This window comes from Rhineura floridana, chromosome 4 (assembly GCF_030035675.1).
Source record: "Rhineura floridana isolate rRhiFlo1 chromosome 4, rRhiFlo1.hap2, whole genome shotgun sequence".
NCBI lineage: Eukaryota > Metazoa > Chordata > Lepidosauria > Squamata > Rhineuridae > Rhineura > Rhineura floridana.
In genome coordinates, this window is record NC_084483.1 from 64322284 (window position 1) to 64455253 (window position 132970).

Here is a 132970-nt window from a genome sequence, read left to right on the forward strand (position 1 = left end):
TATATTTTTTAAATAATGTTTTAACCCTTTTTAAAGTTGTGTTTTTTAAAAAATGTTTTTAATGCTGTTTTGTTTTAATGTATTTTAAGATCTGTTTTTATGATGTTTTAAAGTGTTTTCATGATTTGTTTGCCACCCTGGGCTCCTGCTGAGAGGAAGGGCAGGATACAAGTAAAATAAATAAATAAATGAGATTAATGCTTCATGTATACTTGAAAATCACAGGCATTTTCTGATGGAAAATACTGTAATATTTAAATTTCCTATTTTACCTTTCCCATTATATCCCATAGTCACACAAATGATTAGGCCACAACAGCTCACTCCCTTGGAAACCAACACAGATGAAAACATTTCATGCAGGAGCTTAATGTCAGGATTCTCTGTTCTCCCTTCAGTTGCATCATGCATTTAATGTAACATTATTATTCCTGAATGCCTGATGCAAGACTAAAGTACAATTAAGACAATGTTTGAAAGGTTCATAAATTTTAATTAACTCTTCTTATTAATGAGTAACATCAAGATAGATGTGTACCTAAAAGCAAACACACAGTGATTTTATGACATTAGGAGCCACAGAAAACCATAGAGGACCAAACCTAGAGAAGTCATTAATCTGGCCAATGGCGCAACATTCCCTAGAGGGTACTTACAGATTATATTTCTTTGCATTTCTAAGAACTGAAAAAGATTAGTTAGACAAATTTACCCTTGCAGAAGCCATACTGGTTCCGCTTCAGCAAGACTTTTTCTTCAATATGCTTGGTAATGCTATGTTTAATAGAGCTTTCCATCAGTTTTCCCAGTTTATCTGCCTGTAATTTTCAGGATCCACCCTGGATCTCTGTTTTAATAATTAGTGTTACACTGCCCACTTTCCATTCTCTCTAGAAATAAAGCATATATCAACACTATTACAGTTCTGACACAGGCTGCAGACCTAAGCATGTGTTGGTTTGTAGTGCCTGCCATGATGGTTTTAAGTCTATCTGACTACTTTGCCTCTTCTCACTACTATTTGCCCCAGTCCTTCAGAACTAACTATTTGCCCCAATTAGTTCAGGTATAGGGATCTGCCCTACATTAATTCATTCAGTTTCTCTGCAATGTCCTTTAATACACCTTTGTCCCTCGTCAGCCACCTCACTAGCTGTCTCCTGCATCTAATGTCATGTATTTAAAGTTTTTTATTGTTAGTCTTATGTTTTAGCAATGTGTTCCTCAAATTTTTCTTCTTTTTTGCATCTCTTGTTATCTGCTTGCAGTTCTTTTGCCAAAGTTTGTGTCCCTTTTTGTTTGTCTCATTTGGACAAGACTTCCTTTTTCTGAAGGAATAGCTCTAATAGCTTCCTAGACACTGTTAACCATACTGGCATCCTCTTGGCCTTGGAGTTGCTTTTCCTGATCTGTGGTATACATTATAGGTGAGCTTCTATTACTGTGATTTTGAATAACCCCCAAGCATTCTGGAGAGATCTGACCTTCTTCACTTGGTCTTTCCTCTTCCTTTTTACCAATTCCATCATTTTTGAGAGGTTTCTTCTTTTGAAGTCAAATGAGACTGTGTTGGACTTTCTTGGTAATTGTCCACTATCAAATGTTGAATTTGATAGTGCTGTGCTCACTGTTCCCAGTTGGTTCAACAGCACTTACATCTTGCACCAGATCCTGGACACTATTTAAGATTAGGTCCAGGGTCACCTCCACTCTGGTTAGTTTTACGACCAACTGGCCTAGGACACAGTCATTTAAAACTGACCTTTTTGTCCTGACAGGGACATGCATTTACCCAGCCTATGTGAAGGTAATTGAACTCACTCATTATTACAACATTTCCTCCTTTGGATGCCTCATTGATTTCATTCTGCATTTCAAGATCACCCTGAGCATTTAGTTCCGGGTGGTGGTGGTGATAGGACATTCCCAGTACTAAATCACACTTGGGGCCTGGTGATTCTGATTGGGTCCTCACAGTGGCCACTTGATTTGCTTTCTTCCTTGACTGCTGTTAGCTCTGCTTCAGGGATACTCAGCAGTTCATTTTAAACTTGCTTGCATTTAATTAATTGCAATAAGCAAATGACCAATGGCTGTGGGCTTTCTTCTCTCTGAGGGAGGGTTGGACACTATGAACAGTCTTCTAATTTCTAAATGAAAAGCAAGAAAGCTAGCCATGGCTCCTCTAGTGCACCAGAATGCACAATTCTGCCTGGAGAGTCTTCTTGGCCAAACTCCATATTCCTCTATTTCTTGCCTAGGCCTCCCTGGATCTACCTGTAAAATGGCTAAAGAGCTTTGCCTCTCCTCTCTAATGTTGCTGCAGTACAAACAATAAATCATCAATCACCCGCCAACCTTTACAAAAAATGAAAATAAATCACATACAAATGTATGCAATTTACAGCACAAGCCTAGGCATGTCTACTCAGACAGTTCTGTGTGGTTCACTCCCAGATAGAGATGGAATAATCTGTCAATTTCAGTTCTTTCAGTTTCTCTTTCTTCCAATCTAAATTCAATCCTTCACATTTCTGCAGTGATCTTTTTTTAAAAAATCCTCATGAAAATTCTTCAACATTTTAGTGTGAATTTCTCCTGATAAACACATTTTGTATGCAGTTTTGACTAAAGAACACTTTTTTGTACGGTATTTTCACTAATGTATTCATTTTTATGCACACCTTCCCCTAACATATATTTTTGTAAACATTGTTTGGTTGGAGAATGGCACTGCAAAATTCAGATAAGTGCAAATTTCAAAGGATGGCTGTGTTTCAGCTCTCATATTGTTTCAGGAAGTGTGGATTTGACAGATTTGGAATTAAATGTGAACGGAATCACATTTCCCCCCCATCCCTACTCCCAGAGAAGGGGCTATAGGACTGCAGCCTTAATGTCCAGTAGACAACAGCACAAATCTCAAAAATATGTATGGAAGGTGTTGTAGTACATAGTTTAAAAGAGTGTTGGACTCAGATCCCCACTTAGCCATGCAATTTATAGGCTGACCTTGAGCCAGTTTCTCTCCCCCCCTTCAGTCTAGCACATTTATCGCGAAGATAGAAGAAAAGGGAGGAGACACAAGGGGGGGGGGTTGCTCTGCTTGATCTAAAGCCAGGCAATCCATTACAGCATAACTAACTTTCAGAATCCATTTGTTTTCATAGAGCTTTTCTGCCTGAGGAGAAATCATCCTGACAGTTGTCACTTCCTTTTTTATTATTTTTTTATTGAAGTATCATGTAACAAAGCAAAAATGTTTCTTTTTTTGCCATAACACATCAATCGGAAATCATTTGCAAAACTAATGTTATAATGGGCCTAACATTGATCCAGTGCTCTCCGGGTATGCATCACTTTTGTAATTGTTTTTTCCATACTAGGAAACCGTTAAGATGAATGTGAAAAAGCTGCATCCAATTACCACTGCAGAGCTCAACAAATATTAGGAGGATGGGTCACTCTTTTTTCTTAGGCTCTACCTGATTATAAAATCATAGAGCTGGAAGGGACTTCAAAAGTCATCTAATTCACTTTTGCTGATTCAGGAAACTGACCGCTATTATCTCATTTCTGACAGGCGGCCATTCAGCCTCTGTGAAACCCTCAAATGAAGAAGAGTCCACAATGGAGGCTAGTCCGTTAGGGGTTAACAGGGCACTGCCCCACCAACCACAGTCTGCCCTCAGCCAGCTACTACCTGCCTGTCTTCCTGTTCAAAGCCAGTGGGACTCCTTGTCAGCTGCCTCCTCCTTAATCTCAGTGTTGCCCTTGTAGAATGCAGCAGAAAAGAGGATGGGGACAAAACTTGAATTAGTTGGCTCTGCCTGTCATTGGCTCTGGCTCCACCTTCCATTGGCCTCCTTGGTTTCTGCCCTACCAGCAGAGCATGGAAAAGTTACTTTTTTAAACTACAATTCCCATCAGCCCCAGCCAGCATGGCCACTGGATTGGGCTGATGGGATATGTAGTTCAAAAAAGTAACTTTTCCAAGCTCTGCTACCAGTACCACTGGGCACCAGCCACCGCTGAGAGTTCACAGTCTTCTGAGGCAGTCTGTTCTACTTGTCAAACCGTTCATACTATCAAGCAGTTCTATTTTGTACCCTTCGGTTTGGGTCCAACATTTCTTGATATATTTCACTTTTACTCTCTCTCCCAGCTGGGTCTCTCTTATCCCTTCTAGTCACAGTAAGTCAGTTCATAGCACTTTGCTTGAGCTTGACCAAGAGCTGTCACTTTGGTTGCTACTGAGACCCTCCTTTCCTCTCCCAACTTCAGTCTGAGGGACTTCATAACTTTGGATCTCTTAGAAATATTTTCCCCTGTATATGTCCTCTCTGATAGATTACATGCACAGTCTGTTGTTTGAGAGCTGCCCATGTTGGTGGAATATTCTAGCCAAGGCAAGCCCTGTGGAAGGTGAGAGAAACCCAGCAAAACCTACATCTTGCTGCTGTGGCCTCCTGCAAAACTCCATCTGCAGGCTTCCTCAGGTGTCATATGCTTCTCCCCGCAAGGCCTTGGGTGCCGGCTGCAGCCAGTTGGGGCTAACACGGGAGAAGACAACTGCCAGAGAGTGGGGAAGAGAGCTGCCCTTCATAAGAGCCACCTCTAGCCAAGGCTTCCCTCCCCCTAGTGTCAGGCTTCTTTTAACATGTGCCGGGGTAGGAGTAGTCGGGGGCCTGCCATTGAGGTAATACTGGGCAGGGGATGTAATAGCGGTGGGAGGCAGACTGGCCATTACAGGGGAAGGGATATAAGACATCTTCGTGCTTGTATCCCTTCTGGTCCCCCTTCCAACCCTTGGGACACTGGTAGCTATGCTGGGAACTCCCTGGATCTTACTGTCCTGCTGATGAATGCAAGGTCAGTGACTAATAAAACCACTTTAATTCAGGACTTAATCCTGGATGAATGCACTGACCTTGCTTGTATTACCGAAACCTGGCTAAGTGCTCAAGGCAGAGTAGGTCTCTCCCAGCTCTGCCCACCAGGTTTTGTGGCACTCCAGCAGCCTAGATCCAGGGGATAGGGAAGTGGGGTCACAATTATCTGCAGGGAATCTATCTCCCCTGTCAGATACCCTGTCCCTAACACCTCCAGCTTTGAGTGTGTGTGCCTGGTGTTGGGTCAGGGAGACAGAGTGGGGATTCTGCTGGTGTACCGTCCACCCTGCTGCCCAACAGTCTCTCTCCCTGAGTTGGTGGAGCTGGTCTTGGCGTTGGTGTTGCAGTTCCCCAGGCTGATGGTCCTGGGTGACTTCAACATACATGCCGAGGTTAGACTCACAGGCCCAGCTCAGGACTTCATGGCTGCCATGACAACCATGGGGCTGTCTCTAATATCATCTGGACCAACGCATGTGGCAGGACAAACACTTGATCTTGTGTTCTGTTCAGGACAGGAAGAAGGTGATCTGAGGGTGGAGGGGTTCTTAGTGACTGTTGTTATGGACAGATCACCACCTGACAAAGTTTAGAGTTTGTGCCCCCGGTAACCTTCGCAGGGGTGAAAGGCTGATTAAGATGGTCCGCCCCTGGAGACTCATGGATCCAGATGGTTTCCTGAATGCTCTGGGGGATATTCCCAGCATGGCTGGCGATACTGCCAAAGCTCTGGTCAATCTCTGGAACACAGAGGTGACCAGGGCGGTGCACACTATTGTTCCAAAGCACCCTCTCGCACTAGGGAAGGCCCATAATACCCCTTGGTTTACTCAAACCTTGGGCCTGATGAAACGGCAGGGATGATGGCTAGAGTGATGATGGAGAAAAACTCAGTCCGCTTCCAATCGAACACAGGCTAGAGCTCATTTTTGAGCCTATCATGTGGCGGTGATGGCAGTGAAGAAAGGGCATTTCTCTGCCACCATTGCGTCTGCTCAGTGTTGTCCGGTGATGCTTTTCCAGGTGGTCTGGGGTCTTTTGGGCTCTGGCCCTACATTAGACTCTGAGCCCTCAGTCGCTCACTGTGACATGTTTGCAAGGCACTTCGCAGATAAAATTGCTCGCATTCAGACTGACTTGCACTCATTAACTACAGTTGTGCCAGATGTCCCCGAAGCTTCCTCTGGTCATTTTTCTATGGATACTTTTCAGCTTGTAAAGCCTGAGGATGTGGACAGGGTTCTGGGAGAATCGAGGGCCACTACTTGTTCCCTTGACCCTTGCCCATCCTGGTTAATTAAATCTGCCAGAGGGGGAGTGGCTGACTGGTTGGCAAATTTGATTAACACCTCCCTAAGGGAAGGTTCTATGCCAACATTGTTGAAGGAGGCTGTGATAAGACCTTTGTTAAAAAAAGCCTTTGTTAGACTCTGCGGATCTTAACTTCTGCCCAGTCTCTAATCTCTCCTCCTGGGCAAGGTGATTGAGAGGGTAGTGGCTGCTCAGCTCCAAGTTTTCCTGGATGAATCAGACTATCTAGACCCTTTTCAATCAGGCTTCAGGCCTGGTCATGGGACAGATACTGCCTTGGTCGCTCGGCTTGATGACCTACACTGGGCATCAGACAGGGGGAGTGCATCTCTGTTGGTGCTGATGGACCTCTCGGTGGCCTTTCATACGATTGACCATGGTATCCTTCTGGGCTGTCTAATTGGGATGGGATTGGGAGGCACTGTTTTACGGTGGCTCTGGTCCTACCTGACAGACAGGACCCAGAAAGTGGTGCTGGGAGACTACTGCTCGACCCCCTGGCTGTTGGCCTGTGGGGTACCGCAAGGTTCCATTCTGTCTCCCATGCTCTTTAACATTTATATGAAACCTCTGGGAGAGGTCATCCGGAGATTTGGAGCACAATGTCATCAATATGCTGATGACACTCAGCTCTGTCTCTCCCTACCACCTGATTGCAGGGAGGCAGTGCTCATCCTAAACCTGTGCGTGGAGGCTGTGAAGGACTGGGTGTCGGCTAACAAACTGAAACTTAATCCAGACAAGACAAAAGTACTGTTGGTCAAGGGAAAAACTGCACCAGGGACAGGGTTGCAACCTGGTCTGGATGGGGTTGCACTCCTCTTGAAGGAGCAGGTCCGCAGTTTGGGAGTCCTCCTGGATCCTGCCCTGCTGCTTGAACATTAGGTGGCTGCGGTAGCCAGGAGTGCTTTTGGCCAGCTCGAACTGGTCTACCAGCTGCGTCCATTCCTGGAGGCAGTTGACTTGGCCACAGTGACACATGCATTGGTGACATCGAGGCTTGATTACTGTAATGCACTCTATGTGGGGCTGCCTTTGAAAATGGTTCGGAAATTGCAGTTGGTTCAAAATGCAGCAGCCAGAATGTTAACTGGAGTACAGCACAGGGAGCATATCACCCCTGTGCTTTATTGACTCCACTGGCTCCCAATTTGTTTCCGGGCCCAATTCAAAATGCTGCTTCTGACCTTTAAAGCCCTAAACGGCCTTGGACCAATATACCTGAGGGACCGCTTATGCCCTTATGTACCTGCCTGGGATTTAAGATCATCTGCCTCTGGTCTCCTCTGGAATAAAAGAAGTTAGACTGACAGGCATGCGGGAGAGAGCTTTTTCAGCTGTGGCTGCTAAGCTTTGGAATACCCTACCCCAAGAAGTCCACTCTGCTCCCTCCCTGCTGGTTTTCCGGAAACTTTGGAAAACGATCTTGTTCTGGAGAGCCTTTGGGAGGGAATGAAGGTAGAGCCTGACACTGATTTTATGCCTTCTACATTAAATTTTTACCTTTGAAGTCCCTTTAGTACCACTCCATATATATATGTACATGTGTGTGTGTGTATGAGTGCCCTATTATAGGGTAGAAGGGTGGGATAGAAATATTTTAAATAAATAAATAAATGAAAAATATTCTCTAGGTAACATGACCTTGAAGACAGATGCTTTTCTACCTCACTGACTCTGCACAACCCACTGCAGGGCCGATTCTAAAGGGCGGCCAGGTTGGGCACTGGCCTGATGGCCCCTGGAGCTACACGGGGCCCCTCAGCCACCCCTCTGCTCCCCTTCCATGATCTGTGGCCCCCACATCCCCCATGTCTCCCCACTTACCTGTCTGCTGTCTTTTACCATTGCCCTTAACAAAGATGGCGGCTGCAGTTTCCCTAAGGTACTGAAGCCCCTGCTGCCATCATAGTTGATGGCAGAGATGCACGCGTGTAGCATGCATGCGTGCCATCAACAAAGATGGTGGCAGAGGCTTCATCCCCTTAGGGAAACCGCGGCCGCCATCTTGGTTAATGGCACTAGTAAAGGACAGGAGACAGGTAGGTGGGAGTGTGGGCTGCGTGCACGAAGGCGCACACATACCAAGGGCCCCAGCATTCCTGGAGCCAGCCCTGACCCACTGGCTCTATCATACTGATGTACTACAAACCTTTCAAGCAGCACCATGGAATTGTCAACGTGTTAGGGTTCCAGCCAGTCAGAAATGTATCTGTGATGTCTGGAAGTATTCCATGCCTTTCCCAACAAAAAAGGAGGTCACATCACACCCAGTGAATGCATGAAATGTAATAAATGCCTCTGCTTTCCCTGGATTCAAAGTGGTTGCAATTTAATGTACTGCAAAGTACCTGTGATAGTTGCTCACATCAAAGGATACCCACACCCCAGCCACTGGAATGTGTTATAAGCTGAGGACAATAATGATAACCAGATCTGTGCCAGTTATCCTAACCATAATCTTTTGGTGCATGCTCTGTGCTGCGTCTGATAGATGCGACATCAGCCTTGGGTCAGCTTGTGTCAAGTGAGGTGAGCATAGTACTTGAACCCCAAAGGGTGCTGTATATTTTTTTGCCTTTTAAAGTTGAGACATGTTCTATCAGCAGATAAAACATCAGTTTTATTTTCATTGATGCACTGAAAGCTGTACCAGTTACTTGGCATCCTTAATGCATGACAAACCCTCTGCCTCAAACTTTTGTCCCTTTTTCTCTTTTGTTGCCCCAAGGCAATCTTTGATGGAAGTATCCCACACTATGTCCAGCCTGTCCACGTGTTCTAGGTGTTGCAAAATATATGGAAGGAAACTGTTGGTGTTCTCTAGGAACGTTTGCGAGGTTCCCAATGAAAGCATTTGAACTATTTCATTTGAACTATTTCTCCAGATGATGAGTCGGTGAAATAAACCAACTTTGGGGTAAGGCTGGGGGCAGAACACAAAGTAACTGCCACGTCCCTCATCCCCTCACTTTTGGAGTTGCATTTGGAGGTTGTGCTAGTGTTTGAGCACCACAAGAAATTCTGCATTGTTAACAGATTTCATTAAACTTGGACAATGATGGGGACCATGGCTAATTCTCATGCTTGAAAAAGTCTTTGAGATTGCCATCTCAGGAACACCATACTACATGCAATTTGGAGAATTTAAGTAAATTCACATGCCAAAATGACTTAGGGCCCAAATATCTGAAAGACCACCTCCTTTCCTACTGACCTTCTTGGATGTTAACATCAGTGGGGGGGAGGGACTCTTGGTATTTCTACCACCTTCAGAAGCTCAGTGTGGTGGTGGTCCAGGAGAGGGCATTCTCTGCAGCAACCCATAAGTTGTGGAACTCCCTCCCACTGAAGTGTATTAGGCTCCTTCACTAAATAGTTTACCTTGGCCTCTGACACTTGTCAATGTCATATGATGGTGAAGACAGCCTTTTGTGTTTCAAACAGGAGGTTATGCTCTATTTCTATTTTGGGTGCATTAACAGCTGCATCTGAAACTGCAGTTTGATGTAAAATCAGACTGATTACAATATGTTGCTACTTAAGCAATTACTCTAGCTGTTGGAAAAAACAAACTTGGCCTGCCCAAGATTCATGTATTCTGCCTGCTGTGCTTTAACTACTCCACTTAAGGAAAGGTGGGCATGGTCCATTAAAAATATAGAGCACACCTAGAATTTTGCTACAATATATTTCTCCTCCCACTGTTTTATCTTGTGCAAACTGAGACACTCGTCATGTCCACTGGAGACTATTCTGCAGTAAAGTCAGTGCCATTATTCCACAATTGTTTCTGGAGGTTTTTTGAGAGTAAATTTTGCAAAGTGTTGCTATACTTCACATATTCACAGAAACATAAGCAAAAGAAATTGATTTCCTATAGGAAACGTCACTAAAATTGCAAAGTAAATCAAACATATTTAAAATGAGTATCTGAACTATATCAACCGTCTTAATAATGTTGCTTCCTCCCTGCTAAAACAAGATCAGCACAGCACATGACTTCTTTCTGTTATTTGGGCTGATTGCAGGTGTCGCCACCGCTCAGAGGCACATGTTGCCAAATTCTTCCAAGCTACACAGCAAGTGGATTGGACTATGAAAGACCAACCCAAATTGTGTTTGCATTTTGACAAATGTGTAGGGCAGTACAATATCTCAGAGAGGAGTTCAGGTCTCCTGCTCCCCTGGTCTATTCACTATAGCTGCCCAATTTCCCTGCTTTTTAAAGTCTGATAGAAATATCTGTTGGCTATAGGTACATTCTTAAACCGCAAGGTTTTTTGCCTATTAATGAATTGCATTTAAGAAATCATCACTGATGTTTTCTTTTTCTATTTACATTTCATTTACCTTTATCCTCACTCCCTTTCATCCATAGAAGCAACAACAGTGGTTCCATGCACTCCACTCAACCTTCTTAAACACACTGATGATACACCTTGTTTGTTTCTTGTCCAATAGTGATAAAAGAGAATTCACATACTGGGCAGCATGGCTACAATTGTTGTTGTTCCCAAGTTGCTGCCCATGAAGGTAAACCAAATAATGTGTGCTTTCTCTGTGTCAATTATATTCACTGGAATTGGGTTGGCTGATGAAGTGAGTTTATAGCAGCCCACAGCAAAGACAGAAAAGGATAGAGAATCTTCTTACTCATTTCTCAGACCTGTTTCTGAAGTGAAGTGTCAAATCTGTAAAGAAATTTGGATGTTAAAAGGTAGGGGCAGGGCATTCCAGGCAGGGGGTTGCCAACCCTACTTGGATATGGATAGCTTTGCAGAGGATCCCTAGTCAAGCTTTACCAACAACACAATCCAAACCGTATCTACTAAGAAGTAAGTCCTATTGAGTTCTATGGGGCTTAGTCCCTTAGTAAGTGTGTTTAGAATTGCAGCTCTTCAGGGGTATCCGTCTTTACTCCTGGGTGCTCCCATCTAACATCTCCACAACACTAGGCTCCTTTCTTCCTACAATGGCCTTCTGGTGACTGGTCTGGGCTAAGGGCACTTAAACCCTTTTTGCCAGAAGTGAGTTGGCTAGACTAAATGTTCCCTATGTAGACTCCATCTTTTAGCTAAGATTTCTATCTTAATTTCCAATCAGATAAATGTTTTTGTGTGAATTGCATGCACCAAGGAACTGTGATTGAAGCTTAATGTATCATGCTTAATGACGTCACTCCGACCCACCTGTATTGTCACTCAGACCCACCCCGTGACATCACCCGGGCATGCCCCATGACATCACTCGGGTACGCCCCCAAAATCTCAGGGTTTGGGATGCTTCTGATCTGGCAACCCTAATGATACAGGGAGATCCCCATGCAAACTACTCTGCAGTCATAGCCATGGGGTGGAGTAGCAATTGCCATGTTTCACTTGGCATCATGTACTGGTGAATGTACAGATTGACCGTGATATATTACCATATGACTCTGCAAGTTTGTTGCTCAACTCCTGCTGGTACCATCAGAATTAGAGGTCTTTTGTTTTTGGAACCAGGGTGTTATTTAACCACAGCAGGATTCTGCTCTCTGCTTCTTAAAGAGCATTATCATAGGCCCTAAATTAGCAGACAAGGTGTGTGTATGTTTCACTGAACAGACTTGTTTATTCTAGAGAGACAATGTGTCATGTTTTAAATTGCAGGGGTTGCCAATGAAATTCCTATTATGGATTAAAAATGTGCTCTGTTTCTATTAAGGCATCTGATATATGGATTATGCCCCCTGGAGATTTAGTTAGAATTTTCTGATTTGCCTTGCGTATCAGTGTGAGCCTTTGAATGTCCTGATCAGTGTTCAAGGTGGATATTCAGAAATACTGTTATATCGTTTTTAAAAAATCTTTCAACTCTGAAATAAAATGCTAAATATTGATTTCCCCCCCAAAAGACAGAAAGATGAATGGTATATCCTTGTGGAGACCTTGTCTTTGCAAATATTCCCAGCATGCTTTGCCCCCTTTGTAACATTTAATAGAGAAATAAAAAGCTTGGAATAATATCAGCAGGGATGTGCTGATAAGTAAGCATAAAAGGGCTATAAAATATCTGTGCCAAGTTTGGACTTACTGAGATGCTAAGCTGCTATCCAATCTCTCTATAAAAGGCAAGGCATTTAATATGTGCACAGAGGACCACCATTAAATAGATATTGTGGTTTTATGACACAGGAAATTATATGCTTTTAAGTAAGTGTTCTGAACAGGCAAACAAGTCAATGCATACTTTTAATGGGGTGCAAAGTTTTGTTTTGTTTGTGTGTGTGTGTGTTCATGTGTGTTTATGTGTGTATGCAAAATGTAGGCACCAATGAGCTTTTTCAAGGAGCCAGATTGGACATGGTGAGAGATGTAAGTGAGATCAGTGGTTCCCAAATTTCCCCCCATAGACCAATTTCAAAATTGCTGTGGGTATTTATGGACCCCTTAATGATTTTTCTGCCTGTTATAGCAATTGTAATACACTGTGCTAGATGCTGCATGATTTTTAATTGCATTTCTGTTGGTTCTTTTATTTCTTATATTGTATTTTATGGTATCCCAGCTTGAATTCTAGATTTTCTATGGAATTCAAATTGTAATGCAATATCAGAAATAAAAGAGCCAATAAAAACACAATGAAAAATCAATATGAATATTTCATATGGACACACTGTGGATGACCTGAATGAAGTTTGTGGACCAATTGTGGTCCACGGACCACAGTTTGGGGACCTGTGGGCTAGAGCTTGTGTGTGGAAGTGTAGTGGACTACAACTTGCATAATCCCCATTCAGTTTAGCCAATGATCATGGATGATGGGAGATGTAGTCCAGCAACATCTGGAGACTCAAGCTTGAAGAATACTGAACAAGATCATAGCAACACACAGTCCCAAAGAAATCTAACTACATGTGACAGTGATAGACCCAGTCCCAAAGAAATCAAACTACAAAACACATAAAGAAGCAGACAGTTTCCCACACTGCCATTTTGCTCTGAAAATCTGAATCCATTGCTTTATATGTGATTGGGCCAGACCTGGGCTTAAACTAGCCTTTCCCAACTAGTGGGCCACCAGATGTTGTTGGACCACAATTCCCATTTTTCCTGACCATTGGCAATGCTGGCTGAGGCTGATGGGAGTTGTGGTACAACCACATCTGGTGGCCCACTAGTTGGGAAAGGCTGGTTTAAACAAATGGACCTGCCATATTCATAGTTAGTTTTAGCCTAAATAACTTGTGTAAAGAGGGAAAGGATGTACAATGGATTCAGACTTTCAGAACAAAACGGCAGTGTGGGAAACTGCCTCTTTTATGTGTTCCTGCAGTCTCTTTCCTGTCATCTTTCTCTCAGATGGGCTGTGATGCTGGAAGTGATCCTGGATTGGGACAAGAGCCTGAGAAGAGAAGCTAACTCTCCTCCCCAATAATCCCCCTCTGCTTTAAAAACTGAACCCAATCTTCACACAAGTTGTGATGACAAACATGTGATTGGGACAGACCTGGGCTTAAACAAATGGACCTGCCATATTCATAGTTAGTTTTAGCCTAAATAATTTGTATAAAGAGGGAAAGGATGTACAATAAAAGTAACTTAATATATTTAGCAGGAAATTGTAGAGTTTAAATAATTTGCTTCATTATTTTTTAAAATAGCGAGAACAGCTAAGTAAGCTACTAGCAACATGCCTCATAAACTAATATGTCCAAGAGGCAAATGTCAATGCCTTTGCATTCCCATATGGTGAATTTTATACCACTGATGTAATAAATTATCTTACAAAAACAAACATTTCACTTTAAGCAGATCTAGGGTGGATTTTTCAATGTGTAATTATGGCTGGTTATATCCAATGGAATTAAGAAGAGTGCAAGTGGTGTACGGAAATTCCATTTGATGATCTGAGGACGATAGAAAAGACGTTATGTGATGTGGGAGCATGAAGTGATAAGCCACAACCTGGTCAGCTCCAAGCACTGTTGGTTGAAGTTAGGATGGAATGACTGCTGGCTTACAAGGCCTTGTAAGGTTCTGGAACATGTGATGTAATTCTTCACCTTAAGGGAAGGCTGTCTTATACCAAGTCAGATTATTTGTCCATTTAATCAGGTACTGCCTGTCTGACTGGCAATAGCTAGGATCTCACGCAGAGGCACCTCCCATAACTTGCTATCCAATCCATTTAAATGGAGATGCCAAGGATTGAACCTGGGGCCTTCTGCATGTAAAACATGTGTTCACCACTGAGCTACAGCCTCTCCCTCAGCATCATCAAAGTGCCAGAGGTTGCAACTTAAATTTGTTTACATGTTGTTGTTGTATATGATTGTATTAGTTACAATCGGTAGGCGAGGCCTTGGTGGTGCTGCCACCTAGTGCTGTCCGACTGGTGCTGATCCATGACAGGGCCCCTTCAGTGGTAGCTCCCTGTTGTGGAATGCCTCCCCAGTGAGGTGCATCTGTCTCTGTCATTATTGACTTTCAGGAGGAATTTGAAAACATTCTTGTTTACCCAGACATTTGATTGCTGAAGAGGACTGTTCCTGGCAATTTGGATGAAAGAATGTTTTTAACTGTATTTTAGAATATTTCAACTGTGTTTTAGAATGTTTTTAATTGTAAATTGTGTTTTGGAATGTTTGTCTTGTTTTTGGTATGCTTTTCTTTTTCTTGTTAAATTGTTTTGTTTATGTTTGCCATTTTGGGCTCCTTCCAGAGGAAGGGCGGAATATAAATTCTATTATTATTATTAGCTGCCAAAAAGCTGCCACTGAGGTAAAAGGGTGGGATATAACTTCACAAACAATCAAACAATATAAATGAAATGGAATATATGAGAAATGGGCTATGAAGGGCATATGGGATAGAACATTTCTTTAAATCTACGTTTAATTTGAACATAAAAACATAAGATGAGGCTGCTGGATCAGCCCCAAAGCTCATCTAGTCCAGCATCCTGCTCTCACAGTAGCCAACCCAATGCCTATGGGAAGCCCACAGGCAGGACCTGAGCACAACAACACTCTCCCCACCTGCAATTTCCAGCAACTGGTATTCAGAGGCATACTGCTTCTGACAGTGGACATAGAACAGAGCCATCATGGCTGGTAGAGATCCTCCATGAATTTGTCTAATCCTCTTTTAAAGCCACCCAAGTTGGTGGCCATCCCTACCTCTTGTGGGAGTGAATGTCATAGTTTAACTATGCAGTGTGTGAAGAAATACTTCATTTTGTCTGTCCTGAATCTTCCAACATTCAGCTTCACTGGATGTCTCCAAATTCCAGTAATGAGAGAGAAAAACTTTTCTCTCTCCACTCTCTCCACACTATGCATCATTTAATACACTTCTATCATGTCACCCCTTACTCATCTTCTCTCTGAACTAAAAAGTCCCCTGTGTTGTAGCCTTTCCTCATAGGCGAGTTGTCCATTCCCTGAATCATTTTGGTTGCCCCTTTCTGAACCTTTTCCAGATCTACAATATCCTTTTTGAGCTGCTTTCAGACACTTTCATATTTAATGCTGGTGCTAAGTTTAAAATATATACTATCTTCCTGTCATTTTTGTCTTTGTAGGCAAATTTCAGTACCATACCTTCCTTAACTACTGATATGGATGTTGTTAATTCAGTCACTATTTCCCCCTAGTGGATGTTCAGGAAATGCACACTTAAATGGAACACTCAAAAAAGACATCAATGTGACATGAAAAGGCTCAGGGCTCCTCCAGACTCCTTTCTGTTGTGCATTCATGATTATTTGTACTCACAATGCTATTGAGGAGTCACAAGCAATCCCATTTTCAATAGTGTTTGCACCTGCAACGTTTTAGGAGCAGTCACACTACTTCATTTTATGACAGTGCATATACTATCCTGCTGATAGCCTATAACATTTTACACTGCAATGTTATGGTTTATTTTTGTCCCACTTTTGTTGTGCTATAGCTACTCCAGTCAGTAATAATGTGGTAGCCTTGGGAAGGCGTCACAGAACAAACTAAAGCAGAATAAAGCCACCACTAATGCACTGCTGTTGTGTAAAAAATATGTTCAGAATACACCCATAATAAAACACCAGTCTGGAGGTACCATGGAGTGCGTAGAATATCTATCTATCTATCTATCTATCTATCTATCTATCTATCTATCTATCTATCTATCTATCTATCTATCTATCTATCTATCTATCTATCTATCTATCTATCATCACTATGCAAAAGAACTGTTACAGCCTAAATTGAAATAATTTTGGATAATCATTTCTATAGTTCCTTAACATACATATTCATGCACATCCATTTCCTAGCATGATCAATACTTAGTCCAGCCTTTCCCAACCAGTGTGCCGCCAGATGTTGTTGGACCACAATTCCCATCTTTCCTGACCATTGGCAATGCTGGCTGAGGCTGATGGGAGTTGTGGTCCAACAACGTCTGGAGGCACACTGGTTGGGAAAGGCTGACTTAGACTGATGCTTAATTATAAACTGGTGTAACTGTAAGGCAGCCCAGAGAACTTTTTGTTATGAGGTGGCATAGAAATGGAGTAGTAAATCAATCAATAAATAATGGTTGAAATGTGTACTTCTATTTCATTTACAAATAATTGGAGGGTGTAGTGAAACAACGGTCAGATTTTCCTTTTTACACAACCACCCCTCTGTGATGCCTTATTACAATTTTCTTATATTAAAAAGCAAACTCCAGTTTTGTCTGGAGGACAAACCTGGTAGACAGTCAGCCTTGTGAGCAGAGGACCGGGCCTCTTGGTTGGCAGAGGAGGCACCCACAACAAGCCACAGTATGCAACTTAAAAAAGTAAAACTTGATTTATTTAAAGAAATTGGAATGTGCACAGCATTTAAAAATGAAAGGCAGTGACAGCAGCACAAGGTCTCAAGTCAAACCATGCAGCTGGGAGCTGCCATTTTAATTTGCCACAATGCACCCTGACACAGTTCATTGTGGGGAACTGAAATATTGTTCTCCACTGGGTATATCCCTTTAAACTAGAGCCACTCCTGCCCCTGTTGCAGCATAGTGGCAGCATAGATAATTCCTCCTGAGCTGTCCTCTTGTTCCCCTCTGTTGGAGGACAGAGGTGTGTATGTGTGTCACACAGCCTGCCCTACAACCTCTAAGCTGTCCTCAGGTATGATGAAGAATGCTGTCCCATCACCACTGTTGAAGATTCAACTGCCAGTCCAGTCAGCTTCTGTACGCATAATGGGGGGCAGGTATCTTGTCCTTTGCCTCAGACAACACCATCTTCAGCCTCCCTTATAGGTAATGGTATCAAACACAGCTGAGAGGTCCAGAAGAACTAATAAGATAGCTCTCCCTGTCCTTCTCCACGCATTGGCCATCGGTTACAGCAATTAGAGCTATTTCAGTGCCAAATGGCAGTAAGTCACAGAAATGCATTAAAAATAGAGGGAAAATATATTGTCTTTGACTGTATGGGCCTCCCAAGGACATCTGGATGTCCACTAATAGGGGCAAGACTGGCACGAGACATTTTGCTGCTGGAGGTGAAGCACAAGGTGGTATCCTTCTCCAATTCCATGTAGAAAAGCCGACCAGACTGGCATTTGAAACTTACTTCAGTACTGCCAGTGGGACAGCATCCTACACAGACCTGAAGGCAGCAGACTAGCTTACAGGGGTGCAGGGCAGGCCTTGTGACATACACAGCTGTGTCTTCCAATACCTTGACAATGCTCCCTCGTCCTCAATATCTGTGCCTGAGGCAGCTCAATCATTTTGCCTAATGGTTAAACTGGCTCTGGAATGCCAGATTAGCAATCGTCCATACTTTTCAAGAAAGAAAACAAACTGGATAAGATGGACCATCCCATATTATTTATTCCCAGGATCTGGTTCTCATAGCTATTATATATAAGCAGGTGTGGCTGGCCATTCTACCCTCTGTAGGGCACCCGCACACTGCTGCTTTAGTGCAGGGATGGGGAACCTGTGACCCTCCATTTGTTGTTGGACTACAGCTCCCATCCGCCCCAGTCAGCATGGAGTTGTGGTCCAGCAGCATCTGGAGGGCCACAGGCACACCATCCCTGCTTTACTGTGATAGGATGACATTGCAGACTGTATTGGTATGGGGATCAAACCCCCTTCCCCCCCACTCCACTGGTGGCACCTAGGTCTGGGAATGTCATCACAAAAACTCTGTCCCCGATTGCAGCCTCTTGACTTTTTCCTGCTGATAAAATAAGTAACTAAGTAAGTAAGTAAGTAAGTAAATAAATGCTTGCAAGGAGCAGCTGATAGCCCTTTAAACCACAGGAACACTCACAGATCAGCTCTGTGGTGGGGAAGGGAAAACAAGAGGAAGTGACCTTAGACATACTAGTTTAATTTAACAGGCTGTTAATGTGCAGGATCAGGAAGGCTCTCTTGTGTAAATTCCTCATCCCAGGCCTGCCAAGGCCCCTTTGAGGAGAGGAAAAAGAAGCTCCTCTTGTGACTACAGAGAGCTGCTTACCGAGGGTTGCCATATTCCAGTCCCACAAATCCGGGCAGGTTAATTTGCATATTATGTAAACTATTTGCATATTATGCAAATATCTGCATATTATGCAAATATCTGCATATTAATATTTGGATTGTCCAGTTGTTTTGTTTTTGTGCCTAGGAATTACCACCAAAAGCTGGGGAAAGATGTGAGAAATCTTTTTTTTAAAAGCAACATTTTCAGCCTTAAATGCCTAGACTCTAGTTTCCAACACTATGGAGTATTTATTGATTGAGAATTTATATCCTGCCCTTTTGCTGTTAAAAACAGAGCTCAGCACAGCTTACAAATATAATAAAAACAATAAAAATACACAATCAATATAAAACCATAATAAAAACACAAAATAGCAACAAACAAAGTAAGTCAGGGCAGCAGTACAGTTAACCATATATGATATATTTCAAAGATGTGGTGGGTGGAGAAAAACAAGAAGCCAAAATGTTAGGAAAAGGAGTCTTTCACACCACATGCTCAGTTCTAAATACTGTTGCAGCAAGTTTTACAAGTTCCTCCAGTATTCCACTGGTGCAGGCACTCAGACATTCAAAGTATCTGTATGTTTCTTAGGTTTTATAAAAGCAGAGCTTTGCTTAACTCAAACTTTCTTCTCCCTTTGATCAACCACATCTACACAGGTTCCACCTCCATACTCAAAATGAAACTGGGCCTGGAAGTGTGCAACAACCCCACACATACCTTGCTAATTAGATTATCAATGCCAGGATGTCTGTCTTATCGACTACTCTCCTGCTCCCCCCCCCCTACCGGGCATCATGAAAGACCCAGTCCTGGGCTCAGAAACAAAATAAATATCTGGTCCTCTTCAAAGTATTGATAAGCCTCTTGTTTTAATTGAAATAATAATTATAAATTCTTGTTCTTATCACTAATGGGAGTTAATTATCTTGCATATGCTGCTGTTGCTTCTATGGCTGTAATGGAGTGAGGTTAAAGATAAGTGAAATGCAAATAGGAAAAAAAAACACAGAAGGCAGTAACACTTTCCTAAATGTAATACCATACCAACCACAAGAAGATTCCTATGAGTAAGGCAAAAAACTAAGCATCTCACAACCAGTCAGGATTCCTAACCAAAAACCAAAAATATGATAAATGAAGAAATATTTATATAAGCATGACTATCAAATATATTTATTATTTACACAAACTGTAAAGATATTTATAGTGCAATCCTAGGTTTATTTATTCAGAAGCAAGTCCCAGTGTATTCAGTGGGGCTTACTCAAACAGGAACAGAAATGCAACCTCAAGTGATAAGCAACTTCATTCACACAACCCAAAATTCCGAATCATGCCACTTTACGCTGTTTTGCAACAAGTTTATACTTGTTTTTATGGTTATTGGATTTTAAATGGCTTTATTTCTTCTTGTGAGCTGCCTTGGTTTCCAACCCTACCTCACAGGGGTGTTGGAAAGACTCCATACACACACACGCACACACTGCAGATGTATAAATACATACAGCCCATATAATAGTTTATTGTCAAACAAGTTGGTCATTGCAGAAAAATCAGTATTGGTTTAAAAAAAATCAGTATTACTTTCCTACAGAATAAAAACTGTAATACCTAAGTAAGCCCTGCCTACTTGCTTTAAAATAGGACTGGAGAAGGGGGCAGAAAGAGTTAGAACACAAACACAATTCTTTTTTACATTCACTCCAAAGTCCCATTGATTTTGAGCACATTCATAACCATGTCTACTCAAAAGTAAGTCCTATTGAATTCAATGGGATTTACTCTGGGCATATGGGATTAGCATTGCTTTTACAAAAAGCAAGCATTGGGAAAGTTTTCAAAACACTGCCCAAGATCTGACTCCTGCACACAAGAGGAAAAAAAACTGAAATGTATATACTTACCCAATTTATGAGATTTTCAGATAAACGGGGTGAAACCACCATTTTGTTTTCTAGACACTGCCTCAGGTCAATGAAACTGAAACACAATCCCTGATTGGCTGCAATCCTGAACGGGCGGGGTTAAAACTAGGAAGTGCTGTAGTACTGTATACAGTACTATTTAAAGATTTAACAGTTGAGGGGGGCGGCTGACGTTTTTATGCATATCTTGAGAACCGGACCACCTAGAAACTTAATTTTTTTAAAAAATTAAAGCTGAGGATCCGGGCCACGTAAGGGACTAGCCGGGCGCCGGGTGGCATGCAGAGAATCCGGGTAAAACCCGGCTAACCGGGCAATATGGCAACCCTATGCTTACCTGGCTCTATGTTTCCTGGCATCCCCATGGAAAGCCCCCTCAGTGTTATCAGAAGGGGGACAAGCAGCTTCTGGCTACTTTAGCAGGTAGTGAAGTAGCCCCACCACACAGTTCTCCAACCTTCCTCCTGAAAAAGATTGTCTCACCCCTTATACTGTCTCACCTGAATACTGTGCTTGACAGAAGAAGGCCTTCTGCAGATATAATCTCATCAGGAGGTCCATTCCATGTGATTTAGGAATCAGGTTTTTAGTGTGGCAGCACCTGTCCTTTTGTACTCCCATTACATATTAGACAGGTGCTGTCTCTATTGTCTTTTTTGGTGCCTACTGAAGGCTGAAGTCCTTCCTTTTTCAACAAGCCCTTTAAGTGGAGATTTTTGGTATCCGTCTTCATTGGTATTAGATATGAAATTGTTTTAATTGTTCTTGTATATGAAATTGTAATTGTTTTAATGTATGACATTGTTGAGAGAGAGAGAGAGAGAGAGAGAGAATGGACGTTCGTGTTGTTGACTTGCTTTGAGATGTTTCGTAGGAAGTGATTAATAAAGCAAATAAACAAGTAATCTCTTTTCTTGATCACTTTTCTTCCCATTAAGTCCAACAGTTTCTGTGTTGACCTTATTGGGCTGCACCTTCTCTCTCCATGGGAGGCAGCACATGATGGCCCAGTTTCCTTTATAATATGCAAATGGCAGTGCCAGATTAGGATTTATTATTCAGATGAAATTGTTCAATCAGGAGAGAGCAGGATTGCTCAGTTCTGTAATAGCTGAATGATCACAAGTCAGGCTTCATAAGGCTTTTCCCTTTCATTTCCCTTATCTTTCGCTGAGCACTCTGAAGTATCTTCCCCTAAATCTCCTTCCGGCTGCAATAATATTCAAGTACCAGGTTAGAGGCTAATGAGTGGGATGAAGATTGAAGCCTGTTTGTATTTTTCTTTGTGTCCCAGTTTGCAAATGTGTCTCCTGTCTTTCCCACCCAGACAATTTTGAAATGCCCCTTTCTACATAAAAAGTGTAGGCTATATAATTTTATATCCCACACATATTCAATATTCTGTATGGACTGACCAGCAAAAAAAACCAAACGAGGGTACTCATGGTTCATGGCCTACTCTTGATGCGCTCTTTGCTATCTGATTAATCTTATCTCTAGCAGGGGGCCCAGCCATCTCTTACTCACTTCACTCGCTTTGCATGATAGGAAAGTTCTGTCTCTGCTGTTAGATCTAAGATGACTTCACATTCATATCATCACCAAGTGATAAATATGCAGGTATAGACCAGGCCTTAGTCAGTAGCAGGTGACAAGGTGGGGCAATGGCACTCACCTGACCTCCCAGTACCTGAGTTGCTGCTGATTACTGGGAAAGAGAGGGTGAAGGGTGAGGTGGTAGGGAAGTTGGCACAGTGCAAATGCATGGGCAGGAGTGCTGGACTGGCTCCACTGGTGCATTTGCAGCAGCAACTCATTGGGGAGGAGGACAGGTGAGTGCTGCTGTTTCACCGTGTGGGCTGCTACTGATCTTAGTTAACCTCTAACCATCCCATCAGACTCACAAAATGGTTTAAATATGGAATGTCTTCCCACTCCATTTTCTTTCTTATGGCTGAAAAGGGGATTCTAATCCATGTTGATCATTATGAATATGGAATAGTGTCAGCCCTGCAGTTAGCCTTCTTTGTTAGGTGGGGCAGCCACATTTCTAGATGGGGCATTTGGTGGTGAGGAAACGCATAGCACCCGTCAATCCCCTCCTCACTGGTGGAGAGTATGTGGGGCCAGGCCAAGGGAAGGGAAAGGACCTTTCCTCTCATTCATACTCCATGCAGAGACCATGTTAACTTACATAATGGGCAGTGTAAAGTTCAAGTTAACAGAACATTTAGTATGAACACCAGGATTTTCTTTCATAAGAAAAAAGGATGTTAAGGATACAGTGAACAAGGGACTACCAAAACTCCTCCTTGAGGGTCCCTCCTTCTAGTCTTGTTCATGACCTTTAATTTGTCCTTCCTATTGGACAATCAAGGGCAAAGTTTTAAAGTTTTAAAGTTCTAAAGACTGAAGGTAGAGCCTGACACTGATTTTATGTCTTCTAAGTTAAATTTTACCTTTGTAGTCCCTTTAGTACCAATCCCCATACATATGTATATATATGTGCATATATATATATATATATATATATATATATATATATATATATATATATATATATATTGTATTTTATGTATTTTAATTTATTTTAATGTTTTTATGATTTTACTGCTTACAATTTTATTATGTACATGTCTGATTTTATTTTTGTAAGCTGCCCTGAGTGCCCTATTACAGGGTAGAAGGGCGGGATAGAAATATTTTAAATAAATAAACAAACTGGTTGTTATATAAAGCACTAACTAAGCATTTGGAAACTAATTGTGGAAAGCAATTGGATTTTTTCTACTAGTTGCTGCTTTGATTTTTCTGCCCAGAAACTCTGAAAATGCCTCATGCTGAGCTGCACACATTGAGAAAATCAGAAATTAGATCTGAGTTACATCCTAGGTAGCCAGCCAGCAAGCCAACTAGTGTGCACAGTAGTGTTCTATTTCTCTAGGACTGCTTTCATTCTTTGTCATTAAGTACTCAAGAATAAGAATAACAGATATTTATTATGACAGTAGTATAGTAAGTGCTTTAAAAGAGTAAAGGATAACTTAGGGTAGATATTTTTTCAGAGCACTCTAAGTTATCTCTATTTCATCCAGTAGCAAGAAGCATGTGGTGTAGTGGTTAAGGTGTTGGACTATGACCGAGAGACCAGGGTTTGAATCTCCACACAGCCATGACGCTCACTGGGTGACCTTGGGCCAGTCACTGCCTCTTAGCCTCAGAGGGAGGCATTGGTAAACCACCTCTGAATACCGCTTACCATGAAAACCCTATTCATAAGGTTGCCATAAGTCAGAATCGACTTGAAGGCAGGCCATTTACATTTTTTACTCATCATAATAGCTACAGAATAAACAAACTCTTACTTCTTACTGAAGGCCAATAAACATGCTTCTTTACTGCTGGCTGGGTAGAAAACATAACTGAAACTGAAACTGAAAAGCAGAGCAGAGGAAAGTCCAAGGAGTAGAGTCTAACTCTAGCCCACTATACAAAGTTCTAATATTTAACTCTTCAAAGGTCATGTTACTATACAGCAGGGGCAGCCACTCTGTGGCTCTCCAGATGCTGCTGGACTACAGCTCCCATCATCCCTGACCATGAGCTGTGTTGGCTGAGACTGATAGGAGCTGTAGTTCAGCAGCATCTGGAGAGCCACAGAGTGGCCACCCCTGCTATACAGGCTGTTTTTTCCAGGATCGCTGAAGTAATTATAGGGTGATTGTGATAATGAAAAAGGCACTCTCAGTCAGGGAAAGTCTTGAGTGAGCAGCTTTTGGTGGCTCTTCCAGATGAGTTTTTTGTTGTGCACTCACCCTGCCTTATTAGTTGAATTTTTCAGAGGGTCCTATTCTTAAATCGCTCCTGTTCTTTAAACAATCTGGCATTCTTTAAATGGAGGCTGTCATTGTTTGTCATGCTACAATTCATTCCCCCCCCCAAAAAAAATATTCTATGAGGTGAGTGAAGCACAGCGGTGCACCCATTTTTGCCACTCTTATTGTAAGTTCTTATTGGTATAATCTTATCCTCTGTTCTCTCTCTTTTTCAGTGTTCCCCCCTTGTCTTCTCTTTGACACCTACCTACTTACCTAGTCCTTCCCCCATACACACAGGTGCTCGGTGCATTTTCACATTTTCTTTTGTAGACTGATGTTTTAGCAAAGCCAACAACTAACTCAGCCTTCACCAACTGGTGCCTTCCAGTTGGGAGTTATGTGAGTTGTAGTCCAAAAACTGGAGGGCACCCAATTGGTGAAGGCTGATCAAACCAAATGGTTTCATACAGTCTGGGGTTTGATATGGTTAATCTTCATGTGAATGAACTCATTATCATTAGATACGCTTTTTGACGGATGTTTTGGGCAACTGTTTGAGCATTTATACAGGAGCGAACAGTTCAAGGAACATTTTTAAATATCACTGTCATGTTATTTAAAGCCACGATTTGATTGTGGATGAGGGGGCTGATCTGGTGTATATTAGAGACCTATGTGGGTGATCTGGGGGTCCTGACCTTACCTAGCTTTCCTACCTGGATCTTCAGTGCAGCATCAGTCAAGTTTAGAGAGACAGGGAGGCGGCATGGCAGTGATCCATAAAAGAGCCATCATTCTCACCAGTAGGCCAGTCCATCTGGGAGCTGGATGTGAGGGTTTGTACTTGGTGTCGAGAGGCAGAGACAGAACAGTGATCTTGTTGGCGTACTACCCACCCACAGCCCAACTACTTCCCTGACTGTGCTGGCAGACGCAGTGTTATGTGATATGCCCAGGTCTAAATGTGTCACCACCCTGCAGTTAAACCTCCATACTCTGTGAGAGGGAATTAGATCTTGGGCTGGAGTCTAATGTGTGCTTGCCTTAAAATGAGTGCCTTCTTCCACCCTTCTAATCTCAATAAAGAATTCACATCAGAAATTGCACCAAAAGGATTGTTTTACTACCTGGAAAATAGAACAGAGAGCATAGAATTATATCCTACAGAGTCACAACTCTCTATGTGATATGCAGGCAGCAATTGATACATTGACATTCACACACACTTCTAGTCCTATAGAGAATAAAGAGTCCTTATTTACCCAGACTATCTATACAGATTCATGCTAAAGAAGGGATAGAGCGAGAAAAAGAGGGGGAAAGGGGTGGCTGGTACCTTTCTTGCAGCCTGGAGGAATCACCAAGTCAGGGTAGAGAGTTTTGCCTTACTAGGGAATGGGACTCACACACGTCCTTGTGATCCTAGGCCCAGAGGAGCCTGAGAGCGAAGGTTGAAGAGGTTCCACTGGAGCAAAGCTTGCCACTGAACCTGTTGTTCACAGCCTTGCCATAAACAGAGCTTGGAAAAGTTATTTTTTTGAACTACAACTCCCATCAGCCCAATCCAGTGGCCATGCTGGCTGGGGCTGATGGGAGTTGTAGTTCAAAAAAGTAACTTTTCCAATCTCTGGCCATAAATGGGTTTGAGATCCCATTGGATCCAATGTGAACCAGGAGGGGGGGAGTGGAGGTGTGGGCATAACTTGAAAATATTTCTTTGAAATGGGATTTTTTTGGGATCTGCTGTTTTTGATGGTAGATTATCCTTTTCCATTTCCTTGTGAGGCATGAAAATACCTTTCCTTCTTCTGGAAAAACAGGCAATCTTTTTCTATTTCAATGGATGTCACACATTTTAATTAAAGTAATACCTCTGTTTGAAGGAGATACATCCTCAAATGAGCAGGGAGCCTATCCCTTGTCTGTCATTGATCTATTATTGTCACTGCTGTGGAGCCAGAGAGTCTGATTATTTTGGGGATTCCCAAAATGATGGGGATCAGAAGATCTGCTTCCTTGGATGCATCATGGTGAGCAAGACTAACTGTGCTCTACTGAGAAGAACCAGGAAAAGTCAGGTCAAGCCATTTGCATTATTACAGCAGTCTCTGATGTGGTGCTGGAGATTCCCAGTACATTAGTTCATGTAGATGCTACCTTGCCTGGGCCAGCTCAGGACTTCATGGGTGCCATGACAACCATGGGGCTGTCACAGTACATTGTGCATCCAACACATGTTGCACATCATACCCTAGATCTGGTTTTCACTAGATGGCATTGGGAAGGGTCCAGTGGCCAGGTGAGTGAATATTGCCCCATTGGCATGGACAGATCACACCCCATTGAGGTTTGGATTGGCTGTGACTGACCTCTCCTTCAGGGGAGGAGGGCCAGTTAGATCAGTCAGCTCCTAGAGACTGATGAAATGACCGGTGCTCCTGTCAAGGCCTAGTTTCATTGTGGAACAGTGTGATGGAAAGGGCCATTAACACAATTGCTCTCAAGTGCCCTTTCCAGATACAGAGAGTCCAGGAGGCTTCTTGGTTTATTGAGGAGTTCCAGGTGATGAAGCACACTGTACATTGGCTAGAACGCAGGTGGTGATAGTCCCCGCACAAATCTGACCAAATAGAGGTACACGTACATAGCCATTCCTACTACATGGCAGTGGCGGCAGCAAAGAGAGCATATCTCTCTGTCTCTATTGCAACCTCAATGAATTGCCCAAATAAAGGTTTAGGGTGGTAAACCAGCTTGTCCAGACCAGTGGGGCATCAACAACAATGGACCACTCAATAGCCTGTTGTGAGAGATTTGCGAGTAACTTTGAGGGGAAAATTATTCACATCTGTGCTGAATTTGGTGCCATAATTGGTTCAGGCTTGTTAGATGTTGCTGGAGCACTGTCGATTTACAGCTTGTGGGATCAGTTCCAGTCGTTACAGCCTAAAGATGTAGACAGGATACTTGCAGCAATGAGGCCAACTATGCGCCCTCTCAATCCCTGCCCGTTATGGTTGGTAAAAGTAGGAAGGGATTGACTGGATGGGTCCAGGGAGTGGTCATTGTCTCACTACAGGAGGGAGTGATGCCCACTGCCTTGAAAGAGGCAGTGGTGAGACCCCTCCTGAAGAGGTCCTCTCTGGATCCAGGGCTTTTAGAAAATTATTGTCCCATCTCTAATATTCTCTTCCTGGGCAAAGTGATTGAGAGGGTGGTGGCTGACTAGTTACAAATTTGCATGGAGGAAGCAGATTATCTAGATCAGTGGTTCCCAAACTTCCCCCCCCCCCACAGACCACATGAAAATTGCCATGGGTCTTGGCAGACCACTTCATGATTTTTCAGCCTGTTGTAGCAATTGTAATGCACTGTGCCAGATATTGTACGGCTTTTAATTGTGTATTAATCGTGTATTGCTTCTTTTATTACTTATATGGTAGAATTCAAATTGTACTACAATGAAATACAACATATAAGAAATAGAAGCAGCAGTAAAAATACTATTAAATATAAATATGAACGTTTCATGTGAATATTCCATGGATCACCTGAATGAAGATCATGGACCAGTGGTAGTCCACAGACCACAACTTAGGAAACCCTGGTCTAAATCCATCCCAGTCTGGTTTCGGGGCCAAGTTTGGCACCAGAACAGCTTTTGTGGTCGTGACTGATGATCTTTATCAGGTGAGAGACAGGCAATGTGACCCCTGTTGGTTCTCCTTGACCTTTCAGTGACTTTTGACACCATTAACCGTGGTGTTCTTCTGGAGCGACTCAAGGAGATGGGAGTTGGAGGGACTGTATGACAGTGGTTCTGCTCTGTCTGCCTACAGGGCTGCTGCCAGAATATAGTACTAGGAGATCGCTGCTTGATGTATGGTTATGGGGTTCTGTGGACCCACATGGGTCCATTCTGTCTCCTATGCTGTTTATCATCTATATGAAACTGTTGGGAGCTATCATCCAGGGATTTGGAACACAAGTGTCATCAGTATGCTGATGACACACATCTCTGTCTCTCTATTCCGTCTGAATCAGGAGAGGCTATGAAAGTATTGGACAGATGTCTGGAGGCAGTGATAAGACTGGATGGGGATAATAAACTGAGGATGAATCCTGATGAGATGGAAGTGCTATGGGTGGATGGTTTCCTATGGGTGGGTAGTTTCCAAGTCCAGGAATTAGGTGTACAACCTGTTCTGGGAGAAGTTGTACTCCCCCTGAAAGAACAGTTTTGTAGTCTGGGAGTATTCCTGGATTTCAGCTTGTCTTTAAAGTCCCAAGTGACTTCTGTGCTAGAAATGCTTATGCCCAGGTTTGGCTGATGCACCAGCTATGGCCATTCCTGGACCAGGATAGCCTGTCCTCAGTTGTCCATGCTCTGGTGACTTCCTGTCTGTACTACTATGATGTGCTGTATGTGGCACTGCCCTTGAAGATGGTCCAGAGGCTGCAGCTAGTACAGAATGCAGCTGCTAGACTGGGAGGTGGAATAGCCTAATGGGACCATATGACACCAATCCTGAAAGCATTGCAGTGGTTGCCAGTGAGCTACTAGACCTAATTCAGTGTATATAAAGCCCTAAATGGCTTGGGACCAAAATACCTAAAAGAGTGTCATCCCCGGTATCAACCATCTTGGACCTCATGATCTGCAGGTGACCTTGTTGGTGGTGCTGCCACAGTGGCTGCTTGGTTGGCAATGACCCATTACAGGGCCTTTTCAGTGGTGGCTCCCTGTTTGTGGAATGCCCTCCCCACTGAGAAGTGTTTGTCTCCATCATTATTGACTTCTAGGAGGAACTTGAAAACATTCCTGTTTACCCAGAGGGATTGCACCAGGCAACTGATGGCTAAAGGAGACTGTTCCTGGAAACCTGGAGATCACTACATAGAAGAATGTTTCTACCTGCAATTGTTTTTAGATTTTTTATCTACAAATGTTTTTAGAATGTTTTAACTGTAACTAGTTTTAAAAAGTTTTTAATTGTCTTTAGAATGCTTTTTGTTGTTGTTAAAATGTTTTCTTTTAAATGTGTTCCTTCCAGAGGAAGGGCAGGATGTAAATGTAATTAATAAGTAAATAAAAACCATGAGGTGGAATTCTCCCTCCCCCCCTGCACAACTTTTAAAGATACAAAAGACCTCTTGGTTGCCAGGCCCAGCCTCCATGAGGTCTTTTGTATCTTTAAAAGTTGTGCAGGGGGAAGGGAGAATTCCACCTTGTGGTTTTTCCCATTACAGGGTTGCAAGAACACCTGCACTTGGCTGACTTTCTTTTCTCCTAAAGATACAGAATCAGTCTCAGGGACTGAACCTGGCAACCCTACTCACAACCTCTGTCTTGGCCTTGATACCATATTGCTGAGAGACACTTAATTCACAGCTGTGCTACTCAAATCTGGGTGTATATCACCTAAGCAATTATGAACAATCTACCTCACCTTTATGATAAACAAAATCATTTTATCAGTAAACAATGTACACCTTCCCTTTCTTTCAAAACATGAAAGCTGTAGACATGACATGCAACTCCCACTCATGCTGACTGTAATGACAAAGGTATGCTTGAAGTTTATGTAAGATCGCTCTCTACAGGTGTTCCCTTTTAAAATTTCATGTATGTGATGTTTAATCATCACTAAACAATAATAATAGTAGGATGACAATAATTCAGTCTAAAACTGTGGTTCCCAAACGATTTTCCCCATGGACGACCTGAAAATTGCTGAGGGCTTGGTGGACCATTCAGTGATTTTTCTGCCTGTTGTAGCCATTGTAATGTGCTGTGTTAGATGCTGTATAATTTTTAATTGTAATTTTTATTGCTGTTTATATTTCTCATATTTTGTATTTTATTGTTTTCCATGGAATTCAAACTATAATACAATAAAGCCCAATATCAGAAATAAAAGAAGCAATAAAAATCCATCCAAAAATCGATATGAAGGCAATGGGTGTGTCATCTCCTGTCTTCAACCACAAATCCACAGACACTGTAGACTACCTGAATGAAGCTCATGGACCACTGGTGGTCCGTGGACCACAGTTTGGGAAACTCTGATCTAAAACATTTCACTCAACAAAAATGATGCCCCAGATAAATTTAATCAGGCAGTGTATTTTACAATTTTTACAAATATTATTGTTGTTGTTAGTATTAGGACATCAGTAAACATGGCACCTAATAAAGCCAACATAGATGTTCGCTCCCAATGAGCTTATAATCTAAAACAAAAATGGGGGGAAACAGTAGGGGAAGGGAGAGACTAGAGCAGGGAAAGAGGAATGTGGGTGGACACTATTTCACATAAGGGGTATTCAAAGGAATACATGAAGAAGTAGCCAGAATGCACCTACTGACCACAATCCTCCCACACCAATGCACCCACTGGCTGCAGCTAACATCTGGTGTTAGCAAAAAAAGGGCCTTGCATGCATACACCAATATGTACATAGGACCCTTGTTTGCAAGTGTCAAATGCACAGCTGTGAGGAGTGTGGCCAGCAGACCCATCAGCATGGGAGAGGCATAGAGGACGCGTGAGTTCCCACTATCCCATCATGAATTCATTAGATGTGTGAGGGCATTTGTTGGAATACCCCTTGTCATGACATCTATTTCTCCTTGTGACAACCCTTTTAAAAGCCCAGATGAGGGAACCCAGATCCACTCCCCTAGTTCAATTCTCCCCTAACTGGGCAGTGGCTGTCCCAACTTACCTGCTTTTTGTAACCCTTTTTAAGTTACTGATAGCCCAGGAGGTGATTACCCTAAAATAGGAGCAAATGTGCAGAGTGTGCATTCCAATATATCTTGATATGCGTGACCAATTCTATATGTTATATATATAAACTTGTAAGGGCTCACACCGTCATGCCATGATGACATCACATGGCTTGATGGTAGGGGCAAGGTGGGACAAGCAGGCGGGCTATCCAGGGGCAGTTGCAGAGGCCCACAGTAGCGGCAGTGTTGCAGTGGTGGCCCACAGTGGCAGGCCATGGCAGTAGCATTGGAGGTGTACATTGGCATGTGCATTGGCATCCATGTTGTGGTGGAGGCTGCAGTGGCCTGCAGCTGAGGCCTGTGTCAGCCATGCAGGCAGAGGCCACGGTGGCAGCAGAGCCCAGTATACATCTATCCATCCACTCATGCATAGGACCCCCTTCAGTCTGATGCTGATTGTACACCAGCTGGTGTGTGGTCAACACATGTATCAGCATCTGGGTGCCAGATTCACCCACTCATGCATGACAGCCTGCTCATTCTGAATGCCTGAAGAAAGCTCAAGAGATGTGGCCTCATTACTTATATTTGGGTTATATGTGTTTTGTTTTATAAGCTAATTTTTAAATGTCAACTAAAAAGATGATCATAAGTAATTCCACTTATTGACTTGACATACTGTAATGACTCTGAACGCGGCATGGTAATTTGTATCATATTGAATTTCAAATGAAATTGCTTATGAAGACAAAACAGGTCCCACAGATGCTTTGTCATCAGTCACAGATACTTGAAACTGCCTATTAATCCAATATGCATGGTCCATGGACAACGGGGCTATATTCAGCATTATAATCTGTGCTTATTCATGCCACCAAGTGTTTTTTGCAATCATGCAATAGGCGATACTATTCAGACATGTGTTGCCAGTAGGCCTCTTTATAAAAGTGAACAATGGTACGCAAAGGCACTAGCCCATTTGAAGTACTAAAGCTTTACTAACAGATGTAATGCGGAATCAAATATTGGGAATTTTTAATCTTTGATTCACCTCAGTGAACCAGAATTTGGAAAAACCTACCAACAGCAAAGATTCCTGGGAGACAGCCTCTCTGTGACCCCTGAGTACATATCTTGAAAGCCTGAGGGTATAGACTTCCTGACTCCTATGAAAATTTGGGGAATGTCACTCAGTAAAAATCAGGTGCACCTTTCAAACAAAGAAACAATTTGCATAAGGTTTTCATAATCTTAGCCTTTAGGAGGAGACAGGATAATGATTATCTGGAACATCAGGAATTTATAGCAGAAAAATCACAGCTATTATCTGGAAACTTATCGGGGAATGGTTTCTGGAAAAACCAGATTCCTTGACCGGTAATCCTAAATTCTTTCATTGTTCTTCTCTATCATGTCCACATCTTCCTGGTTAGGTTTACATTGGGGTCAGTTCAGTAAGAAAAGGTATAAAACATGAGGCGTATGAAGGGGTCAGCAGTTCCTCTTCTGGAGGGCTCCAACAGCTGCCTTACTTACCAATGCTCCCCAGCATCATCAGGACAAATGCAGAGGTTCAGAGCTAAGGATTTGGGTGAGGTCTTTCCAATCTAGTGCCGGTTACATGAGGGTGAAGCCTTGGCTCATTGGGCTAGATAAAGTCTCTCAGCCTTAGACTTGCAGCAACCCTCCAAGAAATGTATACACAACTTCTGGGTCTCTTTTCTTTTCTGTGTGGGTGAACTTGACTTGGAAGTGTGTGTAGGGTTTAGTCTGTTTGTTTTAGTCTATCTAGCGCTACCAAATGCATGAATAAGTAATAGGTAGGAATGGAAAGATCCATCTGATTCGGTTCTCTCAGTTTCTCATTTTTCCACTGTTAAATTAAGTTCTCTACATTTCTGCAGCAATCTGCGATTTTTTTGAAAAAAATGCTCATGAAAATTCTCCACCATTTTAGTGTGAATTTCTCCAAATAAGCACATTTTTGTAGGCACATTTTTGCAAGCCATTTCTCATCATTTCATGCCTTTTTGCATGTTATTTTCACTCATGTATTCATTTTTATACCCACCTTCCCCTAATATATGCATTTTTGTAAATGTTGTTTAGTTGGCAACTGCATCCCAAAATTGTAATAAACGCAAATTTCGAAGGATGGCTGTGTTTCGGTTCTCATATTGCTTTCGAAATTGCAAATTTGATAAATTCTGCTTGAAATGCTAACCGACTCAAAATTCTCACCCATCCCTAGTAATACATAGAGGCTGTTCAAATATTAACTGTAATTGTACACTGCAATATTTTTCCTTGTTCTCTTAATAAAACCACTCTTTATTTTACTTTCTGTGTATGTCATTGGGTTAAGGGTAGATTTGTACACGCTTTAGGGGTGACTTGCAGGTAACTCCAGCAGAAGGTCTTGCTACCCTTGCAATACGGGAACTTACATTTCTAGTGAGCTATGCTCATTAGAGGTCCATTAGAGGTCCAAGGTCCATTCATAACACAGAAATAAATTGAAATGATTTAGATAAGCAATGGAATCTCAAATTTTAACTTACACTACAGTATATTTTGTAATCCCTGGTGATGTCCCTGGTTCTAACCGTAACACATGTGTTTATAGATAATTGTAAGACATATGTAAATACACCACACATTCATATAGTATATACATGTAAAATATGTATTTATACATTAATAGAAGAATACTGGGGTCTTTTGCATCACTAAAGCTACAATCATATACCCACTCACCTATCAGTAAGCCTCAGTGAACTCAGTGAGATATACTTCTCAGTACACAGAACATAGGATTGTGATGTGTGTGTTCACATATGACATTCAAGTGCTTTTGCATTTCTACATCCTGGAATGTGACAATCAAGTCCGAATCGAGCAGTGGGCCAAGTGAGCCACTGCTTGGGGGCCCAGGAGCTCAGTATTTATTTATGTATTTTGCCTGTAGAAAAATGTTAAGCTTTTATTTCCAAAACATGAAGGGTGAAATGAGATTATAGTAGAGAGACCCAAGGGTTAATTTCAGATGTGTGGCAGTGGTGCATCCATTCAGTGACGGGGATATGGCACTCATCATTTCAAAAGTTCAACATGTTATATTGCTTTTCTTTGACAATAGGGGGTTGTCATATCGGTCAACATTTATTTTATTTTAAAGGAGTGGGGCCAAAAGGGAGGAGGAATGTGGTTTGAGGAGGAAAAGGGAGAGGGGACCTACTGATAGCTCCCAGAAACCTGGAGCTGGCACTGGTGTTGTATATTTACTCCCTTAGGCTGCAATCCAATACACACTTACCTGGGAGTAAGTCCCATTGAACCCAATGGAGCTTACTTCTGAGTAGACATGGATTGTGAAAATATGTTAAAATGTCCTTAACCTCTAATGAAATTAACTTATATTTTGAATTAATTGCTATGCCGTGGTGCAGAGTGCCCTCCATGGCACAGAGTGGTAAGCGGTGGTAACGCAGCCAAAGCTCTGCTCATGGCCGGAGTTCGATTCCAACGGAAGGAGGAAGTCGAATCTCTGGTAAAAGGGGTCAAGGTCCACTCAGCCTTCCATCCATCCATGGTCGGTAAAATGAGTACCTGGCATATGCTGGGGGGTAAGGCCAGGGAAGGAACTGGCAATCCCACCCCATATATATGGTCTGCCTAGTAAACGTTGCAAGACGTCACCCTAAGAGTCGGAAACGACTCGCGCTATAAGTGCGGGGACACCTTTACCTTAGATAAGGATACTATAATTATACCCTAAATGTACCATAATGAAAGCTGATATGCTGAGAAAATACTATTTTATGCTTATATCAACAGTGCTTCCCTCAATATTTTCACCATATTTAGAACCCACATATTTTGAATGCTATTCTAATTATCTTTAGTTTACCAGTGAAAGTCCAACAGATGCATATATATGTATTCTACTTTGATTTTTTTTAAAAAACATAATACATTCATATTATTGTTGCTAAATTGTATTTGTTGAATCATGAAGTTGGAGATTAGTGTGTAATATGGGATATGATAGGAATGGAGCTCTAAATGATTTACGAAAAAGGAGTGGAGCAGAACTACCTCTCTAAGATGAAATCATAATCCACATCAGTAAAAAAATACTAAAATGCTTATGGTATGCATGTTGTTTTTTAAGAAGTAAACTCAGTGTAGAAAAATAATTCTGTTTCAAGAAGCCCTTGTTGTAGATGATAAACAGTGAAGTTTCTATATGAAATGTATAATCATAGGGAACATTATCTTATACAAGGGCAGCCTATTTGTCCCTCTAGCCCAGTACTACCTTCTCTGGCCACTAGAGGCTATCCAGTATGTCAGGCAGAGAAGTCGTTCCAAATACCTGCTGCCTTTAACGGTAGATGCCAGGGTTTGAACCTGGGACCTTCTGTGTGCAAAACCTATAGTCACAATAGTGAGCTCTGGTCCTACCTAGGGACTGAATCTCTTTCCTTTACTAATACAGCAAGAAGGACAAGAGAAAAGGCCATCAGCTAAAGCAATATCATCATGAATTTGGGGGCTCTGGCAGCTCAGACACTAGAAACAACACAGAAAGGAAACAGAAACATTCAGTGGATAACCATACTACTCCTTCAGTTCTACCAAAAATAATGCCATACAAACAGTGACATAAAATAAATTTCAAACCACACAGAGATCAATGGAACAAAATGCCTAGGAATGCTCTGTAGAAAATAGGCATATTCCTCTAGCAAGGGTTACTTAAAACTTTTTTTTAAAAAAAAAACAGGAATGAATTTCTGTGTTATATATATAAAAAGCAACATCTACATGGCAGCAGTCATGCCTTTCAGGGCACAGGTACATGAACTGGGAAGCCAATAAAGGCTACAGCTTTTCGGTCTGTATGCATATGGCCAAAAAAGACAATGATGACACTGAACAAATATTATAATGCAATGCATCTCCATGCAGTAAATGCAGTGTGTGAAACAGACCTAAATCTCAGGCCCTATTAAATCAGATCTACCACAAAGTCAGGAAATCTTGAGACTAGATCCAGATCTTACTATGGGTGCAATTTGCATTAAAAAAAATTTGTTGTTGGCAACTGATGCATTAGTGCCAACAAGTGCTTTGTTTACTAGCTACAAATGATTCAGGATCCCAGCAGCAATATTCTGATGGAATTGCACCTCAGGGCTAGCATGCATTCTCATGGATATGAATCTATAATACACAAAGTCCATGGAGATTTTGATATGTAAAAAATTAAAGCAGATGAAATCTGAGTCAAAAGGTGTGGCAAAAACCATGCTACCCTGTAATAGAACATTTCTCAATATTACTGGTAGAGGTTTGTTGTTGTTATATGCCTTCAAGTTGATTACGACTTATGGTTACCCTATGAATCTTTTTTGGATATATTCATAGGATTTTCATGGTAAGAGGTATTCAGAGATGGTTTACCATTGCCTTCCTCTAAGCTTACGGCAGCTGGTATTCCGAGGCGGTCTCCCATCCAAGTACTAACCAGGCCTGGCACTGCTTAGCTTCCGAAATCAGACAAGATTGGGCGTGTTCAGGGTAGTATGGCCATAGGTTACTGGTAGAGGTATAAAATGTAAAATTATGTATCTTTTATCAAAATAAATTTATTTCATCTGGATTATGACACAGTATCACACCATGCTGAAAATGCAAATAGATTATAAAAAGGACAAAAGATCTGCAGAGAAGTTTTATGTTTTATTTCTGTACATTAAGGGAACAATCCAGCCAAGGTTAAGCACATGCAAGTCCTATTGATTTCAATGAAAAATTAAGCACGTGCTTAATTCTTCCCCAGTAAAACCAACAGAACTTCAGCGTGTCATGTCCTAAGACGTTTGTTGCCTGTAGTAGCCGCTGGTGGGAGAGAACGGCATTGCTCACCAACTTCCCAGTGCGGAGGTTGCTGCCAGTAATGAAGAGGTGGATGAGTGGCGTGGTGCAAGAACAGCAGTGAAGCCAATTGCATACTCCCACTGCTGCACCAGCACCAACCTCCCCCCCTGCCTTTCTGCATTGGGAAGCCAGGTAAGCAACATTCCCCCACCTTGACCACCGGCTGCTACTGGTTGGCTGAAAAACAACACCCACTTTGGTGCTTCTTTAATAAGTTAGTTAACAGTCCCAGATCAGCGACAATTCAACAGATTTGCTGTGAAGTACCACAGTGTAATTTTATACATGTTTACTCAGAAGTAAGTCACACTGTGTTCAATGGGGCCTGCTCCCTAGTTAGTGTGTGTTTAAGACTGTGGCCCAAGTTAGCATTTCAGCAGCCATTTTGGTTTACTTTTGGAGACCTGTCTGCCAAGTTAACCTGTAAAGATGAATAATGTCAAGATATTTATAACCTTTCCATTACGTCAGAGACATAGTAAATATCAGGAAATATGTGGTTTTGTTTCTTCTGTTGTTTATTACAGACAATGGAAGATGGTTAAGAGTAAAAATAGAATATTCTGTGAGATTCTGTCTCAACTAAAAAGCTTTATTTTCATGATATAAAATACATTACTAGAGAGAAATCTCTTTCTCATAAATATATATGAGGATTGGCTCTTGTATTCAGAGCAGAGAAATCTAACGACCTCATCAGTTCTAGTTCCAGCTGTGCCTCAAACTCATTCCAGGCTAGAGCAAATCATGACTTCTCTCCCCATCCATTTCCAAGGCTGTGCAAATGGAGAATCCGTATTGTACTTTCTTCACAGTAGTGCAATAAAATGTATCCAGTTCATAGTGGAGTAGAGCTTGAGGTACTCTGACAATAAGCATTAGAGACCAGCCATAATGGTGCAGCAGAGGGAATGATGAGCAGAACAGCCATGGAAATTAGACTTAGAGAAGCTGATATGGAAGGGATGGAATCTTACCAGCCAATATCGCTACTGCATTGACAAGACTGCAAGAATAATAAATTATGAGTGTATTTGTACAGTACCTGTAAAAAGATCATGAGTCTGCAAATATTACAGTACTAGAGGCAAGACCACCTTGTGAGTAAACAGTTCACAACAATATATCTACATTGCATTTGCTCATGGCATTTAAGCACTTGGGCCCCAATTTACCTAAGCCCCACTGAACTCAATGAACAAGTTGCCATGGGCTAACTTGAGTTCTATTGCTCGATGGGACTTTCAGCTGAAATATTCTGTACTGTTGAATTTCTTATACTTCTTTATATTTAACATGTCCAGTACTAAATAGGTAGGCCATTAGCAATATAAAAACTGAGTTCTGTTCTCTCCCACCCATCCCCACCCCCAGAATATAACATCCAACCATTTTATAAGCGTTAGCACCATGGGTTTCATGCAACTGGAGACAACAAACAATAGTTTCATGACATCTCAGAAACAAGGACTGTCTTCCGCTATGGTTTGTCATTTGTTTCAAACAGAGACTTTTCAAATATGTTGTTAATGAGAAAATACATTTTATGAGGGACAAACATTTTCTCTAATTAGCATAAAACAAAGTTTATATTGGTGGATGCTGTATTTCAGAAATTAATATTTAATGTTAGGTGTTATTTTCAGCAGATAAAGAGGTAGGTGTATTTCCACACAAGAGAAGTTGTAACAGACATTGTGGAAAAATAAGGGTAACTTTATTGAGCTTAAGAGACTACAAAACAGAAATGTGATAAATTAGGGCAAGAAAAAAATCCATGTTCTAATTAGGGAACGATTTGGTCTTAAAATGTCTGACAGGATCAGAATGATTTATACACTATTTGTTTTTCAAAGAAATGTCTGCTCCAACAGGTCAAATGTATCCTTGGTTAATTGTAATATTAACCATTGGATTGACAGGATATGTTTCAGCAATTCTTTCTTACATTACCAACACCAGCAGTCTAAAGGTTTATACAGTGATCATGAGAGTCTTAATAATTACATAATTACAATAGAAATTTTAAGTTGAATGGTTGTTAAAACAATCTTCATAAATAATGTTTTCTATCTCTTCAATAACCTAAAGGTCAATTGGTATAGATAGGATAACGTTTCCTTCTCTTTTACTACCATAGTGGAAACTTCTCACAGCCAAGAATGGTTAAGGCCTGGATCAAGTTACTCTCCTTTTGCTTTTTTCTGCTTTTTCCCATTTTCCACAACTAGACCTTTTTCTTTGCTTATACCATTTGTCACAACACCATTGGTAACCTTGCCATTCTTTACTGGCTGCTTGGGCATCTTGTATGTTCGATAGTAGAAGTTACCAAACAGGACAATAAAAGTGGTAGCATAGAAAATGACACCCCAGTGCATCCATTTAGGAAAGGGACAATCAATATAAATAGACATGGCCGTGTGGCCAATTGTCACGTGGAACTGAATCTGAAAAAGTAAAAAAAAAGAATGTCAAAGATCCTGATTAATATGTTTCAGTTACGATGCTCCCTGAAAAAGAGTTTGAATACTAATCATATATTGAAAAGAAAAACAGGGCAAATTACAAAACTGAATATATACTTTTACATAAAGTTTACAGATGCACTACAGGAAAATAGTAGTAACCATTATACTAAGAAAAAGACATGCTTCTGCTATTTCTAGAAGCTGAACTGTATTCATGACCAACACAACTAGTCAGATGCCTTTACTATACTTTTCGGAAAAGAGATTTTCACATCCCCAACATGGACTTTAAAAAAATGTTGTTAATTCGTTTTAACATTGTATTTTTACATTGTTGTAACTTGCCCTGGGATCTTAGGGTAAGGGGCAAAAAAGAAATCCATTTAATAAACATTATAACATCCTTCACCATAACCCAAGTCTCATTGTCTCTGTAACTTTTGTCTATGACTAAGAAAAAAGAAAGTCAAGATAAGACTAAATTCAAGCTGTGTTTGTTTGTATATCCTAAAATACTTCCTTGTTTTGAGATCTCACAATTTTAAAATAGTTGCCGATAGAAAAAAGTCCTGATTGAAACGGATTATATCTATGCTCTATAGCGGAGATGGGGAACCTATGGCCCTCCAGATTTTGTTGAACAACCACCTCCATAATCCTTGGCTGTTGGCCATGCTTGCTGTGGCTGACAGAAATTGGAGTCCAATAACATCTGAAAGGCAATGGGTTCCCCACCCCTGATCTACAGACATACATTATTGGGAAGGGGTTGTGGTAAATAGTCCATCTTATTTTACACTGTTTCTTAATATATTTAGTCAATGGATCACCTCCACAATTAGACTTTTTGATTTGCAAGCAGTATCAAGGATCAGTGACCAACAAGTGCAGGTGACAGCTGTTTGAATCTGGTCTTTAAAAGTCTGCACTTGAATCTCGAGAAGGTATGCATGTGCAACACAGCTATTTCATGCAGGCAAACACTTTGAGCATAGTGTAATCACTGGATCAGTGTGAACAGATTTTGACCAATTACCGTGCACTTTTCTTTTTATATATATTTTTTCTTAAATATTTTAAGATACTCTGTATGCAAGTAAGTAAGAGAATGTTCTTGTTGACACCTCTGGCTTGGAATCTTATTTCTGGAGATCGTCCAGGTCTATAATAATCCAGATGATGTGACCCGAGTACAGAGGATGCTGCTCCAGAGATAAATGGTGTGTGTGTGTATGCTATGCACAATATCCTCCCAACTCAACAATTCTAATATTCTAGGTTCTAAATATCCTAGATAATAGTTTAAAAATGAAACGTTACTTACCAGCTGCATTATTGTCAAGTATCGTTTCCACCAAAGGTACTTGTGAAATTGTGGGCCACAGGCAGCTAGTCCATAGTACATATACATAATAATGTGAATAAAAGCATTAATTAGGGCTCCAAAAAAAGCTGTAACAGGAAGAAACAAAAAACAAAGTTATTTGTAAGTTATAGGAATGGTAGCCTCAGCGTCATATCCTCTTTATTGCTTTTATTTCCATTACACGTTAAAATAAAATTTAAATAATTTTATTTTATTCTGAATTAGAATTACTTGCAGCCTAGTATTCACAATGGAAAGCATATAAATATTTAAATAAATAGTTTCCAGTTCTAAATATATAATATTGGAAATATTAGCAATATATATTATATATCAGCACATGGGTGGACCAACACAGAAGCCTAGTTCTCCCTCCCTTGATAAGTGCAGGGTGAGCATAAACAGTAAACTGGGTCACTGTGTATATCAGGAGGTCTCTGTAAACCTCCCATATTTCCATTCAGCCATCTCCTCCATGTGGAGGCACTGCACATGGTCTAGGAGAATGTCCTGTATTCGTATTGTTAGTTGTATGGTATCATCAATATACATGGGGCTTTGTGGAATAATATAAAGGACAAAAAGTTGAGGTTACTATCCTGAGGGGCTTACAGTCTACGTTAGGCTCTACTGCAGCACAACCCCCTTGCATGACATCCTGTGGCTCTTCTTGAATTATATGGCTCGCATCAGCCATAAGTAATAGAATGTTCTAGGTTGGGAGAAGAGGAGTCTGACGTGTAATCTGTAAAAGGCTCAAAGTTCATTCAATCCTGCATGCCAGGTTATAATTTATCAGCATTACAACAATGATGGCTGTAGCTCCATTGCCACAGCTCCCAATTGTCAGCTCCTATTTGTGCTGTCATGTCCAGCGTCCTAATCATATTTTGTGAATTATTGTCCTGGTGGAGAGGCTCATAGGATTGGGCTCTTAAGTATTAACTAACAGAGCATAAGAAAATGTATGTGTACAGTAACAATAAGAATTTCAAATTTTGGGGTGAAAAAGTACTGCCTTCAAGTCGATTCCGACTTATGGCGACCCTATGAATAGGGTTTTCATGAGGCTGAGAGGGAGTGACTGGCCCAAGGTCACCCAGTGAGCTTCATGGCTGCGTGGGGATTTGAACCCTGGTCTCCCAGGTTGTAGTCCCACACTTTAACCACTATGGCACACTGGCTCTCTATTAGGACTTCACAAAAGGAATTGCCAATTTTTGGTAAGTTTGTATCCTTGTAAAATACTATATTTGTTTTACTTCAAATATATATTGTCTTTAAAAGTTTTTTAAAAACCTTCTCAAAGAAGTTCACATATACACAATTACCTAAAACAGCATTAAAATAATATTCCAAATAAAAGTAAAAAGATCAGTAACAGTTAAAATATAAAGGGTGATATCCAATGTTAGATATACTCAGAGTAGACCCACTAAAATCAATGGACTGAAGTCTATTAATTTCAGCAGGTCTACTCTGAGTATGACTTAGTAGGATATCACCTGAAATATTTTAATCACAGTGTATTTAGAGCGCATATTGACAGTTAAATAATATCAACTGCAACACAAATAGAAAAATAATGAATCTTATGCTAATCACTCTTATTAATGAACGGTGCTATCAGTGGGGCATACTCTTGTGGAAGTGTGCATGTGTGCTCAGAATTCTGGAATGAATGGTTATAAAATCAGATTGCACAGTCTGAAAATACAGAACAAAAACAAAAACGAAGCCCCAAACCAAAACTACTTTGCAAAGGGCCATGTCTATATCTGGATCAGGAAGAAAGAAGTCTATGCTGTTATCTGTTGATCAACACTGTTTATAGAGGTGCACAGACAGTATAAAGACCTTCAATGTCTGTCTTTTAAGAACTTAAATTTGAGGCAGGAAATGAAAACCAAGATCAGAGCCATTGTATGACAGAAAAGGAAGATGTAAAAATCAATTGATGAGAACATAAAAGGAACGAAATGAAAGGGAAACAATGACATGGTTCTGATTTGTGTATTTATGAACAATTTCTGTGCATATAGCGATACCCTCTTATGGCTATGTTTCAAACTGCTGCCTGGGCTACATATTAGGAATACTAGTATATATACCAGTGATTCTCAAACGGTGCACCGGGGCACACTGGTGCGCCGCAAGAGGTGGCTAGGTGTACCGTGAATATTATGAAAGTATATTGTTATTAAGTTATTTTTATTCATAGTTAAAAATATATTAATATATTTTTAGTTTTGTACAGGAAGTGCACCAGAAAATTTTTATATGTTTTACAGTGCGCCGTGAACCAAAAAAGTTTGAGAACCACTGATACATACATACATACATACATACATACATATATGTACGTATGTATACACATACACACACACACACATACATATATATATATAAACACACATCACATACATATATAAAATGTAGCAATCCAAATCATTCTTACTTGGAAGTAAGTCCCACTGAAATGAATGGGACTTAATTCTGTAAATATGGGCAAGCCTACACTGCAAATCCTTTAATCACCATGGAAATATTCAGGAGTAGGCAAGACACAATCATAAATTTTATCTTTTTGGTGGCTGCAGAATTTTAGATTAAGCAAGGCAGACTTATATATTGTTTCATGTAATAAGATGACTTAAGTCACAAAAAGAAGAATTTGCATGCAAAATCTGAATCAAGCATTTGCACCTATGTGAAAAGTGTTTCACAATCCCTAGGACTACAGTCATATATTTCTTTCCTCCCCCTCATTTCCCAGAGAAGGAAGAAATCTACCTTTTAACTTCAACATTCCAGAACTGAACACACATCCTATTACTCTAGTAGGAAACAATATTTACACATTTTATCAAAATGAATATTCACTTCCAGGGGAAGTTTCACTTTTGGCTCCTTATTTGGGAAGATAAACAAAATTACTCACCTTGTCCTCCTGCAACCCATTTTATGCCAATCCACCACAAAGTAAACATAGTGAAATGGTGATAGACATGAAGAAAACTGATTTGGTTAAACTTTTTTCTTAGGATGAAAAATACTGTATCCAGATACTCAATTCCTTTTGATACGAAGTACCACCATAAAGCCCCAGCTATCTGTAACACAGAAAGAAGAGTGTAAGAACTCAATATACTGGGTCAGACCGATACACCATGTAGCCCAGTATCATCATTACAGAGACCTCTAGAACAGAAGTTGCTAATATATGGCCTTCCAGATGTTGCAGAATCACAACTCCCATCAGCCCCAATCAAGCATGGCCAATGGTCAGGGATGATGGGAGCTGTAGTCCAACCACATCTGGTGGACCACAGGTTCCCCATCCCGGCTGTATGCATTACTGTAGTGTCTTGTTTGTTGTTTGTTTGTTTAGAGTTTTTAAAAAAAATATTCATAGTGTTTTTCAAAGAGGTAATTAAAAAATTCTTTCCTTTTGGTGCTCTCTCTTAGGAAAAATATTGGCCTTTTAAAAAAAAGATTGTGTTTTTAGGCCTCTGAAGCTATTCACTGTGTGCAATTCACTCATTACAACCAACATAAAAACATATATACACACTCCATCGACCCCCCCCCATCTCGCAAAACTATGGTTACGGTTTCTCTCTCTCTTTTTTAATATCAAAACACATTGTAGTAATCTGACTACTATAGGGTTAAATACAGAATACCTTATTATTATGAGCTGGAGCAAGACTTCAGCCCTTTGAGACCTTTACCAGTTTCTCCACAGTTTATTGTAGAAGTAAGAACAGTCAGTGTTCTTAATCTACAAATGAAGTGAGTTTTATTCATGCTGCAATACTATATCCACTAACACAAAAGTAAGCCCTATTGAATTCAATGCGACTTAGTTCTGAGTAGGCATGTTAAATTGTGTTCTTGTACAAAACAGCCCAAAGCTTAAGGGAACTTTTAAACACTTCACACAAATTACAAATATTAAACATTAAAATATTAAAAATTATTAAAAATAAAAATATTAAAACATTAAAAACTTTCAAAATAATAAAACTTGGAAGAGAAATATCAAAATTAAAAAATCTGAAAACCATGGAGAAAAATAAGGAAAGACAAACTGTTCCTTAAAAGACAACTCTAGCAGTGACACTCTGCAGCAGAGGAGAATGCCTTTCCCATTCAATGACGCAGTTCACATGTAATTCTGAGCCAAAGCATGGCTTAGCATGAACACATGGGCTCCAGAAGAGGAGATTGTAGCTGGTTTGCTCCTCTTCCGGTCCTGCTGCTGATGCACTGCTGTGAGCTAAGCCACGGTTTGGCTTAGCATGTCATCTGAACATAGGCTCATGGTCTCACTCCCAAGCTGTAATCAAGGTTTATTCTTGGTTTACAGATTGTGGTTTGTCTGGAGGAGACAAACTATGAGCCCAGGTTCAGACAACATGCAAAGCCAAACCATGGCTTCGCTCACAGTGGCACAACAGCAGGAAGATCCGAGGAAGAACAAAGCAGCTGCAGTCTCCTCTCCAGGAGCCCATACACTTGGGCATTTGCAGTAAGCTGTGGTTTGCTTAGCATTATGCATGAAGTGAGCCATAGTTACCTGCCACAGATTACTAATACAGACAACCAAACCCCAAGTGACACCACTTGATAAGCTCTGCCCCCAAAACTTTACCACACATTAGAATGTGTGGATGAAAAAAATTATACCACATCATCATTTATACAGATGATCAAGCAAAATAGTGGCATTGACCCCATGTTCAAAGGTATTCACATTCAGAAAAGGAAACTGCAAGTATAAACATACTCTCAGGATACCACAAAATGCAAACCGATTTCTGAACAAAGCAGGGAATCTTTGTTCACCCACTTCTAGAGCTCAGTGGAATGGCTTAAAGTAAGTCAGCTTCCAAATGGTCACTTTACAGCACAACTAATACACAGTTGGTAGGTTTTTTTGTGGGGGATCCTGAAGTTTTTCTTGGAATTTTGCTTGTGCAATTGGGCTACCATTCTTCTTCCCCCTGCAGCTCCCCACATGCCCGCAAAAGGAGAAGGTGGGGAGCAGGAAGGGAGTCTTGTATGAGACTGGCATTTCACACTTTACATTTTGTTTTCTTTATTTTATTTTAATTCTTTAGAAGCTGAGTGTATCACTGCTGCAGCACTGAAATACAAGATCTTTTGCTTTTTAATTTTCTTTTTTTGTTTCTTTCAGGATATATAAATAAATAAATATGTAAATACAGCCCATGCCTCCAGCACTAATGATGCATTCTTCAAAAGCAGCAAGCATGTTGCTTTGCAGCAAGGCAACCTTCATCCTGCAAAAGCTAAAATATGAAGTTCACCTTGTCCAAATAAGCTGTGACATGCTTTTCATTGAACTCTTTGAAGGTATAATACTACAGATTTAAAGCACTTCATAACAAAAGAAAGGTACACTTCTGATGCTATACCTCCATAAACCACTTAATAGCACAATTATATACTTGTTTGTTCAGAAGTAAATCCTATTGAGTTCAGGAAGGCTTATTCCCAAATAAGTGTGCATAGGAATCAAAAACTATTTTAACTGGGTTCAGGTACACACTATGAATGAAGTTACATCCTTTGAGTATATTGGATTAATATATTATTAACAGGACTAGCAACAGGATAGTAATTAGTGGGTAAACCTTTCCTGTCTCTTCCATCTTTCAACACTGTTATACTAATTAACATGCAAAAAGCAAGGAGATCAAATACTTTAGATAAGGTTTAGAAAGAAAGAACATATCAAAGAAGCATAAATACATTTGGCAAATTTGGTGCTAAAGATTTGGCAAATCTGATGAAAATACACGTTGCTTTTTATTGAATATATTTTGAATTCTTGCCTTTTCCTCCAGATACTTTTTATCTCAATGGTTCTCAAAAGTGTTATCCTTGGAACTGTCTTTGTTTACAACTAGTGTGAAAGCCAGTGTGTGACTGTGCTTAAGCCTTAGTATTTGAATAGGCCTGGGAAAACCCGACTTCGAATCCCTGCACAACCATGAAAATCACAAGGTGAATTTGGGCTAGTCAGCATCTCTCACTCTAACGTACTTGCAGTGTGGTTAATATGAGAGGTGATCATATATGCCATTCCGAGCTCTTTGGAGGATGGATGAGATATAAATAAATCCTCTTGTTACCAGCCTTGTGAACGGAGTCTTAGAAAGAACAGCAGACAGACTATTTGGAATATATATGTTAGTGTATGTATGTGGGTGTAATGGAAAAGGAGAGGGGAATATGAAGACACTCCTACAGAGCTAGGTGTTCCCAGATATAAAGGCTGTCCAGAAATGGGTTTAAAATGTGCATTGCTCAACCAGAAGCACTGTTTGCCACTAAGCCAGATAGCCATGCATTTAACTCCCACATCAAGGCCTGTGCTCACACCCACTAATGATAGCTATAATATAGTAAGTACTCTGAAGAGCATTGCACTGATTAAGATTACACCTTTTGGGACAAGATAAAAAACAGAACGCTGCATCGATTCCTATCAACTGAGCAAATAAAAGTCCTGAGACTTACAAAATATTAAAATTATTAATTAAAGATGTATGCATATTAAGTATTAATAACTTTAACATGGGACTACTCTTATAAGAACTTGAGTGATACAAGCTATTCTTGCAAAACGAATGTGCTCAGAATTGCTCATGACACTTGACTCTCTTTCTACTTCTGGACAAAATTTTGTACCTTTTATATTACTATTTACAACTAGCCTAAAATGCCTCTGACCTATAAAATTCCTGTCATGTTCAATTTTGTGGCAATTTTCCAGAAAAACATGACCTTCCCTTCCCTATTATGCTGAGTCATGTGTTCAAAGTATGCCTATATATCAAGGTGTACTTGATGGCTTCAACCAAGGGGATGGCCAACCAAGAGCCCCAGTTAGTTTTTTACACAGTAATTGCTGGATTCCCCTCCCCCGAAAATAATACAGCTGTCTTTTGTATTAGGTAACTTTCTCTGGTCGCTTTAGTTTGAAGCTGTGAAAGGGATCACGTTAAAATCCAATGTGGCAGCTTTACACTCATCAATCTGATCAACATTTTTATCTACTACTACTTGTGGTGGATACTAGGCTAGGTTTTATGGCAATCAATTATCGATCCACTAAGGAAGATAATTCAAGACAGAAATAATCAAGGAAACTTAAAAAATGGCACCCAAAGATCATTTCTTTCAATGTACATGAAAGCAGGATTTCAACAAGTAATCGACTACAATTGATATAGTTTGCTGCCTTCCTCTTATTAATTTAAATTCCCCAGCCTCTTCCTGCCATGGAATGAAGACACAATTATATAACTGCTATAATATGCTTCAGAAACCAAACCTGGAAGTGGCAAGGGGAGCTACAGGCCCTTCATTTGCAAATATCCTATCAAATTTGGAAAAGTTTACCCTGTCACCTTCTGGATCTCAAGTATAAATGTGTGACAGAATAGAGACTAGACACATTTCAAGAGTATGTTAATCTCTTAAATGAAATGACAAGCAAATACAGCTTTAATTGCTATGGCCTGGTTGATACGCCACAGTAAACCATGATTAAAACAAACTATTTTATTTTGGTTTGTTTTCCCCAAACAAACCATTATCAGCAATCCAAGAACAAACCTTGGCTTCTGCTCATTATTTGTTTAGAGATAAACAAACCATGAGCCTGGGTTCGGAGAACACAACAAGCCAGACCACAGCTGGCTTCCCAGCTTCACAGTACCAGCAGAAATGGGAGAGGAGCAAAGCACCTGCCACTTCAGCAGCATGCACTAGCACATTGCTTGTTCACATTAAACCATAGTTTTACTGTTGTTAATGTGTTGTGTGAAGGCCTATAAGGGAAAACCCATTGAATGTTAGCAGAAATTACTTCCAACAGTGCAATCCTATGCATGTCTACTCAGAAAAAACTCCCACTGATCTCAAGGAGGATTGTAGTATCCATTTCATATAGGCACTATCCAGAAAAAGTAAAGTGTGCCTAAGGCTGTCTCCTATGAATCCTTCAGATTAATTTCCATTGAATACACCAGAGCTTATTTCCAAATCAGCATGCATGCCTGATGGGGATCAGAAGCATATGGCTAGGTGCTTCAGTCATATGGATCTGAAATTTCTCTGGGTTGTGATCTGTATCATTAATTCTCCAAGATACAAGAAATATAGGCTCTAAAAATGACTGCAGAAAGAAACCAATTTTCTAAAGTAAACATACTAAGGTCATGTACTCATTAACTAGAGGTTGCACTTTGACCAGAATGAAATGCCAAACCAAAACTGAAGAGCAGTTCTTTCCTAACTGTAAAAAAAGTTATTAAAAAGAAATGAGGAGTATAATACCCTATCTGTCTCTACAGCCATTCCAACTAGCCTAGGAGACAGAAGTGGTGAGGAAAATCCATTAGACGCTGCTCTCTAAAAGGTTCTTCACATACAAACATTTGGTTCCTTCACTTGATATCCTATAAGCTTGGCGTGTGGGAATGCAACTGACCACACTGACTTCACTGACTCCTTTTAATTATCCAGCTATGAAGAATGTAAATATCCATGAGTATTTATGGCTAGATTTTCCCCAGCTCTAAAAACCTCATGATCCAAGAACACGAAATAAATGTAAACTTTATTTCACTATCCATTCGTAAGTCTTCTGCTTCGCTGTCACTTGTAGCTGAAAAAACGCTCACCAGATTGAAAGTGAAATACAAACAACAATTCAACCAGTATTATTCCTGGGCATATATGCAACTATTATTTCTTAGTTTTGTTTTTTTTTGAAAGAGAGAGAGAGAGAGAGAGCGCAATGTTTGCCCAAGGCCAGAAAGACAGTCAGTGACACAGATGAGAACAGACAGGTTTACATGTGCTATGCTTCATGCAATGAGATAATAGATCAAGTACAGACAGATCGCACTGTTGGCAACAGCAGCAGAAAAATAGGGCACAATTTTGAATTTTGCTGTTAAGATAAACTTCTAATAAAAGGCAGTTTGACAGACAGTAATGACATAATAGATTCTGAAATGTTTAAAATGCTCTAATTATATCCTAGCTAAATTATATCAGAAATGCATACGACTATCCCCTTCCCGCCCCCGGAAAGCATTCAAACATGTTAAGTCTGTTAAGACACCAGATGGCATAGAAAGATTACATTAACAACTATGATGAAAGGGTCAGTGAGAGGTCCCTGATCTTTGTAGTGTTTTAAAGCCAACTTCAAATTTGTGATAACTTTTTTTACTTTAAGTTCTTTTAATAGTGGGTGTTTCCCCTTTGTTCTATCCCTGAGAAGTGCTGGCACTAACCTATTTTCAGAGCTTGGAAAAGTTATTTTTTGAACTACAACTCCCATCAGCCCCAGCATGGCCACTGGATTGGGCTGATGGGAGTTGTAGTTCAAAAAAGTAACTTTTCCAAGTTCTGACTATTTTACATGGGTACTATGTAGCCTTTCTCCTCGGATTAGTTTCCGTGTAGGTGGAAAAATACTAATGCCAAGAAGGGGGAAAATACATACAACCTACCAGTATCCAGCATTGGCAGGACACAACTTTAAATGTGTGTTTATTGTTCAGTTTTAGGAGAAATATACATACTTTGATCTAGATGCTCATAGAGAACATTTGTGCATGGAGAGACACAATTTATTTTAATAATCTGTGTGGGTTTGCTTCCTCCACTGAAACGGTAGGAAAACTCTTTCCAGAAAGGGTAGTTTGTGTGTGTGTCGGACTGGTTCCTACTTAATGCTAAGTCATTTAGTGTGAATGAACAAGTGAGTTGGTACACTTAGAAAATCATGGTCACTTTGTGCCTCCCCTACTTTTGCTGTTGCTGCACTTCTATGAGCTAATCTATGGTATGAAGTCAGAATGACACATTACACAAAAGTAAAAGAAAGGTTTGTTTTGCAGTTTTTGCTTCCTATTCCCTTCTTCCATAATTTGCAAAAATTTAGACACTTATGGCTCACACTTATTTAATATTAAATACAGACATAGACATCAGCTATCTGTAATATACAAGCCCCAATAATACTGGAGATAAATAATCCTTGATCCAAATATTTAGTACTACAACATTTCAAACCATCACCTAGTTAATATTACGAAGATTCTGTTTCAAAAGTTGTCACAAAAATTAAATCATTGCAAGTATCCCTGGATTTCTCAAACCACAGCTTCCAAAGAGGTCTTTGCTGTGTGATGCAGGTATCAAAGATTAGTCCACCCGTTAACGTTGTTGTTATGTGCCTCCAAGTCGACTATGACTTATGGCGACCCTATGAATCAGCGACCTCCAATAGCATCTCTTATAAACCACCCTGTTCAGATCTTGTAAGTTCAGGTCTGTGGCTTCCTTTATGGAATCAATCCATCCCTTGTTTGGTCTTCCTCTTTTTCTACTCCCTTCTGTTTTTCCCAGCATTATTATCTTTTCTAATCAATCATGTCTTCTCATTATGTGTCCAAAGTATGATAACCTCAATTTCATCATTTTAGCTTCTAGTGACAGTTCTGGTTTAATTTGTTCTAACACCCAATTATTTGTCTTTTTCGCAGTCCATGGTATCTGCAAAGCTCTCCTCCAATACCACATTTCAAATGAGTTGATTTTTCTCTTATCTGCAGAGTCTCTCTTCATTTCAATCTTTAACTAATGGAAGTGGAAAAGCTGCAGTGGCTACTTGATTGTGCCTATTGTCTTTCTTAAAGATAAGTATCTGTGCTTGTGCAAGTGTTTTTCTGGACTGAGACCAAGTGGAAATTCTGCTTCTTTTTGTGAAATGCTAGAATTAACTGGAGAGGAAACCTCTAGTCGTTAGTTTGACTCAGGGAGGAAACTAAAATTATTGTTGCTAAATGTCACGATTTTATCACTAGAATTAAAGTTCATCAAAACACCCTGAAGCAAAACTCAAATGGTGCCTCCCTAACTGTAATACAATGCAGTGGGAAGAAGCAGATATAGCTGTAACCTGTCATTGATGTATAGCAAGGTCCATGTCTTTAAAAATACATAAATACTAAACCTCCTCACTTTAAATCCATGTTTTCCCATAAATGACTGGAAATCAGATTACAGCAGGCTGTACACAAAAATTGTTTGTACATCTACTTCAAAAGCACAATAAAGCTTGCTATTGCTACACACTCTTTTGATTTTTTTTTTAAAGATGTGATTCATATGTACACTCTGTGGCTTAATAAGAGCATGAAAGCCAAACTGGTTCCCTACAATGGTTCAGCAGATTTTTGCCACAACAGGAGAGACCCAAATAGGAGTTGCAATTGTGTGATTAAAATTGCCTGAATTATCAGAATCTGATCTTAGGCATGACTTTGTGTTATTTGCATTTGAATCTTTATTTGAATCTGCGCGTCTGGGATAGCTTCCTATGGAGCAAACTGCAGTATCTTCAACTTACTATGGAGCAATCTCTAACATCTTCATATCAGAACATGAAAAATATATAGGGGGGCCATTAACTGGCAGCCCCTACACAATCACCATGGGCATTTGTGGGACCACTGAACTGGCACTTATTAACAAGTAAATATGTTTCAAAATAGGAGTGTGGGACTGCAAACTAAGATGTCTTATAATGGGGTAGTATTTGAGAATAGGATGCTGGACTAGATGAGCCACTGGCCTGATCCAGTAGGCTCTTCTTATGTTCTTATGGTTCATTTCTATAATAGTAGATGTTATGGGTATACAGCAGATTTTGATGAATCCCAAGCTGAAAGGAAAAGTTTTTGCAGGATTCTGGGCTTGTCCAAGATGAAGCAGGATTTGAACAAGGTGCCCTGAACTAAAGCAGGAACCACACAAAGTGTTTCATGGTGCCTCAGCAATATGTGTTTGTGTGTGAGTGTGTGTAAATAAAATAATTTGGCCCAGTTCAGATTTGGTACAAATTTTTCCATTAATTTGCTTATTTGCTATTGTGGATCAGATTTTTATGTAGTGATTTTCCGCTGCTATTTTTGGAAACTGATTTTTTTTAAATATCTGTCTAAAATATTGCTATTAATATCAATATTTCCTTTAATTTATCAACATTTCCTTTAAAATACTGATATTAAAGTTTCATCAAATATTTAAAATATTAAATTATTGTTGATATTAATAAATTATTATGTATTATTTTGATATTACACTGTTATTTTATTATTATATTTATTATTTCATTACTTTATTATTTTACTATTAAGATATTGAAAATGTTAATATCAATATTTTTTCTGAGGGAAAAAAACATGGATTGGTAAAAGCAGTAGCTTGTGGTCAAAGAACAAGTTCAAATTGATACCAGCCTGTTAGGTTGATGGAATGCATTCGAACTGACACTGGCCAATAGATCCCATCCCTACTGCAGACAAATTTTTGCTAAAAGCAAAAATGATGTCTCTAAGCCAGGGTTTCCCAAAGTGGTTGATATTGACCCCCTGGAGTCAATGAGTTTGTGCAAGGGATGGATAAAGATCTAGCAGTCCAAAGGGGATTGAAAAGGTCCTGGGGTGTGAGGCAGGGGGAGGGGCAGATGTGTCCCAGTGACACAGGAATTGGGCAGGTTTGTTTACTTCCAGTAACACTGTTCCCACTTCCGTCAGGTGTCTGCTGGGATAATTGACTGTTGATGGGCTGTTGCTGTTTGTGTGATGTGAGTCTTGGGAAGGAGGGACATGGGTGATGCCACCCCAATTTCAGTGGTCATAGGTTGAGGGAGGTGTAGCCAAGAGGAGGTGGTAAGTCACCACGCAAGATGACGACAAGGCTATCTACACTTTGTTCCTCACTCCCACTCCTTCCATGGATGCGTTCCTGGTTCCTCTTCTGCTGCGCCAACTGGGTTCCTGGTTGCTCTTCTGCTATGCCCACTGGCCTGCACGTGTTGTTGTCTAACACGAGATCATTACATAATAAAACCACATTCACCCATTATATGATCATGGATGAGGGTGCCAATCTGACACATATTGGCAAGACCTGGGTGGGTAAACTGGGAGGAACTGATCTAACTCAGCTGTGCCTACTTGGAAACTTGGTGCAACATCAGCACAGGCTGCAGGATGGGGTGGGGAGGAGTTGCTGTGGTCCATAGAACATCCATCTCTATTACCAGGAAACCATTCTGTCTTGGAGCTGGCTGTGAGGGCCTGCACCTGCTGTCAGGCCAAGGAGACAGTAAACTAGGGCTGCTGCTGGTGTACCATCCACCCTGCTGCCCAGCAGCTTCTCTGACTAAGGTGGCAGAGGTGATCTTGGCTGTGGTGTTGGAGGAGCCGAGGATGATAAATCGCGGGTGATTTGAATGTCCATGCTGAGGCTGCCACTTGTGTTCTAACTTGGGACTTCATGTCATCTATGATGACCATGGGGCCGCCTCAAGTTGTCACTGTTGCAACACACTGGGCAGGGTACACCCTTGATTTGTTTTTTGCTCTAGATGGAGGAAGGGGCAGTCTGGAGACAGAGATGGTGGTGGTAGATGTCACCTCATTGTCATGGTCTGATCAGTTCCTGGTGAAGTTTGGACTTAGGGCTCTGATCCTCCCCTGCACAGATAGTGGACAGATTAAGACAGTTACCTCTGGAGGCTACTGGAATCCAATAGATTCCTGAATGTCCTGGGGGAATTTCCAGTAGAGAGAGCAGGTGACCTGTTGAAGCCCATGTCATGCTGTGGAACAATGAGATGCACCAGGCTCTTGAAACTGTTGCCCCAGTATTGTGGAGACTGTGTTGCACCTTGCTACACCAGTGAACTAAAGGTGATGAAACAGGCCAGATGATGGCTAGAATGCAAATGGTAAAAGACATGCTGTGAACCTGACTGGGGACAAGTGAAACAATGTAACAGTGCCCACTGTATGGTAATGAGGGCAGTGAAGAAGGCCCACTTCTCTGCCTCTGTCACATACTCAAGTAGCTAATCAGTGGAGCTTTTTTGTTCATGGTGTGTTAAGGTCTACTACATGGAATGGTGTTTTACATCCTTTGGAAGCCCACTGTGAATTGTTTGCTTTCAGGGTAAAGTAACTCACCTCTGTAGCAATCTTGAAGCCACATTCACTGCAGTCTCCAGTGAGGTGTCCAGTTTCAGTTGTTGCAGACTGATGAAGTTGGCAAGGTGCTTGCAATGATGCGGCCAGCAACACGTCTTCTCAACTCTTGCCCCTTTTGGCTTATTAAAGCTTGCCAAGGGTATATGATCAAGTTGATCCAGAGTGTGGTCAACACATCCTTGTGGCAGGGAGTGGTTCCAGCCACCCTGAAAGAAGTGGTGAGGCAACTGCTCCTGAAAAACCCACCGTGGACCTATTGGTTTGTAACAGCTACCACTCAGTCACAAATACTCCCCCCTTTTAGGGAAGGTGATCAAGACGGCTGTGCCACAAGAATTGCAAGTACTCTTGCATGAAACAGATTATCTTGATCCATTTGAAACTGGATTCAGACCTGGTTATGTGACTGAATTGGCCTTGTTCACCCTGATGGATCACCTTTATCAGGAGAAAGACAAGGGGAGCACAACCCTGTTATTCTTACTTGATCTCTCAGCAGCTTTTGATACCATTGACCATGGTATCCTTTTGTCCGATTTAGTGAGATGAGTATCAGAGGCACTGTTTTACACTGCTTCTGATCCAGATTTCAGAGAATAGCATTGGGAATTTCAGCCTCTTGGCAGTTGTGCTATGGGATGCTGAAGAGTACCATCTTGTCTCCAATGCTGTTCAATATCTATATGAAGCCACAGGCTATAGTTGAAGGCACATGAGGCCCCCGCCTTGCTGAAGCAGGAGGTCTGGATATGGTCAGTGCCTGGATGGGAGACCGCCTGGGAACCACATATATGCTGCCTTTGGTTCCATGGTGAAAGAAAGGCGGGGAATAAATGTAATAAATAAGTAAATAAATAAATATGAAGCCATTAGGAGATTTGGAGGAAGGCATGCATGCACTGGTAACCTCCATGTCGGATTATTGCAATGCATTCTAGTGGGGGTGCCCTTGAGGTTCGTCTGGAAGCTGCAGCTGGTGCAAAATGTGGTGGCTCAGCTGTTCACATGTTAACCCCCCCATTGAAAGAATTGCACTGGCTGCCCATTAACTACTGGGCTAAGTTCAAGGTGCTGGTGTTGGTATATAAAGCCCTACACAGCTTGGGACCAGATACCGGAACGCTTGTCTCACCCCTCGTATTCCCAGTCAAGCACTGCACTCTGCAAGTAAGGGCTTCCTACAGATATAGTCTCATCAAGATGTCTGTACTGTACAAGATAGGACTCAGGCCTTTAGTGTTGTTGCCCCTACCTTTTGTAATTCCCTTCCCTTACATATTAGACAGGTGCCGTCTTTGTTGTCTTTTCGGTGATTACTGACCTTCCCCATTCAAAACGTCTTTAACATAGATGTCTGCATCTGTGTCAGCACTGTTTTTAAGATGTTTTAATTTTATCACTTGCTGTTTGCCACTCTGAGCTCCTTTAGGGCGGTATGTAAATTAAATAATATATAAATAAACATCATGTACCTGTGCACCATCATTACCTCATGCTCAGGGATGAGGCAGAAACAGAGAAATCAAGCAGGGCGAGATGTGCAGGGAGAGTGAGAAGTTCCCCCTTGCTCTGAAGCTTCCCCCTCTAAAGAAGCAGAAGCAATTTAGGGAGAAGACTATAGAAGATTTGGGGTGGGAGAAGTATTGGTCCACAAGATGGAAATTTCCAATGCTGTCTTACTTCTCAAAGCAAAAACTTTGCTTGCTGCCCTGAGTACCACTGTGTACCACTGAGGGGCACCTATCTAATGTCATTAAACTGATTCTCCCAAAAAAACCCACAAAGAGGGAAGTCAATCCCTTTTAGTTCTTTCACTCCCAAGTCAACTTCAAAAGATGTTAGTACAACCCCTGCCTCTTGATCTACTTCTCTGAAATTTGGCAGGTTTCCTACCTAGAAGCATCTCTCTTGTGCCTGATATTTTCAGTGATTGCCCACAAAATACTGGGGGGGGGGTGTTAGTTTTTACTCACCCCAGAACTGTAAAGCTGCCCTTCTGGGAAAACCACTACTACTATCCTTCTGAAATTTCTCAGGATTCATTCTTTCAGAGAAGGCCTACTATGCCTGAAAATTTCATCATTTTGCTAAAAAATGAAAAAGTTATGTGTTTCTTTTAAAAAATAAATAAAAATGTAAGGGTGCCCAGCACAAAAAAACACAAATATTTGCCTGTAATTTGGCAGCCTTTATCCACTCTGGAGGGCCTATTATGCCTGCAAATTTCTTTCACTCTTCAAAAGGAAAAAAATCGTTACAGCTTTTTAAACTTTCCCAATAGCAAATGGGAAGAAACAAAACCTTGGGTTTTCCCCCCTGAAATGGACTTGGAACCAAATCGGACAGACTCTGAAGGATTTCCAAACAAAGGAAGCTGTTTTCTGAAGTGGTTTATAAGGAACATTAACATTAAAATAAAACAGTTAAAAACAAATCAGTTAGTATCCCATAACCATTGACCATGCTCAGGTTTCATTGACCTGTTTTGGGAGTTTCCCCTTCCTTTGGGGGCTTTCTATGTGAGTGGGTTGGACACATAGGCCCAATCTTAGTTACATTAAAATCTTTGATTTCTCTATTGATGTCTATGGGCAGCTTTCATTTCCATCCTTGTGGACATTTTAAAATACATTCTCAGGCTTTGGGCACACTAGTTGCTTGAAAAGAGAGAGAATGGTTTTTCTGGCTGCATTTTGAAGTGACTCTGCTCTTGGCTTGATCCACTTCCCTTCCCCACTGCTGACCAGATCTTTCAGGACTACCCACAGCAAAGGGTTGGGCCAATTACTGTCTCTGCCTAAGCCTACTGTAGAGAGTTTCCACTGGCCACACTTGGAGGGGCAATGGGTTGATCTACCAATCAGTTGCAAAAGCATGGGATGACTTGAATTGGAAATAGAGGGGATGACAGGTGTGCTATTGAGATTTTAAGGGGAAAAAACAACCCATGAATTCTAGGGTTAAATTACATCTTAACCTGGCCACTTTTATTCCAGAGGAAGAGCAGCTATGTGGGTCCCATTCGTTGTCATGTTCTTTACCTGATCGCCACCTTCCCCCCCCATCATAAGTGCATAAGAGCCTTCTGGATCAGGCCAATGACACATCTAGTCCAGTATCCTGTTCTCACAGTGGCCAAAAATGCCTATTGTAGCCCCCAGAGCAGGATCTAAACACATGAGCATGCTCCCCTCTGACTGTGTTTTCCACTGAAAATTGCCCACTTAGAAAGTTTTCCAATGAAAATTGCCAACTGGGTTGCTATTCTTCTCCCCTCTGAAGGTGCTCTTTGCAGGTGCAGGATATTATTTTTGGTGGGAAACTGGCATAAGGCTCCAATCTGGATTGAGGGCCCCAAGGGTAGGGTTGCCATATTCCAGTTCCACAATTCCAGGCAGGCTAATTTGCATATTATGCACATTATTTGCTAATTATGCACATTAAAGCACATTAATGGTTGCATTCTCCAGTTGTTTTGTTTTTGTGCCTACTAATTGCCACCCAAAACTGGGGGAGGATGTGAGGAATCTTTAAAAAAAAACCTTATGTTTATTTTCAGCCTTAAATACCTAGACTCTTGTATCTAACACCATGGAATATTTATTTATTAAGATGATTTATATTCTGCCCTTCCATTGTTAAAAACAGAGCTCAGGGCAGCTTACAAACATAAAAAACCAATAAAAATATGCAATCAATATAAAAACACAATAAATAGAAACGAATATAAAACAAGTCCATGAAGCAGTATAAAAATCCTGTATAAAACAAAAAGCCAGCAGACCATCAATTAAAAACAATATTGTGACTGAGAGGTTGTCTGTACCAACAATCAGGAAATGTGAAATGAACACACCACAATTTGTAATGTAGAAAGAAATAAAAATTTAAATATTATCAGTTCAGTCAATCATCTTATCTAAAGACAGCAGTATCTGAGCATGTGAGAAGTGTCTTAAGAACACTGATCAGGGAGAGGGGAAACACAGCCTTCTATGATACAGGCTGGAACTTGATGAGTCTTGAGTGCTGGCAACTCTTTAAAAATAAAATAAAATAATGCAGTGAATTCTAGAGTCCTGGCAAGCTGTGCTGTTCCCATTCCTATTGGTCTTAAGCGGGGGGGGAGGTTACACACACTGTATTGAATATATATATATGTAGTCTCTCTGTGTATGTATGTATGTACACACATGAACACACACACACACACACTCTCACATCTGTCCCTGGGAAGGAAATGATGGAGGGGAGATGCCTGCCAGTCATTCTGAAGAAGGATATGTATATATATAAAAAATACTTTTTAGCCTTTTCTGAATTGTTGAACAGAGGCTCTGCCAGGCAACCGCATGAGTGAGGCTGCATTCTAATGCAACTTTTCATGGGAGTAAGAACCATTTTACAGGGTAGGGGCAGGGCCAAAAAACGTAAATGCGAATACTGTAACCTTTTCTACAGAGAGGTTTGATCTTATATCTTGTATTTGTTCAGGGAAAGGAGCATTTGGTGGATTCATACCCCTTTATTCCATCCTCTATGATTGCAGGCATACCCTCCCATTGCATTCACAACTTAAGACACATACCCTGAGACACAGACGTAATTGAGATGAAGGCTGATTCTCCTTGTTGACTCAAGCAGAAAGTCTGTGGATAAGGGGTGGAGCTACATGTGTTGATCTAGTGAGGATGTGCAGTTTTCTAAACTGCTAGATTCTGCATATGCAGCAGGCAGGCAGATTAAAATTCTTGATTTTCCCAGGAGAGCTGTGGTGTCCCTCATTAGCTAAGAACAATGGAAGGCGGGAGTAGGTGGGAGATAACTGCCTCCACATTTTGCCTTGTATCTCTGGATCCACAAGGGCTAGAGACTTGCTTTTTAAAAAAAATGAAAGCTGACAATACTGGCCACCTAATTGGCTAAGCAGACATTGGGTAGCATAGCTAGAATCCAGGTAAAACCAGGTAACCAGGCAATATGGCAACCCCTACCCAAGTGGCTGCTTTTCCTTGGACATAAAAGTGGGTATTTTTTAAAGCATGGTTAATATAACACTTAGTATTACCCTTTTAAAAAAAAGTTTTATGACTGCTTTCTATTAGGAATAGTTTGCTGTTTTCAACAGTAAAAGAACTACCAACAGAAAACTAGCACAGTATATTAATCAATCAAAAGTTAAGTTATATATACCTGCTTAGTTGATATTAGAAGTTACTACTCACCCTGACTTCATATTCATTATCTGAATAATCCACAGACTGACAGATGTAGCTGTATCCTCGAGCTTTTGATGCCAAAAATAGCTGAAAATGTTAAATTCACAATTAATCTTCCATAGGTCCTGTTAATTATTATTCATGAAAGCAATTACCTCTTTATTTTTTTTAACTTAAAGAAGTATTTCTTTAAAAATTGGCACAAAGAGGAGGGTTCACAGCGCCTTCTAACAGGACTCCAGTTTAATCCTCCCTGCCATGGTCTTTCTTCCAAAGGCTCATACTCAATGTGCTGTGAAATGACAGGCTATTTACCAGAGCTTGGAAGTAACTAGTCACAAGTAACAAATTACTTGTAATTCATTACTTTTTTGAGTAACGAGTGGGTAATTCCTTTACATTTTGATTGTAATAGAACTAGGAGTAATTTTACTACTTTTGTGGAGTAATTGTAATGTTTCCAGCATTACGTTTGGGCATTACTTGGGGGGAAAGCAGGGGAAGTATTCTGCTCCTCTGATTTGTGGATGAAAATCATGTGCCTCAAACTGGGCTTCTGTGCAGTGTTGCTCTTTCCTCATGCTCTGTGGATGGGCAGGAGGCGATGAGGGAGAAGGCGGAGAGCGAGATAGGGTGGAGTGAAGAAAACAATTATTTAAAAAAACAGATAGTGGTGGTGAAGAATGGAGTGGAGAGGGAAAGGATCCGGAGGTCAAGAACATGGATAAAGGAGGAGAAGGAGGCAGCAGCAGAATGGAGATAAAGAACTGTGGAGGTGAAAGATGACAACGTGCGTGTGTGTGAGAGAGAGTGTGTGTGTGTGAATAATACTGTGTTTGCACTTGGCACACAAAGTGGCCTCCACCACCCTCTCTGGCTACTGTGCTGCATTTGCAGTATTGTAACTTTTTTGCATCTCAGGGGAAAATGTTTGCTTGAGTGAGTGTCCCTTAGTTGGTGGCAGGGCAGGGTCTGGGAGGTGGCCAAGTGAGAGAGATAATGCTTGCTGGCTGAGTGGAGGGGGGGTTGCACTTGGTTTGGTGTGCAAAGATCTGAGTAGTGGCCTCAGCCTCCCTTCCCACCACCCTTACCAGCGGAGAGACCACCACTGCTATCTTATGGATAAAAATAATTATTCTACTACCTCTGTATGTGTTTGTTTATTTTTAATGTTGTTTTAGGCTACTTAGAGGTGCAGCAGCCAAGGCCAGCACCTTGTAGGCAGTTTTTTTCAAAGTAACGGAAATGTAATTGTAGTGATTACTTTGGAGGAAAAGTAAAGTAATCAGTTACTTTCAGATCAGTTGTAATTGTAATGGTAATTACTACTTTTTTGGGCCATGTAACTGTAACTGTAATTTATTACTTTTTAAAAGTAATCTTCCAAGCTCTGCTATTTACTTCAAACTGACACCCCAACACATCTCACCTTACAGCCTCCAGCAACCTGCTCCTTCTCCATGCCCCTAGCATCCATATTACTCAGCAGGAACAGGACTAGAGTGCACATAGGGCCCAGGCAAGCGTAGGATGGTTAATGTCACAAGATGAGGTGCAGTCTTGCCTTGAAGTGAATGGCTTGTCAAGTTGGAACATGCCAAGCACAGCAGCAACACACACAGTATGGGGGTGTCATTACAAGTGCAAGTGTGGGGATCATACTGGAGTCTTTTAAAAAGCTACTCCACCCCTTTTTTCATCTTCTTCACAAGGGCAGGTTTCTGGCCTGTGGCCTTTATGTGTAAATCAAATCGGCACATTTAACAATAGAGCTTATTGTTTCATAGAGCTTATCGTTTCATAACATTCCTTATTCAACCATCAAGCCACAGTCAACTGCAATTCTGCAAATAAAATATTTGTTTTTACAACAGATGCCTTCAGAATTTCTATCTTTCATTATTGGCTAGAGAATCTAAGAGACCCTTCCTTAAAGCATAGCAAAGTTCTGCAATTGTTGCTGCACACATTAAATCTTCTTTATGCTCATGATTCTCCTGATCAAGGTGAATCTCCCTCTCTGTGCATCTTAGATCATGATTAACACATTCCTAAAACAAGGGTGGCTAACCCATGGCCTGAATTCAGCCCAGCAGGGTTCAGAAAGCAGAGCTTGGAAAAGTTACTTTTTTGAACTACAACTCCCATCAGCCCCAGCCAGCCCGGCCACTGGATTGGGTTGATGGGAGTTGTAGTTCAAAAAAGTAACTTTTTCTGATCCTAGCACTGCAGTGCTCAGTGCTGAGATCAGGATATAAAGTGCTCTTTCCTGCTCTTTAGAGAGTGAGTAAAGGCTCAATGCCAGCTGCAAACGCAGTGTTTTCTATTCACATTGAGGGCAAGGATCAATCATGCAGTTTCCTAATGACCACACCCTCTAATTTAACATTTCCATTCCCTCTGGTTATCTGGCAACCGAACATGCTCTGTTTGTTCCATTTTGTTTTGTTTGTTACGTTTCATTTAAAAACAACAACAACCCAGAAGTTCTATTATTACTGATACATTACAGCTGAAATGCAAATCTTTGTTTGAGCAGTGTTATGCTTTTGTGCACAAATTAGGGGGGAAAGAAAAATAAGGCACCATTTGCAGCAACATAAAAATGCTAGCAGAACAGGGGAGAGTGGCTGGAAGTTATTTGTAAGCCCTGAAGAAACAAAAAGAATGAAGGGAGGAGGAGGAAGGGGGCGCGGAGAAGGGAGCAATTGACACACCCACCTAAAAGCTTTGGAGCAAAGTGTCTGCAAGCACTAAAGATATGGAGTGAAGACATTTTTTCCTTCCTTTATCAAAAGATTGGGTTAGTATGGATTTACAGGGGGGAAACTGTGTGATAGCTTCTGTTTGCCAGTAACATCATGTGAACTATGCGAATTAAAAGGGGATGTGAGTAGCACCAAACACACACTAATCCACCATGTAGATGAGCCCTTTATCTCTTGATCTAAGCACTGTGACAATTAGCAGTGAGACTGGGGAAAAATCCTTTTGCCTGCTCTTTAAAGACAAGAATACCAGCTGAGAGAAATAGTTAATCTAGACAATCAGTAAACTAATCTACAACTTCTCTTATGCATATGGAATCCGTATAAAACTTAACAGTTTAATATTCCCCTTTCGCTTACTATCATTATTTTCACTGCCAACTCATGACACCATGAGCTGCCTCCCCCCACTTCTGCTAGCAGGAGCATCACATGAGCAGAACTCAACTCAGAGGACCTGCCACCAGTGGGACCAAGCCCAGGATTCCAGCCCACAACTTATAAACTATATGCTAGACCAGGGGTTCCCAAATTGTGGCCCACAAACCATCAGTGGTCTCCAAGCTTCATTCAGGTGGTCTGCAGTGTGTCTGTAAAAGTGCAATTAAAAAACATACAGCATGTAGCACAGCATATTACAATTGCTACAATATGCAGAAAAATTATTAAGGCGTCCACTGAGACCCTCAGCAATTTGTGGTCTGTGAGAAATAAAGTTTGGGAACCATTGTGCTAGACAAATTAAACATAGGCCTCTGAGACATGTGGAGACCAATATTGGTCTTTACCACCCCAAAATAGGTTTTTGTAGAATTAACCATGCAAATGGAATAGCTTGCCACTCAGTTCCTTGGGGAAGGGATGTGGCTCAGTGGTAGAGCATCTGCTTTGCATGCAGAAGGTCCCAGGTTCAAACCCTGGCATCTCCAGGTAGGATTGGGAGAGGCCCTGTCTGAAATCCTGGAGAGCCACTGCCAGTCAGGGTAGACAGTACTGAGCGAGATGGGCCAATGGTCTGACTCAGTATAAGGAAGTTTCCTATGTTCCTATGTTAAGGGAGCAACGTTCAGCAGAACTAAAGCATATGAAGCCCAATTCCACTCAAAATTATTCCAGTGTTAAATCACATAAAAAAAATTAATTATCCCAAAGGTTGGAAAGTCTAGCAAGAGTAAAAACATAACTTTTTGCTTTTCCTCAAAAAGGGCATCTAACATCAGTTAAAAAGTTGAGCATGTATCAGTGCATAAATGCAATAAATACTAATTTTAGTTAAAATTAATAAGAACATAAGAAGAACTGTGCTGGAGCATACCAAAGGCCCACCTAGTCCAGCATCCTGTTCTCTCAGTGGCCAACCAGAAGGCTATGGGGAAGTCCACAAACAGGACATGAGTGCAACAGCATTCTTCCACTCATGTTCCCTAACAGTTTAATTCAAATATACCGAAAGATGCATTCACTTTTCAAAATTCATACAAAATTGTTCACAATTCTGAACTGTAAACAGCAAATCATGTATGTAAAAAAAAGTGATACCTCTTTGAAGATATAGAAGTTAAGTAGAACCATTCCAAAGTTGTAAAAAATCAACAATGAGCGGAACTGGAAAGGCTCCCTTGTCTTCATCCATTTGGGACCAAGCCAAACAGTGAGGAGGTAAAGTGTGCTAATAGTCAATGTGGGAAACGGAGATTGCATCAACGGCCAGTTGTCGACACGTTTGTCTACAGAAAAACAGACAAGAAATGACTGAAAACAGGTTTCCTCATTGCATCTTAAAAACAATTTTGGTTAAAGAAGATTCACTGGTATAACTGTAGGTTCAAAGTGTTTATACCTTGCATAATTTCATGAGAACAACTGAGCCACACAAGTAATTAAATTGACTTAAATATTTATTATTGGCAGCCATTCTTTTCTATCAGCTGTAAGGTAAATGGCATTTCTGAAAGTTCCAACTTGCTAACATCAGCCCTGGGCGTCCTGCATTCAAAATGATGGTAAGAAAGCTTGATAGACATACTTAATAAAATAGATAATCTACATTTCTACAGCTGGCTAAAGGTTGGTTATGGGGCTTAAAGAACATCTATTTATTTTTAATGTTTCTACTCCATTCTTCTACCCTACAAGGGGGCACTCAGGGTGGCTCCCAATGCCATCATAACACAGTAAATAAACACACACACACAAATAGATAAAAATACGTAAAATACAGTTAATGATTCAAGGGGAGTGACATTAAAAGGGAACTAAAGAGGAAAAATTAGAAAGGGGGAAAATAAATTCAGTTTCAGGCTATACCTTCAGTTTTCCACCTGGATGGCAACTATGGAGCCTCTAGTACACTGGCAGAAAGCTCTGCATCTGGAGATGAACTACTGACAATGTTCTGCAAGGGGTGGGGGGAGGGATGTGTTGGGGGTGGCCATGGATCTACAGGATCCCTTGTTCCTTGACATGACTCCTTTAAAAGGGAAACAATCACACCAGCCCTGCAGTTGGTATAGTGACTTTCCCCTCAGGGGTGAGGAGAAGGGAAAATTTAAAAAATGGATAATGGTTGCAGGGGTGGAGGAGTCACTTCATCACCTCCCTGGCCACAACAAGTGGCATGGCATGGCACTGAAGTGGTGGATGCTCTGCTATGGTGGTAGCGATTTGGATTCTCGCTACCACCACCATAGTTGGACACTTATCCAACACAAAGTTGTGGTGAGTGATGTATCTTTTGTACACTATTTAGAATTAAGAGTGTTAAGTATATTTGCATAAGAACCTTTATCTAGTCCACACATTTAACGGGAAGTAAAAGTGTACCTCTCCTCACCCACCTTTCTCACCTCTGACATCCTTGGATGTCAACAGAATTTTGGTGGGAAGTTAACATTCATGTTTAAGCCTTAATTTTGATTCTGTTGATAGTTTTATGTGGCTTTGAGGTCAGTTGCCTTTAAAAAAATGTTTTATTGGTATTTGCAACTGAATTGTTGTGCTGTATATTTTCTTTATTAAACGTAACCCACCCTGGGAATTTGACTGAAGGGCTGTATAAAATGCACATAATAAATAAATAAATACAGTATTGTTTACATGGAGCCTAGGTATGTACAAATCCAAGCTGTGAATCAACCATGTGATTTAGGCCTGTGCACTTAAGAGTTTATGCATGTTGATCCTGTTAAGTGCTATCCCCCATGGGCAATGGGGCAGGCTCACTAATTGTGGGTGGGGAGGGAACTCACTCTCACTCCCCATCATGCCCACAGGCCAGATAATGAACAGGTATCATCCAAAACTGCCATAGATAACTGAAGGGAGATGCTGACTTTTAGAGCACTGATCTTCACCCTTGGGTCCCAGATGTTCTTGGACTACAACTCCCATCATCCCTAGACATCATGGTCAATGGTCAGGGATGATGGTAGCTGTAGTCCATCAACATCTGGGGACCCTAGGTTGAAGAACACTGTTTTAGAGTATGTATTAACACTAGAGATATCTCTGTTGTGAACTACTAGCTCATTATCTGATTGCAAAATACTTTTTAAAAAAAATTGCATTGTTATTTTTCTGAAAAGCATAAATACCAAAGATTGTAATTTTGTGCAGCACAAATAATTGAACTAAAGCTAATTCAAAGAACAAACAATGCAATACTACCCCCCTCCACACACAGAACTATAGACCAACAGGCTTCCCACAGCAAAGACCAATTGATGGGCCTACAAAAATCAGTTACAATGGATAGAAACCTGCTGTGAGACATTGCTTGGCACTGAGGTCACTATGAAGAAAGACAGCATTTGCTAATAATTCTAGAACGAACAGTAAAGAAAAGAACATCTATGCTGGTTGCATCCAGCAGGAAAAGAAAGGTCAGTGCTTTAGTGAGGTAGCCCAGAGAGCTTCGGCTATGGGGCGGTATACAAGTATAATTGCTCCCAAAAATCTTATATGGCATAGAGCACTGGGGACAGTCGATGAAAAACCGGCTTGAAGCCCTCCAAAATCAACTCATGAAGCAAATTTTGGGTCTTCCCAGGAACACCCCCTCAGCCCATTTAAGGGCAGAATTGGGCCTTCCGTCCATGGCTGCCAGGACTGATCTGGCTCTCCTAAGATTTTGGAAAAGATCCAGATCCTTGGACGACTCCTCCCTTATAAAACTTTGCTGGAACGATCCCCAGGGAACGCATGACTGGGAGAGAAAAAATATGGAGTTACTAGCACTTTATGATCTCACTTTAGCTAGATTTTTAAGCTTTACATCCTCCGATCTTCAAAACTGGATCTTTGACCAAGATGCATATCAGGATAGAGCCTCAATTGTGTCAGCCACTTATTCTTGGTGGTTCCCCCAAATAAAACTCAATCATGTTCCCCCACATTACTTTACTACCTTGACCCGTGCACCTTTACGTAAAGCTTTTACGGAGCTGAGGTTCCAAGCCATGCCTACTGCTGTCCTGGAAGGTCGATACAAGGGAGTCCCATTTGCAAATCGCTTTTGTATTTTTGGCTGTAAGGTCCCCGAGGACCTAGTCCATTATATGTTACTGTGCCCTCTTTATACCCATCCTAGAGAAAAAAATTTGTCTCCCCTCCCATGTTATGTCAGTGGTCTTTCCTCAAATGAACTGATAATCGCTCTTTTGTCGGATAGTAATAACCAAATCACTACTGCGGTGGCAAACTTTGCTCTTGCTGCCAGAAAGATTAGAGAAAGATATGTTACCTCGCAGTGTAAATAAATTGTTGAATTATCTATCCATCTTAAATGTACTTTTAGAACAAATGTTTTACTGTACCGTTTTATTGTTTTATGTTGCAACGGCCTATGGCCATAAGCAAATAAAGATTTGTGTGGTACAAGTATAATTAAATAAATAAATAACATAAATAAATAAATGGAGGGAGCACAACACAGAATCATACAATCGAGTTGGAAGGGCCCTATAAGGCCATTGAGTCCAACCCCCTGCGCAATGCAGGAATCCAAATTAAAGCATACCCAACAGGTGCCTGCCAGCTGCCTCTTGAAGGCCTCCAGTGTTGGAGAGTGCACCACCTTCCTAGGTCATTGGTTCCATTGTTGTACCACTCTAACAGTTAGGAAGATTTTCCTGATGTTCAACCGAAATCTGGCTTCCTGTAAATTGAGCCCGTTATTCCATGTCCTGCACTCTGGGATGATCAAGAAGAAATCCTGACCCTTCTCTGTGTGACAACCTTTCAAGTACTTGAAGAGTGCCATCATATCTCCCCCTCAGTCTTCCCTTTTCAAGGTTAAACATACCCAGTTCATCCAGTCTCTCCTCATAGGGCTTTGTTTTTAGTCCCTTGATCATCCTTTTTGCTCTCCTCTGAATCTGTTCTAGGAGGAACAAAAGAAGAGCCTGCTGGATAAGGCCAGTAGCCCATTTAGTTCAGTATCCTATTCTCACAGTGGCCAACCAGATAACCATGGGAAGCCCACAAGCAGAACCTGCGTGCAAGAGCACTCTCCTCTCCTGCAGTTTCCAGCAACTGGTATTTGGAAGCATATTGCTTCTGACAAAATGACATAAAAGGTAAAGAAATGAAAAGGAAGCAATAAGAGTAAGCCTTCATCAGCTGACCCTTGAGGCCTAGAACTAATTAATCTTTACCTATTTCTGATATGCATCTGCTTCCTTTTCAAGTTCATACTTGAGTTTTTTTCTTAATAAAAAGTTACATTTCTGCAGTTGCACCTATATCCACCACAATAAATTTGATGCGCTATGCAAAAAAAGGTGTTGGCACTCAGGTGGATACCTTGCCATGAAACTACAATTGTATTTTATTTTATTATTTTTGGCTTCTATAAGCAAATTAAAATAGCAACATCAATTTATTTATTGTGTTTATAGACTTCCTTTCTGCCAAGGCACTCAAGGTAGTTTACAGTTTAAAATATTAACACATTGTAATATTTCTTGGTGATGGGTACATAAGTTCAATGGTGCAAATTTAGAGTGAAAAACTTTTTAAAAGGAAAGCACTCTGTGATAGTGACAATGGGAGTGACAATGGCAAAACAGTCAGGAACAGGACAATGAAACAGTTTGGTCTGTCTTGCCAAAGCTTGGCTTTTTTGTCCCAGACAGATGCATATCAAAATGAGGACTGTGAATGTGCAATGAACACACATCAGGGTCAGTGCCATCTGCTCCTCTCTTGAGGAGGGTAGGTAAATAACGTACAAGGCCTGGAGAGTCAATCTGGATGTTATCTTTGGGGTCCCCTCTAAATCTATGATTTTCATAGAATCATAGAATAGTAGAATTGGAAGGGGCCGATAAGGCCATCGAGTCCAACACCCTGCTCAATGCAGGAATCCAAATCAAAGCATTCCTGACAGATGGCTATCCAGCTGCCTCTTGAACGCCTCCAGTGTTGGAGAGCCCACTACCTCTCTAGGTAATCAGTTCCATTGTTGTATGGCTCTAACAGTTAGGAAGTTTTTCCTGATGTCCAGTTGAAATCTGGCTTCCTGCAACTTGAGCCCATTATTCCGTGTCCTGCAATCTTATATCTGTAAGATGGGATTCTGTAATAAAACAGCCTGCTAAAGTGGTCAAACTAATCTCTTTGCTAAGTTAATAGCTTTAGCCAAGCCTCTTAATATCTCTTTGCATGATAACACAGCTGATTGTTTGTCAGAGAAACTACTAGCTAGAGATGCTTCCAGAAGATGGGCTAAAGAGTACAGGCATTGCCCCCTCCCCTGGATGTGGTTAATATAATTGAGCAGTCTTGTCTCGAAACAGGTTGGGAAGAGACACAGGGACTTGCTCTCTGGGCTGAATATAAAGCTATGGCATTGGAGCCCACCCACTCCCAAGTCTAATGAAGCAAGAACTGTGGGGATGTTGTGAGCCCTTCCATCTGATGCTTAGCCTATATGTATGTGTACTAGGAATTGCTCCCTGATTGCTCCATTTGCCAATCCTCCCTCTCCCTACCTCATTTTACCCTCAGGACCACTTCTCCCTGTTTCAGTTCCCCTTCCCCAGAATTTCCTTCTCCAAGATCACAATATCTTCCCCCACACACCTTGTTTTCCCTCAGGACCATAACTTCTCCCCTCTCCCTGCATCGGTTTCCCTCCCCCAAAGTTTCTTACAATAGTCCCCCCCTGCATCAGTGTCCTCTCAGGACCATAACATCTCCTCTCCCCTCAGTTTCATTCTTCAAGATGACAATGTGTTTTTTCTTCCTCAGCTTTTGAACCTACAAAAGGGTCACAATATCTCCCACCCATCCAAGCACTTTCTCGCCCATCCACAGCTTTCCACCACAAGGACAATATTACATCTCCCCCACCCCTAAGATCACCCTTTCTCTCACCCACAGATTTCCATCAAAAGGAAAACGACCCTCCCCCAGTTTCTCTCTCTCTCTCTTGCCAGAAAAAGCCTCCTCTGGTGCCAGGGAGACAGAGAGGGAGGGAGAAGAGTCCCCCCCCTCAGCAGGGTCATGGTGGCACCTCCCCCTCCTATTCTGCTCCTGAGGTGACCTCTTCAGGCTCTGAGATGGATTCCTGCAAGGGTTTGCTTCTAAGTCTTGGCTCAGTCCATGTGCTTGTTTTGCCCCCTAGTGGCTCAGATCATCACAGCATGGTACAAATACTTAAGAGAGAAATAAAATCATCTAGCACAGAGACACCCCCGTCTCCAGTGACCTTCATTCCAAGGAAACTAAACTCAAGTTATGTGCTGGCATCCATGAATCTCTCACTGCCTGGAAACTAGGGAACATGCAACAATAGTTGCCCAGACCCCGCGAGAGAAGGTGACTTGTTAGGCTTTCCATATGCTGCCTCAGCTACCTCCTCTTGCTTCCCACAGCTGAGCAGGACAACCCACTCCTTCCTCAGAGGAAGAGAGGAAAGGGAAGACAAAGTGGCAGTGACCAAGTGGCCAGGCAGTGTCTGAAGAATAACAGTGTTTGATTCAAACCTATGCTACTGACCTACACATACATTCGGAATATTCAAAGTACTGTCTTCTCCTTTTTGGTGCCTGCCTGTCTTGTCCCATTAGACAAGATTGAATTTTTTTGCACAAGAAAATCATGGTGGGAAGTGCGAAGAGCATTACTTGTAATTCATTACTTTTTTGATTAACGAGTGGGTAATTCCTTTACATTTTGATTGTAATAGGAGTCATTTTACTACTTTTGTGGAGTAATTATAACGTTTCCAGCATTACTTTTGGGCATTACTTTGGGGGGGGGGGAGCAGGGGAAGTCTTCTGCTCCTCTGATTTGTGGATGAAAATCATGTGCCTCAAACGGGGCTTCTGTGCAGCATCGCTCTTTCCTCATGCTCTGTGGATGGGTAGGAGGCGACGAGGGAGGAGGCAGAGAGTGAGATGGGGTGGAGTGGAGAAAACAATTATTTAAAAAAACATAGTGGTGGTGAAGAATGGAGGTGAGGGGGAAAGGAGCCGGAGGTCGAGAACATGGATAAAGGAGGAGAAGGAGGCAGCAGCAAAGTGGAGATAAAGAACTGTGGAGGTGAAAGATGACAAAGAGTGTGTGTGTGTGTGTGTGTGTGTGTGTGTGTGTGTGTGTGTGTGTGTGTGTGTGTGTGTGTGTGTGTGTGTGTGTGTGTGTGTGTGTGTGTGTGTGTGTGTGTGTGTGAGAGAGAGAGAGAGAGAGAGAGAGAGAGAGAGAGAGAGAGAGAGAGAGAGAGAGAGAGAGAGAGAGAGAGAGAGAGAGAGAGAGAGAGAGAGAGAGAGAGAGAGAGAGTTTGCACTTGGCACACAAAGTGGCCTCCACCACCCTCTCTGGCTTTTGCAGTATTTTAACTTTTTTTGCATCTCAGGGGAAAATGTTTGCTGGAGTGAGTGTCCCTGAATTGGTGGCAGGACAGGGTCTAGGAAGTGGTTAAGTGAGAGAGATTATTCTGGCTGGCTGAGTGGGGCGGGGGTTTATTTATTTATTTATTTTATTTTATTTTATTTATATACCGCCCTAAGCCCGAAGGCTCTCTGGGCGGTGCACTTGGTTTGACGTGCAAAGATCTGAGTAGTGGCCTCAACCTCTGTCCCCACCACCCTTACCAGCAGAGAGGACCACCATTGCTATCTTATGAATAAAAATAATTATTCTCCTACCTCTGTAGGCGTAGGCGTTTTTTTTAAGTAACTGAAATGTAATTGTAGTGATTACTTAGGAGGAAAAGTAAAGTAATCAGTTACTTTCACAGCAATTGCAATTGTAACGGTAATTGTTACTTTTTGGGCCATGTAACTGTAACTGTAATTTATTACTTTTAAAAAGTAATCTTCCAAGCTCTGGTAAAAATACAGAACCAATCACCATTATCCAGCAAGGTGTACAGATTCCATGTTAATGTCACATTTTAAATAATACTCTACCAGCAAAAACCAAGAAATCCAACAAAGATAAATGAATATTCAATGGATTAACAGCCTAGAGAAATCCATATTACAAGGAACTACTGAGTTATTGTTGCAGACAATCTGTTTATCTGAATGAGCCAAAATGACTTAAGAAGAATAAGAAACATAAATTATTCTGGTCTGGCAGAACAGCAACCATAAAAATGATGGCACTGCTTAATTTCAAGTTTCTGTCCCAGACTATATGTGACTCCTATTTTTTTTAAATGAATACAATAATTCATTTATTTTATTTAGAAAAGTATTTATTTATTTATTTAAATCCCACCCTTCCTCTCAAAAATATCAGGGAGGTAAACAGCAATAAAAAAACATAAAAAAATTAAAAGCTGTACTGAACAACAATTAAAATGACTGGCCACTCAAGTAAACAACTCCACAGGCCCGTGGGCATCATTATACCTAGTACAGAAACACTTCAAGACTAAAAACAGTTGATGTACTAAAACAGAGAATCAGAAGATTTGGGATTCCATCCTTATACCTATGGATTAGATCACTTCATACAAAGCCCTCCAAAAATGGAACAAAACAATGAAGATACATTTGTGGATGAATACCCATTTTTCCCAAGACGACTTAAAAATACAGGATTGGTACCAAGACACTTCATAGTGTCTACTTTAGGAAATCATAGACCAAACAATTCCTCCCATTTCCCCCCTTTGGTCCACTATAGAATTTATTTATTTTATTTATTCAATTTATATCCTACCCTTCCTCCCAAAGGAGCCCTGGGCAGCAAGAAAAAGTATCCTTCCCCAGAGGAAGGAAAATAAAACATCCACTTTATAACTGGGGGGGGGGAGCAGAAACAGGTATTTTGAACATAATCTCAAAAGGCTGCTATTCTTCACTAGCTTAGTTTGCAGCTACAATGCAGGGAGGACCATGGCAGGCACAACATTTCATAAGCAATAGAAACTTTCCATCAAAATGTAATAAGGAAATTGACTGGCACTCAGCACATATAAGCAGCTCAGCCCAAAGGGTTAATTTCCCAACTACACGAGATTGTGGTGAACATAGTATACTGTAAAATCTGACAGCCTGCTTGCAAGATGAGAGTGCGACCTAGACCTAGGTTTAACAATTGCTCATCAACAATGGGGGGGGGGACCTATAAAAAACATCGTGTATGAACTATTAGGAATTAGAGTAACAGTCAAGGTCTTTAGATGCCACTATCTAATTCCACTCAGAATGCACTAGTAGATGCAGCTCCTAGAAGGTTGGCCAAAGGGAGAATATGGGCCACAGCCCCCTCCCCAAAATGTTAGCCACCCTTGCTTTAGAGGAACACTGAAACAATAGGGGGGGAAGAGGGTGTAGTGAGAAATGTTGGAATAGCCAAACCTTTCACAGGACCGTTTCCAGTGTTTAATTGATGTTATACATATAAATGTATATTTAAACTTGCTAACTACCCTAATCTTTTTTGTTTGTTTTTGTTTCTTGCAATAGAATATATTTCTATTTCTTAGGACAAGCACATGTGTTTAGCATCTAATTTTAATGGTTGTGTTGTCATCTTGTGTCGCTTAGCTTTAGAGAGTAAACTGAGTAGATTTCCCCCCTTATATTAATTTTCTATTTGTTGTATTAATCATAATGCTTTTACTTAGATCTTATAAAAAATACATCATGATATATCACAAAAGTCCTACCAAAGACTCATCATCACATGAGATACTTTTGTCTACACAGAACATTGATTCTAGGCTTAGCACATCCCTCTGCTGTTCTTCTCAATCTTGTTCTAATCAGATTGTAACTTCTCCCCGGGGACATCACAAACTGTTCCCATTATTGTAATCAGTGCTGTGATCTTGTGGATCCTGAAGCGAGATTCAACCACCAACTTTTCTATGGCCCCGAGCCACTCTACTTTGTTCCTTTTCTCCTCAGAGGCAAACAAAAATTGGCTCCAAAAAACCCCTCTCTGCTTGGGGGGGCAGAGCCACACAGTCTTGTCTCATTCTCCTTTTAAACATTAAGAAAATCTGCTGTTTGTGAATTCCATGATGGAAGAAAGGTGGGGTATAAAAATGTAACATACATAAATAAGTTTAAACAGAAAAATAAGAGCCCAGGATACAGCCTCAATAGTGTAGTACATGCTGGCTGAAGCCATGACAAAAACATAATGGTTTGGGAGAAGGATGGAGAAAGATGGTAGACCTTGTAATGCAATCCAATGTATGTTTACTCAGAGGCAAGTCCCATTTTCCCCCCAATGGGATTTAGTGCCAGGTAAGAGTTTTAGGACTGTTATATTAAAAAAGAAATTAAAACATTCGCACAATAATTAAGGAAAAGCTGTTATAATGCAGTAACACCAATTAAAAATTGATTTAAAATCAGCCTTTCCACCTCAACCATATTAGCAACTTTTTTTTCAATTAAACACTTCCAATTTACAGTTTTTATCCAAGACAAACCTAAAACATTATCTTTTTATTCTTAATAGTAACTGGGAAATCCCAGTGAAACAAAAATGTACTTTAGCACAGTTTAAATAATTTATGTTTTTAAAATAAATTGCTTAGATGAAAAAAGTTTTTTTCCCAATATGGTGACATGGGTCACCAATTCACTCTGGCCAGAAAGGTAATAATGCAGGTGTGCTGAGTGGTGATAGGTTCACCTGCCTGATATATTACTGAATACAACTAAACCATGTCTCTTAAGATTGCTTCTAGACACATATTTGTTTATTGTGGGACTGGTTCTCCTCATGAAAGTTCTTTGCAGCATCTGCCATGATGTTGTTGTCATTAAAATGCCAGCCCTTATTACAGCCCCCTCCCCCAATTAATCAGGATTTACCATGTTCCAAGGGAAATCTGATAGGCTACCAACAACCAACTTGCAATATTTCAAAGACCCATTTGCAATATAAATCCCCCTTGTCTGAAAGCACCATAACAGAAGACAGAGGAATTGTGCTAAGAATCATCCACATCCATACAGATTGTAGAAAAATGTGACCTTTTTTTTTAAAAAAAGAAAATAATGGAACAGTCACACAATCCTAGAAAAGTCAGAAAGAGCACAGTGAAAGCATGGGAGTACAACAGTTGGGTGACAAAATTTTACAGATGCCCTATAAAAATGAGTGAACCAAACGTGGCTATTCCACATGAAGACCTAGTATGAAAGCACCCAAGATTACTGTATAAATGTAGTCAGCTGTTTTTAGAAGTTATGCTGAATAGGGCATGGACAGAGCATGCAATACTTTCTCCCCTCCATGCAGCCACTAAACCGTCTTATATTCTACACAGTGTCCTATTCAAGGGGTTGCCAGACTTCAGGCTTGTTTTTTTTAACTTGATGCTCCAAATGGAGTCAACTGTTTGCATAGTGCAGAGATAGCCAATGTGGTTCCTTCCAGATGTTGTTGGACCACAACTTCCATCAGCCCCAGTCAGCATGACCAATAGTCAAAGATGATAGGCATTATAGTCCAACAATATATGGAAGGTACCATGTTGGCTACCCTTGCCATAAGGACTGCAGCTCAGTGGGAGAGCATATGCTTTGCATTCATGAAGGTCCCAGGTTCAGTCCCAAGCATCTCCATGTAGGAATGGGAAGGAGTCCTTCATGAAACCATGGAGAACAACTGACAATACTAGATGGACCAATGGTATAAGGCAGTTTCTAATGTTCCAATGTTGTCGGGCAGACATACACTTAGAATAAAAAGAGTATAGGGTACCTCTAAGAGCATGCTCAGCTCAGGTTTTCTTTTTCTTTTTGCATCACCACACCTGAGCTCTCAATCTTTTTGCACAATAACACACTTCTGGTTTCCCCTCAAGTTTTCTTTGTTGCATCAGTCAGAGACAGTTGGATTTAGTGCAGGTCACCCAGAGATTACCAGTTGAGCCCAATCTACCTTTTGCCCACCTTTCTCTATTCAACACCAGCAAGTGCCTTTATATTATATCCACATGCAACCTGAGAAGGAAGAATAGAGGCAGGTGGAGACAGTCAACTGAATGTTGTGATGCTATCATCAACTAGCTCCAAACAGGGCTTCAGCCAGGATGGAACAGGAATCTTGTACTGCAGTTTGGGACCTATGAAGGACACGTTTCTATTCAGGAAATCTCCCCTGACCCCTGTGGTGCTATATAATGCTAGAGGGACTTGTTTTCACCAGCTTGAATCTGAAACCTGTATTCCTATAGGTAGTGGTGAACCGTAGTAGTAAAGGAGAAAAAAGGTGTTCTTAAAACTGCTTTATCTCTTCATTTATTTATTAAATTTATTTATATGACACCTTTCCTCCCTCTGTTCCTCTTGAAGCCACCTGAGTGAAGCCACAGCTGTGACTGACACAGGGGACAGAGCTAAATGTGTGTGTGTAGAGTAACAAAACCATTGTCTAGTGAAGGGGTTTCCTACTTCATTCTGAATCCATTTTTTTTATCTTCCCTAGTGGAAAACAAAATTAATGCTACCCTTAGAAAGCAACTGAGAAATTAAGAATGTTACCATAACAAATCCACCCCAAAACAAAAGGTAGCAGCAAAGACAGCAGTTCACATGTTTTTTCTAACTCAGAACTTACTTCATAAAAAAAACCCTTTTCTCAGTTTGTAAACATTTTAAACATTGTCCTACCCATGCAAATAGAGTCCACCATTATTATATTGTAAGGGTGATGATGTTGTGAGTGAGATAGGGCTCATTCATACGGCAATTTAATATGAGATCGAGGCTGGCTGCATTCCTTTTTAATTTGCAGCGATCACATGATATTTTTTGGAAAGGGAAGGCAAGCCGCTGCATTTCCCTTTAAATGTGAATCAAACCAATCCGCTGAAAATCCAAAGAGTAAGGAAAAAATCGCCTCTGCTTTGCTGCGTCCCGCTCATGTAGTCCCTTATTCCGATGTTTTCTGCTGGGGGGGGTGGATCGTAACTTGCAGATACTCCCCTTTCTCCACCCACTAAACTCCCCATCAACTCCATTTCATTTCCATCTGCTTAGCCGGCCACTTCCGCCGCTCTAGCCTTCCTTTCTGCCCCTTCACACTCCCCCCATAACGTTAACACAGGTTTGTGGGTGTGCAAAAGGGCAACGTTAATGCCCCCCCAAGTACAAGCAAAATAAACATTGGGTTGTTTCAGGCTGGGAGGAAAAGAACACAACTTATAGTGTGTGCTTGTGCTTGCGCTTGCACTCACACACACACACAGAGAGAGAGAGAGAGAGAGAGAGAGAGAGAGAGAGGGGTCTGCCTGGAGGGAGAGAACCTGATTTCCCCTTCCTTACGTTCCCAGATTTTTAGCCCCCCCCTCCCATTCCCATCAGCTGTTGGGCAGGAAAAGAGAGGCTTTTCAGCCCAAGGAAGCTCAGTTAAAAACCTCCTCTAAACTTTGTTTGTGTAATATTGCAAAATTGCCATTGTGGAAATATTATTCATTTAACATTTGATTTTATGTTTGATCACAAAATAGTAGATTTAAAAAAAAAACAGATGTGAGAGGAATACCCCAGTTTACTATCAGAAGCAGGAATGAAAAGAGAAGGCTCCCTCTCTCTCTGCTGCCTGCAAAAAGTGCCCTACTTTGCTTTCACTCACTCCCCCCACTTTTCATGTCAATTCCAACCCCTCAGGCTGCAGAGAGACCTGTAATTAACAAGAAACAATGAAACTGACAAAAAAAACCTTCCCCTCTTCAATAGCAAAATCGAGAGAGAAGAGTAGTAATGACTTCAGGAGAGCCCAGAGTGCATAACAACTAACAACTTCGACAGTCTATCTGTCGGGAGGAACCTCTCTATGGTTATCAGTGATGAGCCCTTAGCAGAGGGTAAGCACTGCTGAAGTTTACTTCTGAGTAAGTAAGGACCAGGTAGTCACTTGAGGCTGCAGAAGGCACAGGCACTCCTGCGTGCGCGCACACACTTCCACTAAAAATTGCATTTCATAAATACTTTGAAAAGAGGTGGTTTCTCCACCCCACACTCTTCCCACTTCAGTGCCCAGTTGACAAGAAACAATTAAAAAAACCCTCCCCTTCTCCATTAGCAATACTCCAGAGGGAGTAAACATGCAGATTTGGGGGTGGGGCCACAAGGAAACAGCGATACTAACCCTTTCCAGAGGAACACCATGTGAATTGAAAGTAAAAAAAAGTATTGGAAGCTGGGGAGTGTAAACCTTCCAAAACTATCATGATGGCAAAAGGTGTGTATTTACTATGAAGTTAAGCTCCCATGTGGACCAGCCCATAGTGCAGGTTCTGTCCATCTTGCGTTGTTGTTATACTCATATTACTTGCAGAGTTGCTGAGACAGAATAGTGTATGATAACCCTGCAGTGTAGTCCAGTGTTGTTAGTCAGTCTCCTGACATGTTGATTTTTTAGGGAAATACAGCTGATGGGGTGCTGTGAAGGTGATTGTAGCAGCAGTGTTGGAAAGGAGATGATTAATTGCTGTGGTATGTCTGCAATTGACTTTTCAGCCCCCACCTGCACAGCTACCCCCGCAGTGGCCTGAAACAACCATGTATAGTTTGAGCATCAAGGCTTGAATGTTGCAGTATTGCCACCACTACTCCACCCCATCTGGCCTCTTTCTGTCAATATCTGGTTTGTTTTTTTCAACCAAAAAATACCCCTCACCACACACACAGCTCACATGAGAGTAAAGGTCAATTTAGTTCAGTTGCCCCCTCTCAGACTTCCTCCCAGCCCAAATCCAGCACTCAATTGCATGCAAAAGTCTCAGAAGCCATTGACCTGCATACAGTCACATAAAGATGTCAGTTTTGCTTCAGAAAAGTGTCACAGGAGGATACCAAACCAACACTGAAAATCAAACAGTGTCTCATTTTTGCCTGTCTATTGTGATAATCTACTTTATTTCTGTCATGCAGATTAAGGATCCAATAGGTTGAACTGTAGAAACTACCTACAATCGGAACACCTGTGTTTTGACTTTCGTGTCACGCAGGTCTGCGATCATGCCTCCTGAGGCACAAAATGCATGGTGCTTATTAATGGTGACCTTTGTTTCACCCCTGCCTGATATCCTAAAGCAGATCATGCTGCTTCATCAGTTTGCAGGAAAAGCTGTATAAAGATGCAACTTCATCTTTTAGTAAGGTCTACAGTTAGAGTTGTATGGATGCTGTATGGAAGTTGGACAGTGAAAAAGCGGATAAGAGAAATATCAACTCATTTGAAATGTGGTGTTGGAGGAGGGCTTTGCGGATACCATGGACTGCGAAAAAGACAAATAATTGGGTGTTAGAACAAATTAAACCACAACTATCACTAGAAGCTAAAATGATGAAACTGAGGTTATCATACTTTGGACAAATAATGAGAAGACCTGATTCACTAGAAAAGACAATAATGCTGGGAAAAACAGAAGGGAGTAGAAAAAGAGGAAGGCCAAACAAGAGATGGATTGTTTCCATAAAGGAAGCCACAGACCTGAACTTACAAATCTGAACAGGGTGGTTCATGACAGATGCTCTTGGAGGTCACCGATTCATAGGGTCACCATAAGTCATAGTCGACTTGGAGGCACATAACAACAACAACAAACAGAGTTAGAATAATTCAGACTTACTTCCTTCAAGGAGGGCAGGGAAAGACCCCAGTTATGAGTCTCCAGATTAGCCCATCTTTCCGATACCTGAGGTATGTCTATGTCAACCATGCACTTTCTACTCCTCCTATCCCCCCAGGTCCCATTCTCCCATGATCCTAATTCCCAGTCCTACTCTTTCCCTCTCTTTCTTAAACCCAAATCACATTTTTACTCCAATCTTGAAAAGTACAGAGTACATCAAAGAATAATAGTTTAGCCTTAGGAAAGAGCTTTAGGAAAGTTTGCATAAAATTTAGAAACTTAATAATTTTTACTGTGGCATCAGAATCAGAGATAAGAAATGCCACCTAAAAGTGTAAACATTAAAAAAGAAAGCACTAAACTACACACAGAGAGGAATATATTAAGGAATTTCTATGTGTAAGAAAAGAAAGGACAGATTATGAAGGATACTGCAGCTTCTGGGAATGAGCTGAGGTTCCTTTACAGTATCAACTAAAAGTGCAGTCCTATACATACTTGCTCAGAAATAAGGCCTACTGTCTTCAGTAGGGCTTACTCTCCGGAAAATGTGTACAGGATTGCAGGCTTCTAACAATATCTTAATTTTTATTAAGCGCTTGAGTGTTCAAAAACGTACTACATGCACAAATATCTAAAAAATGTCAATCATGTTTCCTTTCTATAATAAAGGATCTTTGAAAGGAGTAGTTTGGAGTGGGAAATCAGCAGGGGAGGGTGAGTTGCTTGACCCTTTCCCAATCCAACACGATTTGCATAATTAGCATAATATGCAAATTATGCCACCCATATTTGGGGGAGCTGGAATATGGAAGCCTTATTGAAGAAATATACATTATTTCCAGCTTTTCTTACAGCACTTACATCCATACAAGTCCAACTATAAATTAGTTTATAATGGTATTTTCAAATCTGGTGTTATGTAATGAAACAGATTTGGGGACAAATGTATTTTCAAAGCCCTTATGACCGATATTTACAAAAAGGCATTGTGATATATATATGTATATACATCCTTCACTTTGATTCATGTTTCTCCTGAAGGAATTGATTCAAATATTTATCATCCCAACAAATTTGTACTTAACCTAAGTTACAGGAGGCAAAATCAGAAGTATTCTTAATTTTTTACTTTCTCCCCTGCTTAATGGACAGAAGTCATATCTATACATTTTACAAGACTTGAACAAGTGAGCACAGCTCCAAGACAATGAGAAATAACCCCCTTTGATGTCAAATACTGTACATAGAATTGCTTCAGTTCAAAATCGCCCATGCCATTTCCTGATTAGGACTGACAGAGTGACCAAGTGGTTCAGTCGATTATTGCATTTGTCTTTCAAAGCCTAAGACCCAGATTCTAATTTGATCACAAGCAAAATGGCTGTGTTGTTAAGAAACAGTTCAAAACAAACCACATAGTCAAGCCTAGAAGTATGTTGTATGACTTAATTTTGAAAAATAACAATTAGCATCTACAAGCATTAATTTTCACAAAATTGGCAAGGATGACATTATCTGAAAACTAACAGTCAATGTGGTACTAACCTATTGGTAAATGTGCTATCTATTTTACATACTTGCACATTAAAATGATTTATTTATTTATTTATTTATACCCCACCTTTCTTTCACCCTGGAACCCAAGGCATCATACATGTGGTTTCCAGGCAATCTCCCATGCAGGTACTGACCAGACCCAGACCTGCTTAGCTTCAGCAAGGTGGTGGCCTCCTATGCCTTCAGACCATAGCCTGGGAAAATGATGATAACATGCTTTAGAAACACCTAATATTTTCAAGATACTGAGTTTTGTAAGTATGGGCTATGAATAAACTGCATTTCACCTTTCAGTGTTCAGTATACTAACAATTTAAAAAATCAGTGGGCACAAGTCAAAGCTAAGAACTTTAAAGTCCCATTCATCTCAGTGATGAAGATTTAAGTATCACATAATTTCCCACATACAAAAATCAACAGGATGTAAAAGTGCTGGATCATAAGTGTGTATTGCATCCTGAGTATTTTTCATCTCTGCTTCCATACTAACTTTGAAAAGCATTTTGTTTTTTAAAAGCTATAATAGAGTTTGGCAGATGTCCCTGTACTCATATCAGGTTACATCGGGTTTCCTTTGTAGTTAGATGTTAATACAAAAAAGCAAATTAATTCCTTAGCTATAAACTGCTATGCACTAATTCATCTGGGGAGCCTTACCAAGTATTAATAGCGATGGCTGCTATTTTCAGTGCAAATGCACTTACGGTACCAATCTAGCACATGCCTCTGTCCAATCAGCGGTGCTCCTTCTGATGTCTGCAATTGCATTACTAAGAGGGAAGCCTTCACTGTGAATAAATCTTTGTAGCCTTTACAGAATGCACTTTTCTCTGGTACTGCTTTTCAAAAATCTTGAGTATTCAGTAGGAAAATTTGAACTCATATTTCAATTCAAAGTACATTTTATCTGACATTACTGAAACATTTGATTATCTTATAGCAGTATTGAATAAATAGTGTTTTGTACACTTTTTCTGTCACTCTGCATTGATTCTGTTATTACGCTGAGATGACTAATTAAAAATTACAAAGAAATCCAGAAGACTCATAATTATTCATGCATATATGTTTAGAGAGAGAGACACAAACACACACACACATATATTTGCATTTAACAGCAACAAAACATTTTACAAGGCTCCAGCTAGCAACCTCTAAACAGGGCATACAATTTTGATAAGAATATTATGTTAAATTTCAGAACAAATGGGCATGACTGTATATGTAAGAACATGGGTGAATCTTCACTACAAATTCTCTACTCATCTTAGACCAAATAACTCACTGAAGAAATATGCCAGTCATAAACATTTACAGAACTGTGAAACACAACACAGGTTCTAAATACTGCATCTAATTTAACAATATTCTGTCAGGGTTTTCTTCAGTTTTAGTCTTAGCAGTCCCAGCATAAAATATGTAGAACTTTTAAACAGGCAGAAAATGTGAACTTGCTCTTAGGTGAGCTTGTTCATCCAAGTGCGTATTTGTTGAAAATAAATTTTGAACATATTATTAGTTTCTTTCCTTAAACACTTTAAAAAACGTTTTCTGGCATCTAAACAGCAATGAGTTGAATCCAGAGATCCACAATGAAAGGTGTGAGCAGTTCCCTCAAAATCATCCCCCAAAGACTTCCCTGTAGGCTGGGGACAATGCTGAATGGAGTGGGTTGTGGTGGTTGGGTGGCTGAGGGAACATTGTGGAAAATTGAGCACAGGGACCTTCTCTGTGAAAGAGGGCACAAGGAGCTGCTGAGGAGACCAGGAACATCAGCTTCTGCTAGAAATGCTCAGGAATTTTGTTTGGTCTGCATTTCAAAGTGATATATCTGATCTGTACATCCTGGATTAACGTGCACATTGGAATGCAGTTATACTTCAGATTTTACACTTCTCAGTTAAAAGAAATAACAAAATATGTATAAAAATGCATATTTTGGCATAAAATATGTTTAGAAAGGCTAGGGTTGCCATATTCCAGCTCCACAAATCTGGGCAGGCTAATTTGCATATTATGCAATTATGTAAATTACGCATATTAATGGTTGCATTGTCCAGTTGTTTTGTTTTTGTGCCTAGTAATTACCACCAAACCCTGGGGAAAGATATGAGGAACTTTTTTTTACCTTACATTTTCAGCCTTAAATGCTTAGACTTTAGTGTCCGATACTATGGAATATTTATTTATTAAAAGGATATATATCCTGCCCTTCCACTGTTAAAAACAAGTCAAAATTCAGATAATAATTTTAGAAATACTATAAGACAAGTTCTAGATCTAAATCCATTGTGCTACTGGTCCAACTTTGTAAATAATATTTCTCTGCTTATTTTGTTCCTTATAGTTCTTTAATGTCTGTTGTAGCTTACTAATTCTGTATTGCAATACCGTGATGTTAGTCTGTACAGAAGACTGTAAAATATATGAAATATTTGTCACTGACTTGTGAAACTTTACACTGAACATCTATGCTAAATGAGGCAGGCAGAATAGCCTTAACTGGGAACAATAACAATATATTCCACGGCTCTGGGAAATTCTGATCATATCCTCAGTAGGAGGTAGTGAAAGAAAATGAACAAAATCTATTTGAATTACTCCACATATCTCTTTTTTAAATATATATATATACATACACATACATAGAAAATCTAGCAAACATAAAAAATAATTAAGGCTGCAATCCAATACACACTTACTTGGGAGTAAATCTCATTGAACCCAATGGAGCTTACCTGAGTAGGCATGTATTGGATTGCACTGTAAATGATACAAGTTTACTAGTCTCAAAAAGCACATCTAAAGTACATTTAAAAGTACATCTAAAGAGACAATCTGATCATATATTCTACTACAGTAATCAACAGCACATTTATTCTGTTTCTCTAAAAAGATATATTTTGTCCCTCTACATTTAATATTTACTCCTCATCTTTTTAGTTCCGTTTAAAAAAACCTATAGGATAACACAGGGGCAGAATGGCTATAATATGTGATCAATGCAGTTTGTAGCAGTGTACTACACAGGAGAATGTTATAAACGACAAATAGTCTATGTAGAACTTTGGTGTGATATTAGAGTTACCCAAGATAAAATGTTTTAAATATTTTACAGAAATTGTGAAAGGATTTTAGACTTGATTTTGTAGACTAGACAAGATATTAGCAGGACCTCCCCTATGACTAAAGTATACTCTTACATTGACCCCTTTGGGTTGAACACTGCCTGGGACTCAGAAGCCGCCAATCTCCCTCCCTCCCCAGGGCCTGCAGCACGACTCAGCTCACACACGAAAAACACCATCCCCTGGACTCATTATAGTAACCTGACCAAGCAAGGGCAGCTGCAGAAACAACAAAATATTACTCATGGACAGTATGTGAGCCCGCCAAAGCTCTAAAAGAAAAGCAAGGAAGTGACGTAGGCTAATAATGGATGGAGACTGGCGTTGCTCTAAAGCTCTGGACATCTCTATGATGAAAATTCTAAATAGTTTGCATTGGAAGTCTGGGCAAAATGGGCAGAACACTGCCTCCACATTTTGCCTTCTATCTCTGGATCCATAAGGGCTAGAGACTAGCTTTTTTTAAGAAATGAAAGCCGAGAATCTGGGCCACCTAATGGACTATGCGGGCACTGGGTGGCATGAATAGAAACTGGGTAAAATCCAGCTAACCGGGCAATATGGCAACCCTAAGAAAGGCATATGTTGAGACCAGAGCCTGGAAAATTTATTTTTTTGAACTACAACTCCCATCAGCCCCGGCCAGCATGGCCACTGGATTGGGCTGATTGGAGTTGTAGTTCAAAAAAGTAACTTTGCCAAGCTCTGGTTGAGAGAAAAAACACTTAGAAATGCATATTTTATAAAATAAATATGTTAAACTATGCATATTTAAAATGCAAATTTTTGTCCCATTTCTTTTAAATGTGGAAATGGCGCAAAAGAGATGTACGCATGCAAAACTGGCATGAATTAGAAACAGACTAATCACTCCATCCTAACTTCCTCTTACCTCCTTCCACAGGTACATTTAATGTTATCTTCATTTAGCATACATGGGCATGGGCATGCTAGGGTTGCCAGATCTCCGGGTTTTGCCTGGAGACTCCAGATTTTCAGGGTTCTCTCTGGGTCTCCGGCTGAATAACCATAATCTCCAGACACTCAGCTTTTATTTAAAAAAAAGTTACCTAACTGCAGTCCCCGAGTCAGGTTGTGCTGCATGAGGGTTTCTGTGACCTTGGCTGACTAGCTGCCAGGATTTTTTTAGTTTTGATTTTTGATTATAAATCCTGACTGGTTGTAGGATGCTGAGTTTTCTGCCTCACTCACAGGAATTGTGTTGTGGTTGCATTTAGGAGATCATCACTGTCTTTTGTTTGTCTTTTTCTACTTGCATTTCATTTACCTTTAACCTCACTCCCTTACATCCACAGAAGCAACAACAGTGGTTTCATGTGCTCAGCTGAACCCCCTTAAACCCAATGATGATGCACCTTGCTCGTTGCATCATGGCTTGTTTCTTGGGCAATAGTGGTAAAAGAAAATTCACATACTGGGAAGCATGGCTTCAATTGTTGTTGTTCCCAAGCTGCTGCTTGTGAAGGAAGACTACACCATGTGTATTTTTTCTGTGTCAATTATCACTCACTGGAATTGGTTTGGCTGCCAAAGGGAGTTTATAGCAGCCCAAGGGGGAGACAGAAAAGGGTACAGAATCTTCTTACTCTTACTCATTTCTCAGACTTCTTTCTGAAGTGAAGGGTCAAATCTGTAAAGATGTTTGGATCAGCCATGTTAAAAGGTAGGGGCAGGGCATTCCAGGCAGGAGGTTGCCAGCCCTGCTTGGATATGGATAGCTTTGCAGAGGATCCCTAGTCAAGCTTTACCAAAAGCACAATCCAAACTATATCTACTCAGAAGTAAGTCCTGTTGAGTTCTATGGGGCTTAGTCCCTTAGTAAGTGTGTTTAGAATTGCAGCCTTCAGGGGCATCCATCTTTACTCCTGAATGCTCCCATCTAATATCTCCACGTAGGGTTGCCAGGCTCAGGGCCTTAGAATGATTCTGTATCTTTAAGAGAAGAGAAAATTCAGCCAAGTGCAGGTTTTCTTGCAACACTGCAATGGGAAAAACCACAAGGTGAAATTCTCCCTTTCCCCTGCACAACTGTTAAAGATACAGAAGAAGGTCTTCTGTATCTTTAAAGGTTGTACAGGGGGAAGGGAGAATTTCACCTTGTGGTTTTTCCCATTAACATTGCAAGAAAATCTGCACTTGGCTGAATTTTCTCTTCTCTTAAAGATACAGAATCATTCTCAGGCCCTGAGCCTGGCAACCCTATCTCCACAGCACTACTTCCTACAATGGTCTTCTGGTGACTGGCCTGGCCTGAGGGCACTTCAACCCTTCTTGCCAGAAGTAAGTAGGCTAGATTAAATGTTGCCTACCCAGATTCCGTCTTTTAGCTAAACTTTCTCTCTTAATTTCCCATCAGATACAGTAAATGTTTTTGTTTTAGTGGTATGCTCCAAATGGCGGTTGATGCTTAATGTATCATGTTTCATGACATCACTAGGGCCTGCCCTTGAAATCTCAGGGTTTGGGATGCTTCTCACCTGGCAGCCCTAGTGCATGCATATGTATAAAAACATACACAGAAGCTATTTTTGGACATAATGCTAAACTATGGTTTAGTGTAAGTTTGCCCTGCCTGGTTTGGATGACATGGCAAGTGGCAGTTAATCAAAAGCAGAATTAACAACTTCTGAACTGCTCTTTGTGGCTGCGCCAGAAGAAAGGAGTTAGCATGCACACTAAAAGCTCTTTGTAGGTCATGCTCGTAACTATGGTTTAACATTACACCTGAACCAGCCCAATCATACACAAACAAACTAGGGTTGCCAGGTTCATGGCCTGAGACTGATCCTGTATCTTTAGGAGAAGAGAAAGTCAGCCAGGTGCAGGTGTTCTTACAACACTGTAATGAGAAAAACCACAAGGTGGAATTCTCCCTTCCCCCTGCACAACTTTTAAAGATACAGAAGACCTCTTGGTTGCCAGGCCCACCTCCAGGAGTTCTTCTGTATCTTTAAAAGTTGTGCAGGGGGGAGGGAGAATTCCACCTTGTGGTTTTTCTCATTACAGTGTTGCAAGAACACCTGCACTTGGCTGACTTTCTCTTCTCTTAAAGATACAGGAACAGTCTCAGGCCAAGAACCTGGCAATCCTAAAACAAACACACACAGGTATAGAGGAGAAAAATGGTAAACACTGGGTCCAAAAGGCCATGACAATTAAGTCTCAGAAATTCCTGTTTAAAGCTAAAGTATTTACAAGTTAAGCACAATGAACATTCAAAACAGCAGTAATTGGCAACAATACCATCTTCCTAACTTTGATGTGCTAATTTAACAACTGTACCAGGACAAAAAAACCCTATGATTCCAACTGAGTTCTAAACAATGCAGCTAAAGCAAACCTGCTGATCAACCCTCACAAATGTGGTCAGAAAGTTGAATACAAATCTTGACTTTTAAGCCACAACTACATTTCAAGAAAAGCTTCAACCTGAAGAACCTGAGATCAATTAGGGGGAAGTTCCAACTGCATGGCTTCTGATGCTGCCACAAACCTGGGTCTTGTAACGAATAATGCAGACGTCATACAGATGCTGTTTCAGCAAGTTTCAGCATAATTTATTCAAACCTAACACACCACAGAAACAAAACTGCTGCTGCAGCAGAATACGCCTCTACAAACACATAGAAATCAAGAGAAAAATGAAGAATATTGCTATGGATGCTTTCCCCTCCACACTTCTGCTTCTTCAGAATTAGCAGAAAATGACTATAACCTGAAATTCATTAATACCTGAAGGCAATAATGGAAATGCAAGTGATAATATAGGGGAAATATTCTGGTTCTGGCTGAAAACAACAGTATATTATTTTTTAAAGCATAAACAATGAAAAGTAAATGAACTATTCCCATCATTAAATCAGCCTTGTATGACTTGTAACAATAGAGACAGAAAATGGAAAAAATCGGCCCTGCCACAAAGCTTTCTTCGTCCCCCCTACAAATGGGGTTTTTCCCCTGGGCCTTCACATCTCTATTAAGCATTAGTCTTGTAGCCGTGGGTAATCAGGAATCCCATGCAAGCAAGTAAACAAGCTGGCAGGGGAGGGATAGAGTGCCTTGTCTCTCCTCTACACCCAGCATATAAACTAACTGAGGAAGATCAGTTTTTCACATCCTGGAAAAGGACTGCAGTAAGCTGCTTCAGGAGAGATTGAGTTCTCTGTGTCCCACCTCTGCTCACCAAGCTAGTAAAACTTTTTGCAGGGTAGTAAATTGTGTGGCCTTATTTACAAGGCTGAGTTAAATAGTCCAGGTTCTCAATGGAAACTCATTCTGAACTTTTAAAATTGTTATTTTAAGGAACCTAGATTTGGAGGTGATTGAGACAATTTAATCTACAAATACATTTTTTGGCATTCAGGAGAGACTAGAACAAATGTGATTGATTTACAAGCTTTCTGCCTTTGTTATATAGAATACTAAACCTTCAGTTTTTCTAATAGTCATATACATGTCACCAGTATGACTGTAGAACTGCTGCAGTTGTCATAATTATACAGCCATGAGAGTGGCTGTACGCTAGCTGTATACTATAACCAATATGGATTTTTTACATTCTGCAATGTTAAATTGAAAATATCCCCCATGGCATTCTGCTGCTTCCCATATGCTCAGAGGCACGTTACCAAATTCCTCCAAGCTATCAATGTAACAAAATTGATATATTAGGCTAGGAGCAGTAGTCTTTGTTACTACTTTTAATTTCAAGTCAATCAGCATACAACAGAAATCAATATGTATGTACATATAAAATGTGAAATACAGTGGACTGTATTGCAATGAAATGTTCCACTTCTACCTACTATCTCCACAACAAGAAACTCTGAGAAGTTAAATCCAGAATTCTGATAATGGGTTGTTCCTATACAGTAATCTAGGGTAGGGGTGAAAAACTCACAGGTTTTATCTCCCTCCATTTCTCATTTTTCCAGTCTTTAAGTTCAGTTCTCCGCATGCCTGCATCAGTTTGCGATTTTTTAACAAAAAGTCGTCAGGAAAATCCATCAGCATTTTAGTGTGCATTTCTCCTAATATACATAGTTTTGTATAAAATTTCTCCTAATATGTACATTTTTTGCAAGCAATTTCACCTAATATGATGCATTTTGATGTTATTTTCACAAATGCAGGCATTTTTATGCATGGTTTCCCCTACTACATGTGTATTTGTTCACATTATTTGGTTTTAGAACTGCATTGCAAAATGCAGGTGAACCAAACCAAACTAAATTTCTCCCCCATACCTAGTCTAGGCTATTTAAAGATAAGTTCTACAAATACAAACATTATCTCCATTCTAAGCATAATCCAGTGTTTCTCAAATAATAGACTCGGCAAATAGGTCAGCAACAAGATGAGTGTATCTGTTGGACTCAGTACAGTATAAAAGGACTTGTGTCTGGTAAGAGTTTCACCTTCTGCATCAGCTAATTATGTTATTTAAAATGTATGAGGGTGAAAGGTGTTTTATGGACGCTTCCCTACCCCAGAATGATAATGTATCACAGAAATCAGGACTAGAATTAGTACAACAATATACTTTGCAGGTTAATCCAAGAAGAAAGGTTGTGGCTGTTTCTACTCAAGTGGCTTAGCCAGGCTATAACGTTTCTTAAAAAGAAAGAAAAACACAACATAGAATATGCCTATTACTGAGTTTTAATAGCAGTAGTAACATATCATATACACAGAAAAATACAAGTACTGTGTTACAGTCCTAACGTTTAAACCACACATCAATCAATCAATCAATCAAATCACCCATAAACCTTTCCTTGTTTACAATAGTAATCAGTTGTAAACTGATACATTTGAGATTCACCTTTGTCAAAAAGATGATCAGTGTTGCTAGCTCTGCTTTGTTTTTTCATCATCTTTGTATCCCACCACTCCTCCAAAAAGCTCAGATAACCTAAGAGGGAAATCCCATCGTAAATTCACAATAACCCTGTCACATAGGTAAGGCTAAGAGATTTATCCAAGCAACACTCAATGAACGTTCTGACTGGTGATTGCTGATTACCATTTGTTCAGAAGTAGGAATAGGAACTACTTTATACTAAGTCAGACCATTGTTTCGTCTAGCTCAGCACTGTCAACGTTGACTAGCAATGGCTCTCAAGGATTTCAGACAGGGTTCTCTCCCAGCCATACCTGAAGATGCTGGGGATTGAATTTGTGACTTTCTGCATGCTAAGCAGATGCTGTACCACTGAGCTACTGTCTTTTCCTTGCATTTATTATAGCACAAGAGCACTATGCACACCCAATGGGGTGCCAATTTGGAATTTCCACTGTTTAGTGTTTGCTCCTACAAAGATGATCCACATATGGAGGAGCCTGATTATTAAACATACACATGAGCGTGCACATGCACACACACACAATCCTTGCTGGCTGGAGCCAAGTAAGGATACAATCCACTTGAAATGAATGGGTTTGCAAAAAAGCACTATTGCATAAGACCTAATCATGTCCTAGGCTTTGCTGCATCAAAAGTTTCTGCCTTTTGTGCAGTTCCCATTTATTTTAGTAGAAACGTTGCATAGAAGAAATTTCAGGTAAACTATAGCAATAATTTCTAACCAGCGGTGGCAGTAGAAATATCCACATTCCTCACACCAAATGTGCTTAAAAATTAACTATGATAAATTACGTAATCACTAGACAAAGGTAATTGCCACAGATCTAGCTATTTCTTGATGCACAAGTAACGTTATGCCCCAGCAAGACAAAATCTATCAGTTTTCTGCTTGATGTTATGAGAATGATGCTATAACCCACCATAAATATAAGAACACTTCCATAATAATAGAAAATAAATAATATGAACAATGAATCCCAAGTAAACATTGCCAGCGAACATTCTTCATATAGCCTGTGTCAACAATATGGAATAGTGATTCTTTTGGCTAAGGAGGGGCTTTTAGACCTTTTTTTTTATCAGTTTAAATAGTCCAGCATGGTCCAGCAGAGCAATTCAAAACCCTGTTCTGCTCTGCTGGAGGGGGTTTGGATGAGGTGCAGGTGTCCCTCTACCCAGCCCTGCCTGGCTTTGCCAGACTCTGCTGGCAAGGGAAACCTGCTGCCAAGAAGTGCCCCAATGCACCTGTTCAAACAGCTGGTGGAAACAACTGCTAATGGTATCCCCACTGGTAGTAGTTAGTGGAAACCCCTGAAACAGGTGTTTTGGAGGTGGGGGAAAAGGCAGAACCAGGTCAGCACAGAATACACTAGATCCTGAGCCAGCTTGCTACTATCATGTGATTGCAGCAATTCTGCCCCTTCTCCACCCGCGAAACACCGTTTGGGGAAAAATGATTCCATTGCCAGTGGTGGCTTTTGCCCACCTGCTGTTTGGACATGTGCACTGGGGTGCTCAGTGGCTGGCCTGCCCTGGTGATGAAGGCAGGTAAAGTCAAGCAGGGCAAGGGGACACCCCACATCATCATCCAAATGCTTTCCAGCATGGTGGATCAGGGGTTGCTCTTTCCAACCTTAATGGAAATTCCTGTGGGGTACATTTTATTTGCTATTTCTTGTTATTTAGATGGTAAACTTTGCTTAGAGTCAATGCAAGCTGTCTGCTCATTTGGTCTTAGGTATTAATTTGGTAATGGACTTGGACTCTTAGAACACTGTAACTAAAGATATGAACATATCTCACCACTCCAAGCTTTAGACGTAGACAGCTTTAGTAAAAAAAAAAAGGTTTTCAAAAACCCTTCTGTTTTGAATTCTACGTCACCTGATTTCTTAAGAATTAATCTATCTTTTCAATTATAATCTAAATTACCTTTAGGTTTGAATCTTCTGTTCCTTCCTATGCACTGAAGTACTGTGCTGTGAATATACTACTGGGAAACAGAAATTTTGTTTTTATAGGCACCTCCAAATGCCTAGCTAGCAACAAAAAGGAAATTATTAGGGCATCAGTCGTATGCACACTTACTTAAAAGTAAGCTCCAGTGATCAGTGAGGGACTACTTTCTGAGTATACATGCATAGGTTTGTACTGTAATGGATCATTTTGTAGTGTAATAATATCAGAATTGTTTTTAATGTTCCATTTGGCATGGCCAGTAGCAACTTCCTAAAACACGGGAAGGGAAGGGCATCATGAGTTCTCTTTTTCTAGCAGCACACTCTCTAGGTTCACTTGTGTGAAAATGTACTACCACGGGGCAAGGAGAATTACAAAGCACAAACCACAATGAGCTGTACCCCAGGACTGATGTCTGTGCCCCAGACATATGATTTCCTGGGAAAAGGTACCACAGATTTCAGCAGAATACTTCATTTATCATCTGCAGCCCTGTAACCCTATGAAGTGTGCACTGAGGTTCTTATGAGATGTCTCTCCATTCTATTCCTATCCCAGCACTGTAAGATAGGATGCAAGTTGAAATGCATGGGGATGAAAGTGAAGGATATATGAATATTGTCTCTGTAGTAATTGCTCCAAATTGGGAAGAGGAACCTGTGGCCCTCCAGATGTTATTGGACTTAACCCATTATCCTTAATCACTGGCTAAGCTGGCTGGGACTGATGGGAGTTGGAGTCCAACAGTATCTGGAAGGCCACAGGTTCTCCATTCCTGATTTAAGTAAAATAGTGAGGAGCAAAACATTTCCCATAGTTCTACTAATATAGTCATTAGCCTCCTGAGACAATGTTTCTGTAAAATTAGAGGAACTATGGAGTAAACGTACCTTAAAATCAATATATACAGCTCTTCATTAAATACTTTACTGGCTATAATTAAATGTTATGGATTCAGTCAAGATTAAGTCAATGTTAGAGTTGGCCCATTGAAATAAATGAGATGTGATAAATTTAAATCTCATTTATATCAGTGGGTCTACTGGAAACATGACTGAAATCTGGATCCAACCCTATATTTTAATACCAAAAGCTACAAATTACTGCAATATATGACAGTATCTGACAATGTGTTGTGGAAATAAGGACTTTTATTGAAAAGTCATATCCAATAAATACTCAGCCAAAAGCAATATAATAGTGGCAAAGAACGAACAGGCAACTACAATCCTATACCAACTTACCTGGGCATAAGCCCCATTGAACACATATATTATATATGTACACATATTATATATGTGATGAACACATATATTCTGCTTAGCTGGAATAATGAGTAATTATTCATACCATTGGTCCAGAGTCCCGAAAAGAGCATACTAAAAAAAGGAATACAAAAACATTTTTAAAATTCCATAAATGCAGTTGTTCTGTTCAAATGTTAATACTCTCTGTTGTAGTCCCAATGTATATGAGGTGTACAATGGTGATTAAGTATAATCAATAAACCCTTGGAGCAATTGCTCTAGAATACCATCTACAATTTCAAAATTTAAAAGTATTAGATGACAAACCAGCATGGTATGCCAGCCGTTTACACTATTCTTGCACAGATTATCACTACCATTCTTTTTTTCTTTTTTTACAGTAAAAAACGTGGTCCCTATTGATAGATTTCATAGTTCTCTATATTTCTTTCCAGTTTCCAGCACTGCTTTTAATATTGCTTAATATCTTAGATACATGTAACAGTACTAAAAAAAGAATCTTATAAAAACTCTCCCGAACAGCGTATATTGCATTTGTCGGGTCATTTTACCACATATTCAGAACTGCTCTTCAGAAATTTCCCTTTGCAGGTCCATTCCCATTTTTTAAAAGTTACCACATGGAACTAAATCAATAAAGATGCTATATAACATCAACAATAATACTTTTGTAGATATTTGATGTTACTAATAAGCAGTGCTGTTTGGGGTAAAAAATGAGGTGCCAGTACACATGCCTTGATAAAAGTGCTGTGAGTACCAGCACAAAATGGTTGCCATGGGCAGGAAAAAAAAGTGAGTTCTATCACGCAGCAAAAAAGCACTGCTAATAAAAATTCAAAAGTGGTCAAGTTTCTATTAACATCCTACTGCTTAAAAAATAGCCACTAAATTTCTATAAAGATTCCAAAGGGGGAAATTTCCATTTTGAACCTTCAAGTACTTAAGGACCAACTCAGACCGTCAACTTCACCATGAAGGAAGTTTTGAGCAGTCAACTTGTGACAGATGCTGTATTCATCACTGTGAAAGGGTTTATGAAATCTCTTCCAAAAAGTAACTTCCTGAAAAATATCACATCATGAGGATAATACACTTGCATGAGTTGGCCCTGAGGCACGTGATTAGAGTAGAGAAGGAACAATAAAAAAATTTCAGAATCTGATTTTAGAAATATGGGAATGTTGAAAACAATGAAGGGAAACTGTGTAGGTGTCAAAGTGAGAATAAAATTTCTTCATTTGTTGTGCAATGTTGCTGTGCAGTGATGTTCTCAACATGGTGAAATGTCTCATTCATTGAGCAATATTAACACATGGCAAGGCTTTTATAATATGACTGTTGGGCAAGGCCCACAACATGGTATAATTTCAAGGTGATATGGATTGAGAAATGATGCTGCAGAGCAATAGATGTTCTGATTCATCTGTTTGGTAGCATCACTGCTGTTATCAGGGTGCTCTACAATCTGATAGGCGAACCTACATTTTTGGGACAACAAACACCAGCATTTGCATGCATGTAATTTGTTCCATTTTAGACTTGTATGGGATTTGGCTTCCTGTTGACAATTTCAAAAAAGAGGACTGGTATTCATAGAACAGTATAACAGATGTGTGAATGTGGCCAGGAAAATATGGAAGCAGAAGAGTACCACTTTCTGCCCCTTTCTAGACCCTCTCAACAAAATAGAAAGTGTGACAGTGGCAAATCCAAAATTTTAATTAGGTTCCACAGAGTGGAGGAAATTTGCTCCACTCCTTTTCCAAAATAAAGCTTCAACAAAGGATGGTGGTTGAGAGCATGTTGGAAGCCCCCAGATCAATTTCGTATTCAGCCATGAACTCATTGACAGGGGATTGAAAAGCCTCAATTAGCCTTCTGTCCCCATCTGTAACATGGGAGTAATAATACTGGCAGGAAAAATCTTACAGAGTTGTAATAGTTACTGAAATAATGGACATGGCACACATAGGTTGCCTGGGGAAACCTCTGTATTAGAGGTGAGGACCTCAGACCCTCAGAAGTTGGACTTTCCATTCTGATCAGCCTCAGCCAGCATGGACAGTAGTCAGGGATAATGGGAACTGATGTCCAAAAACATCTGGAGTGTCAAAAGTGCCTCGCCCCTGTGCTAAATAAATAACTGTACTGTTATAAATTGGACAAAGTTGGTAACGTATCAGCAAATAAACTGGCATACTGCACTGTAATGCACTATTTGGTGAAATGGGAAACAATCCATCTAGTAATGCCACTGCAGAACTGCATTTATTTCAAAACAGGATTGTGGTGTGGCTTCTTTAAGATTAACAGCTAATTATATGAAAGGAGATAATGCAGCTGCAGGATTTGGAGAAATCCACCTAGCAGTGCCGCTACAGAACTGCATTTATTTCAGATGGCATTGGGGTATCATATAATGGGGTTGAGAGCCAGTGTGGTGTAGTGGTTAGAGTGCTGGACTACAATGTGGGAGACCAGGGTTCGAATCCCCACAGAGCCATGAAGCTCACTGGGCGACCTTGGGCCAGTCACTGCCTCTCAGCCTCAGAGGAAGGCAATGGTAAAACCACCTCTGAAAACCGCTTACCATGAAAACCCTATTCATAGGGTCGCCATAAGTCGGGATCGACTTGAAGGCAGTCCATTTCCATTTCATAATGGGGTTATCATATAAAAGAATCAATTATGTGAATGGAAATATGTTGCTGCAGTGTTTGGAAGACTCTTACTAAAGTATTCTGATATTGTGATACTGCCATGATATTGAATCACATTGGTACAAATATTATTTTGATTATAAAGTTGCATGCAAATATAAGGGCAATAGAAGCACACTAACATATTTGCTTGCAAGTCATTTCCACAGATTTGAAGGTCAGTATGCCTAGGATAGTAACTGAAGTCTTATATTCTTCCTCATCCATATCCACACCATGTCCTCCACAATCTCATGCTCATCAAAAAGCCAAAAGAACCAATTCACTAAAAGGTCTTGTGTTAACATTTTTAACTAAAAATGTTTTGTCATTAAGGAGCCTCAGATTATGCCATACTGTTGACAACTATGTATGACAATCTCAAAATAGCTGACTAAGCAAGAAAAGTTAGGCATTGTTTTCTCAGTTATCAAAATGACAATTAATATTCCCTCAGAGGGATGGTAATACCAAAGTGATTTGCGTTCTATATTATAATATTCTTGTTTGCTGCCAATTTCTTCCATGCTACTGGCCTAATCTTTCCTCTTCCATAAAATGCTTTGTCTGTTGTTGATTGCAAAGTACTCAGTAGCAATTTCGAGGCATTAATAAACATCCTAAAACCACTTGGATATTAAAACCTTACATTTAAAAGTTACATAGAAGCGACTAGCACAGCAGTTTGCTTTTATTCTAAATTGAAATATAAAACCACAGTAAGACTGAAAACATACAGCTACAGTATTTTACTTGATCTTTTATGTTTGTAGATGTTGGTTAATATATTTGAAGTATGACTGAAGATGAGATCAAGAGAAGAAGTGCAATAATGCAGATCAAGCAAGAATGTGCTATTTCAACCAAAAACATAACATTAATTTGTAATCCAACAGATGGCAGGAAAGGTTCAGAACAGGAAGGAAGGCAGCTCATGTAATAATATATAACCAAGACCACATGAATCCCATAATTCCACAGCAGTGAAATCCATCACAGATTCATTGTAGATCCATCTTGGTATTTAAGAAGAGGTTGACCATCTTTACAGCCAGGGCCAGTGCCAGGCATGACTGGGCCCTTGGGCACCAGCCTGCCCTGGGCCCATGGTACCATAGCCCAACACCCCCTGATATAGGTGGCACGGGGCTAATAAGCCTGCCCACAGTGCCCAACCTACCTCTCATGTTGTGTGTATGATGTGCACACATGCTGGCCATCAACCAAGATGGTGGTGGAGGTGTAAGCCCCTTAGGGAAGCCCCCCCTGCTATCATGGGTGATGGCAGGCAGGCACGCACAGCACACACTGCATTCTCACTGACAGAGGACCACAACGGCCCTTGGCCAGGGCCCAACTTGGCCACCCTCTGGCCCTGTTTACAGCTTTATACTTGAGAATAAAATACAAGGGCCACCTCAGAACATTACATTTTACATACACATAAAATACAGTCCCAACTCCTGAAGATAAATGCAGTCATAAACATGCATTAGGCAAGTGCATCTTTGCCCTTTAATGAGTACATATAAAATATCCTTATGTATCATTCAGGTATGCCCTTTAGAAGCCAGGATTGTTTGTACAAACTGACAAATGAACATGCCCCTGCATAATATGGGAATCAACTCTAGGGCTGCAATCCTATGCACAATCACCTGGAAGTAAATCTCACTGAACTAAGCAAGACTTATTTCTGAGTTAAACCCACATAAGGTTACACCGCACACTATCTTCCTGCATCTCTGAACGTGTTTCCCTCACACCAATCCTAAATTCCACTCTTAACTGTTTTACTACTGATCATACTTGATATTGATCTATCAGCTAACTCTTATGCTATCTGGCTTCCATTCTGTAATAAGTTTTCAACTAAAAAAATGGAAACACACAAACAAACAAATTTCACCTTGAGATGTGAGACCACTCCAGGCCATAAATTACATTTTGTTTAATTTTAAAAATTGCACATAGCCATTTGATCTTACTGTGCTGTAACATTCCGCCGGGACCTTGACTCCATTATTGTAGCAGTTGATCCTAATGAGGTGTCCAGAGCACAGTCTTGTCCTGTTTTACTGGATGAGTTTCAGTTGGTACAGCTCGAGGATGTGGACAAGGTGCTTGGACAGGTGCGGGCGACCACTTCTGCTCTGGATCCTTGCCCCTCATGGCTAATAAAAGCTAGCAGGAATGGAACAGCCGGCTGGGCCAAGGAGGTGATTAATGCCTCTTTACGAGAGGGAGTGGTCCCATCCTGCCTGAAACAGGCGGTGGTGAGACCGCTCCTAAAAAAACCCTCCTTGGACCCTGATAATTTGGACAACTATAGGCCGGTAGCAAATGTTCCATTCCTGGGCAAGGTCCTAGAGCGTGTGGTCGCTCGCCAACTCCAGGCTCTCTTGGATGAAACTGATTATCTGGACCCATTTCAATCGGGCTTTCGGCCGGGGTTTGGTACAGAAACGGCCTTGGTCGCCCTGTATGATGACCTCTGTCGGGAGAAAGACAGAGGGAGTGTAACTCTGTTGGTTCTCCTTGATCTCTCAGCGGCGTTTGATACCATCGACCATGGTATCCTTCTGGAGCGATTTACGGATTTAGGAGTGGGAGGCACTGCTTGGCGGTGGCTCTGCTCCTATCTCGGGAATCGTCTCCAGAAGGTGATGCTGGGGGAACATTACTCGAGTCCCTGGGTACTCCAATATGGAGTCCCGCAGGGTTCAGTTCTGTCCCCCATGCTTTTCAATATCTATATGAAGCCGCTGGGTGAGGTCATCAGGAGTTTTGGAGTGCGTTTCCAGCAATATGCTGATGATACGCAGCTCTACTACTCCTTTTCATCTTCGTCAGGTGAGGCTGTTGATGTACTAGACCGCTGCCTGGCCGCGATAATGGGCTGGATGAGAGCTAATAAACTGAAACTCAATCCTAACAAGACTGAGATGCTGTTGGTGGGAGGGCCCTCTGCCCAGATGGTTGACGTTCGACCTGCCCTAGATGGGGTTACACTCCCCCTAAAGGAGCAGGTACGTAGTTTGGGGGTCTTATTAGATCCGCTCCTGTCACTTGAGGCTCAGGTAGCCTCGGTGGCACGAAATGCATTCTACCAGCTTCGGCTGGTAGCCCAACTACGACCCTATCTGGACAGGGAGAATCTCGCCTCAGTTATCCATGCTATGGTAACCTCTAGATTGGACTACTGTAATGCACTGTATGTGGGGCTACCTGTGAAGACGGTTCGGAAACTTCAGCTAGTGCAAAATGCTGCGGCCAGAGTTCTCACTGGGACAAAGAAATTTGACCATATAACACCTGTCCTGGCGCAGCTGCACTGGCTACCGATATGTTTCCGGGCCAGATTCAAAGTGTTGGTTCTTACCTATAAAGCCCTAAACGGCATCGGACCGCAATATCTGGTGGAACGCCTCTCTCGCTATGTACCTACCTGTTCACTACGCTCGACGTCGAAGGCCCTTCTCCGGGTCCCAACTCATAAAGAGGCCCGGAGATCAACAACTAGATCTAGGGCCTTCTCGGTGGTGGCCCCCGAACTATGGAATGCCCTCCCAGACGAGATACGCCTGGCGCCTTCTTTGTTATCTTTTCGGCACCAGGTAAAAACCTACCTTTTCGCCCAGGCTTTTTAAACATTTTAAATTTAATTTTAAACCTAATATGGATTTTAATTTATAAACTCATGGTAATTCTATTTTGGATTTTTATCATGTTATATTTTCCACACTTGCTCATATTTTAATTGTGATTTTATTTGTTGTACACCGCCCTGAGAGCTTTCTGCTATAGGGCGGTCTAGAAATGTAAATAAATAAATAAATAAATAAAAATAAATAAACATTCAGTTTTACTACGTAAACCAATCCATCTTGCAAGGCTCTATCTAGTGTTACATTTAAATCTAAAGTGCTATGCTAAATGGCCTCAGAACTGCTACACAATCTAAAAGGAAAATGTTTTCACAGTAAGCATTCCACTTATTCGCAATATGAATCCTTTAACAATGTGAGATGGGTGTGGGCACGTGCTGAGCACGCGTCTCCATTCCAGATCCGCAAGAACAATATGAGATTCTGTATCGACATGTTTCAGCCTAGAAAGAGCCGCTACGCAGGGATCAAACAAGGATCAACGGCTAACATGGTTACGATGTAGCCAAGTAAGGGATTCAGAATCAACCAGAATGTGAAGAAAAGCGTTTTTACAAGTTTTCCCCGTGTACTATGATTAAAATGTCAAGGAGCCGGGGGTGGTGGGATATGGTGGAACAAAACCTCATGCAGCAAACTTAAATGGAGCCTGCTCCTCCTGCTGCCGACCCCCCAAGGGGAATGATAAAGAAGAAGAAATCTAAATATCCACTTTCAGCCACAGAAGGGAGTGAGGAACAGAGAGCTCCAAACAGGCCCAAATCTAAAGACATATCCAGATCCACTCGGCGTTGCAACTTCTTTCCACCGACCGCACAGACCAACCCGGTTTGAGACAAGCCACAGAGCCATTTTGACCGTTGTGTGACAGTGACAGCCGGCAAGGCTTTGGAGACGGAGGGGGGTGGGGAGGCTGCCTGGGCGTCTCGTTACGGACTGCATGGGACGATGAAGGGAGACGGCGTTGGAGCTGAGGGAGGCGGCGGCGGAGACAGCGGAGGAGAAGTGGGGTGGCAGGTGCCAGGCGCGCGCGAAGAGGATGCCTGGGATGGAGCGGAATAAAGAGAGCAGGCCAACTACGGGCGGAGGAGAGGGGGAGGGGAGAAGGGGAGAGCTGCAGCGGCGAGAGAGGCTGCCCGGAGCTGAACAAAAGCTTGGCTGGCGCGTCGCGGCTGGCCGGCAGCTTGATTACCTCTGATGCTCCAGGTCCAGCGGTAGAACTCCAAGGTGTCGTTCACCACGTTGGCTATGAGGCCCGGCTCTCCAGCGGCGGAGTGACCCATCGCTGGCTAACTGGCAGGCTGGCCGGCAAATCAGGCGAGCAAGCGAGCAGCACCACCACCAGCGGCGACCGCGGCGGCTGGAGAGGAACCGGCAGGACTGATTCGGAAGGCGCGTGCCTGTAGCTTTGCGCCGGGGCTGCTGCTGCTGCTGCTCCCGCTCCCCTATTTGGTGGGAATGAAATTTAAATCTCTGTCTCTGGGTATCTATCTCCAAGCTCCGCCTCGCTTCGGACGACTCCCATGCCCAGGGGCAGGGAGGTAAAAAGGCAGAAGGACAGGAGCGGAGGCTGCGGCACCTTGGGATGGACCGTAGCGCTTAGCTCGGCTTGCGTCACGTGGTCCCTCTCTTTTTCTTCTTCTCTTCCTTCCTCCCCTCCTTTTTTCTCCGGTGGCATCTCTCAAAGCGCTCAGCCGGACTGCTAAAATGCGCAGGCGCAAACCCTGTGGGCGCTGTGAGTCGAGCCACCGGCTGTACTGATGATCATGAGGGGGGATTCATGGAAGCGTCGCTTGATCCGCGTGTGGGGCATAATCATCAAGGCCAGACTCGGTAGTCCGCGCCATCGCAGCACCTTTAGAGAAAGAGGAGGAGGGAGGAACGGGTTCTACTGGTGTTATGTCTTGACCAGGTGTCACTGAGGAGCAGCAGCAGCCGGGGGGCCCTTAGGAGGCTTGACACCCAGCCCCAGGTGTATGGGGGTGTCCCACATCTTTGCCTCTTTATGTGTTTGTTTATTACATTTATATTCCATCTTTCCTCCAAGGATCTCAAAATGGCATACATGATTGTCCCACCTTTCCTCCATATTTAATCCTGACAACAACCCTATGAGGCAGGTTAGGCTGACAGGCAATTATTGTTATATTTGTTCATTGTATTTATTTTGTGGAAAAAGCAATTCACAGTGACTTACAATCTAAAAACAGACATTAAAACCAAGTATAAGAATAAAACAAAAACCCAAAATGCTAATCCATAATGTATATAAAAAGGCATAATATACATAACACTGACTGTCTCAGGTCACCCAGTAAGCTTCCTGGCTGAGTAAGGATGTGAATGTTGGCTTCCCAAGTTCTAATCTAACCACTACACCACACTGGCAGCAACACTTCTGCCCCTCCTTCTCCTCATGCCTCGGGAGTGGCAGTTAGCAAGGAACAGTCATTTTTGCTCACCATCACCTGCCCTCTTCCCCTGGGCAGGTGCAAACAGGGCAAGAAGTAAGCAGGTGAGCAGAGGTGGTGGCTACTTGACAGCCAGACAGAGCAGGACAGCCCAGGTGGGCAAATAAGAGAAGGCGGTGCCTGCTGCTGTAGCCACCTCTGCTCCCTTGCCAAGCTCTCTGTCTCTCAATGGCAGAGGAGTGGCGGTTGGCCCTTGCTGCTGTTGCTGCAACCCCTCTACTGTCTACCTCTGGCAGCGGGTATTGGGGCAAGGACCACTGCCTAAAAAGAGTCAGCAGGCATGCAGAAGAGGCTGCTCCTTGCTACTCTCACTGCTCACTCCCCTGCTCAAGTGACCATAGCAAAGAGCAGCCTCCTCCTCTCCTCCATTATTTCTCTGCTTTCTCTCTGTAGAGCTGGGGTGAAGAAACTTTTTCAGCCTGAGGGCCACATTCCTTTGTGGACAGCCTCCCGGGGCTGGAGATGAGGGCACATGCCAGTGGTGGTGGGTGGGGCCAGAGGCAAGAGTGGGTGGTGGAAATGATGCAGTACTTGCCTTGCAAGAGTAGTTGCAAAAGCCAGAGGTTTCTAAGCTCACACACACATCTTCCAGTCCTCCCATTCAGGCACACTGGAGCCATTATCGTGGTCCAGGAGCACATTCCAGCCAAGCAAAAAGAGGGCTTACAGTAAGGTCACTGAGGACTGTGGTCTGGAGAAAGGGGTGCGGCCACAGGAGAGGCATTGCCAGGGGACAATGTCAAGGGTTAGACAGAGACGTATGGAGGGCTGCATTTGGGCCCCACAGTCTAAGTTTCCCCACCCCCGCTCTAGAGTCTAGGCAGTGCAGTGTTTGGGATTGGGTCCCAATAACGATGAAATATTCCTGGATATATACCTCCACCGAACTCAATCCCAACTGCCACTCTGCTCAGAAAGAGAGAGAATGAATGCAGGCAAATGCCACCCAGTGATGTAATTGTAGATTTTGAAGTGTAGGGACTGCTTGTGAAAGTCCCCATAGCTACACCCCAGGAGAGTCCAAAAATGTAGGCGGCTGTGTTGATCCATTATACAGTAGGGGCCTGCTTCTCGGTGTTCTGCTAATATGGCAGGGAGGACAGACACACCAACGTACGGGTAGCGGCTGGGTTCCCCCCCACTGGACCGGTGGGGCTCATGCGGCACAGCCCTTGAACTTGACCGCCATGCGGTTACAGGCAGCTGTGTTCCATTGCCCCAGGGCCAGGGCCAGGGTGAGCAGACGCAACTGGCTGGCATTCACAGGGCCTTCTCGCCGACATCTCGCTTCTGTTCCTCGATGGACGTGGGGAGGACCCAGCCTCTGCCCACACCCCCTCGGGCGCACCGGGATGCACAGAGGGAAACTCTGGTGGCCCACAGGGGGACTAAGTATTTCAACTGAGCTTATTTACAAAGAGCTGAAGAAAGAGTTGACTAAACATGAGCTGCTAGGTGGTCTCAGGCCTTGCAAGGAGTTGGTGACTGCATAAATCTGAGGGTGCATTCTGCACCGGCCTGAGCATGAGGGTCCAGCAGCTGTGCCCTTCGGCTTCCCAGGCACAGTCCTGCTGCTACAGGAATGAGAGGCAGCACCGGGCCAAGGATATCCTGACTGCCTCAGCAAAGTAAGCTTCTGAACGGAATCGCCTGGGCTCAAAGCCCTGGGGGATCCTCTCCCTCCAGCTTCACCCACACTTGCCACATCAGGGAAGTGCTTCCCCCCACAAATGAGACCTAAGAAGGGCAACCCACAGCAAACGACGTGCCGCCGCAGATCCCAAGGCCTACCCAGGGAACGGACAGAAGGTTTCTTCCTCGATGCGTCCCCCCCTGCCACAGCTATGTTCCACTTTTCAGTGATTTTTGCTTTTTGGCGGGGGTCTGGAAAGTAACCCACCATATGAGTGCGGCCCTACTGTAATTATTCAGGGGTGTAGTCCCAGAATAGATATAGAAGATGTGCAGAGGGAGAAGATTGGGGAAAGACCTGTTGTGCAAGTGTAATCCTTGTGTGAATCAAACAAGAGACTTAGCACAATTTATATACAAACTACTGAACTTATTTAAAAAAAAACTTTGACCAGCTAAAATGCAACCTTTTGTTTTCCATTAGAAATGCAAATACTCTTGCAAAGAACAGCTAGCAGGAAGTAACAACCCTATCAAAGGAAAGACATATCCAGCTTCGGCTTGATTATTTTCCTCATTCTCTGACTTCTGCTATGCTAATCTGCTACAAACTCTAGTAAAACTTGAAAGCCTTGTTATCACCTCATTCAGTTGCCAGAGCAAGGAGAGCCTATCAATTACCCTGGTTCAATAACATCTCTAGCAGATGATATCATTGCTTCTGCTCTGAAACAAGTCCCGGAGCTGCACTTCCCCCACCATTCCTGCTCCACTGCACCACTAATGCTACCTCTCTCATCTGGTCATCTGGACAGTCCCAATATCCACTGCTTCCCAGAGGCAGAAGATAGGCAAGAGCACAGAAGCTGCCACCAACTCCACTCAATAATCTGCATTTTCCTCGCTCTGGAGGGAAAGAGTGAGCAGACACAGAGGCAACTCCTTGATGTCTCTGCCACTTCTCATTTCTTATCTGCTCTCTCGCTGGGTCATCTGGGATGTGCAACAGTAGGAACTCCAGTAGGATCAATCCTCACTGCTCTGCCACCAAGAGACAAAATGAGGAAGCAGATGGAGTGGAGGCAACAGCTAATCCCTGTAGTCACTGCCTCCTTCCTCTAGGTGGTGTGGTAATGTGCCACACCCCTCTTTAATTTAAAGTCATGAATGGGTTAGGATATTAATGATTAATGCTGCTATGCACCCAGTAATTTTGTAATGCTATTCTTCTTTTTTCTCTCAATAAAAAAAACCTTTGCTTTAGTCTGGTTTGGACCTGCATTTCTTGGGTTATGCACGCAACATTTAGGCACAATTCAGGGCAAAACGCTTTTTTTATCCCTAGCAAAAGATCCCCCTCCTCTCAAGGAGGTGTGTTTCATGGGACATGTGGGTGGCAGGTTCACACACTCAGGTTCCCAAGAACATGTGTCATAACACGGCTCAGGAGGAGATGGATGCACTGCACAAGAATAAGACATGGACCCTGACAGAGTTTCCACCAGGCAAGAAAGCCATAGGATGCAGATGGGTGTTCAAGGTGAAGCAAGATGCAGGAGGAGAAATTGAACGCTATAAGGCAAGACTAGTTGCCAAAGGTTTCCTGCAGAAATATGGAGAGGACTATGATGCTATTTTTGCTCCTGTTGTCCGACACAGCTCAATAAGAATGCTACTAAGTGTGGCAGCCTCCATGCAGATGCAAGTCAGACACCTCAACGTCAAGAATGCTTTTCTGCATGGAGAAATAACAGAAGAGTTGTACATGGAACAACCTCCAGGCTTTGTGAACCAGAAGCAAGCACATCTTGTATGCAAACTTAAAAGGGGCTTGTATGGGCTCAAACAAGCTGCAAGGGCCTGGAATGAGAAACTGGACAAAATGCTGAAGGAGCAAAGCTTCAGGCAAAGTGAGGTATACCGATGCCTGTACACCAGAAGCAAAAATGGACATTTGACTTATATCCTGATTTATGTTGATGACTTGATCGTGGCGACTCAAAGAGATCAAGACTACACAGAAGTTGTACATCATTTAAACAAGGAAGTTGAGATTAAAGAATTAGGCACTGCAATGTACTATTTAGGCATCAAAAAAAAAATCTATAAATACATTCAAAGCAGGAGACCATCTAGGGAGGCGATTGGACCCTTGGATGATAAGGGAGTCAAAGGTGTACTAAAGAACGATAAGGAGATTGCAGAGAAGCTAAATGAATTCTTTGCATCTGTCTTCACAGTGGAAGATATAGGGCAGATCCCTGAACCTGAACTAACATTTGCAGGAAGGGATTCTGAGGAACTAAGACAAATAGTGGTAACGAGAGAGGAAGTTCTAAGCTTAATGGACAATATAAAAACTGACAAATCACCGGGCCCGGATGGCATCCACCCGAGAGTTCTCAAAGAACTCAAAGGTGAAATTGCTGATCTGCTAACTAAAATATGTAACTTGTCCCTCGGGTCCTCCTCCGTGCCTGAGGACTGGAAAGTGGCAAATGTAACACCAATCTTCAAAAAGGGATCCAGAGGGGATCCCGGAAATTACAGGCCAGTTAGCTTAACTTCTGTCCCTGGAAAACTGGTAGAAAGTATTATTAAAGCTAGATTAACCAAGCACATAGAAGAACAAGCCTTGCTGAAGCAGAGCCAGCATGGCTTCTGCAAGGGAAAGTCCTGTCTCAGTAACCTATTAGAATTCTTTGAGAGTGTCAACAAGCATATAGATAGAGGTGATCCAGTGGACATAGTGTACTTAGACTTTCAAAAAGCGTTTGACAAGGTACCTCACTAAAGGCTTCTGAGGAAGCTTAGCAGTCATGGAATAAGAGGAGAGGTCCTCTTGTGGATAAGGAATTGGTTAAGAAGCAGAAAGCAGAGAGTAGGAATAAACGGACAGTTCTCCCAATGGAGGGGTGTAGAAAGTGGAGTCCCTCAAGGATCGGTATTGGGACCTGTACTTTTCAACTTGTTCATTAATGACCTAGAATTAGGAGTGAGCAGTGAAGTGGCCAAGTTTGCTGACGACACTAAATTGTTCAGGGTTGTTAAAACAAAAAGGGATTGCGAAGAGCTCCAAAAAGACCTCTCCAAACTGAGTGAATGGGCGGAAAAATGGCAAATGCAATTCAATATAAACAAGTGTAAAATTATGCATATTGGAGCAAAAAATCTTAATTTCACATATACGCTCATGGGGTCTGAACTGGCGGTGACCGACCAGGAGAGAGACCTCGGGGTTGTAGTGGACAGCACGATGAAAATGTCGACCCAGTGTGCTAGCGATAATTAGGAAAGGTATTGAAAATAAAACAGCCGATATCATAATGCCGTTGTATAAATCTATGGTGCGGCCGCATTTGGAATACTGTGTACAGTTCTGGTCGCCTCATCTCAAAAAGGATATTATAGAGTTGGAAAAGGTTCAGAAGAGGGCAACCAGAATGATCAAGGGAATGGAGCGACTCCCTTACGAGGAAAGGTTGCAGCATTTGGGGCTTTTTAGTTTAGAGAAAAGGCGGGTCAGAGGAGACATGATAGAAGTGTATAAAATTATGCATGGCATTGAGAAAGTGGATAGAGAAAAGTTCTTCTCCCTCTCTCATAATACTAGAACTCGTGGACATTCAAAGAAGCTGAATGTTGGAAGATTCAGGACAGACAAAAGGAAGTACTTCTTTACTCAGCGCATAGTTAAACTATGGAATTTGCTCCCACAAGATGCAGTAATGGCCACCAGCTTGGATGGCTTTAAAAGAAGATTAGACAAATTCATGGAGGACAGGGCTATCAATGGCTACTAGCCATGATGGCTGTGCTCTGCCACCCTAGTCAGAGGCAGCATGCTTCTGAAAACCAGTTGCCGGAAGCCTCAGGAGGGGAGAGTGTTCTTGCACTCGGGTCCTGCTTGCGGGCTTCCCCCAGGCACCTGGTTGGCCACTGTGAGAACAGGATGCTGGACTAGATGGGCCACTGGCCTGATCCAGCAGGCTCTTCTTATGTTCTTATGTTCAGATTGAAAAGGAAGCAGATGGCTCCTATCTACTCAACCAAAGGCAAAATATTGTTGTTCTTTTAGACTCTAGAATTCAAAGATGCCTATCTTGTAGTAACGTGCATGGCAACAGACTTTCTTAAAGACAATGATGTACGTGAACCTTTACCAAATAACAAGTACAGAACAGCATTAGGGAAGCTTCTGTACTTAACCACAAACACCAGACCTGACATAGCAAGTGCAGTAGGGATCTTATGTAGGAAAACTAGCACATCCACACACAAGGACTGGATTGCTGTCAAAAGGGTGGCTAGATACTTGAAAGGGACTATGGACTTTAAGCTGAGACTGCCAGCTAATAGTGATCCAAAACTTGTGTACTACACTGATGCTGACTGGGCTGGAGACAGTTCAAACTCCAAGTCATCTAGTGGCTTTCTGTTTATGTATGGAGATGGACCTATCTCCTGGGCCAGTCACAAGCAAGACATAATAGCATTTTCTTCCACAGAATCTGAGTACGTAGCTGCTGCAGAAGCATGCAAAGAAGCCATTTGGCTTAACAGATTACTAAAGGACTTTTGAATAAAAGTACAAAGGCCAATCCAGATGATGGAAGACAACCAAAGTTGTGTTAGACTTTCTCAGACTGGGAGAATCACACCACACACTAAACATATAGCGATAAAGTACCATATCGTGCGTGAGCTGACAGAGAAATGATTCATCAAGATGAACTACTGTCCAACTACAGAAATGACAGCGGACATCTTGACAAAACCATTGCCAAGAGACTGTTTCCAGAGATTTCGTGTCAAGATGGGACTCTTGGGTTCTTGCATGCCAGTTTGAGGAGGAGTGTTGGAATAAGTAAACTTGCATGTTCCCCCTGTAAAAAGGGAGATGTTCCTTCTAATTAATATTTAGGAAATATCTCTATGTATCTGTTTACAGTGATGTAACTTCCTAAAGGGCGGGGTTACCTGGCTTTCTCTTCCTTTCTGAGGGGAATAAGATTCCTGCATATCCTCCATTAGCAGAGGCAGCATGGCAGATGCTCTTCCAGGAGCTTCATCACCAAAGACTAAATATACTAAGACTCCTACTTTTTCCATCTAAGCTAGAGCCTATGTTTTTCTAAACATATGAAGGTCGTGAGTAAACATTCTTTATCTCTTTTTACCTAAGGAGACTGTGTCTGTTATTTGTGTCTAAGGGAAAGGTGGGCTGGTTGCTTCTCAAAATCCGCTGCTGTTACTAAAGACTTCTGCTAAGAAATAGGACTACATAATGTTCCTAATTTTTCATTGGTTTTAAAAAAACCAAAAAACCAAACAGGTCCTAGCCAGGCCCCTATGCACGAACCAATAATTATGAAAGGGGAGCATGTTAGTCACTGAGAAGGGTCCTTGTCCTTTCATGCTGATTGAAGCCAATCAGAGTGAAAGTTGAGTCAGCCATAGTAGATAACACACAACCTCCCCTTTCATGCTGATTATACAGCCATGAGAGTGGCTGTATGCTATACCTATATCTTCTTGGAGATGGCAGGTGTTGCCACCACTCACCATATGCCCAGAGGCACGTTACCAAATTTTTCCAAGCTACACAAGAAGTGGATTGGACTGTGAAAGACCAACCCAAATGGTGTTTGCATTTTGACAAATTTGTAGGGCAGTACAATATCTCAGAGAGGAGGTCAGGTCTCCTGCTCCCCTGGTGCATTCACTATAGCTACCCAATTTCCCTGTTTTTTAAAGTTTGATAGAAATATCTGTGGGCTATAGGAACGTCCTTAAACCACAATGTTTTTTGCATATTAGTGAATCATATTATGTTTTTAAAGATGTTTTGTTTTAATATGTTTTAGTCTTTTGTTTTTAAGATATTTTAGAGTGTTTTTAGTGTTTTTGTTTGCCTCCCTGGGCTCCTTCTGAGAGGAATGGCAGGATATAAATTTAATAAATAAAAAAATAATAAATCATGATTCGTAGCTCTTTTTGTTTACATTGAATCGTATTAGCTACGTCACCCAGTTTAGAGGGACCTTTTTGGACCTCTTTGTAATCTGTTTTTGTTTTTACTACCCTGAATATATTGGTGTCATCAAACTTGGTGACCTTACTGCTCACCCCTAACCCCAGGTCATTTATGAACACGTTAAAAAGTACTAGTTCCTTCCAATACAGATCTTTGGGGACCTCGTTTCTTACATCCTTCCATTATCAGAACTATCAGTTTATTCTTACACTTTGTATCCTGCTCAATAAGCAGTTACTGATCCTTAAGCGGGCATGTCTTCTTGGGTAACTGCAGGGGATGCAAAAGAGATAGTTGTCACCTCCGCATGAACCATATACCCTGGATTCTCAGCTTTCATTTTTTTAAAAAGCAAATCTTTATCACTTGTAGAACCCAAGATATGAGGCAAAATGTGTAAAATCTATTCTAATAATTTGTTCTAGTATTATTTTAAAGCCTGCTCCCAGCTTTCAGTGTTTTTTATTTATTTATTAATTATTTGCTTTAGATCCTGCCCTTCCTCCCAGCAGGAGCCCAGGGCGGCAAACAGAAACGCTAAAAACACTTTAAAACATCATAAAAAGTCCTTAAAATACATTAAAACAAAACAACGTTAAAAACACCTTTAAAAAACTTTAAAAACATCTTTTAAAACAAAAAAGGGTTAAAAACATATTATTAAAGAAAACATATTAAAAGCAATTCTAACACAGATGCAGACTGGGATAGGTCTCAACTTAAAGGTCTTGTTTTTTAGCCACTGAATGAAGTCAAAGCAGTTATTGACATTTAGGAAAGCAGATCTAGCCAACTTGAGAAAAAGAAGGTTAGTGAGAAACACTTATTGTCTACAGAAAGAACTTCTTGGTTCATCTGAAGCCTTTTATGCTGATTTTCCCTGGTGAAGTGATTGCTGTTCAACAGAAAATAATTCAGGTATCCAGAACTTTAATGTAGCTGTGAATGGGCAAAATGTACCCAAAAATAAAAGGGAGCAGTTCATGGTCTTTGTTAACTCAGACCTTACTTCATATCCCACAAAAAATTATTCTTTCCCTATCCCAAATCTGTGAACATTTGAAGAAAAAAAAAACCCACCCCTCATTGCCAAGGCAGATAAACTCCATCATTATTACATCCAAATTGGAGGGAGCAGTGCTATGGTTGAGTGCATGTGGGTTACACCATCTCTGCAAAGTGACCTTGTGTTGCTATGCCTGTTTTGCTGAGGAGAGGAGGGAGTTAGTGTAGCGTATGACAACAACCCTGAAATCCAAGTGTTGTTTATTCTGTTTTTAAAATATACATATATATATATTTAGGGAAATTCAGTGGAGGGGGTGGATATGAAGTTGATGGTAGAAGCCATGCAATTAATTAAAGGCTGGAGGGAACCAAGGAGAGAACTAAGGATTTCAGCTGTAGATGGGTAAATACATAGCCTCAGTGCCACATCTACCTTAACTGAAAAACAAGAGGGGTAGATCTAGTTTCTCAAGAGGTCTGCTCAGACCTCATTACTACTCAGTCATCTGATCTACCAGAAATGATAGGCCAGTTCTCTGATACTACTTAGGTTTATTTTGCATGTTTGGAGTACTTACTTTGTCCCCCACCCTAGTCCCAGTTTTGGCAGGAATTGGCTACACTCTGGAGCTCTCAGGAACTTTAGAGTGTAGCCAATGCCACTGTGGGCTTGAAGTCAGCGCTGATCAGCTAGTCTACACTGATTTCAAGCCCTGCTTTATGCAGAAATCAGCTCCACCAGGAGCTCCAGTTTGGCACCAGTGTGAACTGAGCTTGCATTTGGCACCAACATTTAAAAGTGCCAAATAGAAGCTCTGCTTCTGAAGGAACAATCAGGACCACACTTTAAGGCTCTTAATTGTTCCTTTGCAGCTATGTCTTTACCTGTCCCACAACTGACATCATCATGTGGGATGGGTGTGCATGGCTTGGGGGCCATGAAGACCTATGCTGGGCCTCATTGTCTACTTGCATTTATTTATTTATTTTGCCAAAGTTTGTTTCCTTCTCATTTGAGCAAGGCTTCCATTTTCTTAAGACCTGTTGCCTCTCCTTGATGTTCCCCATTAACCATCCTCCTGGCCTTGGTAGTACCTTTCCTTATCTGTGGTATATATTCTAGCTCTGGGCGTTTTACTCATGTACAAGATGCGCTGGGAGCCTTTTATGACAAAGAGCAGGGTATAAATGTTTTGATTGATATCCAGCTAAGTCATAGCCAGAGCAGAACCATTGAAAAAAACGAATAAGCTATTTCAATGGGTTTATGCTGATTATTGCTAATACTGGAATCACTCTTGGAATGAATGAATCATGGGAGAGTATGAAAGCAAGCAAACCAAAGTTGTCATGGATGCAACTAGCCATTCTACTGCCTGTCTGTCTATCCATCTATCTATCCATCCATCTATCCATCCATCTATCTATCGGTGGTGCAATGAGAAGCCAGAGGGAGTGTTCCCAACTGCTGTGCTGCGAAGAGACAACCCTCAGGAAAGTGAATAGATGCAGCAGCAGCAGCAACAGCAGCTGCTTGTTTGCTCAGGCACACAAATAGAGACAGTACAACTGCTGCCTCCATTAACTCAGCTGTTCTCCCCCCCCCCCGATTATTGTGGATGGGATTGGGCCTGTTGTGTAGGTGAGGCAGGAGGAAATGAACTGTTGCCAGTGACCCTTTTGAACCTGTCTCTGACCAGAATTCTTATTTTACATTTGCCACAATTTTCTGCTTCTGACAGCACCCTGTGAAAGGCTGCATGCTCAGGCATAATTACATGTCGCTAGGAAAACATCACCTGCTGAATTTTTGCTTGTCTTGCTGCTGTTAAAGCCACAAGAACCCTGCTAGAGAAAACAAAAAATAGCAGATACTGATCCTATGAATACAAAGTCACCTATTATCTATCTTCCCTCCCACTCCTGAGGTACTAGTATCTCACCCTTTACCTCTTTCCTAAAAACATAAAAAGATCTGCTTAATCAAGTCAAGGGCTCATCTATCCTGCCTCAAAAGGGGCCAGCCACTGTATATCTATGATGGTGGCCATCACTTAGAGATGAGAGAGAAATTTATTGTGGTTCACATTAATGTGCGCTTTCCAAATAGTACACAAACCAAAATGCAACTTTTGAAATTCGCACTTCTCTAAATGTTGCAGTGCAGTACTTTAAGCTATTGTATGTCAAAATGCATACATTAGGGGAAAGTGTATATAAAAATGCATGTATACAAAAATGCATTATTTTATAGAAAATACTTTGGAAAAAATGTATATTAGTCAAATTTGCATACCAAAATATGTATATTAGGAGAAATGTACATTAAAAATCCTGACAATTTTTGGGGAGGACGTTAAAAAATAAATAAATTCCAAATTACTGCAAACAGAAGATTGGAAAAATGAGAAAATGAGCCAAACTAAAAATGACGAATTTGTCCATCCCTGGCTATCACCACAATTTATAGCAGTGAATTCTACAAGTTAAGTACACACTGTGTGCAAAAGTACTTCCTTTTTCTCCTGCCTATCAATTTCATGGTATGTCCCTGAGGGCCAAACTGTTCACATAATTAGCAGTTGCATGATGATGATGATTTCCCCTCCCAGAATTAATAGCAGGCTGCGAGGACTTGGCCCAGTTCTAGGGACTCTGGTGAGTGAATAGGCCTCTTGTTTACTCTAAAAACAATTCACACAATTATTTATTGTGTGAGAGTGAAGGTGAATTTCTCTCTTTAATTTTCCCCACACCGTTCATGATTTTAGAAACTTTTTTGTAGGACATAAGGTGCCATTTGTTCAAACAATTGATTAGTACTTCCAGTGCAACCTAATTAACCCAACATCTTTTTTATCCACCTTTATTTTTATTTATTCATTTAAAATATTTGTAACCCATCTTTCCATTATCTAGTCTTTAAGAAAGGCTCATAAAAATAAGCAATAAAAAAAATCCAACTAGCAGACCAGTCCACGCCCCCTTCAGCTGGGTTGGGCTGAGGGTGGGGGTTTGGAGCTATCCCTCCACTTAAGTCTCCTGGCTAAGCTGGCCTCTGTTAGCTGGTAATGACAGAGTGACACCACAAAATGGGGTGTTCTGAGGGCAGGGAGGGGACCCAGTTGTCCTGCCCTCTATCTTCTGTAGCTGCCATTAGCAGCAGGGCTTCCGATGCAGAGGTGCCCCACAGGGTTCTAGCAAAACACACAAACACACCCTGTAGATGCCACAAACCTTATATCTACCCATGTCTGGCTTAGTGCTTCGTCAGTCAATGTCATCAGTTTAAATTCTGCATTGGAGCAGACTGGAAGCAGATGAGGATCTTTAAATATCAGAAAAATATGTTAACAATCTGGGTATTGAATTATGAAACTTTTGAAACATCAAAAGCAGTATGACTTTAAACCTTGATAATAAGAGCAGGATATCTATGCTGTGGCAAGGCTATACCTGTCCAGGATGGGCTGCATTGGAAGTTCAGAGCACTCTCTCTTATTATGAGGTAGTCACTCTGCCCTGATCTTGCGTAACCAGCCATGCAGGGCCAAACGATGGGTAAACAAGTGGTTGGCCACACCTCCACAAGAACATTGTCCACACCCTCAGGCTGTGATAACTGAAACTCTTCTTTCCAGCTATAATGTGGAAAGTGAACCTACAGCCCTGGAGGAGGGAAGGTTGAGCTGGTAACCCACTGCACTAATATCTGCAATGCTTAGTATGAACAGACGCTGAAGTTCAAAGCACTCTAGAAACTACATTCCATAATCCAATATATGTGAGGACTGTCTGTGGTTACTCACAGCCTCTTCATGCATTACAAAATGAGTAGTTACACCATGTGCATTGTGAGGGCAATGGATGAAAGTAAGATTCCCCCTGCCCAAAGAGGTAGGATGAAAGTGCAAATTGTGGCCCAGGATACATCGAACATCCTGTTATTGCCCTCAAATGCATGCCAACACACAACAGATATTAGCAAGGATGCTTATGTAGCGCTGTATCTGTCTATAAGCAGTGGTGGCTGGTACCCATTGGAACTGGTAGGGCAGAAGGCAGGGAGCCCAACAGTAGGCGGAGCCAGAGACAATGACAGAGTCACTTTAATTCTAGTTTTGTCCCCATCCTTCTCCCTGCTGAATTCTACATGGGCAACACTGAAACTGAAGAGAAGGAGGCTGACAGATAGTGCCACTAGCTCCTGGACTGATTAAGAAGGCAGGCAGGTGGGGCTGGCTGAGGGCAAACTGAGCTTGGTGGGGCAGTGCCCAATTTGCCCAAATGGACCAGCCTCCATTGTCTATAAGGCAGAATGCCAGCATGAAGCAGTATCATAGCTACTGATCCATTAGTATGCATATCTGACATTTCAAATGTGAAGCCAGACTCATGGGCCTGCATTTGAGAGATGCACTGCAAGCTCTGTTTTGATAGTATTTATGTCTTTTCCTCAACTTGCTTAAACAGCACCAAATGGAAGCAATTTCATTTACAGAGCTAATATGGCTTATGCATTTATGTTGGCTTATGCATGTGTACCAAGTTGGTACAGTGAGATTTTAGTCTTCTCTGTGACACTCACACAGCAACAACCAAACACATAATGCCCCAATTTAGGAAATAACAAAGAGAAGGAGACTTGATGTTGCATGTTGGATATGCTGGGTATGCATATAAAAAAGATACGGCAACAGACAACTGAGAGTTGTTGTTTTGTCTGACCTTTCCTCCAGCCCCAGCCACACTCAGAGCTTTGATAGTAACCTTTTCTTGCAAATGTTTCAAACTGAAACTGAAATCCTCTTTAACTTTTACCAAAAAAATCATCTTAAAAATCATCTTAAATATGGATGTAGTCAAAGGCTGGACAAACTCACCATAGTGCCATCAATTCACCTAGGTCTATACAGAAGCAATCGATAACAATGAAGACAGAGTTTCCAGATGTACTTGAAGTGCTATCACGCACCAGTTGTCAATTAGGAAAGAATGGATAGGAATCTTTAAATCAGCACTGATTAAAGGGTCATCATCATCACTATCAGATGATGTAAATATCTGCTGTTTTTACTTTTAGGTCAGTCCCCCCCCCATATCCATAATCCAGTACGTTGAGTAGAGGTGATTTCCAATTGCCATCCCCCTTTTGGTCAGTAATATATTAATCAAGTCTTGCCTATCTTTATGAGATATTTGCTTTCCCTCCTCCTCCAGGACCAGATTCATTTCTACATCTAACACATTTGTGTCATGAAATATGGCCCTAAGCATGGTATAATTTTTCTGCAAACACTTTGCAACTTGTGGACAGTGTAGGAGGATATGTTTTAACACCTGTCTTTCACAATACCATCTCCAGCACTGATTACAATTGGCATTGTCTATCTATTGTTGTGCTTAATGTCAGGTTTATTGTTAACAAAATATCTACCTTGTTTGTGGATGAGCCCTTTGACCTGCTGCATATTTTCAATACCTGGCTATTTAAGGACACAATCTATTGTAGCCCAGAAAATGCTAGCTGGCTTTTTAGTGACCTATCAGTTTCAGGAGAAAGGCAGCAAAGAGCATTGCCTGTCAGTAGATGACCATTCTTTTGCTAAGTGCCACACTCTGCAGACTGAATAACTTGTGATGGTAGGTTCCTGGAGAAGTATTAGTACTCTGTTAGTGTTACAGATTTCTTGGCAGAGCTTGCCAAGTGAATGGTATTCCCCAGTTTGTATCTGCCCCTTCATCCATAAGAAAAAATTACAATAATTTGCAAAGAGAGCTTTATTGATAATATCCAGTGTAGTGTGGTGTAGTGGTTAGTGTTGGACTACGACCTGGGAGACCAGGGTTCAAATCCCCACACAGCCATGAAGCTCACTGGGTGACCTTGGGCCAGTCACTGCCTCTCAGCCTCAGACGAAGGCAATGGAAAAACCACCTCTGAATACCGTTTACAATGAAAACCCTATTCATAGGGTTGCCATACGTCAGGACTGACTTGAAGGCAGTCCATTTCCATTTCCATCTACATTCTTAGCCTATACTCACTGCTGTTAAGGACAAATTTCTTAAAACTCACTCATAGTTAACAGAGTGCAACACATCCTCTCCCTTCATATTAACAAAAATTATATCAGTCAGCTACCCAACAAAGTCCTGAAAGGTTTTTGGTGGTCTTCTATCTCAGCGAATCCTCCTGGCACCTGTATCAGGAAAATGACTAAATTGAACTGATTGTACTGACAATTGCTCAGCATTTCCCTCAGTCTCATCCAAGAGGTCCAAATCAGAATAAGGATCAAATACTTTCCCTACTTTTTCTGTCATGCGCACTTGGAGAATCCTGACATATTTCATTTCCTGGCATCATTTAGTATTACAGAATGTCCTCTTTAATTTGTTTAGGTTCAGAATATTTGGTTTGTCCTTTCCTAACTCTGTAGAGCAGTTACACTTGAACCAAAGCTCCTATTTGAAAGGTCTGTTCATTGTTTCCAATACAAATTTCCCCATGATGATACAAGGAAACAGTTTTGTGTTTTATTCAATTACTGCAGTAATATTGTTCAATTTCTATAGATGTTAGGTGCTCCCCCCCCCCGGTTATCAGTCACTATTTCCTTAGGAAGGCATTCTCTTGCAAAAACTGGATGCCATTAATTGGATCATTTTATCAGAAAATATTACAGTGTCTGTGGCCACTTTATCAGAAAATGAAAGTTCAGGTTATTGGAATAATAGTCAGCCATTGGAATAATTGGAATAATAGCCATTACTAGAACAAATTTTTGCTTACCAGGTTGATCTTCATAAAGATTATATCCATTGCCAATTGCCACCATAAACCAGTGGGATATTCTACTGGAGTTAATGAAGTAGGAAAGAACATCTGGGATTTATCGCTTGCAGCAAAAGTGCTTCCTCAACTTATTTGTCGAGCCCTGAGTTCTTACTGGGAGGAAGGGCAAGATATAAATCTAATAAATAAAATAAAATGGGGAAGGACTGTAGCTGAGTGACAGAGCACATACTTTGCATGCAAAAGATCCTAGATTCAATCCAGAGAGAACTGGGATAAACTACCTGAAATCCTGAGAGCCACTACCAGGCAGTGTTGACAATACTGTGCTAAGTGGGCCAATGGTATGACTTGGTATAAGGCAGATTCCTATGTTCCTATAGAGAATTTCACCAGATATGGTTTTTCTCATCATAGGTGTGGCAAAAAACATGTTCTGTAACAGTTATGGACTAATAAATGTATTGCCCCTTGGCTGCATACTTCATACTTCAGCCTCCTTCACAAGACATTTTCCACTTTTGTTAGCGCATCTAATCTCCCTATTCTTACGTTTTCCTTTCCCTCAGACTTCTGTCTTCTATCCCCATCATTCCTCAACTTGCCATTTGTCTGTGCATGCTATGCTCCCTTCCTTCAGTATCCCTCTCTTTGGGTTGATATATGGGTTAGTTACCCTACCCCTTGGGATCTCTTTCCACTGGGCTTTGCTCATATCGCTCATCCCATCCTTAAACATGTGTGTAGCACCTTTTACTTCAATTGGCAATGCTAGAGAGAAGTGAGCCATAACTGACAATTTCCCTTAGCTGACAAAATGCCTCAGGACTGGGATCAGAGCCAGCATAAACATTAGGCCAGGCAACAGGAGCCAATCAAGTCAATTACTAGGAGCCAATCATGGGGCTTTGTAACTGCCCCATGACCAATGGTCACCACAGAATCTATTAGCACACGACAATAGGGACATTCACAGGTTACCTGTACAGGGGTACAAGCTCCCTATACTTGGGTTCAGCTGCTCTTGAGAAAGAGTCTACTACATGTGGTGATTTGAAAAATAGCCATGTGTACCGGTACCCTGAAGAAAGAGGTCTTTTGTTCATGAATTGACTCTCCCTGTGTGCTGTCCACCTGTGTGCTGTCCACAATTAGTTTTTCTCCCCAGGAGAGTCTTTGTTCTAGCAGCAGCAGCAGCTGCCACCAATCAGAAATGAGCTCAAGGAAACATCAATTGCTGGAGCCACAGAGTGGAAAAGAGAAATAAGGCTAAAGTGGAGGTAAGGGTAAGAAAGAAGGAAAAGAGATCAGAAGCAGAGCTTCTGTGTGCTGACAATGAATGAGTTGGAAGGAAGGAAGGAGGCAAAAAATGGGGGGGTTGCTTTGGAAGACTCATACTGCATTTTTTAATGTCTACTCAGAAGTAAATCCCACTGAGTTCAGTGGGGCTTACTCCCAGGTAAGTGCAGTTAGGAATGCCTAAGAATGTGAGAGACTCTATCAGGGAAGCTAGAGCTAGGAACGGACTGCCTAAATTGTTAATTCTAAAAGATTAAGTTTGTTTTACAAACTTAAATGAAGTTCAAGCCTCTTGTGGTCTCAGAGAAGACAAAAGAAGGCAGGGAAATAGAAGCTTAGTGATGTGAGATATGGGGGGCAGCTTCTGAGGCAGCCTTTCCCAACCAATGTGCCTCCAGATGTTGTTGGACCACAACTCCCATCAGCCTCAGCCAGCGTTGTCAATGGTCAGGAAAGATGGGAATTGTGGTTCAACAACATCTGGAGGCACACTGGTTGGGAAAGGCTGGAGGCTCACACTGTAATCCTAAAAATGTCTAGTCAGAAGTAAATCCCACTTCCTTCAATGGGGCTTATTCACAGGTAAGGGGAGTTAGGATTGCCTAAAAAAAGAGTGATGTCTGTCAGGCAAGCTAGAGTTAGTCATGGACTGTCTAAATTGTTAGGTTTTTTTTAAAATCAAGTTTAGCTTACATTCACAGTGCAATCCTAACCATACCTACTCTAAAGTAAATCCCATTCAGTTCAGTGGGACTTACTCCCGGGCAAGAAGGGTTAGGATTCCAGCCCCATAGAAGAAACAGTTTGGGGAACCGAGAAAGGCAGGGAAGACAGTTTGTCTATGTGTCTGCTCACAGTACAATCCTAACCATGTTTACTCAGAAATAAGTCCCAATAGGGTTGAGATAGGATTGCAGCATCACTTTGAGGAGAATGTAGGAAGAGGTGAAAGGACAACAGAGAAATAATGAAGAGAGAAAAGCCGGGGGTGGGGACCCTAAGACCCTGAAGCAGAGTTTGCATGGCCCCTGTGGGCTCAGACAAGTGAAAATTGCAATATTGAGAGGTGAAAAGATGTACCAGTCACCTAGTAAAGGGGGTGAAGAGAAAGACTAGGAATCTGAAATCACAGTGCAATCCTAACCATGTTTATTCAGAAGTAAGTTCCACTTAGATAATAGAGCTTACTCCTGAAGTGAAAGTGAACATAGAATTACAGCCTTTAACTTCTAAATTCAATTCTTTCCTATAAATACTAGGTGATTTATCAATAAATATTAGAAATTTTATAAGTCTGTTAAATGTTCAAATGTGACTCTTGTTGCTTGCTACAGAGTAGCACAGCTACTCTTCAGGACTGTGCCACAAATAGATTCTAAAAAAGTTTGCTTTAAACTTGTTCCAAACCCCTGTGGCATGTAATGGCTGCAGTCACAACTGCAATAACAGATTAACTTAATGGATAGGTAGCTCAGAAATGAGTTACCAATAAATAATAAAAACTTTGGGTAACAGTTATCCTTTGTGTCTTAACAATATAATCCCAAGCAGTTTTACTCAAAAGTAACTTTTACTGTTCAGTGGAACTTACTCTCAAGTAGGGATGGGTGAGAATTTCGATTCAGTTCACATTTCAAGCAGAATTTATCAAATTCACAGTTTCTGAAACATAAGAATAATTTAAGAATAATAGGCAATGAAAAATGCAATATTTTAATAGCTATAATTATGATAGTTACAGAAGTTGCTATTTTCTTTTAAAAGTTGGTGTTTTGATTTTAAAAACTTAAAAATCTGCAGGAAAAATGAACAGTAAAACTACATTCCCCTTTCTGCCAAAACTCTTTCTGCTGAATGTAAATCTTGACAGGAAACAATTTCAGGAAGTATAACAGACCCAGCATGCCTTGCCTTGTTGCCATTAGAAGGGAATTGCTTCAATGGTGCATTTAATAAGTGTCATTGAAGCCATTTTCTTCTCCTGGCAGCAAATGTATATATAATGGAGACTGTACACTCATTGAATGTTACACGTGAATAACTGTATGAGTGTACAACTCAACTACTTGTGTACCCAGATACATAGACTGTACACTTGTTGAATGTTATATGTGAATAACTGTACGAGTGTACAGCCCAACTACTTGTGTACCTAGGTACACAGACTATACACTTGTTGAATGTAATGCATGAACAGGGCCTTCATCTTGGTTAGTTTGAACTCTGATTTGGATGATGCACCAGTCAGTCTAGTGCATCTAATGGGCTGTATTCAATTTAGCACTAAGTAAATAGTTCTGTCAGCACTATGTGGAGGAGGGGGGAGAAGGCCTGTTGTGCTAGTGCAATTTTTTAGTTCAAGTGTGGGGAACCATTTGCCCTCCAAATGTTGCTGAACTACAGCTTCCATCAGCCCCAACAAGCATGGCCAGTGGGCAAGGACTGATGGGAGTTGAAGTTCAGCAACATCTGGTGGGCCAAAGGTTCCCCTCACCTGATTTAGTTGAATACCATCCAATAGCTTTATGTATATCACTGTCATTCTTGGGGCATTAGTTATGAAATTGTCTAAGCATGGGAGTTGTATAATACAAGAAAAATAATGTGCCTTTTCCTTACATAACCTTTACAGGAACATGGATGGGCAATTCAGAAACAATTTAGGCCAGAGTACTTGAATATCAGTCATACATCTATTCACTTTGAAGTACATAATTAATTTCAATGTACCTTAATTCCAAGTAACTTACTGATGATCACAGCCTTACACTTTAAGCCGAATGGAAATTCTTCTCACTATTTTCACTGAAAAAATGGGGTTGGCGCCACCATCTAAGGACAGCAAGCAATTAGCATGTAGCAACTGGGCATATGCATCATGATTTTATTTATACAATTTCAAACATTCATTCATTCATTCATTACATTTATATACTGCCCCATAGCTGAAGCTTTCTGGGCGGTTTACAGCAATTAAAAACAATAAAAACAAATATACAAATGTTAAAACACACAAAATAAAAACACAATTTAAAAAATTTAAAGACAATTTAAAAACACATGCTAAAATGCCTGGGAGAAGAAGAAAGTCTTGACTTGGCGCCGAAGATAACAGTGTTGGTGCCAGGTGCACCTCATGAAAAAGATCATTCCATAATTTGGGGGCCACTATTGAGAAGGCCCTCTCCCTTGTTGACAGACTCCCAGCTTCCCTCGCAGAAGGGACCCAGAGGAAGGCCTTGGATGTTGAGCGTAGTGTACTGGTGGGTTCATGTCGGAAGAGGCGTTCCATCAGGTATTGTGGTCCTAAGCCATGTAAGGCTTTATAGGTTAAAACCAGCACCTTGAATCGAGCTTGGAAACATACAGGCAGCCAATGCAAGCAGGCCAGAATCGGTTTTATATGTTCAAACCGTCTGGTCCCTGTTATCAATCTGGCCACTGCATTTTGCACAAGCTGCAGCTTCTGAACCATCTTCAAAGGCAGCCCCACGTAGAGCGTTTTGCAGTAATCTAACTTTGAGGTTACCAGAGCATGAACAACTGACGCCAGGTTATCCCTGTCCAGATAGGGGCATAGCTGGGCCACCAACCAAAGTTGGTAGAAGGTACTCTGTGCCACCAAGGCTACCTGAGCCTCAAGTGACAGAGATGGTCTAGAAGAACCCCCAGCTATGAACCTGCTCCTTCAGGGGGAGTGCAACCTCATCCAGGACAGGTTGAACATCCATCATCTGGTCAGAAGAACCACCCACTAGCAGCATCTCTGTCTTGTCTGGATTGAGCCTCAGTTTATTAACCCTCATCCAGTCCATTGTCGCAGCCAGGCACTGGTTCAGCACATTGACAGCCTCACCTGAAGAAGATAAAAGGAGAAATAGAGCTGCGTGTCATCAGCGTACTGATGGCAATGCACTCCAAAGCTCTGGATGACTGCACCCAATGGTTTCATGTAGATGTTGAACAGCATGGGGGACAGAACTGACCGCTGTGGAACCCCATACTGGAGAGTCCAGGGTGCTGAGTAATTTTTCCCAAGCACCACCTTCTGGAGCCGACCTGCCAAGTAGGAGCGGAACCACCGCCATACGGTCCCTCCTACTCCCAAGTCAGCCAGTCTTCCCAGAAGGATACCATGGTCGATGGTATTGAAAGCCACTGAGAGATCAAGGAGAATCAACAGAGTCACACTCCCCCTGTCTCTCTCCCGACAGAGGTCATCATACAGGGCGACCAAGGCTGTTTCTGTGCCAAAACCAGGCCTGAAACCCGACTGAAATGGATCCAGATAATCGGTCTCATCCAAGAGTGTCTGGAGCTGGCCTGTCACCACTCATTCCAGGACCTTGCCCAGGAACTGAACATTTGCTACCAGCCTATAGTTATTAAGATTTTCTGGGTCCAAGGAGAGTCTCTTCAGGAATGGTCTCACTACCCCCTCTTTCAGGCAGCCAGGGACCACCCCCTCTCGCAGAGAGGCATTAATCACTTCCCTGGCCCAGCTGGCTGTTCCATCCCTGCTAGCTTTTATTAGCCAAGAAGGGCAAGGATCCAGCACAGAAGTGGTTGCACGAACCTGTCCAAGCACCTTGTCAACATCCTCAAGCTGCACCAACTGAAACTCATCCAAGAAATCGGGACTAGGCTGTGCTCTGGATACCTCGCTTGATCCACCTGCTATAACACTGGAGTCTAAGTCCTGGCAGATGCTAAAGATTTTATCCTGGAAGTGCCTAGCAAAGTCATTACAGCGGACCTCAGATGGTTCAACCATGTCCTTGGGACAAATGTGTAATAGCCCCCAGAAAATTCTGAAGAGCTCTGCTGGGCGGCAGATTGATGATTTGATAGTGGCAGCAAAATATTGTTTTTTTGCTGCCCTCGCTGCCCCTAAATACACTAAATACCAGTGTGTAATTGCATCCACCAGGAGTTCGTCTCCATCTGCACTCAAGCTGTCTCCTATATTGTTTCATTGCTCTCAGCTCTGGGGTATACCATGGAGCCGTACGAGCTCTACACAGGAGAGGGAACTCTGCAGCAATCATGTCAACCACCTGGGTAATTTCTGTATTCCACAGTTCAACCAGGGTTTCGACAGGAGCGCCAGCCCTATCAGCCGGAAAACTCCCCAGAGCCCTTTGGAAACCATCCGGATCCATTAGTCTCTGGGGGCGGACCAACTTAATAGATCCCCCACCCTTGCAGAGGGGAAAAGCCGCTGTAAGTCTAAACTTCAGCAAGCAGTGATCTGTCCAGTGATCTGATGTAAGGCCCCCCACATTCAGATCACCATCTCCATGTCCAGTTGCAACCATTGTGACCCTTATTGGTCAGGACTAGGAATGCTTGAGGAAATGGTTGCTTCACATGTTGAAGTGAATTGACCTGATCTGCTCCTCCTAGGCTAATAGGTCAGAACAAAGTTATCCTCCAGATTTTTCATTTACACAAGCTATCAGTTACCTGAATAGTTACAGTGCCTTGCAAAAGTAGTCAGACCCCTGACCAATGCTCTCATATTACTAAATTAAAAATGGTACATTGTAATTTCGTTCTGTATATTTGGAAACACTTAAAATTAAAATCAATTATTGATAGGTGACATTGGTTTTATATTGGGAAATGTTTGTAAGAAGCATAAAAAACTGAAACATGTTGCTTGGATAAGTATTCAACCCCCACACATTAATATTTGGTAGAGCCACCTTTTGCTGCAATAACAGCTTTAAGTCTTTTGGGGGTAGGTATTTACCAGCTTTGCACATGGTGTTGGAGGGATTTTGCCCATTCTTCTTGGCAAATTCGCTCCAGGTCGTTCAGGTTGGTTGGATGTCACTTGTGAACCACAATTTTAAAAGAGCACCACAGATTCTCAATGGGATTGAGATCAGGACTTTGAGTGAGTCACTGTAGGACATTCACTTTTTTGTTCTTGAGCCACTCCAATGTTGCTTTGGCCTTGTGCTTGGGATCGTTGTCCTACTGAAAAGAGAATTTCCTCCCAAGCTTCAGTTTTTTAGTGGACTGAATCAGGTTCTCTTGCAGTGTTTCCCTGTATTTTGCTCCATCCATTCTTCCTTCCATTTTAACAAGATGTCCAGTCTCTGCTGATGAAAAGCATCCCCACAGCATGATGCTGCCACCACCACTGTAGGGATGGTGTGTCTTGAAGAATTGGCAGTGTTAGATTTCCACCACATATCGCGCTTTGAGTTTTGGCCTAAAAGCTCTATCTTGGTCTCATCTGACCACAAAACTTTTCCCCTCATTGCAGCCGGGGCACTCTCATGCTTTCTGGCAAACTCCAGATGTGATTTCAGATGGTATTTTTGAGGAATGGCTTCTTTCTTGCCACCCTCCCATACAGGCCAGTGTTAATGCAGAGCTCTTGATATGGTTGACTGGTGCACCATTACTCCACTCCCAGCCACTGAACTCTGTAGCTCCTTCAAAGTGATTGTTGGCCTCTCTGTGGCTTCTCTCAGAAGTCTCCTTCTTGTTCGAGTGCTGAGTTTTGAGGAACAGCCTTTTTTTGGCAGTTCCTGGGTGGTGTGATGCAGCTTCCACTTCCTGATTATTGATCCAACTGTGCTTACTGTGATATCTAAAAATGTGAATATTATTTTGTACCCTTTTCCCAATATATACATTTGTATTACATTATCTCTCATTTCTGTAGAATGCTCTTTGGTCTTCATTTTCCTTCAGATCCACGGCCTGACCAATGATCTTTCAACAGTCTGTTTTTAGGATGTTTTATAGTGTTTTTAGTGCTTTTGTGTGATGAGCCATGCAGGGAGGGAGCAGATAGATGACGGTGAAACAGATGAGGAGGACTTGGACTGGGAACCCAGGGAGGGGGCAGGCAGTGGGGTGGACTCACAGGGCCTCCCAGCCCCCATATTTGATAGCTCAGCCTCCTCAGCTCCAGACCCCCCTGTGGAAGCACCACATGGCCCATCAGACGCTCTTCAATTGGACACGTACCCGCTGCCCACTCCAGAGGCTCAGCTTTTCACTCAGATATTTCCCAGCCGAGCGCTGCCCAGCTTCCTACACCCTCACTGTTAGCAGCTCCCCTCTGTCGGAGGGTGAAGTTGAGATCAAACCAACTTTGCCCCTTGCCCGAAGGCGCAGGAGGCAGGAAGTTCAACAGTCAAAGCTGAAGTGGAGTCTTCGGTTGGGAGCGTGATCCAAGCCTACTCAAGCTGACTCAGGGGCGGAACCCGTTGCAGAGTCAACCTCTTATAGTCGTGGTCATGGTTAGTCAGTGCTAGAGCAGAGTGGAGTTCCTAGAAAGACTAGTTACGTTAGTGAGGCGAACTGCTTTGGATGTATCTATTACTTTAATAAAAAGGGAAAATATAATAATAAATAATAAAAAGTATATACACACACACACAAACAAAACAAAACAGTGGAATGGTTCACAGGTGGAGGCCAATGATAAGACAATTGTGTCCTCGATGGGGCAATTTCTTTCATCTGTGTAAACTGGGAGCTTCCACAGCACAGGAAGCTGTGAATACTTATGCAAGCAACATGTTTCAGTTTTTTATGTTTCTTACAAACATTTCCCAACATAAAACTAATGTCACCTTAAATTAACAATAATTTTGAATTTCAGTGTTTCAGAATAAAATATCACACAGAACAAAATTACAATATACCATTTGTAATTCAGTAACATGAGAGCATTGGCCAGGGGTCGGAGTACTTTTGCAAGGCACTGTATACAGTATTTACAAGGCAGTCTGAGGACTGCCTTTAAAGAAGGGGGTGGAAACCTCACCTCCCAGGGATGAATGCAGCTCTCCAGGCCTCTCAATCTGGCCGTCAGGACTTTCCCCAGGCAACACTCCTCACAAAATCATGCTAAGTCTTCTTAGGCTGCACCCCTCCTTGTCCCTGCTCCGTGCCCTCTTTGGGTGCCTAGCTGGAAAGTGTCCTTGAACTGTGACAATGCCTCTTGCTTGCCTGGATGGAGAGTAATGCGTAGAAAACCTCTGCCTTTTACATGGGAGCAATGTAACAAAAGGTACCAAAAAAGAGTCACATTTATTGCTCTGCCTGCTTTTGCCTCTTGTCCAACCCACTACTGCCATGCAGTGCCTGGAAGGTTCCCCATGAGGCAATGGGGCCTTCAGGCTGAAGAAGATTCCCACTCCCATTTTAAAGATTTTTAATTTTTTTAAAAATAGTTGAAACAGCTGCACTAAGCAGCTTCAAAGTATGTCTGCTGCAGCAGCCATGTTCAAAGTGGGGCAACAAATCCCCTGGAAGCAGCGGTACATATAGAAATTGTACTCCCTCTCCAAACAAGATGACTGCCTACCTTGGTACATTCAGATATATTTTGTACTGAGGTACTGATGTAAAAGCTTTCCAATTTCCAAATAAACAGCTTCTTGAAAATTACAGACACCCCAGGCAAGTCCCCCAAAACACAGTCTCTGATTTTGACCAGTTTATGTGATACCTTGAGAGTTATCTACATTTATCTATGCATGTATCACTGAGAGCTGGGTGAGTGAGTGGGTCTGAACTAACTCAGTTGTGCCCACACGAGTGTTTGGTGCAGCACCATGCCAGACCAGGGAAGGTTGTCACCATTGCCCATAGGAATTCCAGCATCTTCACCAGGAACCTCTTGACCTTGAGGCAGGCTTAGGGGGTATGCATCTGGTGTTGGGCCAGAGAGACAGTTTAGAGATGCTGCTGGTGCACTAGCCACTTTGCTGCCCAGTAGCTTCCCAGAATGACCTGGCTGAGGTGGACTTTTAACACAGTGTTTGTGGACTCAGGACAATAGTTCTTGGTGATTTTAATATCTACCTACAGGCTGCTATTGGGCCAGCTCAGGCCTTCATGGCCTTCATGGGGCTGTCTCAAAGCCATTGGTCCAACATATCAAGCAAGGCATACCCTCAACTCTTTGCCCTGAGTTACATGAGGGCTGGTCTGGAGATAAGGGGAATGCAATGAATCCTATTGTTATGGTCTGACCACCATCTGGTGAAGTTTGGATTGGTGACAGCAATTCCCCTCTGTAGGGGAGGTGGACCCATTTGGATGGTTTGCCCTCAGAACTTGATGGAAGCTGATGGATTTCTATATGCCCTAAGGGATTTTCCAGCAGAGAAAGCTGACAATCTTGTTGAAGTCCTGATCTTGCTGTGGAATGGCAAGATGAAATGGGCAGTTGACATGATTGTCCCCAAGAATCCTCTCTGGTGTTGCGGAGCCCATTTGGCTCCCAGGTATTGTAGTAAGCTACGGCGTACAAAGAAAGCCTGACAAAGTTTAGAGCACAACTGGTGCTAGTCTTGCTCTGAAGCTGGGAAGTGTGGGAAGTGAAGAAGGTATACTTTGCAGCTTAGATTGCATCAAGCAACCAACCAGCAGAGCTCTTTCGAGTGGTCCAGAGGTTGCTGACCCCCACTGAGGGGGAAGGACCTCTGGAGTCATCTACAACTTGCTGTGATCAGCTGGCTACACATTTCAAGGATTAAGTCATTTGACATTGGAGACAGCTTGATCCCAGAGCTGTTGCAGACCTGACTGAACTGTTCAGTACCACAGCCTGGGATGTGTTGTGGTAAACTGAAAGTCATTCATAAACTGAATGAAGCCAGACAAGGTCTGGCCACATGCTCTCTTGACCCCTGTCCTTCTTGGCCTTACCAAAACTAGCAGAGGGGATGTGACTGGTTGAGGCCAGAGTGTGATTAGCACTTGTGCAAGCAGATGGCCCCTACTGCCTTGAAAGAAGCAGTGGTACAGTCATTCCTAAAAAAGTGGGTTCTGGACTAACTACTGGCAATTACTCTTTTTTCAGGGAAGGTGACTATAGTTTGCTGGCTGACCTTGGGAGAATTACTATTTTGGAGAAAGCCCTGAAATTAGGAATGACTGGGCAATCCATAATAACTCAAGAGTCATCAAAGAGTAAAAAAATATTCTTAGGAGAAGATAGATCAGTAGATAACATATTGATACACCAGCAAACTATTATATGTAGTGACAGTATTGAACAACATATACCGTATATATATTGACCACTGAAGAAGAACCTTATAGGTAGAAACGTGTTTGGTCCACAATATAACTGTTTATTACACAAGACTTGATTTGTCACATTATTGCTGGTTGTATCACCTGATATTTGGATATAATTCCACATTAATGTTCACAATAATGAGAGTATTCATTGGCATACATATTTGTTGTTTTCTGTAGCTTTACATACCATTTTTCTGAGGAGATTAAAGTTGAATATTCTTTTTCTATTTATTTTGGCATTATATTTTCTAGACTTACACATACAAACCCTATTTTGTGTTGTTATTCATTTCTGGAGATTGGGTATATATTTCCTTGTTGTTTTATCTGAATGTGGATTATAAATATTTCAATAAATAAATAAATGATATGGATTATCTAGACCTTCCAATCTAGGTTCAGGTTTGGTTATGGAAACAAATCAGCCTTGATTGCTCTAATGAATATCCTGTATTGAGAGCAGGACAAGGGGAGTGTAACTTTACCTCTTCTCAGTATTCATGTGGCTTTTGTACCACTGACCATGGTATCCTTCTAAACTGGCTCCATGAGATGGGTTTGGGGCCACAGTGTTCCATTGGTTCTGGTCTTACCTGTGGGGATGAGTCCACAGAATAGTGTTGGGATGCTTTTTGGATCTGGCACTATTTCATCCCCAACACTGCTTAACATTTACATGAAACTATTGGGAGTAGTTATTAAATTTGGGGAAAGGTACCATCAATATGCTGATGACATTTAGCTCTATTTCTCTATAACATCTGAATCAGGAGAGGCTGTGCAGGCCGTGAACAAGTCTCTTTCCTCAAATTATCATATGTCATGCACGATTCGCTGCAGAGAAACTTTTGCTCCTGCTCATATGTAGGGGCTCCACATGATTGGGATGCCAGGTTGAGCAGGTATCTTAATCGCACAGCGCTCCTATACATGAACAAGAACCCACACATGTGGGTGATAGTCAACTTATGATTTACTCAGAGTAGAGCTATTGAAATTAATAGACCTAACTTAGTCATGTTCATTCATTTCAGTGAGTTTACTCTGAGCAAAACTTAGTTGAATACCACCCTTTGGGTTTCTCTAGACATCTGCTTGCAAACCAGTTGTCTCAGGAAGAAGAAATGACATTGGGGACATGACTAAAAGTGCAGCCCCACTTCAAAATAAACACAGTCATGCCCTACACATGGGTAATGTGTGAATAGGGCTATATGACACATCTGAAACTGAGACAAGAGAAACCGAAACATTATTGTAGGGCTCAGCCAAAAGTCCGTTTTCAAATTTCCACCTTGAAATATGGGATGGTGAGACGTGGTAACTGAAACAGTGTGTGTGACTTTGATATGAGAATGCTTTTGTCAGCGTTCAGTTTTGCCCAACCCTGACACCCGTGGTCTCCTCAGTTGAGGATCAGGATCCCCACGTAGATCTCCACACTACCAGGGACCCTGAAGAGTCATTGGATCTGGACTTCCCTGCCGCAGGAGTGAAGATCCCCGCATGAGCTGCCTTGGTTCTGGGCCAGTTCTCAGATCCTCCAGGCCTGCAAGAGGAGATGGTAAGCCAAGCAGATGCTTCTGTACTGCTGCCAAAGCACCAGGCTAGATGCATGTGAAGCTACTCAGGAGGAAGGGATGTGTATGGCGATGCTGGTATCAGGGCCAGCCTTCCAAACTAGCGGCTGTTGACTGCAGACAGTTTTGAAACGTTTCAGGGGCAGCAAGCTTCCTTATGAGACCCTTTTGGTGGTTGCCAACCAAAAGCCATTAATCCCCCCCACAAATGCAAAGGCAAACTTACCTAACTCACACTTTCCAAAACAATATGCAAACTGAAAGTTATTCTTCAAAATGCTCACTTCTCTCAATCTTGCAATGCAGTTCTTTGTGCACAAAAATGTATATATTAGTGAAAACAGTATACAACAATGCATTCTATTAAAGGAAATTGCTTTGCAAAAATGTGTATATTAGGCAAAATTGCTTTGCAAATATGTGTATATTAGGAGAAATTCACACTAAAAGGCTGATAATTTTCATGAGGACTTTTTAAATTACAAGCTGATGTGGAAATGGGGAGAAACATATCCGCCCATACTGGACAGAGTCTAACATGTGCAAAAGCTTTGTGCAAGCGAATCATGATAAATGCTCAATAAACAGGTCATCTAGTGGAGCTCTATGAATCTTAAAATAGAGCAAATTAATCTGTTGCAGAGCAAAGTGTTGTGAGGTGGCCAAGTTAGGTGATGACACCAAATCATTCAGGGTGGTAAAAGCAAAACTGATATTACAAAGAGCTCCTTAAGGATCTCTACAAAGTTATCCACCCTTCACCAGAATGTTCCAGTAAAAGCAAACTTAAGCAGTTCCAACCATAACCCCCAAACCAATAATCCATAAAACACATTACAGGGAGGACCCCAAAATCAATTGTTGAATTTTTAAAGGCTAGGGTAAAAAGGTGCCTCTTCAGTAACCAACAGAAACTGTAAATATTGGTGCCATATGCACCTCTCTGGGGAGGGTTTTTTGGGGGGCAATCACCAAGAAGGGCCCAGTTTCACATAGAGTTGCTGTCATAATTGAAGATGGTGAGGCAAAGAGCACAGGAAAAAATATAGTTGCTATCACAGTTGAAGATGGTAAGATAGGCAAAGAGTTAGTCAGACTTTGCCTCCCTTACATCACATGTGGGCTACAATCACGGTCTTGGTTAATGTTGCAGATAAACCAACTATTGACAAATTACTGATAAATTTGCATGATGGGCATACAGACTTCCTGTGTGACTTTACTTTTTTCCATACAATTGTATACAGTGCATTTATTTAAAAAGTTTGTGCTGATTATTTGGTTAAAGTATTGATATCACATCTAACACACGCTAGGTGTGGTGAATAAACTTTTGCAAGATTCTACTATGAGTATAAGAACATGCCAAACGGATGTTATGTTGAAATTAGAGTAACGTCCATGGTCAAATCTAACACACTTTTCCACATAACAAGTCCAACATTTAGCTGTTTCACACATTGCAGGTGTGTGCCAGTTACACCTACCTTAATGGGTGTGTCAGCTACCTTAAGGTGTGTACTTGTTTGTAAGGATGATTTTGTATCCTGACTTCTGTATTAATAGTCACCTAATCTTCCTCTACTGGAGTGGCTTGTGGCAATATAGTCAGAAGAGGATCGGTGTTGATTATGCAAGTTGTATGCTATGACACTGGCCTTTGATTTTGAAATTACTTGAATAAGAGTGGCAATTTAATTATTTGCATTATGTGAAAAGAGCACAATTGTGATATCCAAGTCATCTGTTGGTCATGAGTTAAGATTAATAACTGG

General features: G+C 41.4%; 1 protein-coding gene, 1 non-coding gene and 1 pseudogene across 4 annotated transcripts; 1 reads left to right on the plus strand and 2 right to left on the minus strand.

The window, feature by feature from the left end:
* Positions 1–36673: 36673 nt before the first annotated feature.
* LOC133384673 (5S ribosomal RNA) lies at positions 36674–36792 on the minus strand (annotated as a pseudogene).
* A 1710-nt stretch (positions 36793–38502) lies between these two features.
* ELOVL4 (ELOVL fatty acid elongase 4) lies at positions 38503–118333 on the minus strand. 3 transcript variants are annotated; one of them, XM_061623196.1, is made up of 6 exons: positions 118249–118333; positions 64610–64797; positions 60309–60389; positions 43914–44085; positions 40931–41058; positions 38503–39585 (listed from the first exon to the last, which is right to left on the minus strand). In XM_061623196.1, the coding sequence occupies exons 1-6, from the start codon at positions 118292–118294 to the stop codon at positions 39319–39321; spliced, it is 882 nt and encodes a 293-aa protein (XP_061479180.1). In that variant the 5' UTR covers positions 118295–118333; the 3' UTR covers positions 38503–39318. The 3 variants fall into 3 exon arrangements, with proteins under 3 accessions (XP_061479180.1, XP_061479181.1, XP_061479179.1); XM_061623197.1 differs by lacking the exon at positions 118249–118333 and adding an exon at positions 116336–116422; XM_061623195.1 differs by lacking the exon at positions 118249–118333 and adding an exon at positions 101497–101935.
* TRNAA-UGC (transfer RNA alanine (anticodon UGC)) lies at positions 63928–63999 on the plus strand. Its single transcript has one exon. It is a non-coding gene; the product is annotated as a tRNA-Ala (tRNA).
* Positions 118334–132970: the final 14637 nt, after the last annotated feature.

Excerpts from the sequence above, each read along its gene's own strand:
- ELOVL4 (XM_061623195.1), bottom strand. The coding sequence starts at position 101,587 with ATGGGTCACTCCGCCGCTGGAGAGCCGGGCCTCATAGCCAACGTGGTG. Across the intron at positions 60,390-64,609 it reads ACTTCTATATCTTCAAAGAG|CTATTTTTGGCATCAAAAGC; the intron begins GTATCACTTTTT and ends TAACATTTTCAG. Across the intron at positions 41,059-43,913 it reads ATGGGTTGCAGGAGGACAAG|CTTTTTTTGGAGCCCTAATT; the intron begins GTGAGTAATTTT and ends TTCCTGTTACAG.